The 144,179-nt window shown below is 39.7% G+C and overlaps 1 protein-coding gene across 2 annotated transcripts; it reads right to left on the reverse strand.

The window, feature by feature from the left end:
• Positions 1-1,878: 1,878 nt before the first annotated feature.
• LOC126100153 (protein bric-a-brac 1-like) lies at positions 1,879-119,225 on the reverse strand. 2 transcript variants are annotated; one of them, XM_049910694.1, is made up of 6 exons: positions 118,975-119,225; positions 105,563-105,746; positions 95,892-96,080; positions 90,263-90,977; positions 14,907-15,189; positions 1,879-2,558 (listed from the first exon to the last, which is right to left on the reverse strand). In XM_049910694.1, the coding sequence occupies exons 2-5, from the start codon at positions 105,743-105,745 to the stop codon at positions 14,918-14,920; spliced, it is 1,359 nt and encodes a 452-aa protein (XP_049766651.1). In that variant the 5' UTR covers position 105,746; positions 118,975-119,225; the 3' UTR covers positions 1,879-2,558; positions 14,907-14,917. The 2 variants fall into 2 exon arrangements, with proteins under 2 accessions (XP_049766651.1, XP_049766652.1); XM_049910695.1 differs by lacking the exons at positions 1,879-2,558; positions 14,907-15,189 and adding an exon at positions 49,970-51,253 and having other exon boundaries at positions 118,975-119,199.
• Positions 119,226-144,179: the final 24,954 nt, after the last annotated feature.

Here is a 144,179-nt window from a genome sequence, read left to right on the forward strand (position 1 = left end):
TTCCCAAGCCTGTGGATATAATGGAAAAGGCTGTTTCAGTCTTGAAAAATATTCACCGTGACTTTAGTAAGCTGATGTCCGATTCCCATTATTTTTCTGTTCATGATTCTTTACTGCATCATTCCAATCACTTCACATGACTTCAATAAAAGAGTACTATTACTCTGACATTCTATTTTACACACTTATTCACATCCTAATTACCATAGAATGATTTAGAATACTTTAAATCTATGTTTTGCCAACTGTCAGTGACTGTTACAACAGTGTCAATGGCCAGTTCTCATGAAAGTCTTGCATGCCAATAACTGATGCTACTGATGTAGCTTACAAAAACTGTTTTTTAAACAAATTTGAAGTGAAAATTTACTCAGAGTATTCAGTAAAACTCAAATGGAGCTCTAGATTATAAAACCTTACATTTTTAAGCAATGGGTTGAGAACCTTATAGAAAATATATAAATCTCCACACCATATCATCAAAGACTGGTGTCTCTACCTTACACAGTTATTTAGTAATTGTAATTATCATCATCATCATCATCATCATCTTATATGTCTTGCTAGGACGTGTGTCTGGGTGTCTGTGTGGTTGTGTGTGTATGCACCCCTGTTAGCAAAGAGTAAGACCTTAAAAGATATTATAAACAGCTTTCTTTGCAGTTTCTGTGTGCCGTACACCAGTCATCTATGGATAAGTGGTTGTCTTTCCTTTATTTTGCATATTGAACTATAAATTAAAATGAGATCATTAAAAATCTCTCATGTTTTTTCAGCTTTGAAAAAGAGGAAGAAATTATGATATAACCCTAGAAAGCAATGCAAACACAGTTGTCAATTCAGTAAGCACCATGCAACCCAATGCAGAATAGTTCTGAGAACCCGTGTTCACATGTTCCTGACCATAAGTAACCACGAATTCCTGCCTAACAATTTGCAACATCTGAGAGAAGTCATCCACAGGAATGGCTACATGATACACAAATTATAAAGGCAATGCGAAATAAAAAAGGAAGAGGGAGAGTGAGTGACCTTCCTGCTATATGTGGGAATACCAGCAGTCAGGATTACAAGGATCCTAAAGAAATATGCTGTTAAAAAAATCTTCTGATCACTGAAGAAGATTAAAGATCTAGTTGATTTGGATCTAGTGGGACTGTGCACACCCGGCTTCTACAGCATTCAATGAGAATGCGGGTTGCAGTATATTGGGCAGGTACAACACTGCATTCTGTATACCTGCTTCAAGCATATCAGGTGCATTCACTTGCGGCAGAAAGGCAAATCTTTGGTCACAGAGCACACCTAGGAAGAGTGCCTTATATTTGATTTTGAACAGATGAGAATGGTGTGCAGGGCCACTTGATTTTGCGATGGTGAAATAAAGTAGACCATCAAAATTATGTGTAATGATGGTCTCATAAACACAGATGGTGGCTACCAACTATGCTTGGACCCATTTCTGATTACAGTACAGTGTGAATGCACCAAGGCGAGATATGTCCAGACTGCACACGTGGTGGAGTCTGGCCGACTACTCCGAGACCCTGGTTCAAGCCCACCCTCCCGTACACACTGTGGGGAGGGGGCGAGCTGGCATGCCACGCTCCATCTCCTACATGAAGACTACCAATACCAAATTTTGACACTTCACCCAAAAATGCTGAGAGTGACACTCATTGAAACATCAAGCCTTTTTGATGAACACACTCAGCTGGAAATCATTGAAGAAACCTTGCCACAATGAGATCATAACACATTTAATTTTCTTTACCACTGTAACACTTTCATACTTGTAGCTGCTGCAGTGTTGCAGTTTTCTTCACACATATTACACACTGTTTCTGAAAAAGAGTTACTCTTGAACATACATATTAATTTGCACACTTTTTTCATGTTAATATCTTGGGGAGGAAGACAAGACATAGAATAACAACTAATGCCAAAACAATAAACAGTACATCAGTTCAATACTTTGTAAGTAAATTTTACAGCATAATGAAATTTGTCATTACTGCCAGGATCTGATTTTTATATACTGTATAACTGAATTTTCCATTGGTGCCTGGCAGAACATGACAACAGTATTCAATAGGAAATACTTTCCTAATGTTCAGCAAAATATTATTATATATCATTACTTTCTAAACTAAAATAACAATTTTAGAGGTGCATCATTCTTCCACCCAAATCATCATTTTCAACTATGGACTGGTGATCAATATTGGCAAAAATTTTAAAGACAGTTAAGTACGTTAACACACATTTAAATGTGAGTTATATTGTTGTCCAACCCCTGTCATGGGTTGCAACCTCAGTTTTTGAGCTAAGATTAGAAGTTTTTCGAAGACAAGTGATCATATGTGATTTGAGATTGTATGCCATTGAAATGACCTTGTGGCAGTTAGGGCAGTTGACAGGCCGGCGGGATTGCCAGATGTGCTTACGACGTTGATACATATTGCGATTTGCGATGCGAATTGCCAACTGACGAGGAGTTAAGGTGGTCGGTTGTGGTGTTGACCAACTTGGCTCTGTACTCCAGCTGCTCTGAGTTCCTGTTCGTAACATAGAGAAGAATGTGGATTCTTAATGTAATATTCATTTACAAAATATTGTGATATAATGTCAGTACACTTTTTTCAGCAATTTTTAAGTGATATCACAAAATAAAAATGCAGATTTGTTCAGTAAACACCAAATTTCTGGATAGAAAATGTGCTACTGAAGACCAAAAAATTAATATAAGAACATAAAATTAACAAAACGTAAGTGCATATCAGTGTCAATAACCTATACTCAGTCATTACAATCTGGATGTTACAATTTTCCACCTTTGTTTGTGTGTATATCTACTGCTGACTCACAAATTGCATTTTTTTTTTCATTTATCTTACTGTAGTTTCATTTTATTGGTACTTTTCTTTATGCATGTAATTACACTTACAGTTCGAACATATTTCTCTTGCAAATACCATTGTAAAATGAGAGGGATTTAAAAATGATGTGTATTATCCTTACTTTTTAGGCATTTCACTTAAGGAGACTGTTAGCTGAAGGGTAAGACAAGACTTGTTCAAAAGACTTTCTTAAGTAATCTAGCAATTGCACTGATCTATGGTAAGTTCAGTATCACAAGGTTTTTTGGTCTCACCCTCAAACTTCATGATTTTGATCTGCATACTACAGAAAAATAGAAGTTTGTTCCCTAGTATAACACACCAAGCCCAAAGTGCTATAAGAACTTACTTAGAATTAAAAGATTTAACTAGTTCACCATGCCAGATTTACTTATCATGCATAGGCTATAGCAGATTTATGGTCTGCCAGACGATTTCCCTCACTTCTTATAGTGTTTGGGGACCTTCTGTAATGATCCTATCATATTGTTGTTCATCAAACCATTCTACACATAAAGCCATCAACAGCCACTCACACTGTAAAATGACAAAGCCTTGCACTTACCTGAGAGCAAACCTGGCAATTACTTAGCTGATGGACACAATACCAAGAGAAGGTCTGGCGATTCACTACGGATTTGTTACTTCACAACTTAAAGGGATTGGTCATCACAGGTATCTGGTAGTTCATGACAAAAACTACAGGTAAACAAACCTCAAAATATGATCATCCCAGCGAAAAATATAAACAACCAGCAGAGTGGCCAAGATGAGAGAACAACTGACAAGCCATAATACTTTAGGCCAATGGTAACTCCACTTTCTCTCCAACTTCCGTACCAACCACAAACACCATTAGCATCATACACTAAACCCCTTCTCGACACTGAAGAAAAACATCTGACGAAGAGGAACAGTGGTCATCCCAGAGCCAGAAGTTCACTCAGCAAGAATAATTTGGCTACCTGATAAAAGCAGAGCCGTGACCCTCCTACTCTGAGAATAGAAACAGAAAGTCTAAGAAATGCTCAATGATGTGCCTTACAGAGACCAGAAGACCTAAAGAGCCAACTTAAAAGAAAGAAACCTCCAACTCCTTCTGGTTATTTCCCAAAAAGAAGAAAAAGGTGATTGTTTGGATAGGCAGAAATAAGTATAAAGGGTACATACTACTTGTCCACATTGTAAACAACTTTCAAATGCTGACACTTCAAATAGCTACAACCTGATAAAATGCCAGCCTGTTTATTATAACAGCACATACTAAATTCTGGATATTTTGTGTGATACAGTCAAGATCATCGTCTTTGTGAAAACGGAATAATGGTGAATATGATGAGGTACTTATGTACCACTGGATGAGCCCATGAAGCTTATCAGAGAGAAATTCACAACATTGTCAAGATTATTTGAATTCGTGCTCACTTTGGTTAACACTCTAATAGCAAATATAACAAACAGAAACACGATGATACAATGGAATGCCCTATATCAAATGTGATAATGCTATTATGGCTGTAGGGTTTGGAGGTGAAGGTCTTGGATAAGTCATTCAGAAACTAGCATAATTCTATAATTATATGGATGACATATTTATCAAGTGGCCATATAAGGGTGAAAGTTTAGAGTAGTTCTTAGCAAATCCAAATTCACTTCATCCCAACATATTGTTTACCACGTCAGTCTAATAGGCCAAATATTTGTTCATTGATAGCACAACTAGATCTAAGTTGAACTCAGTGTGTATAGAAAACTTGCACACACTGTTTCGTGCCTTCATGTCTCCATTTTCCACCTGACTGAGAGTTCAAAGATGTCATAGAATTTAAATCAGAAGGAAGACAGATTTTTGTCTCTGCAAGATGTGGGATTCAGTGTTTGAAGTACTGATGACATGATGTAAGGTGAGATAAGAGCCCAGCAGTGGTAGAGTGATGTACCGGATGATCAAAAAGTCAGTATAAATTTGAAAACTGAATAAATCACGGAATAATGAAGATAGAGAGGTGCAAATTGACACACATGCTTGGAATGACATGGGGTTTTATTAGAGGGGAAAAAAAAAAAAAATAAAAAAAAAAATACAAACGTTCATAAAATGTCCGACAGATGGCACTTCATCTGATCAGAATAGCAATAATTAGCATAACAACGTAAGACAAAGCAAAGATGATGTTCTTTACAGGAAATGCTCCATATGTCCACCATCATTCCTCAACAATAGATAACAATACACTTGCTGAGCACACGGTCATCACCAAACGATGTACGCAAGAGATCTTTCACGGGTCTAGCAATATGGGGTGGTGGTTTTGTTGTTTTTTTCTGTTCTAATAAAACCCCATATCATTCCAAGCATGTGTGTCAATTTTTACCCCTCTATCTACATTATTTCGTGGTTTACTAAGTTTTCAAATTTATACTGACTTTTTGATCACCCAGTATGTCCAATAAGCTCACTGGCTCTCCACAGCTCCCATATAACAGTAGTGGGGAGAGGAGGAGGGGGAGGAGGAGGGGGAGAAAAGAAAAATGTATTACAGCATCTGTCTCAACATCTCATAATCCATAATCTCATCTAATCAGGAGCCACCTGAAGATTTCAGCAAAGCTATTCCTGAATTATCGTGCAATCTGATAGGGAAGTTTTATAGAGATTACCTGATAAAATCTTCAGTGCACATCTAGAAGTATCTTAAATGAGTTTTACCACATTTGAATCAATATGGAACATGAGTGCTCAGTGACTGTGTTTACTTAAAGTTGAGAAAATGTAAAGCAATCAGTCACTAATGATCTGTTTATTGCATATCTAGATTTCAAGCATTGTGAGACTATCATAAGCATGATAGTCATAGAGTGGTTGAAATCTAGATCTGCAATAAACAGATTATTAGCGACTGACTGCTGTATATTTTCTCAACTTTAAATCAAGTTTGATGGCATAAATTTAGTAGAGAAGGAACATACAGAGTGTGTCTTCTTACCATGATGATTTATCACTGCCACCTTAGCTTGTTCTCCACAAGAAACTTCTTTTAAAATCAATGTGTTGGCATGGATTTGTTGAGTTGCAGACTTAGTCCCCTGTTTCCCTTCTGATGAGTTTATTATTTCTAAAAGAAACCTTTAAAAGAAAACTTAATTTACTGCTGATGTCTCAGAACTTTAAAAAGTCATATTTCATGACAGGTGCAAACAAGCAACTGTGTTAAGGTTGTCAGTCAAGCATACTGTAGAATAGGCTCTTCCAATGTTGCCTCATGTAGTATGGGTGCTAGGGAGTGCCCATTGGCTCTCTCATGGGCATAAGCAACTATAAATTACCCGCCCATGGCCTTTGGGTGCCTAGCTGCTGGAACAGCCTACTGCAGAGCATTTACAGCTCTAATGATAATATCCAATCAAAAATATTTTGAAAATATGAATCAGCAAACATTTGTACATCAAAATGAACAATGAACATTTTAAGTAATATGTACCTGTATGTAGACAATGAATATATGTGATGGAAGATCATGGACTGTTTGCAAATCAATGTTACACAGACAATGTTAAATCCCACTTTTGTTAATTCTGTGTGAAAACAGTGACAGAAGACTAAAACATCACACACAAGTGCAGAAATATCTGGATACAGACACTGGCAATTTTAAATATTTCACAGATTAAAAAAAAAATGCTAACTAACCACAGGAAAATTAATCTAAAAATGAAGCAGAGTATTAGAAACATTGGAAAGGAAACTAACTTTTAAAAGAATATATTACCTTTTATCTATCTATTGTTGGACCTGTAGTTTTCAAAAAATGAGAATCCAAATCTGGATCGCTCTCAATGAACAAACAAAGTTGGAACTTAGCAGTCCAATACAAAGGAGAAAAAATTGAAATTATTGAACCACTTCACAGTACTAAGGATAGTATATACCTGCAATTTTCCAAAATGTTTTATTACTGAACCACCTAACAGCTTTGTCAGCACAAATGTGAAACCTAAGTAAGTTGTGAGTAATGTTGTCCATAATTGTCAAATTCCGGGAAACCATTTAAAATGAATAGATATTAAGCCAGTTTACTCAGAACTGTTTGTACATTTCACTGGTAGTCCATGCCCACATGCCATATTTGGACGACAGTTGCTATGCCACTTAATGCTTTCAGAGCCTGGCCTCTTATAAGATACGATATGCTGGTGATAAAGATTGGATTAAGTTGTGTTATACATCCAGTTTTCCTCTACAGTGAGTTCTTTCTCTTGCCTGAAACATGTTAATGGTATGTCCCATAACAAAACTGAGCATGAATCCTTTTCTCAGTCATCTAGCTAAATTGGGTGAAGTGTCTTCTACAGCCCCCCCCCCCCCAATCCTCACTCACTCCAGTTTTCTCACCCATAAGAATTCTCGGGGCTTGATGTCATCCCCTCCAACATAAAAACCTGTCCCACACAACCTATTCTTCTTCTGTCACACGTATTCCTATCCCAACAGTCAGTGATGTTGCACATTAATTCACCTGCAATTACTGAAAGACTTTTCAGGTAGTCATATCTTACAGCACACATGTAAACTGTTGCCTCTGCTAAAAAGTCTTATAACTATATTATTAAAATGAAGAGCACATCCTAATATTGCACTTTATAGAGGCAGTGCAAATAGCATGGGAACTTCTGTGTTAATTTTGTGCTGATGTCAGTGGTGCAAATGGCTTTAAAAACCATATTCCCTGTGTTGTTGGTTATTGCAATCACTAGTTTCTGTTTTGTCTTCTTAATATACTTCCGTTTTCAATCTTTTCTCAAATCAAATTTTCATTATATCCTCTCATTTTCTTGAAGATATTTCCAACAGTTTGGTTTAATTCAGCCATGTTTCTATTACTTATTATTTGAAACACTCATAATCTTTTTAAAAGAAGCCTTATTCAATTTGATATTTTCTTTTCTTTTAGCTTCCTTGTATCAACAACAAATGTAGCTGTTTGCTTAACAACCTCTGTTATAGCATTGTCCCTTTTATTTATGTTTGTACATACTTTGTTTTCCCAGATGCTGAAATTCTTGCTAAGTTAATCTGGTATACCCCTCTATTCTAACACAAACTACCATAAACCATGCTTCTGACATTCTGCCTGATTCAGTTTCTTTCTTTCTATTGTCTCTGTCTATTTTTACTCTGTATCTTATGAGCCTGTCATCACTCAAAATTCCAAAGTGCTTTCACGATCATCATGTCCTGTATAATTTCTTTACTGCTTGATACAATATACCTTTTTTTTGTTAGTTTCAACTGAGCCTAACCACCCTAATTTTCTATTTGTTTTCTTTGGAAGAATGTGTTATGGATAAACACACCAGTTTTCTCAGCACATTCTCCTAATATATACGACCTCTCTCATTTCTGACAACATGCCCCATATTCTCACTGAAGAACTGTTCTTCAGTTTTGTCCTATTTTTGCACTAAAATCCCTCATCATCATCTTTCAGAGGGAACTGTAATCATTTGTTGTTACTAAAACATATCTTAGAGGTCTTCTACCTCCTCATTACAATATGGAAACACTGGTGCATAGAGTAGACTTTTTTCCACAAAAGATAGTTTGTTATTTCTAGTCAAGATTCCATCTACATGGTTTTTAATTTTCTTGTTTACAATAAAAACTACACCCAAGTTTCATCCCCGATATGTTCCTTTATAAAGAAACGTACATCTGAATTTTAATTCTTCTTGGCTCCCGCCCACCCCCAACCCCATCACACTTCTGAGAACTTTACTATACCCCACTCTATGTTAAACTCCTCTTACAACTGCAACAACCTATATTCAGCTCTAAAGTTCTGCAATTTACTGCTCTTCACAAAATGTGGTACTACCAATTGGGTTTCTAAGGGCCCACATTTTTGTTTCTTTAACATTACTTAGCAAGGTGCAGATGTAGTTGTCTGCGACTCTCTCTCTTCAGACCACTAATCCCAAAATTTTTCATCTGGCCCAGAATACCAGCATCCAAACAGCTCTTATGTTGCAGTAGGGTCGCCAACAATCCTACCCACAGTATGTTAGGTTGTCATGACCCAAAGAGTTTACCAAGACAAGTGATCAGTATTAACTATTGGCAAAGCAATGCTCACAGCAGTCTCAGCCCATAAATAAAAATATGGACTTTCAGTCTTTAATCACTATTTTTTTATTTTCAATGACCGGTTTCGGGCTAGCTGCCCATCTTCAGATCATATATTGCAGTTACAGAGTAACTTGTTAGTACAGACAAGTACTTCTTGTCAGTACAGACAAGTACTGACAAGTTACTCTGTAACTGCGATATACAATCTGAAGATGGGCAGCTAGCCCGAAACAGATCACTGAAAATAAAAAATAGCGATCACAGACTGAAATTCCATATTTTTATTTAATGAATGATCACGGAAGTCCCATTAAGAAAAATCATGTCTAGTTTTGATAATTTCAGCCCAGTTCGGGTTACTTCTAAGTCTCATACCTTGGAATCAACGTGACATGCTGATCATAAGCCATTAAGCTGTCAAGTTAATACTGTCATTTTGCAATCAGTCAACCTGGCAGACAATGACACATCATGCTGCCTGCAGGCTTGCTTGGTGAGCAGTTCATCCACATTTCTTCCTCACGAAGATGTCTACCTTATGGGTACTAACAATTGTAGGGAATGAATGTTTGGGTTAGATACTGGGACTTACTCCTGCTGTTTCCTTGATACTTCAAAAACATTTAAGTAAGGGCTTCCCTTATATTAGTCACCTCTGATATCGTCTGCACCTTCTTCTTCACCCTCTATTCACCATTTCTTTAGAGCATCCATCAGCAAACAATCTCTTCTCAACCAATGTTCACACCAACTGTGTTTCCTCTTCCTGATTACCTTTAAAATATCTCCCTCTTCCCCCACTCTTCTCAACACCACCTCATTTGTCACTTTGTCTACCGATTTTATCCCTTCCATCCTCCTCCAAATCCACATCTCAATGTTTTTATTCTTCTTCCTTCCTCTTTCCTCAGTGTCCACGCCTCAGTTCCATATAATGTCATGCTCAATATAAAGCACTTCACCAAGTTTCTTCCTCAGGTCTCTGTCCATGCACCCATATAGAAGACTCCTCTTCTTATTAAATGCCCCCTTGGCAATTGCTATATGCATTTTCGCCTCCTTATTGCATCTCAATTCTTCTGTAATTATGCTTCCCAGACATCTGAAAGCACTAACTTATTCTGTATCTTTCTGGCCTAACTTTATTGGTGCTTTTATTTTTATTGCACTTATCACCATACATTTTTGTCTTTTTCTTATTAATTCTCATTCTGAATGTCTCACAGGTCTTATTTAATTCTTTTAAAATTCCATTCACAGCTCTATCACTCCCTGCCAGTAACACTACATCATCCGCAAATTGAATGCATCCTATCCTCCTACCACCAACCTGTACTCCTCTTTTTCATTTCAAATATTTCTGAACAATATGTTCCAAATATACGTTAAACAGCTTTGGGGAAAGACAGCAGCCTTGCCTCACTCCCCTTGTGCTTTCCTGTGTCATCTAATTCCGAATTTGTATTCATATTATCTGTTGTAGGTGCAGATTCTTAATTAGCCTTCTATCCCTCCAGATGACTCAATTCTTCCTTAGAATGTCCATTAATTTATTCCACTGTATCTATCAAAGGATTTCACCACGTTAATGAGAACAGTATGAATTTCTCTTCCTCTTTCAATGTATCTTTCACCTATATTTCTCAATAGTCCAACTGCATCTCTTGTACATTTTCCTCTTCTAAATCCATAATGTTGCTCTGCAACACTTTTTTCCAGTCTTCCATGAAGTTTCTACTTATCACTCTTAACAGAACTTTTGCTACTTGAGAAATCAGACTTATTGTTCTAAAATCCTCACATTTATTGGCACTGTTTTTCTTCTCAATTGGTAGCATTGCTGCTGACAGAAAGTCATCTGGTCAGCACTGCTGCTGAAAGAAAGTCATCTGGTCATTCATCTTTTTCATATCTCTTATCACACGGATAAATTAACTCTTTCGACCCACATCAAGAAATATGTATGTTAGAGAAGAAATTAACAACTCTAGCAATAAAATCAAACCAATATGGAATGTTGTTAGAAGGGAGACAGGAAAGGTAACCACTGGGGGAGGTAGTATTACCGGACCATCTTAACCAACAATACACAGGTAGCCAATGTATTTAACAATCACTTCTTAAGTGTAGGAGAAAAAATTGGTGAGAACAGTTCAAAAGAAAAAGCCAGGCAGTACATGGAAGAGTCAGTTTTTAAAAATTTTAGTCAGATTAAGTTTCATCTAACAACCTCTTGTGAAATAAGGAAAATTATTAAATCTTTGAAAAATAAATGTTCTGTTGGAGTAGATGACATCTCTAACAAGTTATTAAAACAATGTGGAGCAATTACAGCTGATGTTTTGAGTCACATATGTAAAGCATCACTGACTCAGGGTGTTTTTCCAGACAGGTTAAAATATGCCTGTGTCAGGCCTCTCTACAAAAAGGGGGAAACCACAAATGTCAATAATTGCCGGCCAGTATCCTTGCTTACAGCATTTTCAAAAATCTTTGAGAGAGTAATGCACTCAAGAGTGGTTAGCCACCTCAGCAGGAATGGGATACTCAGTAAATCACGGTTCGGATTTCAGAAATGCTATTCCACTGAGACAACAATATACAATTTCACTGTCCACATAATAGAGTCTTTAAATAGTAAAATGTCACCAGTAGGAATATTCTGTGACTTGTCCAAAGCATCTGATTGCATGAACCATGACATTATGTTAGAGAAATTACAATTCTATGGTATAAATGGAACAGCACATGAGTGGTTTAAGTCATATCTAAAGAACAGGAAGCATATGACCTCCCTTCCTATGTGAAACAAGATGCTGAAATGACACTGTTTGCTGATGATACAAGCATAATTATTAATCCAATAAAAGAAAGTCCAATAGAAAATGATACAAATAAGGTCTTTGGAAAAGTTATTAATTGGTTTTCTGCAAATCGGCTTGCTCTGAACTTTGAAAAAACACAGTACATCCTATTTTCTGCTGCAAAAAGTACAATTCCTTCAACAAACATAACACATCAAAAGAAGTCAGAAGCCAGGGTAGAGCATACAAAGTTTTTGGGTGAACATATAGATGAGAATCTTAATTGGAAAATTCATATTTTGGATCTCCTAAAGCGACTAGGTTCAGCAACTATTGCAATAAGAATAATTGCCAATTTTGAAGATGAAAAATTAGTAAGATAACATACTTTGCATACTTCCACTCTCTGATGTCATACGGAATAATATTCTGGGGCAACTCAACATTTAGGCAAAAGGTATTGACTGCTCAAAAGAAAGTGGTTAGAATATTATGTGGGGTTCATAGTCGCACATCTTATAGGCATCTGTTTAAAAGGTTAGGAATTCTTACAACTGCTTCACAGTACATCTACTCAGTAATGAAATTTTTTCTCAACAACATGGACCAGTTTAAAATCAACAGCGACATTCACGATTACAATACCAGAAAAAAGAAAGACCTACACTATCCTTTACTTAACCTATCTTTGGCACAGAAAGGGGTAATGTATGCTGCATAACACTTTTTGATAAATTACCAGATGAAATAAAATGTCTGACAGACAGAAGTAATAGTTTCAAAAACAAATTGAAATCATCCCTCCTTGACAACTCTGTCTATACCATAGATGAATTCTTGAATATGAGTAAATAAATCTGGAGATTGACAATATATGCATTTTGGGCCATTTAAGGGAATGGGGTAGATAATAGAAATATTTAGGTATAACACTATAATGTAAACAAAAAAGAAAAAAAAACTTGTTTCCTGTGCGCATTTCTTGTGCATTTGACACATTCCACATCATAACGGTTTTTCCATGCTATTGATCGATGGAACACGTAACTAACTAACTAACAACTCTGCTGGTGATCCATCAGTTCTATTTGCTTTATGTTTCTTCGTCTCTCTTAAAACCCTTTCTATTTCTCCTTCCAAGATGCAGTATCCTTTGTCCTTTTCTATGCCTCTTGTCTCCTCACCTAATGCAGTATCATTTGGTTTTTGATCAGCCTCATACATGCACTCAACATATTCCTACCACCATCCCAACACTTCCTCCAGTTTATGAGTCACTGTGCCATCACTTCTTTCTATTTCCATAACTGTTCTGATTTTCTTTAGTTCAAAGACTAGGTCAGCATCTAATCTATACATCATTTCATATTTTCCTTCCTTTTCTAGTTTCTTTATTTCTTTACATCTCTCTCTCATACAGGTCTTCCTTGCCTGTCCTGTTTCTCTCCTTAATTCATTATTCAGCTTTCTGTACATTATTTTGCCTTTCTCAGTGCCTTTTGTGTTCCATATCCTTATTTCTTCCATCCTTATTTCTTCCTTCCATCTCTGTTACGCATTCTTTCCTTTCTCTTTCGAACTTCCTTACCTCTATAATTTCTTCTGCAGATTCGTAAGATTCTATCTCATCCTCTTCTATTTCACAGTTGCACTCTCTTCACTGGGCACACTGTCCCATTTTGACATAAATGTGTTTTCCAACTCAGCAACCTTACTTTCTTCCTTTAGTCTTTCTAGGTCAAATCTCTCTCTTGGTTTTCCTCCTCATTCTTTTCAATCTTATTTGTGTCTCATATCACACCAAAAACAATCAAATTTTTGACAAAATATATCTATCCAATTAAATTATTTGCAAGTCTGTCGCCACAAAGTTGTGGTCAGAATCTGTCTCTGCTCCAATGTGTGCTCTGGCATTTGTTAAGCAGTTTTTGTGCCTATTGTGAATTATGATGTAATCAATTCAACCTAGATATCCACGTACATCTTTGTCTTCTGTGATGTTCAAATAACATGTTTCCAATCACAAGAGAATTCTCTCTGCAGAAATGAACCTGCCAATCACCCCTTGTCATCCCTATTTCCCAATCCAGATGTCCCAACCACTCCCCCTTGTTTTCCCTCTCCTACCAGTGTATACAAAAACCTCTTTACAATGACGCAGACGTATCTTTTTTTTCTCTGTTCATAATTTCTTCAATATTTTCATAATCTTTCTCACAACAATCAATTTTCTTTGAAGTGGCATTTTATGTGCCCATTTGACAGAGTGAAGACTGGTTTAATGATATATACTAACAGGGACAGCAAAAGACAAAGAATAATTAGTACTGCTGCAGTGACTGAGTAATGATGCAACATGACACAGTTTCATGTACTGGCTCATCCTGCACTGTCTGCCACTGCCATGTAATAACACTAGTCACAATTCAAAATACTTGTTATTCTTCATGTTTTGCTATCCCTGTTATGTATCATCTACTAAACCAATTTGGGACTGCCCTATTGAATAGGCACATACAATTCCACTTTAAGAACATTTTTTTCATAATAGGAAATGGATAATTTCCATTTACACTGGGAGTTACATGAAACACAATGGTGAGCTATAGTTCCTTGGGCCAATTCCATCTATACAACAAAAAAAAATGAAATTGCAAATAACTGCCAAAGCACCAGACAAAATACACCTGATGACTCTTAGGACAGATACCCAATATATGTATATAAGGCAAGTGATATGCATTGTGAAGAGAATCATACAAATAAGCAATTGTTAAAATAATGGTCAAAGACCTTGACTCCTTTTAACACAAATGAGTTATTTACAGTTCAATCACGAATACTCTCTGAAGAATTAATATGGTTCAGCTGTTTAATTTTTCAACAAGAGCTATGAAAAAATCATACTGTGAGATGTCTCATTCAGCACCTACTAAAAAGCACAATGGACTTAGGTTCATCTCAGATGCAGGACAAAGGACTGGCAGCTTTTTTTTATGAAGTATTTACAAGTACCAAATGAGAACCCTAAGTACTCAGGAACTTGTGCAAGCTGAAGACAGAAATGATCCTTACTTGTCAGTGTGCTAGCACTTCTGCTTGTGCTTGGACCACATGTGCTCCTTGAAGACATCACGCAGGGCGAAGGACCGTGGGCAGAGATGGCAGCAGTGACGGTTGGTCATGTCAGTGTGCACCAGCCTCACATGATACTTGAGGGAGGACTGGTTCGAGTAGGACTGGCCACAGTGTGGGCATGTGCCTCCCTGTGGAACATGGGGTGCACCGGCAGCAACTGCAACTGCACCTGTTGCTGTGGCCATGCCACCTCCAACTCCTGACTTCCCACCACTGCCGCCTGCAAGCACAGCACCAATATACGCTTGTCTCTCAGCCTCCAATTCTTCTAACACTGTCCACATCCCAAATCCACTCCCATGCATCAGTCTATTTTGAACTAAAAGGTGTCAAATCATCCAAGGACTGGCAGTACCAGCAGTTACAAATTGTATAAGGCTGGCGCTTTCTCTTTCTCTCTCTCTCTCTCACACACACACACACACACACACACACACACACACACACACACCTGTGGCAACACTTACCCTAACAAGAAAAGTGAAACTAATTTAACATGTTATATACTTATTTCACAATTTTATCCATCTCTTATTAACACAATCACCAGTGTTCGTCGGATGGTTGAACCATTCTCTATAGCTTTCCACAATATCTTTCACCATAATATCCTTGTAACATTTCACACAAAACAGGAAAGCAAGATGGGAAAGGACGAGTTGGCAACCACTTCACAGTTTCGGGAATGCTTCCACTAATCTCTCACATTCTCAGGCAACCCTTACAAAAGCATCTGCTCAACTGGGCAAACATAAGAAATTAGCATATTCATCTTGTGAACATCAATTGGAATGTCCAGCAAATACCTTTAATAGAAACATGGATTGTCTGGCTGAGTTGAATATTCAGTATGCAAGTAGCAGATAAATACTTCTGGGCAAAACTAGCTTCTATATGGGACATATTGCCACATACTGATACAAAACAATTATTTATTTCTTACATTATAGGAGAATCCTTTCATTTATTGTGATTGTTCAGTATTTTTATTGGTTGTCTGCTGCTCTCCAATTCATCTTCCTCACAAAGTTGTTCATCGACATGGTTACCTTATGGTGTGAACATCTGGATTAGACACTGGGATGTACCCTTGTTGTTTGCCTGAACCTCACTTCCCACTAGTTCTTGCTATAAGCAAATCTTACTGTTTGTATGCCAGATGTTTCTTCTACGAGTATAATTTGGCAATTTAAATTAGATCCAATTTTTCAGTCTCTGATTTTTCTGTTGTGCATTATACTTTGTATGCAAATTGTACTTTCATTGGCACCAAATTTAGTTTTTACTGACAAATGCTACATAAAATCCCTACACTCCGATGCAGTGGAACTGTATTTTCGTTTCAGTACACATTGTGTATTTCTATTTTGTTCAGTCTCATTCCTCCTCCCAACACAAAGGAATGCATTTACCAATAACAGATTCATACAGTACGACATTGCAATAAATTAACCAAGTGACACATAATTATCAGTGATAAAATGTCTTATGATTTAAGCTATTCATGGGACTGGAAAGTTTGGATTCATTAGCCATATTAGGTATTGAAAGCACAGTTCTGCAAGTGATATTTACTCTACCACATACCACACAACATGTTGCTTTAGAATGTTCATATTATAAATTTATCCCTCCCCACTCAGAAACATTTGGAACTTACTGTGGTGGGGTAGCTTGCACATCTCATTTATATAGATCACCACATTGGAGGGGTAACTGTGGACAGTGCAGTCTAATATGCAGGGAAGCAGCCTTCGGCTCCACTGTATTGTTGAATGATAATGATATTTTATTGTGTAAAATATGCCTAGGGTAAAATGGTCCCTCATTTGGATTTCTAGGTGAGGACTACTCAGGAGGATGTTGTTAAGAGGTAAAAAAAGTCTAACATTCTAGGGATTAGAGTGTGGAGCATTAGATTCTTTAATCAGGTATACAGGTTAGAGAATTTGAGAAGAAAAAAGGTTGAAGTTAGATACAGTAAATATTAGTAAAGCCTTGTAACAAAAAGGTCAGATGTGTACAGAGTTGTCAATGCAACATCAAATAAAGGTACTGCAGGAGTAGATCTAATGATGAATTAGAAAATAGGAAATGCACGTGAGCTACAATGAACAGCACAGTGAACACATTATCATAGCTAAGACAGATTCACAATCACGAGCCAACACACAGCAGCACAAGTTTATATACTATTTGCTTCACAGACAAAGAGATTGAAAGAATGTAAAACAAGATAAAAAAATTATGCAGATCATTAAGGGATTCACAGATTTAATTAAGATTGTGATTGTTTTAGTAGGAGAGTAATTTGATAGTAGGAAAAGAAAGAGAGAGAAAAATAATAGAAGAACATAAACTGAGGGAAATGAATGAAAGGGGAAGCCGCTGCTAAAATTTTGAACAGAGCACAAGTTTCATCATTGCTAACTCCTGATTTAAGAAGCATAAAAGAAGACTGTATACATGGAAGAGACCTGGAGACACTGTCGAAACTAGATTTTAAACTGCAAAACATTTCAAGGAGCAGATAAGGACCTATATCATAATTTATTGGTTATGAACTGCATGTTAAAACCGAACAAACGGCAGATGGGCAGGAAATTATGGAGATGGGACAACCTAAAGATTGTCAATTTCAAAGGGAACAGTTGACTGAAACAGTGGACAGGAATACAATAGAAGATGAATTAGAAGATTTGAGAGATGGGACTGTGAAGGCACCAGACTATCAGACAGGCACATACACACAGTCCTGCAGAATTTGTTTGATAATAAATGATCTTTTGAATTTAACAGACAGAAGGAAACATTTAAAATTTCATAAAATAAAGCAGGCAAAAAGGAGCACAGATATCTAAATAATGAGACTGACACAAAAAATAAAGCAGCAATAGCTAGCTGTAAAGTATGCATAACTGCAGGAAAGAAAGCTGCCATTTATAAGAAATTAAAGGTATTTGGAGAAAAGAGAGAACTTGAATGAATATTATGAGCTGATATAGCAGCCAGTACTAAGTAAAGAAGGGAAGGCTTAATAGATGAAGGAATATATAGATGGGCTATGCAGAGGCAACAAACTTGAAAACAATGTTACGGAAAGGGAAGACAAAGCAAAGATGAGGTGGCGTATGTCATTTCGCAAGATGAATTGGACAGTTAAAATGAGGCACCTGGAGTAGATGATATTCCCTCAGGATTATTAAGATCCTTAGGAGAATGTACCCTTCAAAAATGTTCCATCTGATAGGTAAGATTTATAAGAATGGGGATATACTCCCAGACTTCATGAAGAATTTAATAATTTCCATTCCAGGGAAGGCAGGTGCTGACAGGTGAGACTATTACTGCAGTTTAATAAGTCATGGTTGGCAAATACTGATAATCATTTACAGTAATGGCAAGACTGTTGAAGCAGACCTAGGAGAATACTTGTTTGTGTGCCAGAGAAATGTAGGAATATGTAAGGTGATATTTATCCTACAACTTATCTTAGAAGATTGACCGAAGAAAGGCAAAGCAAAGTTTATAGCATTTGCATATTTAGAGAATGGATTTGACAATGATGGTCAGAAATACTCTCACTGAAATTCTGAAGGCAACACGGATAAAACACAGAGAGTTAAAGATTGTCTCCAACTTACACAGAAACCAGACCACAAATATAAGAGTTGAAGGACATGAAAGGATAGAAGTAGTTGAGAAGAGAGGAAGTGAGACAGGGTTGCATCCTATCCTCAATGTTATTCAATATGTACACTGTGAATGCTGCGAAGGAAACCGAGGAGAACTTTGTAAAGGGAATTTAAGTTTAGGGGAAGAGAATAAAAAATTTGAAGTTTGCTGATGACATTGAAATTTTGTCAGAGACAGTAAAGGACTTGGAAGATCATGTGAATGGAATGGATAGTGTCATGAAAAATCATTATTATATGCCACAAAAGCAGAACAGTGAAATATCAAATTAAGTCCAGTTAGGTAAAGGGAAGTAAGGTTAGGAAATGACACACTACAGGTAGTAGATGTGGGGAGCAAAATAACTGACAATGGCTGAAGTAATCTGCTAACACTGAATATAAATTTAAATGTTAGGAAGCCTTTTCTGAATGTATTTATCTGGAGTACAGCATTGTATGTACGTAGCATCTGGACAATAAATAGTTCAGACAAGAAGACCATCAAATCTTTGGAAGTGTGATGCAACAGAAGAATGCTGAAGATTAGATTGCTATATTAGATAACTTTTAGGAGGTACTGAATCAAACTATGGAAAAAAGAAATTTAACACTACTGGTAGTTGGCTAAAAGAAGGGATCTGTTGATAGGACACATCTTGAAAAATCTGTAGTGACAGTGCACATGGTGAAAATAATCATTATACAAAGTGTTTCAAGTCAGAGATGTGTAATGGATGTTATTCAGTGTTAGCGTGACCATTAATGTTGTATACACTCTGTTTTTCCTCGATTGCTACGTGTATCCAGAGATATCACCCACTCACGTTTCTCTGTATGCTATGTACATTAAATGTTGGAAATAAATGTTGTTACAAGACTCAAAATTTACTGGCGACCTCACCACGATCGTATGATAACCGCGCCACATACAATGTGGGCAGTAAGGAAAAACCGTACCGTGCAACGTGATCAAAATTCAATTGCACCACAAAGTGAACATATGGTACCCATGTCGTGTATTTCCTACACGATTTACATAACATACTAGTATTTACCAATGGCAGCACCAACTTCCACAGATGAGGTGGCAGTGAGCACGATAGTCAGCCGTACTACAGTGAAGCCACCTCCACTCTGGCAACAAAATCCAGTGCTTTTGTTCATGCAGTTGGAGAGCTAGGTTGTACTTGCACATATTACTCCTGTCATCACAGCATGAAACAAAGAGGTGACCACTGAAGTGCAGGACATTCTAACTGCACCACCAGCTGCACAGCAGTACACAATGTTTAAAAATGCAATGATTGAGTGTATGTCACAGTCTGAAGCTAAGAGATTAGAGAAGCTGCTGTTGATGGAAAAACTAGGTGATCACATACAGTCCCAGTTGCTACATCCATCTGCAAACATTGGCGAAAAGTCCAGTTGGCAATGACATTCAGAGAAACATTTGGTTGTCGCTCTACATCAGGCGCACAAAAATTACTCACAGTGTGCACAGGAGGAATGTATGTGCTGGCATACACACCTGCCAACACTGTTGAATTGTATGTATCTCCAAGTGTGGCACCTGTCCAGCTGCAACCAGATAATACCACCATGAAGACATCTGCATCCCTTCAAGCACAGCTGTTGGAACTTACTACACAAGTCACAGCTTTGCAGGTGAGTACCAGTCGACGGCGATGCTACCACTCGACAAGGAATCGCAGTCACTCGCCTTCAGCTACAAAATTATGCTGGTACCATAGACGGTTCAGTACAGAGACACGTAAGAGTGACCCACCGTGCAAAATGGGAAATGTGATGGGAAGTCAGTAATGATGGTGACTGATTCTCTGGATAACAGCCATCAGTATTTTGTCACCGAATGATACATGATACAACCATTCTTGGTGGACGCAGTAGCAGATGTGTTGGTTAACCCGGCCACCCACCGGCCTCGCCATAGCCATGATGATTACAATCTGTTAACTGCCAATGGCTCCACCATTTGGACCTATGGGTGGGTAATATTAGCCTTCAACCTGCATCTCTGGTGTAGATCTGAATGCCAGTTCATAGTCACCAATTTGGTGCACTTGATACTTCTTGCCATTTTTCAGGCTGCTTCCAGATCTTCGACACCACTTTCTTCTGGACACAACAACTAGCCAAGAAGCCAGGGTCAATTTCGTCACAATGACTGTGCTAGAGTACAAATGATAACAGGAGATTCACCACATATTACACTTCTTAGGTAGTTTCCAGAAATTTTGCAACAGTTACCCACACTCGCGCCAGTGCAAAATACTTTAGCACCCAACATACTGATAATGTCAGGCCAGCTGATACATGCATGACCATGACGTTTGAAACCCGAAAAGTTCAAAACAGTGAAACTAGAGCTTGCCTTAATGCTGGTGCAGGAAATCTGCCGACCATTTCATAGCTGCTGGGCTTTGCCATTCTATGTAATGGATGGGGGGGAAAAAAATTCAATTCAACAGTAAGATCATACCCGACCAATACACTATGCCAAACATTGAGGACTTCACAGATAATGCCCAAGATAAAAAAGAAAAAGTATCTTTCTCTAAAACTGATCTAGTACATGCATACTACCAAGCACTGATCTACCTGAAGACATCCCGAAAACAGTCGTGTGCACACCATTCCGGCTTTCTGAATTCACCAGGATGCCATTTTGCCTATGTAATGCTCCACAAACTTTTCAAAGATTTATGGAGAAAGTGACTTGTGATTTTGAATTCTGTTTCGCTTACATTGACAATGTGTAGCAACAATGCACAAAGTGAAAATAATCATGATAAAAAGTGTTCCAAGTCAGAGATGTGTAACGCATGTTGTTCACTGTCAGCATGACCACTAATGTTGTTTTGTTCTTTGTTTTTTCCTTGGCTGCTATGTGCATCCAGAGATATCACTCACTCACATTTTTCGGCGCACAATGACCATTAAATCTTGGGAATATATATCTTGTTATAATACACAACACACCAATAAATTGCCAGTTTGGTAATGGAGAGAAGTATGGAGCATAAAAATTGTAGAGGGAGATCAATGCTTGAATGTAATAAGCAGGTTCAAATGGATATAAGTTGCGATGTTTGCATCAAACCACTCTTCAAACTGGAGACGACAACAGCAACAATGGCTACCTACTTAAAATTTTAAAATCAGGGAACAGTGTTTGCAGATGGTGAACATATTAATTAATCTCACTTCTTATATGTTCTTGCTTCCCACTTGCTATTATAATCAAGCTACTGAATCATGTTACTACATTTTGCACTATAGATTAAGTGAGAAATTATTTTGTCTGCCACTATTTTTTAAACATTTTCACTATTAGGTAGCAGTTTCAAGCATTGCATCTACTACTTTCATAAAACTTAAAAACCTGAATACAACATCTGTTCAAAAAATTTTGAAACTTTGTCCACAAAATTTTTCTATGCTTATCTTTTATTTAGTGTGCATTGTCTTCTTCAAAATACTCTCCTCCACAACTGATACACTGCTCCCAACACCATTTCCACTTCCGTAAGCAGTCTTGGTATGCTCCTTGCTGGATCGCACTAAGTGACATAGGCAAATTTTCTTTTATCTCATCTTTCAATGGGGTTTTCAAACTTGGAAAAAAAAAAGGGTCAACAGAGGCCATGTCTGGAGAGTATGGAGGATACGGTAGCAGAGTGATTTCATTTTTTGTGCAATAGTCACGTACAAACAGGGCTGAATGTGCAAATGTGTTATCATGATGCATGAGCCATGAACTGTCCCGCCACGTTTCAGACCATTTCCTTCTCGCATTTCCTCGCAGCCATCGCAACACGTCCTGATAGTACCATCGGTTAACATTTTGTCCCTGTGGCATGAATTTGTGATGAACTAATCCTTCAAAGACAAAGAAAACTATCAGCATGGCTTTGACATTTGAGCTGACCTGCTCTTTCTCACTTGCACGACCCAAAAGTTCTTCGCAGATTGTGAGGCGAAGCTCTTTCTGGTCTTGACTCACGAGCTGTGAGACAAACTTGGTGGCAACACGATGCATTCCAAGAAGCTATGTCAGGATTTCATGACATGATCCAACTGAAATGTTACATTCTTCTGCAATCTCTCACACAATGAGTCCTTGATTGGCACGCAAAATTTCATCTTTATCTTCCAGCTGGCCGTTTTTAAATTGTACGAACCATTCGTAACACCAAATATGGCCTAAGCACTTAGCAACATAGACTTCTTGCATTATTAGGTTTGTCTCTGTAAATATTTTCTTGAGTTTCACGCAACATTTAATGCAAACGTGTTGCTCCTCTAACTCTACCATCTCAAAATTTTCAAACTTTGTTACACAACTCTTTACCCAATACAGCACTGAACGGTGACTAACAGACACACAACAATGAAACTTCGGGCAGTTACATATCAAACACAGGCGTGTGCATGAATGCCAACCACATTTCACTCCAGCACACCACTGGCGCAAAATTACAAATGTTCCAGAATTTTTTTGAACAGATCCTGTATTGAGGAGAAACAACCAAGGTGCAGCTATTTGGATAAGGTTCATTTCTGCCTGAAGCAACTTTCATAACATCAAATGCAAACCAGATGTATGAGGAAGTTCACTCTTCAGCAAGCTGAATATTCCATTTATACATATGGAATAATGTCAACTAATACCAACAGTTCACATGATATTACATTTAACAGTATTCTATCAGTATCAGATTTAGTGTACAGAAATATAAAGACATATGGATGGAAGCTAAAACAAAGAAAGAAAATCTTAAATGTGGATTTTATTTATTTATTTATTTTACACAATGCTGTATCAGATTTTCCAATAAATATTCTAACAGGGCTGGATTTTTAAAATTCTTTCATCCTTAGTTGGAACCCAAAATGGAGGAAATAACCCAAAGAGCACAGATGTATGCTTTTCCTGCACACTGCAGGTGAAGACAAAGATCAAATACCTACAGAAGATTTTTCAAAATTAAGGTTATTTTAATGTGAATGGAGTTGTGTAACTTGAATGTTGACTGCAACAGAGTACTTGGATTAGAATAACAAAGTCTTTGACAGCTGGTTGTTTACAAGATAGCTAACATAAAATAATCTTGTAAGAGAATGGGTTTGATCATGCTTCATGTTCTGTTCACTACTGTCATACCCATCTGCACTCATATCAGTCAATTGCAGAAGACAGTAGCAGCCAGTAAGGTAGTTGCTGTGGTTCACGTTTGTTGTATGCTTTGTTTCTCTGTGTTGTGTGTGCGTTTAATGTAGCATAATTCCTGAATAACAGCAAAAGTATGGAGAAAATGATAAAGCTATTATGATCCTGCAAACCAAATTTAATACTGCATATTAACAGGTAATAGGAGGGCATATTCACTGTGGAGTTACACAGCTTTTTCTGCCACAGTCATACTGGACGTGCAGGGAATAGTGACCCAACATGATCAACACTTTCCACACTCAACTGCCATTCAATCTGTTATTGTGTCCAGGTATAAAACAGCAACGTGACAGGAACTTTATTGCACTTACAACAATTTTTTTTCTGGAGTTATCACAATGCAAAGAAGGATTTTACTTTGCCCCACTATATTACCTCTACGAATATGTGAATAAAACCACAGCATCACAAAAATTACTTCTTTTTATTAGTATGCATTAAAAACTTAGAAAATACTGTGTCATTCTTACAGCCACTGTTGCAGACACAAGGGTACTGCCCTTCACAGTGGCATTCTTCTGCCAATGATGTAGCTGGTATTTAATAGTGCTAAGACACAGTTATGACCAAATTTAACGTGACTCCATTTACTAACATATCAATTATGAAATGGTACAACATGATAAAAAGTAGACATAGGTAGTCAGACAGAAGGACATACATGTCAACTAGTGGGCTCAGATTAACATTAAAGCAGGAGAGAATGAGGCCGCCAGCATTTTCAAGCAGAATTGTGAGCTGACACAGGTGACTGAGGGTTTGGGGGCTTTGTGCATGGATTTCATGAAAGATGATTATGATACTGATTGTGTGACTCGAGAAACATAGCTTCCCGAAACTGGTGACACCAGTATGTGCTTGGCTGTCTCAGCAGTGTTTTACAGCAAATCAATGCAGAGCTGGAGATAGTTCTGATGACTGCTGACAAGGTTCACATTCCACTGACGGTGATTAGGCAGGGTCTGCACCTTAACAGGCCAGGGAAATGAGACTGATGGAGTTAATTACTGAGAGTATAGCAGACAAGTGTGAGGGCACACATGTTCAAATACATGTTACCAAGAGCAGGAGGACTAAGCCTTTCTTAGGATAAATCAAGACAGGCTGCCCCCCCCCCCCCCCTAAAAGTATCTCAAACAGTTTAAAGATTTCCTCAATGTGCACATGAAAGGTAGAATGATAGAATGTACCACACTGGAGTGTATAAACACCGCAGCCTTTTGCTCAGAAGTATCTATTCATCATCAAAATGTTTAGTCTATTAAAAACAAAAGACTCCACAGTTTGAAGTTAAATTACAAAGATGAGGAGCCATGGTGGCACTTGAAAAAGGGAGTAAGGTGACTATGGTCATTTTTTTCCTTCTTATCAATTTGTTATAAATGGAGGTACAATCGTAATTCAGTTCTGGTAATTTGATATTGGTAATCGTACTTCACAAACAAAATTTACATCACATTTTTTTACGGTTAATGACATTCAACACTTCAATAGTGGAAAAAGATAAACAAAACATTTTTGAATTCCTGTTTCTTGGGAAGTCTTCACAAAAAAGTGAAGTAATCACACTAGATTTTCTTCCTCGAACTTTTTCTGAATGGTTTTCACTCTTTCTTCTACTTTCATAAATTGTGCACACTCAAGTGTACTCTAGACTAATTTTGCTGCCTCTAAATTGATTTTTTTTAATTTTTTATTTTTAATCTTCTCTTCAAGATACCTTTGTTTTCTTCCTCCTTCGCTTTTCTTTTAATTCAAGTTTCCTCTTCCTCTCAGATTCTTTCTTAAAAACAGTATAATTTGGATGTGCTTGCTGCTCGTACCTAATAAGCTGTGAGTCAACGAGCATAGAAAGGAAAATGCATTTATTGTCCGGAAGCATCACCCACAATTAAAACCCTGTTTAAAAATCTTTTGGCCATCACTGATTTACCTTCTCCTAATGTGTGTGTCGAAATGGAATACCTTCTCTTGATGTCAACATTTCCATGGGACAATGTAAGAGACGCCTTAACAAGTTCTGAAACATTTGAATATGTTAACTCTATGGATGATGAGTCTCTTTTTGAGATGCACTGCTGCTAGTAATTGCCAGTACCATTGTTATCTAAATGTGGATCATCCCTCTCAAACTGTAGAACCTTCCCCTCCTTTAATAAGTAATCTTTCTGGATACTGAACAGCATTTTCACAACCTTTAACATGTCACTGCAGCTTCTGCTCTTCGTTCTTTCTTTGGGGTCTAAAAAACCTGTAACTTTTCAGTGGTGCACTTGATAATCAAATCCTTCCCATCACTTGTTTGCAAACTGCAATGTAATGTTTTTGGGGACTCTTGAGAAACCACAAGTTATCATGTTCTTCCAGTTTACTAAGCTCTTCGGTTACTTGCCTGCCAGCAACTAGTTGTTTATGAGGAAGCAGATCGTCCAATGTAAAGAGCTTATTATGAAGAACATCTTAAATACTCTCAAAGCAGAAATCTTCAAAACACAACCAAAACAAAACAAATATTTGAAGCATGTTTTCCATTTCTGTATGCAACTTGTGAATCACATGTGTTTGGCTTTTAAAACACTGTATGAACTTACTGAATAGTTCTGCAGATAAAATTATGAAATGAAGTTACCTTTTCATTGAAGGTTTTTTTAAGCATTCACAATAGCACATTAAGATTTATATGAAAGTAGCAGAAGTCCTTTATAGAGGTACATACTTAAGAAATTAGTATTAAATACCATCCCCCTGTTCAAAAATCTTGTTGGCTGAAGGTCCTAAAGCAAGCCACCTTGTGGTTCTATGCCTCAAACACTTGTGATGTGGAATGTTAGACCGAATTCATTCTAATCCTTCCCAGGGAAGTGGCCAACTATCAAAACAATTATAAATATCTACCTGAAATTAAGACACTTCTTCACCTTAACACCCCCAAGCCTTTACACAGGCAAAATCCATTGCATGAATGTTGTAAATTCCAATGTTTATGAATCATCTGAATGAGGTCTCTTAGACATCACTATCTAAAAGCCTAAACACTTTTTTAATGCTGTTAGGTTCATCTGATACCAGCGTAAGACACTTATTTAGGGACAAGATGGCTTCAGAAAGTGCTTCACATTATTTCTGATGTGGTATTTCACAACATGTTTTGACAATAAAGAAAGCTCTTAGATAACACATTGTTATGCAACACTTATTCTCTGACCAACATGTAACTGTATAACAGTTGTTTCACTTTTTTTTTTTTTTTTCTTTAACACTGGTAGTCTTGGCGAAACAACATATAATGACAATGAACATGCTTCTTCTAACATATGTCCCCGGGAATACCGTGCCAGTCCATCAGTTATAAGGTATCTCATTTTCTTGGATGAAAGTGAAAAATGTGCAGGAACAATATCAGAGATCATCATCTTAAAAACGTTACAAGTATAATCTGAAGACTCCACAAAGTAATTGGAAATCACTGATTTTGTTACCAAAATCAATTCAGTGATGGAGGTACTTAACATCCGTATTGTTGGCAGAAATATCAATCTTTAAGGCTATGTCTGATTTGAAAGATCTGAATATAACTGGTATGATCCACATTTAATTTGAAATTTACACTTATGTTTTGCTAGAAGTGAGAGGTCAAAAATTGCCTGAAAAATCTTTCATCTCAAAATTAACAGAGAAAGAACACACATTGCAAAAAAGCTCACTTTCACTAACTCCCCCCCCCCACCCCCCCACCCCCCCCCATGCAGACACTTTACTTTTCAAACTACCTGTCTTTTCAGGCCAGTAACCACAGGATTTACATGTTCCCACCTTGAATAACAGTGTACCACAGCAACAGTTTTGTTAGTATGGCAAAATTACAATCTGAAGCAAAAATTGAAACAATTCTTATTGAGGAATAGTTTATCCTGATAACAGTTGCACAAAATATATTAAAAAAAACACAAAAACTCAAAATGGGACAATCCACCTCAAATTTCAAGTTAGAGCTTATCTACCTTAATCACTGGAGCATTGCAAAAAGTTAAATGAACAAACACGAACATAGAAACTTTGAAACAAAAGAAAATAATGTTTTTCTTTCCTAAAAAGCCAAAAACATTGAAAAGATAACAAAAATTTAAAAGGTGACAACATAAAAAAAAGGGCAACTAAAGGTGAGGTAGGTGACCGACTCCACAACCTGAATTATGGTCTGATAGTATGTGTATTAACACATACAGACAAACAATAATCTAAGACCAGACGAATTTAAGTACTGTAAGCAATGTCATTTGTTTAAGGACTGCATCGCTTCAGGATTCTACCAATAAACCGCAATCTAGAGTTCGCCTTACCCGTTACTTGTGTAATCTGATCGTTCCATTGGAGATCATTTTGAATAGTCACAGCCAGATACTTGATGGATGTTACCACTTCCAAAGACTGGGCATTAATTTTGTGCTCGTACATTAATGGGGATTTTCACTTTGTTATATGCAGTAGGTTACACTTACTAATATTGAGGGATAACTGCCAGTCATTACAACACACATTTATTTTCTGCAAATCCTCATTGATTTGTTCACAACTTTTGTGTGATACTACTTTCCTGTAGGCTACAGCATCATCAGCAAACGGTCTAATGCCACTGTCAATACCATCAGAGAGATTGTTATGTAAATCATACAAAGCAGCGGACCTATTAAGGTGCACTGGGGCACACCTGATGTTACGCTTGTTTCTGTTGAAGTCTCCCCATTCAGGATGACACACTGCTCTCTGTCTGTTAGAAAACTTTCTATCCAATCGCATATGTCATCGGACAGACCGTAAGCACGCACTTTTTGTAGCAAGTGATAGTGCGGAACTGAGTCGAGCGCCTTTCAAAAGTCGAGGAATATGGCATCAACGTGGGAGCCGGTATCTAGAGCCAGTTGTATATCGAGCACAAAGAGGGCCAGTTGTGTGTCGCATGACCGCTGTTTCCTCAAACTGTGCTGGTTTCTGCAGATGAGATTCTCAGCCTCGAAAGGTCATTATGTCTGAACACAAAATATGTTCCATGATTCTACAACAAATAGATGTCAATAAAATTGAACGGTAATTATGTGCATCTGATTTTCTACCCTTTTCATAGATTGCTATGACCTGGGCCTTCTTCCAGTCCCGTGGAACTTTCTGCTGTTCCAATGACCTCTCATAGATAATGGATAAGAATGGTGCTATATTTTTAGTATAGTCAACATAAAATCTTACGGGGATACCGTCTGGGCCAGATGCCTTCCTGGCATCTAAGGATCTTAACTCTTTTACAATCCCAGATACACTAAACACTATGTCGGCCATCCTTTCGTTTGTTCGATAATTGAAAGGGGGAATGGTGCAGCAGTCCTCTACCGTAAATGAGTTTTTGAAAGCTAGGTTCAGAATTTTGGCCTTCTGTTTATCATCATCCATTACATTACCCGTACTGTCAGCAAGAAAAGGTATTGAATTATTTGTAGTGATCATAGATTTTACGTACGACCAAAATTTTTTGGTCTTTGTTGATCCACTATGGATCGTGGGACGATGGCTGGCATGAACTTCTTGATGCAATAATTTACCAACAGCCATATGTACTGTAGAAATTTATGTTATTTTATGAACTTCTATGTGCTACCAGTTTCGGCATTACATTGATGCCATCTTCAGGCCCCACTCGTCATAGTCATAAAATTGCTGTACACTGAAGGAGCCATGTAACTGGATCCGTTAATCTAATCATCCTGCAACAGCTCTTGGTGGCCAAGTGACACAGACTGTGTCAGCCATTTATAGAGGGAAATGCAGTTTCATGCATACTTCAAACCATGATGTAGCTTGGAATGTAACAGTATTATAAAAAGGAAAGTTGCTACTCAGCATATTGTGGAGATGCTGAGTTGCAATAAGCATAACGAAAAGAGTCACAAATACGCTTTCGGTCAACAAGGCCTTTGACTAAAATAGACAACACGCACGCACGCACGCACGCACTCTCTCTCTCTCTCTCTCTCTCTCTCTCTCTCTCTCTCTCTCTCGCACATGCACTCACACACACTGCAAGCAGCAGCAGCAGTGCATAATGAGAGTGGCAACTGGATGGGGTAAGGAGGAGGCTGGGGAGGGGAGGGGAAAGGAAAGTACGGTAGGGGTGGGTGACAGTGAAGTGCTGCTGGGGGTCACACATGGTCACAGTGGAGAGAGGACAGGGCAGCTAGGTACAGTCGGGAGGTTAGCTGGAGGCAGGGGAACGGTGGGGGCTTAGCGGAAAAGGAGAGAATTAAGAAGACTGGGTTCATTGGTGGAATGAGGGATCTGTAGTGCTGGAAAGGGAAAAGGGAAGGGGCTGGATGGGTGAGGACGAAGGTTGAGATCACGAGGGTTATGGGAACATAGGATTATATTGCAGGGAGAGTTCCATTTGCTCAAATCTGAAAATCTGGTGTTGGTGGGAAGGATCCATATAGCACAGTCTGTGAAGCAGTCATTGAAATGAAGGATACTGTGTTGGGCAGCATGCTCTGCAACAGGATGGTCCTCTTGTTTCTTGATTACAGTTTGACAGTGGCCATACATGCTGACAGACAGCTTGTTGGTTGTCATTTCCAGACAGAATGCAGCAATGTGGTTACAGCTTAGCTTGTAGATCACATGACTGGTTTCACAGGTAGCTCTGCCTTTGATCGGATAGGTGATGTTTGTGACCGGACTGGAGTAGATGGTTGTGGGAGGACGTATGGGACAGGTCTCGCATCTAGGTCTATTACAGGGATATGAGCCATGAGGTAAGGGGTTGGGAGCAGGGCTTGTTTAAGGATGGATGAGTATATTGTGTACGTTTGGTGGACGGCGGAATACCACTATGGGAGGGGTGTGGGGGGTGATAAGGATAGTGGGCAGGACATTTCTCATTTCAGGGCATGACGAGTGGTAGTGGAAACCCTGGTGGAGAATGTAATTCAGTTGCTCCAATCCTGGGTGGCACTGAATTACGAGAATGCTCCTCTGTGGTCAGAGAGTGAGACTTTGGGAGGTGGTGGGAGAGTGGTATGATAAGGCATAAGAGATTTGTTTTTGTACAAGGTTGGGAGGATAATTACAGCCTGTCAAGTCTTCAGTGAGACCTATGATATGTTACGAGAGGGGCTGCTTGTCACTACAGATACGACAACCACAAGTGGCTAGGCCATGTGGAAGGCACTTCTCGGTATGGAATGGGTCGCAACTACCGAAGAGGAGGTATTGCTAGTAGTTAGTAGGTTACATATGGGCAGAGGTACTGATGTAGCCATCTTTGAGGTGGAAGTCAACATCTAGCAAAGAGGCTTGTTGGGTTGAGTAGGACCAGGTGAAACAAATGGGGGAGAAGCTGTTGAGGTTCTAGAGGAATGTGGATAGGGTGTCATCACCATCGATACAGATCACAAAGATGTCATCAATGAATCTGAATCAGGTGAGGGGTTTGGGATTATGGGCGTTTAGGAAGGATTCCTCTAGATGGTCCTTGAATAGGTTGTCATAGGATGGTACCATGTGGTTGCCCATATCCATACCCCAGATTTGTTTGCAGGCAATGCCTTCAAAGGAGAAGTAATTGTGGATGAGGATATAGTTGCTCATGGCAACTAGGAAGGAGGTTGATGGTTTGGAATCTGTCAAGCATTGGGAAAAGTAGTGTTCAACAGTGGTAAGGCTATGGGCATTAATGGTTTAGTGTAAAGGGAGGTGGCATCAATAGTGATGAGCAGGGCACTGTGTGGTAAAGGGAGACGAACTGTGGAGAGTAGGCAGAGGGAATGGTTGGTACCTTTTATATAGGAGGGCAGTTTCCGGGTAATAGGTTGAAGGTGTTTGTCTATGGCAGCAGAGATTATCTCAGCAGGGCACAGTAACCAGTCACAACAGGGCATCCTGGCTGGTTGGGTTTATGGACTTTAGAACACATGTAGAAGTTAGGGGTGTGAGGAGTGGTAGAGGTGAGCAGAGAGATGGACTCCTGGGAAAGGTTCTGGGGTGGGCATAAGGACTTGGGGAGTGACTGGAGATCCTGCTGGATTTCTGGAATGGGGTCATTGTGGCAAGGGTTGTAGGTAGATGTATCTGACAGTTGGCAGAGTCCTTCTGCCAAGTAATCTTTGATGTTCAAAACAACAGTGGTGGAGCCTTTGTCTACGGGTAGGATAATTAGGTTGGGATCTGCTTTACGGTGGTGGACTGCAGTTCTTTCTGCAGATCTAAGGTTAGTTTGCATGTTGAGGGATTTGGGGAAAGATAGTGAGGCAAGGTTTGAGGTTAAGAAATTCTGGAAAGTTAACAAGAGGTGATTTTGGGGGCAGTGGGGGTGGATCACAGTTGGCTGGAGGAGTGAACTGAGTTAGGCAGGGTTCGACATTGGTCTTTGATCGAGTCTGATTGGTAGTGTTGGTGGCAATAAAGTGTTTCCATTGTAGGGACCGGGAGAAGAAGGGAAGGTCTTTAATAAGTCCTGCATAATTAAATTTGGGAGTGGGACAAAATGTGAGGCCTTTCGAAAGGACTGACATTTCTGTGGGGCTAAGGCTTCTGAAGGTAAGGTTCATGACTGTGTTTCTGGTCTGTTTAGCTTCTGGATTGTGTGTGGTGGTGGGAGTCAGTTTGTCAGCTATGAGGGGACGTGGGGAAATTTGGAGGTTGTTGTAGATGCTGTGGACAGTGATACTCCAAAGTGGGAGTAGGAAGTGAGCACGGTGGAGAGTTTTTTGAGGTGGCGTCATGCATGTTGTTCTAGTTTCTGGAGTGCTAGAGTTTCAATATGTGTAATGGTTTCCAGGAATTTGGGATTGCATAGCAGGATAATTGTGCAGATGGAGAGAAGGTACGGCAAGGAGGTTTGGGCTTGGTTGATATAGCTTCAGATGGAGAGAAGGTACGGCAAGGAGGTTTGGGCTTGGTTGATATAGCTTTGATGAGAGTTAAGGACTGGCAGAATCTAAACAGATGGAGGTCATTGTGGACGGAGGTGTGGCAGCCGGAGATGGGTAATTTGATGGTGAGACCATTTGGGGGATTCCATGAGCCAAACGACAATGCAGGAACAGTGTGTAGGACTGGGTTCTGGCTAGAGATAAGAAAACTTTTCTATACTGACATAGATGGAAGGAACAAGGATCCATGGTGGCGGAAAAAAATGCAAAACATTGCGTAAATAATGTAGAATTACATACAAAATCCATTCACAAAAATACACCCAAATATGTGAGAAAAATGAGGAGAAGGATGAAAAGGGAGGAAGCAAGATGAAGTCTAAGGGAGCTGATGACTGCAAAAGGTGAAACTCACTAAAATGGCATGAAGTCACAATGAGATCAAAGAAAAGATGTAAATAACAAATATACACACACACACACACACACACACACACACACACACACACACACACACACACACACACACACACACACATATATATATATATATATATATTGGTCTTTAAATATGTCTGCTTGTGTCTGTATATGTGTGGATGGATATGTGTGTGTGTGCGAGTGTATACCCTTCCTTTTTTCCCCCTAAGGTAAGTCTTTCCGCTCCCGGGACTGGAATGACTCCTTACCCTCTCCCTTAAAACCCACATCCTTTCGTCTTTCCCTCTCCCTCCCTCTTTCCTGATGAGGCAACAGTTTGTTGCGAAAGCTTGAATTTTGTGTGTATGTTTGTGTTCGTTTGTGTGTCTGTCGACCTGCCAGCACTTTCATTTGGTAAGTCACATCATCTTTGTTTTTAGGTATATATATATATATATATATATATATATATATATATATATATATATATATATATATATATATATATATATATGCTTGTGTCTGGATATGTGTGGATGGATATGTGTGTGTGTGCGAGTGTATACCCATCGTTTTTTCCCCCTAAGGTAAGTCTTTCCGCTCCCGGGACTGGAATGACTCCTTACCCTCTCCCTTAAAACCCACATCCTTTCGTCTTTCCCTCTCCTTCCCTCTTTCCTGATGAGGCAACAGTTTGTTGCGAAAGCTTGAATTTTGTGTGTATGTTTGTGTTCGTTTGTGTGTCTGTCGACCTACCGGCACTTTCATTTGGTAAGTCACATCATCTTTGTTTTTAGGTATATTTTTCCTACGTGGAATGTTTCCTTCTATTATAATCATATATATATATATATATATATATATATATATATATATATATATAATAGAAGGAAACATTCCACGTGGGAAAAATATATTTAAAAAGAAAGATGATGAGACTTACCAAACAAAAGCGCTGGCAGGTCGATAGACACACAAACATACACACAAAATCTAGCTTTCGCAACCAACGGTTGCCTCGTCAGGAAAGAGGGAAGGAGAAGGAAAGACAAAAGGATATGGGTTTTAAGTGAGAGGGTAAGGAGTCATTCCAATCCCTGGAGCGGAAAGACTTACCTTAGGGGGAAAAAAGGACAGGTATACACTCGTACACACACACATATCCATCCACACATACAAGACACAAGCAGACATTTTCCTGCTTGTGTCTTGTATGTGTGGATGGATATGTGTGTGTGTGCGAGTGTATACCTGTCCTTTTTTCCCCCTAAGGTAAGTCTTTCCGCTCCAGGGATTGGAATGACTCCTTACCCTCTCCCTTAAAACCCATATCCTTTTGTCTTTCCTTCTCCTTCCCTCTTTCCTGACGAGGCAACCGTTGGTTGCGAAAGCTAGATTTTGTGTGTATGTTTGTGTGTCTATCGACCTGCCAGCGCTTTTGTTTGGTAAGTCTCATCATCTTTCTTTTTAAATATATATATATATATATATATATATATATATATATATATATATTTAAGATTAAATATATTTTCCCACGTGGAATGTTTCCCTCTATTATATATATATATATATATATATATATATATATATATATATTACTGTGGTTATTGGACATACAACATTTACCCCACAATTCAAAACTCCCTCCCACAACCACACACAATCCAGAACCTCAACAGACCAGAAACACAGCCATGAACCTTATCTCCAGAAGCCTTAGCCTCATAGAATTATCAGTCCTCTCCAAAGGCCACACATTTTGTCCCACTCCCAAATTTAATCATGCAGGACTTGTTAAAGACCTTCTCTCCTTCTCCCGGCCCCTACGGTGAAAACACTTTCTCAACACCAACCCTACCAATCAGACTCAACCAAAGACCAATACTGAACCCTGCCTAACCCAGTTCACTCCTCCATCCAACTGTGATCAATCTCACTGCTCCCAAATCACCCCCCTGTAAACTTCCCAGAATTTCTCAACCATAAAACTTGCCTCGCCATCATTCCCCAAATCTCTCAACATGCAAACTAACCTTACACCTCCAGAAACAACTGCAGTCCACCATCTTAAAACTGATCCCAACCTAGTTATACTACCTGTGGACAAAGGCTCCACCACTGTTGTTTTGAACAGGGAGAATTACCTGGCAGAAGGACTCTGCCTGCCAGCTGTCAAATACATCCACCTACAAACCTTGCCACAATGACCCCATTCCAGAAATCCAGCAGGATCTCCAGTCACTCCCCAAGTCCTTATGCCCACCCCAGAACCTTTCCCAGGAGTCCATCTCTCTGCTCACCTCTACCACTCCTCACACCCCTAACTTCTACATGCGTTCTAAAGTCCATAAACCCAACCACCCAGGATACCTTGTTGTGACTGGTTACTGTGCCCTGCTGAGAGAATCTCTGCTGCCATAGACAAACACCTTCAACCTATTACCCGGAAACTGCCCTCCTATACAAAAGGTACCAACCATTCCCTCCGCCTACTCTCCACAATTCCTCTCCCTTTACCACACAGTGCCCTGCTCATCACTATTGATGCCACCTCCCTTTACACTAAACCATTAATGCCCACAGCCTTACCACTGTTGAACACTACTTTTCCCAATGCTTGACAGATTCCAAACCATCAACCCCCTAGCTGCCATGAGCAACTATATCCTCACCCACAATTACTTCTCCTTTGAAGGCATCACCTACAAACAAATCTGGGGTACTGCTATGGGCAACCACATGGTACCATCCTAAGCCAACATATTCAAGGACCATCTAAAGGAGTCCTTCCTACACACTCAGAATCCTAAACCCCTCACCTGTTTCAGATTCACTGATGACATCTTTGTGATCTGTACCAATGATGCCTATCCGCATTCCTCCAGAACCTCAACAGCATCTCTCCCATTTGCTTCACATGGCCCTACTCAACCTAACAAGTAACCTTCCTAGACCCTTCCTAGATGTTGACCTCCACCTCAAAGATGGCTACATCAGTATCTCTGTCCATATAAAACGTACTAATCACTAGCAATGCCCCACTTCGTCAGCTGCCACCCATTCCATACCAAGAAGTCCCATTCACATGGCCTAGCTACCCATGGTTGTTGCATCTGCAGTGAAGAGGAGTCCCTCTCTAAAGATACCGAATGTCTCACTGAAGCCTTCACAGACTGTAATTATCCTTCCAACCTTGTACAAAAACAAATCTCCCATGCTTTACCTTTATAGCCTCCCACCACTTCCCAAAGTCTCACCATCCGGCCACAAAGGAGCATTCCCCTAATAATTCAGTACCAACCAGGACTGGAGCAACTGTATTACATTCTCCGCCAGGATTTCGACTACCTCTCGTTGTGCCATGAAACGAGTAATGTCCTGCCCACTATCATCCTTCCAAACCCCCCCCCCCCCCCAGTGGTATTCCACTGTCCACCGAACCTACACAACATGCTCATCCATCCTTACACAAGCCTTGCTCTCAACTCCTTACCTCATCCCATACATCCTCCCACCACCACCTACTCCAGTCTGGTCACAAACATCATCTATCCCATCAAAGGCAGTGCTACCTGTGAAATCAGTCGTGTCATCTATGAGCTAAGCTGTAACCATTGTGCTGCATTGTATATGGGCATGACAATCAACAAGCTGTCTACAGCACGAATGGCCACCGACAAACTGTGGCCAAAAAACAAGTGGACCACCCTGTTGCTGAGCATGATGCCCAACACGAGATCCTTCAATTCAATGACTGCTTCACAGTCTGTGCCATACAGATCCTTCCCACTAACACCAGCTTTTCTAAATTGCGTAAATGGGAACTCTCCCTGCAATATATCCTACGTTCCCGTAACCCTCCTGGCCTCAACCTTCGTTAAGTCATTGTCCTCACCCATCCAGCCCCTTCACTGTTCCCATTCCAGTGCTACACATCCCTCATTCTACCAATGCACCCAGTCATTTTACTTCTCTTCTTTTCCTACCCCCCCCCCCCCCTAACCTCCCAACTCCACCTAGCTGCCCTATCCTCTCTCCACCTTCTGTCTGTGCGCTGCCCCAGCAGCACTTCACTATCCTTTCACAATCCCCAAATCCTAACCCACTATCCCTCCTCCTCCCTGCCCCAGCCTCCTCCTTAACCCCACCCATTTGCCTCTCCATGACGCGCTGCTGCTGCTGCTGCTCGCAATACGGCTTCAGCTACCAGGCACTGTGGCCATGTGTGTGTGAATGCATTTGCATGAGTGTGTGTATGTGTGTTTATCTGTCGTCTATTTTAGACAAAGGCCTTGTTGGCCAAAAGCTTATTTGTGATGATTTTTTGTTGTTGTGCCCATCACAACTCAGCATCTCCGCAATATGGTGAGTAGCAACTTTCGTTTTCACAATACTGTTGCACGATGTAATGGGACATTTTTCACATTTTAAATCAGTGTCAAAGTTGAGACAAGTGATATGTGATAGAAAGTCCTAGAACTGATTGAGGATCAGACCTTGGACTTGATATGTACTTATTACCCACACAGTCAGGCAACAATCTATCTATAGACAAGAATCATCAGTATTCCTCTCTCAATCACAAAACTCTGGGTGTAACTAAGTTTATGCCTTAAGACAGTACTGAGTGAAAATATGCTAAATATGTTAACATGTTGATTAATTCATTTCCAAAACATGCAATTATACAAAGACGGAAAGCTGCTCAGCTTGGTTGTTGAACAGCTCAGTAATATGTTCCCTTCAGTTCAAGTTTCCACCAATATGTACAACAAACAATAAGAAACATTCTACTGTATTTACAGACTCTTGCTCACGTGGTACATAACTGTTGGTGTTGTTCTATTTGTTGAATAGAACTGAGCACACTATGTTTTATTTAAAATTAAGGGAGAGTCCAATTTCATACAATCACTCAATGGTTCTTTGAAAAATATTGTTAATAATTTCTTCTGTCGCTTTCTCTCTAACAAGATCATATCTTCAATGTCAGTAGTATTCTCGAAATGAGTGGAGCCAACACAGTGTTGACTTGCACTATTCTTACCATGTGGGAGTTACTTCCAGGATTGTGATACGTTATCATTGGGAGACGTTTGTGAAACTTGGCACAAAAGCAGCAATGCTGACTTCTCACTCCAATTATATTGAATGAAATGTTGCAAAAGAGTGGTTCAATAGATGTAAATTAACAATACAGCATCTAGTGTCTTGCTGGGTTAAAGAATGTATGTTAGAAACCACTGCTTCAGAAACTTGATTATCTACAAATACAGGGTTTACATAAAGTCTGGGAACATTTTCAATTGTTTATTACACAAGAACTAAACATTGTACAGATGTCATACATATGTCATTTTGAAGAGAAACTCTGAAAGTTTTTTTTTTTACAAACATTCGATATGCGAAACATGAGTGACCTGGCAGACGTCAATAGAGTAATCAAATCCTTGCCATACCCGTCCCAGCATGGCATTCTTGACTGTGACAGTCGCTTCCCGTGTTCTCTCCCAGATCGCTGCTAGATCACGTGGTAGAGGCGGTACATATGCCAAATCTTTAATGTGTCCCCACAGAAAAAAGTCACACGGAGTGAGATCTGGTAATCTGGGAGGCCATTTCATGAAACAGCTGTCCCCTTTTGTAGCACAGCCGATCCATCAATGCGGCAGCTCCTTGTTCAGGTACCCACGGACTTCACGATGAAAATGGGGTGGAGCCCCATCCTGCTGAAGGATGAACGGAGAGTCCGATTGCATTTGAGGCATTAGCCACTGCTGCAACATGTCCCAGTATGAATATCCATTGACAGTGCTCTCGGCGAAGAAGAATGTCCAGCACAGTTTTCAAGGTGACAAGGCACAAAAAACGTTTAACTTGGGGAATCATGCTCAAATTCAATGCATTTGTGTGGATGTTTTGTACCACAGATTTGACAATTATGCCTGTTCACTTTCCTATTAGTGTGAAAAGTGGCTTCGTCGCTAAAAATTAAGTGACCAACAATGCCATCCCCATCCTCATTCAATTGTTGCACCTGCAAAAAAAAACTCAAAACATTTGGTTTTGTCGTCATCACTGAGCTTCTGCACTATCTCCAATTTGAATGGTTTCAGAGATAGCTTCTGTTGCAAGGACTATCCACACTGTCATTGGAGTCATTTCAAGTTCACGCGATGCATGATGCACCGATTTCTTTGGACTCGTTATGAATGTCTCTCATACTCGCTTCACATTCACTCACTCACACTGGGACATCAACTTCTCTTTGCTGGGCACAAGCAACCTGTCTTAACGAATTTGTTGTGCCAGTGGCTTTCCTTGTTGGTGGCTTCTTACCGTACTTGGTTCTAAAAGTCCGTTGAAGAGCTACAGCACACTTATTTTTGTAGAACTCGCTCCGCACCTGAACTCTCCATGTTTGCTACTAGCGCTGACTATCAGCAAATTACCAAACTAAGCTGTGGCAGTATACATGGGGAGGGGGGGGGGGGGACTTTGAGGGTTCCTTTTCAAAATGACATATGTACAATATCTGTACACTGTTTGGTTCTTGTGCAATAAATAACTGAAGGTGTTCTCAGACTTTATGTACATCCTGTACTGTTTGTGATTACTATGGTTTTTGTTGTGAAGTGTGTCATACAATTGTGATGAATTGAGGTGGTAAAAACAAGAGACACTCCCACTTTTTCTGAAAGTTAGAGCTAGAGTGTATCCCAGCTACAGCAAAAAATGATTGCTCCTGGCTGAAGATGTGGATGATGAGTTAAGTTAAATTACATTTAAGAACATCACTTGAAGACATTCATCTTCTGTCATCATCAGTGTCCAAACGGTAAACAAAATCAATCTCTTATGCCATGATAGTAACGTGCTCAATATATACCGCTTGCAACAGCTCTTGCAAATTAGCAGATTTTTTTCTCCTTCCAGCACTGTCTGAATTATTCAGCGCGGTTTTTTGCATTATTTGTGTTATGTACAATTTGAACAATTTGTTCACAAAACTGTCAGTTCCATAAAATTTAGCTCTTCATAGATGGTATCAAAATCCATATAATCAAACACCTTGGACAAACAACAAAAATTACCAACTAGAGATATTTTGTTATTTAAGGATCGTAATATTTGGTTCAGGAAAATATGGATGGCATTCCCAGTTTAGCAACCTTTTCGGAGTGGAAACTATAACTGCTGAAGTTAAATTGTTTCTACTGAAGTGTGAAACTACTCTTGAGTATATTACTTTCTCAGATATTTTGAAACATCTTGAGTATATTACTTTCTCAGATATTTTGAAACACATGCTTGTATATCAATAAGGAAACTGCATAATAATTATTTGGATCTTTCCTGTCACTTTCCTTGTAAATAGGGTTAAAAATGACATACACTATCTGATCACAAGTATCCAAACATCCCTATGTAGGGTGGAATTGATGACTAGATGTCATGAGAGGCAGACCCACCAGTACAAAAGGAGGCAGGAAGTGTTGTTTTGTGTTGCCAGTACAGAAGCAGCAACAGTAGAATGGGTCAGTCAGGAGAGCTAATTGACCTCGAACATGGACTAGTCACTGGAAGTTACCACATTAACAAGTACATCAGGGACATTTCCTCGTCTAAAACTGACCGAGCTGACAGCTGGCAATGTGATTATGAAGTGGAAACTGGAAGCAACAACCAAGGCTAAGGGGACGCCAATTGTCCCGTTTTTCTGGACGCCGTAAATTGCCAATAACTATAACTTTTTCATTTTGTTCTCTCTGGGTTTTTATTTGTTTTATGCATCAGTTTTATTTCATATGTTTTCCATACTTTTTTACTGAGATCCAGGTGCAACTCTAATGTTCAAGGGAACACGAAACACGATTGCTACCTGTCACGTTTCAAGTATTAAGTTTTCTTGGCCCTTGGGCCGTAATGAGAGCAGAGAGCAAAAATACACATTGACAGCAGAGGTACAGTGAGAATACTTTCCACTACTTGCTCAGTGCTGGTAACTCTGGCATGAACTGCGTACTGATCATTTTTTTATGGTAAAAATAACACACAGAAGTAACAGGATTTTGTGAAAGCTTGTTATAGAGACATTAATTTTCAAATGTCATGCTTATCTGTAATAATGAATATGAATTAGCTACATGCCATTACATCTCATAGAATGGCAGTAGCTGCAAGCAGCTTTGTCTTCCAATTCTACCAGAAAGTATCAGTAAAAGGTAGAGAATAACTTTTAACAATTGGGACGTGATGTGCTTGCGCCACCGCATTCTACTGTTTGTTGTTCGCTTTGTTTGAGACACAGGCATGTTAATATGGGGAACAGAAAACATACTTTTTCCAAACTCATAAAGTTTCCTTCCTTGAAGTAAAATGCAACATCTACGAACACAAAATGTACTTTATATAACTCAGTTTTCTCCACTGAACATGGAGGACACTTTGATATAATACAACACATTAAGAAGAAGCAGCACATGTTGGCAGTTTCCAGGAGAACTTCCACTAGTGTAACTTTCTTTGTAAATATGAATCGACTACAAATTGAGCAAGATACATGCATTGCAGCTGAAGAAGAGTTATTTGCATTTCATACTGCAAAACACAACTATCCACTCTGTTCAATGGACTGTATAGCTATCATCATCAGAGAACTTTTTTAGAGGAAATTCATGCGTTCCATGCGCTGTAAGCAACGCATGAAGTGTAATCAGAACTTAAAGACACTAAGTATATGTCTAGGATGGTTGATGCATCAAATCACAAAAGCTATAATTATTCTCAGTTATAGTTACATATTTCCTTCCTGTCAAGGCATTCAGTGCAAAATAATCTCTTTTCAGAACATTGGTGACAAAACAGCAGAATTATTAGCTGGTTAAGTCCAGAGTATCTCAAGAAAGCATCATTTAACTGACAAGATCATCATGTTTTGTACAGATAACTGTAACACTAATTTTGGTGCCTACAAGAGGACCAGAACACACAATGTTTATTCCAAATTGAACAGTGTGCTCAAAATGAACATCCAAGGCATTGGTTCTGTAGCCCATTTGGTACACAGTGGTGTACAAAGAAGTGCACACATTCTGCCTAGTGATATAGAAACTGTAATAAACATAATATTTCAATATTTTCATATGTATACTGTAACACTGTAACGTGTGGAAGAATTGATATCATTTTGTGACTTTGTTGCTACTGAACATAAGCAGGTTCTAGGTAGTGTTAAAATTAGATGGTTGTCAATGCTGCTAGAATTACAAGACTTACTGATATGCATGAACCTCATAAGTCTCATTTCATGTCTCAGTGTAGGTGTCCTACATTGTGAAAACAGTTTTCTGAGCACCCACAGACACTTCTTTGGTTTCACTTCACACAAAGGCAGCTGAAAATGTTTTCAAATTCAATCCAAACATTGGAAAACACCAAAATTTATGCTACTGTATCAGCTGAGGAACTGTGTACAAACATTAGTTTTCATTTGCCTCATTAAAGCAGTGCTGACATATATGAAGTATATTTCTTTGTAAGTAGTATCCTGTTTTGTCCTGTCTCATTCCTATTTTTCAGAAATGTCCGTTTTCTTCCATAAAAATTCTGATCACTCTATGCCATGTGACATTCAAGATGGTTAGAGAGTGGTGCCTCAGAATAGCGGATGACTGGAAATGAGTGATTTGGAGTGATGAATCATGTTATACCCTGTGGCAATCTGATGGAAGGGTTTGAGTTTGGCAAATGCCTGGAGAATGCTACCTGCCATTGTGTAGTGACAACAAAGAAGTACAGAGGACTTGGTGTTACAGTATGGGGAGTTATTCGTAGTTCGTGCACGGTCGCCTTATGGCGCATAACAAAATGTAAAATGCGAAAGGATACGAATACATTTTACAGCAATGTGTACTGCGTACCATACAGGAACAGTTTGGAGAGAATGACTGTTTGTATCACCATGACAATGCACCCCATCATAAAGCAGCAACTGTGACACAATGGTTTGAGAAACGGACTGACCTGGCCATCGTCCTGACGTTTTAGAACATCGACTTCCCTTCAGACCCAGTGTCCACCACCACTACCTTCTCTGATTTTGACTCTTGAAGAAGAATGGGCTGCCATTCCTCCACAGACTTTCGAGACACCTCACTGGAAGTGTGCCCAGCATATTTCACGCCATGATAAAGGCAAACGGTGGGCACTCCACATTGATGTCCAGGTACTTTTGATCAGGTAATTGTATTTTAATCTCTCCGGGAAAATTCCTTATGCCAGTGATACACTACATACATCACCAAGAACGTGACTCAAATTAGAGCAATGACATGAGTTGCTGTAATTATTTTTTGATTCCATTAATTTCAGTGAGAGCTGAAACAGTCAGTTAAATTGTGATGTATATTGTGCATGGACTGGTTATTTCATCTCTCATTTCACAATATGTTATATGGCTCACTAAATGACCACCCTGGAACGCCGCACACTTGAAATTGCCAAAAGATGATGTGCTCACCACTGAAGGTTTCTCAAAGCAAATCTTTCACCCAGCAGGCGGCATATGGTGTTGCTCCGTCTTGCATCAAAATAGTGCTGTGGACACAGCTGCAGTCTTGCATAGCTGGAATCACGTGTTGCACAAGGCACTCCTCATAACATGCACATGTCACTGTAAATCCAACAGCCCCATGAGGTGTCGCCTCCTTGAAGAAAAACAGACTGAGAATGAAGGAGCTTGTGAAGCTACACTACAGTCACATAAGCTGTGTGCAGAGGATGTTCCTGCACAACATGTGGTGCAGTAGAGCCCCATGTGTGAGAGTTCTGTGCATTCACGACACCGTGCAGAGTAAAATGTGCTTCAACTATCCTAAGAATATTTGTCGGCAACAAGTAATTCATTTTCATGCATGCAAAAAAATGAAGGGCAAAGTCAGAACCTTGTAACCTATCTTGGGGCTTCATTTTGTGCACATTTTGAATCTTATAGAGATACAAGTACCAAACGCACCCCAAAATCTTTTGAACTGCTGACCTGGGGAGAGTCAAATCCTGTGTCACAGCTGGAGCACTGGCCTTAGAATTTGAGGCATGTGCTGCATGTCTGGCTACAGCTACAGCCAACTTCAACAACTGCCATAGGAATGGGCTGTCTTCCGCTCCCTGTTGCACCACCTAATTCACCTGTTTCTTCAAATTTCTTGGGCATATTCTTTGGCTCATTTATTGACATGTCTCCTTGCAGCTGTTTCCATTGCCGATACTCCTGCAATGCGGCACTGCTATGACGATAAAACAACTTTACTGGCAGTGCACTGTCTCTTGTCAATAGCCATTGTTCTTTTTATGGAAAACTTCAACCTTCCCAACTCTTTTTCAACAACAGTCACTTCACAACAGAAAACCACACGTGTCACCAAGCGACAAACAGCATACTGACGTTAAAACAGGCAATACTTCACATTATAATTGCTTACAGTGCAATATTTTCAACTGAGGGCAGAAAGTTGAACTATTACTTTTTTCAGCACATTCTGCGAGTGCACTGATAAAAACATTAAAAAAATGAGGTTCAGCCAAAGGCTGAAATTGGGTGGAATTTTTGAAACATTCCTTGCCCATTCTCAGACACAAAGGTACTTTTACTCTGAACACATCCACAAAGTTTAGATTAAGGTTTTTCCTGAACTGCAAACTGAACATCTTTGATATGTTGAGTGAATGGGCTGATGTTTGCTGCTTTCATGATGAATACTTTTGTCTACATATGTCTGTATGCTTGGTTTGAAATGATTTTTGCATACACACAGCCACTGAAACAATTTTTGGAGCTAACAAATTTCTGCAGACCTTGCGACAAAAGTGTTTGCTGGTGAGCTGCTCCATTTGGCATTCCTTGGGCATAACAAACACTTTTTTGACACAGAGGCCAATACAGTGAAGAAAAAAAAAAACTTCATCAACATCTCATTTTTTTTCTGTTTGTAACATAGTCTGACATAACAATTACTGATAAAATTCATATTAAAATTACAATCTTTCAATGGAACAGAGCACTCGATACTGATTATCATTCCATCTTCCATTTTGCGGCCTATTATGGACACTTCTGAGGGAGCATGATAAGTGGAAATCATATTAACTGTACCATTATCCTTCCATCTGCAGATATCAAGCCCATCACTGTTTATCCAATAGTTCTACTCCCTTCTCTCAAGTTTGTTTTCCTCTCCAAGTTTCTGGGATTTATGAAGGGTGTTCAAAAATATCATTGATCCCCCCCCCATAAATGCATAACATGTATCCACAGGACACGTGGCCTGAAATTGAAAAAGCATCATGATGATCTCTCCACTGGCAAAAGATTCTGGAATAGTCCCCCATTAGGATCTCCGGTAGGGGACTGTCGTGGGGGAGGTGACCATGGAAAAAGATTGAATAAACAGCAAAAGTATAACTTTCTACAAGTCTGGGCATCAAATGTCAGAAGCCTGAAGATGGTGGGGAAGATAGAAAATCTGAAAAGGGAAATGCAAAGGCTCAATCTAGATACGGTAGGGATCAGTGAAGTGAAATGGAAAGAAGACAAAGATCTCTGGTCAGATGGGCATAGAGTAATATCAACAGCAGCAGGAAACGGAATAATGGAAGTAGGATTAATTATGAATAGGAAGGTGGGCCAGAGAATGAGTTACTGTAAACAGTTGAGTGATATGGCTGTTGTTATCAGAATCGACAGCAAGCATACACCGACAATGATAGTTCAGGTATACATGCCGACATTGCAAGCTGGAGATGCAGAATAGAGAAAGTACATGAGGATGTTGAAAGGGTAATACAGTATGTAAAGGGAGATAAAAATCTAATAGTCATGAGGGACTGGAATGCAGTTGTAGGGGAAGAAGTAGAAGAAAAGGTTACAGGAGAATATGGGCTTGGGACAAGGAATGAAAGAGGAGAAAGACTACTTGAGTTCTGTAACAAGTTTCAGCTAGTAATAGCGAATACTCTGTTCAAGAATTACAAGAGGAGTAGGTATACTTGGAAAAGGCTGGGTGACATGGGAAGATTTCAGTTAGATTACATCATAGACAGAGATTAGAAAATCAGATACGGGATTGTAAGGTGTACCCAATAGCAAATATAGACTCGGAGCACAATTTAGTAGTGATGAAGAGTAGGCTGAAGTTTAAGACATTAGTGAGGAAGAATCAATATGCAAAGAAGTGAGATACAGACATACTAAGGAATGACAAGACATGCTTGAAGTTCTCTAAAGCTACAGATACAGCAATGAGGAATGGACATCTTTAAAACAGGCAATCACAGAAGTTTGGAAGAAAAACATAGGAACAAGGAAGGTAACTGTGAAGAAACCATCGGTAGCAAAAGAAATACTTCAGCTGATCGATGAAAGAAGGAAGTTCAAAAATATTCAGGGAAATTCAGGAATACTGAAATACAAGTCACTGAGGAATGAAATAAATAGCGAGTGCGCAGAAGCTAAGACAAAGTAGCTGCATGAAAAATGTGAAGAAATCAAAAAAGAAATGTTTGTCGAAAGGACTGACTCGGCCTATAGGAAAGTCAAAACATCCTTTGGTGAAATTAAAAGCAAGGGTAGTTACATTAAGAGCACAATGGGAATTCCACTGTTAAATGCAGAGGAGAGAGCAGAAAGGTGGAAAGAATTCACTGAAGGATTCTATGAGGAGAAAGATTTGTCTGATGTGATAGAAGCAGGAGTCGATTTAAGAGAATGGGATCCATTATTAGAATCAGAATTTAAGAGAACTTTGGAGGACTTAAGATCAAATAAGGCAGAAGGGACAGACAACATTCCATTTCTAAAATCATTTGGGGAAGTGACAGCATAATAACTATTCATGCCGGTGTGTAGAATGTATAAGTCTGGTGACGTACCATCTGACTTTCGGAAGAATATCATCCACACAATTCCGAAGACCAAGAGAGTTGACAAGTGCAAGAATTATTGCACAATCAGCTTAACAGCTCATGCATCCAAGTTGCTGAGCAGAATAATATACAGGAGAATGGAAAAGAAAATTGAGGATGTGTTAAATGATGATCAGTTTTGCCTTAGGAAAAGTAAAGGCACCAGACTGGCAGTTCTGACATTGCGGTTGATAATGGAAGCAAGACTAAACAAACAACGAGACACATTCATAGGATTTGTTGACCTGGAAAAATCGTTCAACAATGTAAAATGGTGCAAGATGTTCAAAATTCTGAATAAAATAATGGTAAGGTATAGGGAAAGACAGGCAATATACAACATGTGCAAGAGCCAAGAGGGAATAATAAGAGTGGACGACCACGAACCAAGTGCTCAGATTAGAAAGGTTGTAAGGGAGGGATGTAGTCTTTCACCACTACTGTTCAATCTGTACATCAGAGAAGCAAGATGGAAGTAAAAGTTCAGGAGTGGAATTAAAATTCATTGCGAAAGAATATCAATGATACGGTTCACTGGTGACATTGCTATTCTGAGTGAAAGTGAAGAAGAAGTACATGATCTGCTAAATGGAATATGGATTGAGAGTAAATTGAAGAAAGGCAAAAGTAATGAGAAGTAACAGAAATGAAAACAGCAAGAAACCTAACATCGGGACTGATGGTCACAAAGTAGATGAAGTTAAGGAATTCTGCTACCTAGGCAGCAAAATAATCAATGGCAGATGAGCAATGAGGACATCAAAAGCAGACTAGCACAGGTAAAAAGGGCATTCCTGGACAAGATAAGTCTACTAGTATGAAACATAGGCTTTAATTTGAGGAAGAAATTTCTGAGAATGTAAGTTTGGAGCACAGCATTGTATCATAGTGAAACATGGAATGTGGGAAAACTGGACTAGAAAAGAATCAAAGCACTTGAGACGTGGTGCTACAGAAGACTGATAAGGTAAGGAATGAGGGGATTCGGTATGGAAAATAGAAGATGGGACATGATGGTAGGACATCTGTTGAAGTCATCATAGAATAACTTCCATGGTACTAGCGGGAGCTGGCGAGGATAAAAGGTGTAGGGGAAGGTAGAGATTTGAAGATGTAGGTTGTAAGTGCTATTCTGAGATGAAGGAGTTGGCACAGAGGAGGAATTTAAGGCGGGCCGCGTCAAACCAGTCAAGGTGGGGACATTCAGAGCACTCATCATCTACAATGTCTACACAGCCTTCTCAAAATGTTTATACCAGTCATAAAATTTTGTTTTACTCATGGCAGACTCGCGAAAAGCTATATTTACCATTTATAAAACTGTTAAATCCTATATTGAAACTAGTATACGGTTGCTGAGTAACAGCCAGTTCACAACTGTAATTTATAAAACTTTGCTACACTCTAGTTTATGTTTACAGCAAAATGTAATATAAACGCTCTGATCAATGTTTATACAAAATAAGCACATGTAACCTTTTTGACAACTGACAAGACTAAATATACAACATGACTAACAACATACAGATACTTTTCTGATATGTTTACCAACATAATAACGAGAAATTCACATGAATTGGCTTAATACAAAATGTGAAACTACAAAATTATTGTTGCTTTTTGTACACACCTCATGTAGTTTCACAAGCATACAAACCACTGGACTTCAAGATCTTAAACAGATCGTATGTAGTAAAAAAACCATCCATAAAAAAATACAATTGTTTTTGTGAAGGTTAATGAATTAAATTTTGAATCACTTTTGATTCTAACCCTACAACTGGAGCATGTAAAACTTTTCCAGTACACATATCAAATTTCAATTTACACTACACTTTAGTCATATAACATCCATATTTTTTACCCTTTCTTTGGGTGTCTCTCATGTACTGCCTTTAAACTTAACCACTACTTTATCAATTGTGAGCTTCTGATGGGGATTCTTGGAATTTTTTATTTAAATGACCTGCCAATGGATGAAATCTGTAGTTTGTCATAATTCTGTTACATAACTGTAATTTGGCTCCAAATTACTCAATAACTTACTAAAGCTTTTTACTAGCATTAGCTTTGGGGGGAAAAAACCTTACAAATGTTCAGAATAATCATATGCACAAATTAATTTGCCATGAGAATGTAAAATGACTCATTCCACATGACACTAACTTTCATCAAGGTCTACACCTGTGCTCTAGTAACCTCTGTAGGTTAAGCGATTCACATTTACAAATTATCCAATGGTAGCTTTTATTTCATGTTTGTTGGTACGGAAAAGTGTCTGCCTGTCTATGTTGCATTTCTGCCTGCCTATGTTGCATACCACTTGGTATGAAATATTATGTCTTTTATTATGTGTCTCACCAAAAACTCAAAATAAGTAAATTGGCTTTAGTTTCACTATGTTCCTCATATCTGCAACCACATTATCTTGTCCAGTAGCTAATGGCACTTCATGACCATTTGTTCCATGCCTCCAGTTTACTGACTGTTGATGGAGCAATGAAGAACACCTCATTGTTTCTACTTGTCACATCATTGTCACTGTTACGTTCAGAATAACTATGCTTGGCACATGAGTGTAAACCAGGTACTATTGGTAGTAAATGCCAGTCATCATTACTACCAATAGTGTTATCACTAGAAGGAAGTTCGTCAATTAACATTCAGTTGAGGAACAGACCTCCAAACCCCCCCTGGCATTGTGGACGCAAGGAATTGGCAGTGATTAGCACCACAAATCGTGCAGAAAGGCACCTGAAGTATGAAAAATTCTGTCTGAATTAAAAAAAAAAAAAATTAAATAAAAATAAAAATTCCTATTAGATTTATGGAAGATACACATACGAATATAAATGATTATTACAAAAAAAGTTGCATACTGAAGAACTATAAAAAATATGTGATACTCCTAATAACAACAATGCTTAGTATAAAATATCAGCTCAACTTGTACATATGCAGCAAAAGTGCTACACAACAAATTTTCTGTCATCTAGTTGAATTATGTGTGGTTGGTTTAATGAGCTACCACTTATGAGGTGCGAACTGAGAAAAACATGTGGTTAGCCAATGCGACCGTGGTTAGTTAAGGTTACAATCGGCCCTCAAAGAGCTAAGCCACCTTCTAACCAATAAACAAGCACACAGAATTTTCTTTATTGCACACATACCCCAGCACAAAAGTTCCTTCTGTTAATTTATTTTGTGATCAATGGCACGATAATTATGCCTAAATCTTCATAGAATTACATGCATTCAGCTACAAAAATATTATTATATTTTTTCCAAGAAATGACACACATTTTGACCAAAAGGTTTATTGAAACTCTGAGTGTGTGAATTATACCATAGCAATCCATATTTGTATAAATGAGCACCATCTTTGACAATTTCAAAAAACAAAAACTGCGTGGATATTAAAACTTGTTTATATGGCCAATATGACTCCTCCAGCACAGTCTTATTGCTAAGAAATGAAATTTAACTTAGATTCGTATCTTCTGAGTTCACAATATCATATTTAGCCTCAAAAAATGCTGTTACGTAACATGTAATGGTTCACATGCCTCACAAGAGTCTCTAAGATATTAAACTAAATTTCAACGAACATCATGCTAATGGCACCATAAATCACCAATCAAATATGCCAGTTGGATTGTCAACTAACTACAGTTCACTTCAATGTGTATGAATCAGTCTTAGTGAACAACTAGCCACTGAGATACAGCACTTCATAAGAATGCACGCAACAGGTACTGAGTTGCACTTCCACTTATTTGCCACAGTACTTTCAATATTACACACACACAATACGGCCAGCATGAGTGTGGATGCGCCTCAATGGCGCTCCATGGTAAAGGACGAGGTGCTTACGAAGGTAGTGTTTGTTCTTAAGTAACTTCGGACAACAAGGACATGTGATGAATTGGGCTGGTAGGTGCACATTTTGAATGTGTTGCTTCAGGTTGCCTGAGTTACTGAACATCCTATGGCACAGGTGGCACGGGCGTGGCTGCCTGCTGCACTGCGATCTTCTCTTCTGACGTCTAATGACATCTGCAACAGTAACAGGTGGGGGAAGGGTTCTGCTCACTGCCCATCGAAAAGGTGTACATCACGAAGTTGCCTTCCTTTCACTATCCAAAGCAGTGTAAAGGAACACATAAAATGGGGAAAAATATGTATTTAATCAGTTCTGTACTCTTCATTAATGATTAATCCCCTACTTGTGGAACAACATTACAACATATGACTCCCTTACAGGTACCCGAATTTTGCACTACGGCTTCCATGGTCACTATCATTAACTATGCAGATGTTCACTCAAAAGCAACACAATTTTTTCTCTCTCAGTGAACCAACAAATATACTACAGTTCTATATTACATATACAATATCTGTGATACATCAGCAGCATTAATGCAAAAAATTCTGTTAGTGTGGTTCACGATTAGGATTTTTAGTTTTTTAGTTCAAGATAAAAAATTCATTCTCATAAAAAAAAGTCACAACAGAATAAAAGTATGTCACTGTTGAGATGACAGCAATAGTGTGATTTCATATCAAACTGAGCTTGAGATTTATTTTTAAATTATGTCACAGTTTTCTGAATCTACAGAAGTTCAATCTTACTGCACTGAAAAAATTATCAAAGTAACAAAATTACTTTAGGAAACATAGTTAAAGTTGGTACTTCTGCAGATGAGGAACGAGGTCAATAGGTTTGCTTTTTATGTTGGCAGGTATTTAAATTTGGGTTGCATCAACTGTTGTCATTTTAATTGTTAATGTTCAAGGGCAGAACCATATATTTCAGATAAATTTCAATTTTTAAAGAAAGTTAAGTATCAATCATGCAGCTAATTCACAAAAATAACTTTGCATTTAGTGACACACATACATGCACAGGCGCGCGCTCGCCCACACACACACACACACACACACATTTACTCTCTAACTCAGTAACTACAGCAACTCAGTTATTTTAGGTTAGGAATAAGGGGAAAAAAAGAACAATAAAAACACCCAGAGCCCCATAAGGCAGTGTTTAATTTGCAAATAACCATGTAGAAACATTAAAAGTAATTGCTAATTAATGAATAACTGCTCCAGTTGCTGCTGAGAACTTAACTGAGTCTGTGAGGACATCAATTGTGACACACATCGCTGGCGACCGAGGAGAGGAACATTTGTGGACCAGTCAATGATTTCAGTGATTTCTGTCCACCCCGTTAGCTGAGTGGTCAGCGTGATGGAATGCCACGCCAAGAGGACCGGTTTCGATTCCCAGCTGGGGCAGGAGATTTTCTCCAGTCAAGGACTGGGTTTTGTGTTGTCGTCGTCATCATTTCAGCCCCACCTCCGATGTGCAAGTCACCCAATGCAATAAGTACTTGCCCTTGGCGGCCGAACTTCCCCGAATCGGGGACTCCCGGCCCACAATGCCGTACGCTCATTTCCATTCCCCCCCCCCCCCCCCCCAATGGGTTCTGAGCGATGACATGTTGCAGAGAGGCTATTGTATTGCACTTCTTAAATAAAATATATGTGCAACTAACTGCTTTGACTCCATTATTGGGACATACGCGGTCAGTCAGTAGGGAATACTTCCACAGTGGTGACCCCTCGGCAAATGCGAAACACATCATGTTTGTTGTTGCGTCTTACTGAACATTAATGATGCAGCCATCTTTTGTTGTAAATACAGCTCTACCAGCTCCACAGAACAACGCATCTGGAATTAATGCACGTAAAGTGCAATCATTGTACAGATCCTGTGATAAAACATACGTATACTGGGGCTACGAGTGGTATGTTATTGACCAACACAACTCCTACGAAGCCACAACAATGGCAGGCAACAGAGACAACTCGCCCTTGGATTTCAAACAGGAATCTACCACTAACTCACAACAGTGCACACACAATCAGCATGTGGACTTTATTTCAAACTGTGATATGCCACACAAGTCGATCGCAATGCCTGCACTGCGTAATGTGACCGAACATCTCCCCTTTCGCACAACCTACACAGGCGGTTGGGTACTACAATGTACCGTGAGTAGTGTTTCTTACCATACAGTGATTTCAACAAGTTCCCTCATTGCCAATACAGGCATGATCGAATGTAACTGCACCGCTACATGTCCATTATCTACCTGGCAGATTCAGATCCCAGACTAAATCGCCACCACGTCAACCTGAAAAACCCACTTTATGTTCTGCAGCTGTGCAGAGTGTATTTGTGACATTAAGCATTTTAGACAATAATACTTTATTCGACACCCTGATTTGTCATCTGGCCGAACACACTGAACTAACCAGTAATGTCATTGTAGCTTCACCTACATACAACAAGTATGACATAGTCAAATCAGCACTGCTACAACAGCTATCTCTGACACCTAAGCAACAATTAAAACAGGCTATATATGACGAATATTTGGAATACAGAACACTGTTCTGGCTTTGGTGACAACTCCACACATGCAACTGCCATTCTCCCTGCAAGTTTCCGAATTCAAAATGCGGGCCACCATAAGCACATCGGCTCACCCAGACAGGTCAAGTTGTTGACAGTCACTACATGTGACTCAAACACATGTCCCTTGACTGCACACCTGGGAGAGATCTCTGACCTCAATTCCAGGTAGCATTTTTTGGTGGACACTGGATCCGACATTAGCGCTGGAGAACACATCAACTTTTGACAAAACATCAGCTCTAAACTTCGTGTGGCTAATAATTTGAAGATCACAGTGCACAGATGTAACACACACCTCTTATAACTGCCACATGCAACTTTTATGACACAGTACTGGTAGTGGGAATCAACATCCTGTATCACCTCCATCATTCACTGGACATATGACATGTTTCACTCCTGCACCACAATACAGGGCGCTGCATGCCACGGCTATTCACCTTGACAACCCCATTCCCATAGGACACAGCACAAGGCACATCCAGGCAGTAGGACAATGATTTTGCATACGTCAACAGACTCAGGGAGTGTGGCATGAGAGCAGGAAAACTATTGTTGGCACATCAGCATTACAATGGCTGTTGCAAAGCTTCAGACACACTCCACATTGAGAATGTCTCTCCTACAATGCATTGAGGACACATCCACTGCACTCACACTAGCACCTCAAGATCATCTCATGCATCTGCCACTCCAACAAATACAGGGAAGTGTGCATGGTCTTGCCCTCACAACCAGCACCTTTATGGCCAGCAAGCCTGAGCATGTGGCAAATGTGTAAGTGTGTGTGATAAGTAATGGCAGCGTTCGTCGAATACCAACAATTTTCAGGTTGCCAGTTTGTCACAAGGTGCACTGACTGACTTTGGCCAAGTTATGTGGCACTAAGATGGTGACTGAAGAACTGTTAGCAGGCAGGCATAGTTCACCGATCTGACAGCTCGTGGGCATCACCAATCAAATTACTACTGAAAAAGCACATTACTCTAAGACTCTGTGGCAACTACAGATTTCTTAACACCAGTACAGTGCATGACAGCTACCCAGTACCCAATAAACAAGATTTCACGCACTTGCTAGCAGGCACAACACTATTCATTGTGACTGACTGTAAAAAAGCTTACCTACAAATCCCCATTCACAAAGGCAACATTACAAAAATCGCAATTATAACATCGTTCAGTACCTCTGAATATGTTTCCATTGTCTGCTATGCCTATTTGGATGAATCCTTATTTTTTTAGCTACCTCTGAAGAACATGGCCAACACCTTGAACGAGTTTCACCACCCTAAATGACATAAGTGTGTTGATCAGACCAACACTGGACCAAGCTCTGTCAATTCTTATGAATTTTTAACTTGTACCAGCAGCACCTGTCACAAGCCATGTCTCTGCAAATATCCCTCACAGACACGCTAACAGGATCTAACAAGCAAAGGAAGAGAAGGTTGAGTGGACTGCAAAGATGAAGGATGCTTCTGACCTCGTTAAGGACTGTGTCGCACACAAAATCACCCCCCGCCACAAACATAGCTCACAGATACCATGGACACAAGTGACACCATGATTAGCACCATTCTGCAACAACTAGTGGCCAGGGAGGTTTAGACCCTCCAGTTCTTCTCACAGAAACTCACGTCCTCTCAAAGCAAATGATTGGTCTTTGACTGAGAATGAAGCAATGACACACGTTTGTGAAGGTATCAAAGGGCATCATGTTATAGTGTTTACAGTTGATGCCATACAGCATCCATTGAAGAATGTCAGTCTCTGATACTACCGACACCTGGGCCTCGTTGCTCAGTATACTACATATATACAACACCTGCATGGAATTGACAACTGCATCACTGCCTACTTATCATCACAGTCTGCTTCTCACAAGTCAATGTCATCTCCCTCCAACTCGATATGAGAAACTAGCCACCAACCAGTGCAACGACACAAGCACTGCAGAGTTGATGTGCAACCACAATACTGTCTACGAACTGAACAAAGCACTGTCCCAGGGACTGAAATGCTGATCGTCTACAATATGCCCTTCAACAGTATTCGGTCATTAGTGCCATAAACAATACCCAGCGCAATTTTCCACCAACTCAACAACCTGTGCCACCAAGGCATCAGAACCAGAATCCGTCTCATTACAGAGCACCACCATGTACACATCAATCTCACCAGCCCTCTACCAGAGTCAGAGGGATTCAAGTATTCACTGTCAATGACAGACAGAGCTTTCCAGTGGGTGAGAGCAGCCCCGTTCCCTCAAGGACATCATGGCAGAGTCCATCACCTGCACCACCGTATAAATATGGATGATATGGATGGTGCATTTCAGAATGCCGGGCATGATAACTACCAGTCAAGGCCATCAGTGCGAGTCTGAACTCTTTGGTACCCAGTGTAACATCTGTGGACTCAAACGTAACTGCACTACAGCCTATCATCCCCAGGGAGCAAGTTAGTCAAACAGTGGCACAGGACTCTCAAAGCCATCTTTATGTGCCACGGCGGATTGTGGACTGAAGCTTTGCAGTGAACACTACTCAGCATCTAAACCACCTTTAAGGAGGAACTACAAGCATATCTGGCCAAAATACTATACGAGGAATAATTGGCACTTTCTGCAATATCATTCTGCCTATGCAAGATTCCAAGCATACGGACCTCCTGGCATTAGTTCAATGAATGAAACACCACACCACATCAGATACATTCACGTCCATTCCCGCTCCGCATTAGGTGGCCCCGGTGTTTTTACATAAAGCTCTCTCCAACTGTGAACACATATTGTTATGGGATGACTTGGTCTGACCAGCACTACAGCCACTGTACAAGAGGGCCCATCAAGTTCTTAGAGAGACACATTTGCATTTGACATTCCAATTAATGGCAAACTAATGACCATTTTGATTAACTGCCTGAAACCAGCATGGGTTCTCCAGGACTACATCGCCTCGGATGCTACGAACAGTGATAACAACCACCATCCTCTAGCCAGTGTGAAGAAACCAACCCAAAACAGCTCTACCTGTCATCACTAGGCTGTCTCAGAGACTTCAACACTGACGACATCACCATCAAACTGATTAATAGTGATCTATGCCTCATAGCTTGCAACAAAGATGCTCAGGCAGGCGACTTTGCACGCATCCGATGCCTTGACCATGAGTACACCCCACCTAGTGACATCAACTGTGCCTCCATATCATTCCACCTTTCAACATATGGTGTCCTCACAGTATCTGCCTGCTACGATTCCCCATCTACGCCCTCTCTCAGGCTTCTCAGGCTGGGGTGGATCCTGCTGCAGAGGCAATCACAAAAAAATGGTTCAAATGGCTCTGAGCACTATGTGACTTAACTTGTGAGGTCATCAGTCGCCTAGAACTTAGAACTAATTAAACCTAACTAACCTAAGGACATCACACACATCCACGCCCGAGGCAGGATTCGAACCTGTGACCGTAGCGGTTGCTCGGTTTCAGACTGTAGCGGCTAGAACCGCACGGCCACTCCGGCCGGCAGGCGGTCACACCACTGCCACACCTCTCATGCCCCCCCCCCCCCCTTTGCCACAGATGCCCTGCTAGAGTCCCAGTTCAGGCACACCAGGTGCCTTCTGCGCCGCCTGCTCCCACACGAACACCAGTACCATACATGACACGACTTTGAGAATCGGTCCAACTGTGCCCTGCAGAGCAGCCAGCTACAAGACATGACACAGCACACACCAGTCCAGCCAAACAACAACACAGTTCGCATCTTCCCTTCAGTGTTCCACACTATGACAGGGGGGCTCTGTGGGGATATTGATGGTGACATGCATCATTGGCAAGTGAGGAGAGGAACGAACATCTGTGGACAAGTCAAATGCTTCAGTGCATTCTCAGCTACAATACAATGTGGAATGTTACTGCATCGTGGTTTGCGAATAACAGGTAACTAACCCCTTCAACTCCGTTACTGAGACATTCCCTGTCACCTGATACGGAATACTCTCGTAAGTCCAGTATAAGTTTCTGGCATTTTCAAGTGGTTATGAAAAATTATGCTGCACAGAAGCTACATCCACGTGATGAGTCACACGGATTCAAAAATATTATGTGCCCAATAACATTGTGTCAACAGCAGCTGTAACGGTTATTAATTAATAAACAACTAGTTGCAGAATTAACAGATGAAGACACTAGTAAAAGTAATTTTGTCCCACCCTGCATAATTTTTTGGGTTGTTACTAAAATCTAAATCATTCAACACTTTTTGTCATTATTTTGCTGGGTGGTATAAAAAATGCTTTAATAATTTACATTAACACAGAATTGTTACTTTTTCAGAGACTGGATAAAACAACATAAGCTGAGTGTATGAGAAGACTCCAAGAAACACTGAAGGAATATGTCAACAAGTACAACACCTATAAAGAAAAAGAAAGAGAATGGGATAGAAGAAGATGGGCAAATACAAAGATAAGCATCCAATTGTGAACAATCTTTAATTGAACGTTTCAAGAAGGAAACTCAAATAAAAAGAAAGGACAGGCTTAAACTAAAATCTGTTCCGAATAAGATAAGCTTGAGACCTGTGCCTCCCAGTTAGGATTGTATAAATGTCATCACAGTCCCTTGGAAAAGCTGCTTCTCAGGTAAGAAGATGCTTCCTTCTAGCTGCTAAAATATCAGCAGTCATAAAAAAAACTGGTCTATGAGAGCCTGACTAAAAAGATAGCAAAGCATATTTTCTTAATACACAAGAAAACTGCATCTCATAAGCTTATAGATGATAATACAAGATTTTTTTCACAATTGATGAAATCAGCAGGTAAACAACTGGTATAAAGGATGTCAAATCTATTGCAAGCCCAGCAACTGGGAGAAAGAGTTCGCTTGTAGAAATGTCACATGAACATGACAGTAAAGGAAGCTCTTTTTTCTTATCAAATAAGAAAATGCAAATATTGACATGAAGATTTCAAACTTTTACTACTTGTGGCCTCAAAATATCTTTCAAACCCCTGAAACACTATGTATGAGAGTGGATTTCTTCACTGAGATCACTCACAAAAGAATAGGCAGTTACCATGACCTTACGAGTCTTGTTTTCTGTGATCTAGAAAGAGAAACATCTGTGACAAGTGAATGTAAGAAGTCATCAGGAATTTGCACAAGTTAACTGATGGAAAATTTGATTAATGTGAAACAATTTCTTAGAAACAATGGATCAAACATGAATGTTACCCTAAACGGATTACTCCTAATGGAACTATCGATGAAGCTATCATTGAGCTTCAGTCTAAACTCAAGAAATTAAAAGAGTACTTTTTTGTCAAAGGGATGCAATCTGCTGGTTTCAGGAATGTGAAAGCATGAGTTGGTTGGTTGACTGATTTGGGGGAGGGGACCAAATAGAGAGGTCATCGATCCCATAGGATTAAGGAAGGATGGGGAAGGAAGTCGTCCGTGTCCTTTCAGAGGAACCATCCAGGCATTTGGCTGAAGTGATTTAGGGAAATCACGGAAAACCTAAATCAGGATGGCCGGATGCGGGTTTGAACTGTCGTCCTCCCGAATGCGAGTCCAGTGTGCTAACTACTATGCCACCTCACTTGATGCATAAATAACAAAATTACGTGGGGATAGATTAAAAAAAAAAAACTTTGTAGTAGTGCCACAAGATAACATACAAAGGCTCACTGGAGCCGTATACAGATTACAGTGGTCACTGTTTGTGCTTGGCTCCAAATAGAATGACGACATTTGCAGTTGTGAGTGATGAACTGTGTATCAACAATCAACAAGTATTCAGTTTACGCTCGTTGTTGTTGTTGTTGGTGGTGGTGGTGGTGGTGGTGGTGGTGGTGGTGGTGTGGTCTTCAATCTGAAGGCTGGTTTGTTGCAGCTCTCCATGCTATTCTACCTTGTGCAAGCCTTTTCATCTCCGAATAACTACTGCAACTAACACCCTTCTCCCCTCGACTCTTATAACTGTTATCTTCCCAGAGGTTGGATTTTATCAGTTTTTCTATTCTTCTGTAGACAATGTGTGTTAATATTTTGCAGCCATGACTTATTAAGCTGATAGTTCAGTAATCTTCAAACCTGTCAGCAACTGCTTTCTTTGGAACTGGAACTGTAACAGTCTCCTTGAAGTCAGAGGGTATTTCACATGTCTCATACATCTTGCAGATTACAGGGAAGTTTCGTCATAACTGGCTCTCCCAAGGCTGTCAGCAGTTCTGGCAAGAGTGTCATCTACTCCCGGGGGCCTTGCTTCAACTCAGGTTTTTCAGTGCTCAGTCAAGTTCTCGCAGAATCTATTTTACCATCTCATCTTCCTCTACATCATCTAGCATTCCTATAATATTGCCTTGAAATTCATCTACATTGTACAGACCCTCTAGATATTCCTTCCACATTTCAGCTTTCCGTTCTTTGCTTTGGACAAGTTTTTAATCTGAGCTCATGATATTCATACAGCTGCTTCTCTTTCTCCAAAAGCCCCTTTAATTTTCCTGTAGGTGGTACCTATCTTTCTCCTCATGAAATAGGCTTCTAAGGCCTTACGTTTGTCCTCTAGTCATTCCTGCTTACTCACTTTCCGCTTCCTGTCAATCTCATTTCTTAGATTTGTATTCCCTTTCACCTACTTCATTTGCTGCCCTGTTATATTTTCTTCTTTCATTGATTAAATGTGATATCTCCTGTGTTAACCATGGGTTTCTACAATGTTTTGTCTTTCTACCTACCATCCGTCTTCTACTGTATTTCTTTCCCCTGTTCTCGTCAACCACTGCTTACTGCTACCCCTGAAACTCTCAGTAACCTCTGGTTTGTGCAACTTATCCAGGTCCCATCTACTAAATTTCCTACCGTTTTGCAGTTTCTTCAGTTTTAATCTACAGATCATAACTAGTAAATTGTGGTCACGATCCATATCCATGCTTGTTAGAAAACAATTAAAAATAAACTCAAACAAGAGTTTCCATACTTGACTTCGGTTATAATTTTTTCTGAAGGTTGCACAGATGCAAGGGAGGGGGGAGAGGGAAATGGGTGGAAAAGGGGAAACAGGAGGGGGAGTGGGAAATGGGTGGATAAGGGGAAATAGGTGGGGGGAGGATGGGGAGGGGGAGGAGGGAGGGAGGGAGGGAGGGAGGGAGGGGGAGGGGGAGAGAGAGAGAGAGAGAGAGAGAGAGAGAGAGAAACGCACGTATGGAGTTGGGGTGAGGGAGGGGCAGGTGGTGGGAGGGAGCAGCACACAATTTGGATGGGAGAAGAGTGGTGTGAACAGAAGGGAGAAGGGAAAAGATAGGGAGAGACAATGGGAAACAGGTTTGTGAAGGTTTAGGCCAGCAGGAATGCGAGAGTGCAGGTTAGGCTGGAGAGACAATCCCCACCCGTGCAGAGAAACTTGTGCTGGAAGAAAGTAACTAAATGACTTCAACAGTTTGGCGGTGGCCACTGATGTGAAGATACAGTTACATTTAATTTTCATGGCCACAAAGAAAGCCGTACAGTAATGCAGCAAAGCTAATACATAACATGGCTGCTTTCACACCTGGCCCTGTCTTTAACTGAGCAGGAAATGCCTCGGACTAGACTGCAGTAGCAGGTGGTGGATGGGTGTATGGGATAGGTCTTGTACCTAGGCTGAATACACGGGAATGACCCATGAGCTGTAGGACTGGGAGCAGGATTGGAAGTAGGATGGAGAAGGATATTTTGTAGGTGGGTGGGTGGTGGAACATTATTTTGGGTGATGTGGGTAGGGTTTTGAGCAGGGTATCCCTTATGTCAGGGCCCGACAAAAAGTAGTCAAAGTCCTGGTGAAGGATGTGGTTGAGTTTTTTAACGATTTGAGACGTAGTGGCTTCATTTGAATCCGCCCAGCTTTTTATTTAGCCAACTGACAGAGTCCTCCTGCTCTCATTGCTGTATAGTGCTGCCATCTGCAGAAATTTTTGTAAACAGAACCACAGTGTTTTGTTGCCTTAAGAAAGTTTCTAATACTGGTGTCTACTTCAGTTATGATGGCTGCTGTTCAATTTAGCCTAGCAAACATTTCTCACGCATATATAAGGTATGTCCCTATATGTTTATGTTTGAAAATGTTGTTAATGAGTAATTGTTAATATATTAAACAAAATACACAGTTACCACAATATGTGCAACAATAGGGTGGCTTCATATGGGGCCATCATGTTTGACCATGTCTGTCCAAACTTAAACTATATTTTTTCCTCCCAGAACCCAATATCTAGGAAAATGCTCTCTGAGAAAGAAATATTGGAAATTTTGGACATGTTCCATCTGAGCCCAAATAAGGAAATGATGAAAGTGACCTTGATATCAATCTTGATCCTGTATGCTGAAGAAAGTGGCATTGAGAAGCCAACACTCAATATCCTGGGAGGTCTAATAATTTCTGAGAGTGAAAGTGGTGGTGATGAGGATGATGATAGTTTTAGCAGCAATGACAATGTGCCTTTATCTTCTCTTGCCCCTAATAAGTAGAGCAAAATTTATTGTGGTAGTACAAGTGTCCTGACTTCAAGGAGCATGTTGGTGTAAAGGGCAAATCAAAAGATGATGGTAACAACATGGCACCACCAGTTATTTTCTATGGTGATCTTACTGAACATTTAATATTCCAAACTAACTTATACGCCACTCAAAATACCAAACCATTAAAACCTTTACAGAAAGATGAAATGCTAGTTTTTCTAGCAATAAATATTCCCATGAGAATAAAATGACCTTACAGTTACCGTGACTGCTGGTCTTGCCATGAAGCGTTGACCGACAATTATGTTAAGTTCACTCATGCCCCTAAATAGATCTGGATGGCTACTTATCACACATTCATTTGAATGAAAACAACATGATGCCAAGAAGGGATACTCCAAACTACAGTAAGCTTTGTCAGATAAGATTGCTTGACATACTGAATAAAACATTCAAAGAGAATTTTGCCCTTAATAAAATGCAAGCAGTTGATGAATACATGGTGAAATTCAAAGATAGGATTACTTATAACAATACATGCCCAAGAAATCCATCAAAAGATATAAAGTACAGCTTTGAACTGATAACTTAGGATTTGTTTGTGATTTTCAAGTGTACAGTGGGAAAAAGATACAGCTGAAGTTAATTTAGGACAAAGAGTTGTACTTGATTTGTGCTAGTGTCTGAAAGGAAAAGGTTACCATTTTTTTTATAGCTACTTCACAAGTTTGCCATTAGCTGAAAAGATAAAATAAGTGTGATGCCTCGTTGTGGTACTGTCAGGTGTTATCACAAAGGTTTACCAGAACTAAAGCATGTTAAAGAACTCAGTAGAGTGGAATCTGACTGGTCAGTAAGGAATGACGGAATAGTCTGTATAAAATTAAATGTCAAATCCACTGTAATGTTTTAATCTATTATCAATTCTCCAGATGATGCTTTTGTTGTAAGCAGAAAGCAGGCTGATGGTAGCATAAAGCAAATTGTCTGTCCTAGCACTGCTTAGGCATATCATGGGAATACCGGATGCACTGGCAAAGCCGACAGTTACAATCATTCTATACAATTAACAGAAAAGCAATAAGGTCCTGGTTACGATTGTTTTGGTATTTTATACATGAATCAGTTGTAAATTCATTTATTTTGTACACTCTGTGCAACACTGGTAAGTGTTTATGACTCAAAGAATTTAGAAAGAATATTGTAACTGGTTTAGTAGGTATTAGACAGATGTAACAGAAAAGCAATAAGGTCCTGGTTAAGATTGTTTTGGTATTTTATACATGAATCAGTTGTAAATTCATTTATTTTGTACACTGTGCAACACTGGTAAGTGTTTATGACTCAAAGAATTTAGAAAGAATATTGTAACTGGTTTAGTAGGTATTAGACAGATAATAGGTCCACCATGTTCATCATGTAGTACACCACTCCCTAAGAGATTCAAACCAAACGTGTACATGGAAACAAGAAAGCTGGAAGCAAAAAATATGCCATAGTATGAGCCTCCAAAATGTTGTGCATAGTGTTGTACAAAAAACATCACTCAATGATACAGGTGGAGTTGCAAACATGTTATGTGGGCTGATGCTCATTATCTGACAGGAATTGTTTCATTCCCTTCCATAATTAGTTATTCTTAGTCTATTCAAGGTAAGCTGTGTGTTTTTATGTATTGTATGTGTTACTAAAATTTGCCACAGTAACTTCAAATGGAGTCATGCCCTAACTGGTATGCAAATGTATGAAAAAATTAATAAATTGTCATTTTCATTTCCTTATTGTGTATTTGATTTAATTTAGTCAGTTTCCACCTGAAACTCAGTGGTTTTTTGTTCTGTGTCTCAAAGTGTTAAGGACAGGGTAACAATGGGTGATCAGAGGAGTGTTGATAGATGGATGGTTAACAGGTTTACTGGAGTCAGATAAAGAGATGGCATGGGAGATTTCTTTATGGTTGAGCTGGATAGGATGTTGTCTGTCAATAAAGGCTCCGGTAAGGTTATCGGTTATCTTGATAACTGCTGCTTTCCACCCCAGATGTGGCATCCACGTGTGGTGAGACTACTGATATGGAACGGGTGACAGCTGTCATAGTGGAGGTACTGTTTGTGGTTAGTGTGCCTAATATGAACAGACATATTTATGGAGTCATCTGAGAAGCAGATCGACATCTAGGTAGGTGACTCATTGAGTTGAGAAGGACCAGGTGAAGTGGATTTGGGAGTAGTTGTTGAGGTTATGGAGAAAAGACCAAAATTTTGGAATACAAAAATTCATGATACTGCCATGGGTACTCACATGGCACCATCCTGTTCTACTTATTTGAGGACCATCTGGAGGAAAACCTACCTACCCAGTCAACACCCAAAATCCCTTGTGTGGTTTAGATTCACTGATAAAAATTTCATGATCTGGAATCAAGGTAAGTACAACCTTTGCTCTTTCCATTACTTGAAGGAGAAATATATCCACTGTAGAGGCACGCGACCATTGAGATTTGGCACAACTTTCAAATATAGAAAGGTTTCAATCGCACAATTCTTTATTGCGCATACATGTTTCAAAATTTCATCATCAGACTGAAGCTGTGGAATGAACTGTAGCAGAAAATTAATGATAGCAAATATGTACATAAGTACACATCTAAGTATTCCAATATACAGAAATATCAATTAGTACTGTACTTACACTAAAATCAAACTTTAGCGCAAAGCTCACGAAAGTGAGAAAATAGCCTGAATACAATACAAATCTCATCTTGTGTAGGCATATTTTACAGTGCCGATGTCCATTCGAATAGAATCAGTGCCAGACTGAGTGTGGTGACTAAGCTATCAAAGAAGTAAACAAATGTCAGTAGGTGGTACTAGTATTAACTGTAGAAAGCAAATGAAAGAACAGCTTTACAAATTTCTATGCACTGCAATTAAGTATGTGTCAGAACCTTGTGGACAACTTGACAAAAGTACATTTATGCTACTTTTATGGAGGAGAAACTAATATACTAACATCATGATCAACTTTACAGAGATAGTCTTAGTCAATAATCAGAACAGAAGACAGTTTCAACCATTAACTGGTGTCGTACAATATAATCGTAAAACCAATATAGGTAATAAATAAAATATGAGTTTTGAAGGAAGAAGTTTACAACCATCACTAAACAAAAGTGACATAAGTATCACGAAATGTAGTCGTACCATAACAGATCAACATGTAATAAATAACATAACAATCATTTGGGTATTTCCCAGATTGGTGGGAACAACTTAAAACAAAAAGAACTATTATACAATAAAAGCGGACTTTTTTTTATTAATTTTTAGCTTAATGTTAGATCATATAACTGTCCAGCTGTTATCATTTTACAGCCATCACAAAAAGAAACGTTACATGAGTTCCTGCTATAATTTAATCTAATCTAACCCTAATACTGTAATCATTACACTAGGCGAACAAACAATGGGTGACATACAATATAACCACTTAGGTGCGCCTAGATGAGTGGCAACAATTTAAAATAAAATATTACCTTTATTTTTCATCAAAAAATGTAAAAGTATAATATCAGAAATGTATAACAACTCAGTTTGAAGTCAAACATTACAATTTTTACCTTTATTTTATACTAAAAAATATAAAAGTATAAAATCAGAAATTTATAACAACTCAGTTGGAAGTAGGTATGGGAGGATGTCCAAAAACGCCTTAGCATATTGTGGTTGGGGATGTACAATTAGGATCATTGATTGACAAAAAACTGTTACCTAGGCAATCGTAATGCTAAAATAGCGGTCATACTATTTCGGAGTTAATGGATTCCATTTGAACTTATATGGAATGCACTGCGAACATGTCTAACAGCATGGAATTTTAGAGCTACATATGACAAAATAAGCTCATTGAACTGCTAGTGAAACCCAAATGTTGATCTTTTGTAAGGTTAACCACAATGTAGTACACATGTAATATAATTATATTCAATAAAAGCAGTTAAATTTATGGTGCCCATAATGTGGAATGCATGGCGAGGTAACATGCACAAGTTGTGACAAAATTGTAAAGTAAGTCAAATGAATAACATGAAGTACTAATATTGGCGAAATGAAAAGTACTGATGCACTATGCATCATCTGCAATTAAAGGAGCTACACAGCGAGGCAGGTACAACCTGGTGGTAGCCTACAAGAACAGTGGATACATCTCTTGGGGTTGAGTAATCTATAGAGGAAGCCTGGAACATCAGATCACACACGAAAATGGTGGCATTATCTACCAGTGCAGAAGATACTAACATATATTCTGTTATAATGGTTGCTTCACATATAGCTAATTAATTCTAGATGATTATGGCTAATCTAAGCAACCTTACAGCAATTGGGTCAAATCTGAGGTACATTTCTTATGGTGTCTTCAAATAAATCTAAGAACCAGTTCCTACTGCAAAACTCCTGCTCATTAAGTAACTGATGTGTCTGACAGATAAGATGTGTATGTTGTTGTTGTTGTTGTTGTTGTTGTTGTTGTTGTGGGTCCGTCCAGAGACTGGTTTAGTGCTGCTCTCCATGCTACTCTCTCCTGTGCAAGCTTCTTCATCTCCAAGTACCTACTGCAAACGACATACTTCTGGATCTGCTTAATGTATTCATCTCTTGGTCTCCCTCTACGATTTTTACCCTCCATGGTGCCCTCCAATACTAAATTGGTCATCCCTTGGTGCCTCAGAACATGTCCTACCAACCAATCCCTTCTTCTAGTCAAGTTGTGCCACAAATTTCTCTTCTCCCCCAATTCTATTCAGTACCTCCTCATTAGTTATGTGATCTACCCATCTAATCTTCGGCATTCTTCTGTAGCACCATATTTTGAAACGTTCTAGTCTCTTCTTGTCTATACTACTTATCATCCATGTTTCACTTCCATACATGGCTACACTCCATACAAATACTTTCAGAAAAGACTTCCTGACATTTAACAAACTTCTCTTCTTCAGAAACGTTTCCCTTGCCGTTGCCAGTCTACATTTTCTATCCTCTCTACCTTGACCATCATCAGTTATTTTGTTCCCCAAATAGCAAAACTCATCTACTACTTTAAGTGTCACATTTCCTAACCTAATTCCCTCAGCATCATCTGATTTAATTCGACTACATTCCATTCTCCTCGTTTCGCTTTTGTTGATGTTCATCTTATATCCTACTTTCAAGACACTGCCATTCCGTTCAACTGCTTTTCCTGGACCTTTGCTGTCTCTGACAGAATTACAATATCATCAGCAAACCTCAAAGTTTTTATTTCTTCTCCATCTATTTTAATTCCTACTCCAAATTTTTCTTTTGTTTCCTTTACAACTTGCTCAATATACAGATTGAATAACATCGGGGATAGGCTACAACCCTGTCTCACTCCCTTCCCAACCACTGCTTCCCTTTCATGCGCGTTCACTCATAACTGTCATCTGGTTTCAGCACAAATTGTAAATAGCCTTTCGCTCTCTGTATATATTTCAAATTCTTACAAAATGTGTAACAGACAACAATGAGGGGCGGCGTGCTATCAGCAAGAAGCCACGCTTCTTTGTTTTCAAATGCTGTCCCAAAGCACTAGAATATGAGTGCTCTCTGTATCGAGTACAAAAATCTCTCCCCATTTTACCAATACAGAAATTCTCACAATCTCCATGTCGTATCTTATATACACCTAGTTCACTAAAAATAATTCTAGGTTTCTGTACTAAGTCGTGCCTTAATCGCAGGTGTAAATTACCTCTTGGTTTAAATGAGATATTGGTATTAGCTTTTTTCAAAACTTTTGCAATTTTGTCAAAGTAGGGGGGAGGGGGGGGGGGGGTGTCATTGCAGGTTAGACTAACAAGACGACCTTTTATATCCTCTTTTTTGACTACCTTGGATTTCTTCTTCTGTATAGAATAAAACAATTTACAAATACTTTTAGGTTTATACCCATTTGCTACACCCACTAGAATAATCATCTGCAATTCCTCACACCTTGCCTCCTGATTTACACCCAACCTCAAAAATCTGTGTATCATGGTGAGAAAATACAACCATTTGTACATGCTTGGATGACACGAATTTTTATTAATTATAACATCAGTGCAAGTGGTTTTACAAAATATGCTGAAAACAAGATCATTGTCTTTCTTAGTACTAAACAGATCCAAATAATTTAGTGAATCATTCACTTCCACTTTGAAAGCGAGTTTAATATTAGCGCACATAGAACTGAAATGGGCACATAAATTAGAAATGTCATCATCGCAACCTTCATACAAAGTAATACGTAATCTACATAATGATACGATTTAATTTAAGACTCTATACAAAATGTATCTCGGATTTGACCCATTTGCTCTAAGGTTGTTTAGATAAGTCATAATCACCTAGAATTCGTGAGCTAGATACGACGCAACTATTGTAGCTGAATGTATGTTAGTACCTTCCACCCTATTAGATAGTGCCACCATTTTCATGGCTGATCTGATGTGGCTGTCTTGCCAGGCTTCCTCTACAGATTCATTCAAAAGATGGAGCCACTGTTCTGACGGGCTACCACCAGCTTGTACCTGTGTCGCTGTGTAGCTCCTTCAATTACAGATGAGGCATAGTGCATCAGTACTTTGCATTTCAATAATTTAGTACTTCATGTTATTCAGTTGACTTACTTGCAATTTTATCACAACATGTGCACGCTACCTCACCATGCGTTCCACATTATGGGCACAGTAAATTTAACTTCTTTTATCAAATATAATTACATTCCACGTATATTACATTGTGGTTAATCTTACGAAAGATGAATGCTTGGGTTTTGCTAGCAATTCAACGAGCTTATTTTGTTACATATAGCTCTACAATTCCATAGTGTTATACACGTTCACAATGCATTCCGCATAAGTTCAAATGGAATCCATTAATTCCGAAATATTATGGCCGCTGTTTTGGCATTACGATTGCCTGATCTTCAGTTTTTTGTCAACAAGTGATCCTAACTTTAAATCCTCAACCACAAAAGCTAAGACATTTTTGGACATCCTCGTGCATCTACTTCAAGCAGAGTTGTTATACATTTCTGATATTGTACCTTTATGTTTTTTAATATAAAATAAAGGCAAAAATTGTAGTATTTTATTTCAAATTGTTGCCACTCATCTGGAATTACATAAGGGGTTATATTGTATGTCATCCATTGTTTGTTCGACTAGTGTAATGATTACATATTAGGATTAGATTAGATTAGATTACAATACGAACTCGTGTAACATTTCTTTTTGTGAGGGCTGTACGCTCATAACAGCTAGACAGTTATAGATGGTACAACTACATTTGGTGATACTTCTGTCACATTTTATTTAGTGATGGTTGTAAACTTATTCTTTCACAACTTCTGTTTTGTTTATTACCAGTAGCACGGCCAGTAGGGAGGAGAGGGAGACCTGTGGCGTTTTAAATGTGATGTATGTAAACTTCTGACATTTATGTTTAAAGGAGAGGTAAAACAACTAAAAATAAACAATCTTTAACTTATTTCTATTTATATTTCTTGTTAGATTTGTCAATAATCTGTTCCATTATTTTAAATCTCCTTGCCCCTCATAAACAAAAAACTGAGATGCAATGACTGCAAAGGATGGATTGCCAGGGGTATAATTACCTCCTGTGCAACCAAGGAAGAAACTTAAGAAATATTAAAAAATCCTCAAGAAAGTCGTAACTAATGCAAAACAGATCTCTAACTGCCAGTTTATTATTAATTCAAGTAACCTGAGTAAAGCATTTTTGGAAGGTGTCAATGGTACCATAGCAAACCACAGCCAGACTGGTCTCATCTGAATATCTCCAGCTAAATGAAACAAAAATCTCTGATGCAAAACAGATTAGTGAACATATTAACATGTGTTTTCAATGATCACTGACAATTTAGTGTCATGAATCACTATGCCAGCAGTATCACACAAGACTATATTCCTAGTACCAGACAGATCAATCATCCTGAAGTAACCAAACAAGAGTATTAGAGATCAAAAGGACAACGAAACATTCATATGAAAGAATATACCTGTACAAATTGTCACATAGCTAAGTAATGTGACTAACAGCTCAAGAAGTAGAGGATGTTTCCCAGAAGAATATGAGACCTCATAGGTAATTCCAATCCTCAGAAAGGGTGACAGTTGGTATGCAAACAATTATTGTTCTATTTTCCATACTACCAGCTATATCTCAGATTCTGGCAAAGTCATGTACAATAGGATCACAGCATTTCTAAAAGAAGTAGAATCGCTGAATAAATGTGAACATGGACTCAGGAAAAGCAAGACTGTTAATAATGCACTCTTCGGTTTTATTGACCAAATTATTAAAGCCATCAATCAAAAGGAATTTACTTCTGGACTTTTCGCTGACCTTACTAAAGCTTTTGATCTCATTTTAACTGTTACTGTTGCTTCAGAAGCTAATATTGTGTCATTTGGCTTCAGAGGAACAGCAAATATATAGTTTAAAATATATCTCACGAACCAAAAACAAACAGCAGAAATCACAAGCTCTGAATCAAGAAAATCTATTCTGACAAAGCCCAGATAAGCTGTGGAGACACAAAAGGCTCAGTATTGGGCCTTCTCCTCTTTCTCCTCCTTATCTAGGACCTTCCTCTAAATCTCCACAATATTTTTCCTGCATTGTTTGTGGATTAGAGAGAAAGCAGCAGAGGAGTTAGTAAATGATATTTTATATAGAATTATTCAGCATTAAACAATTTCCTTTCTAGTAGGCCCGCAGCTTGTATAAGGTCGAAGAACGACATATTTTATTTTAAGTACAAGTTTTTTGCTGCACTATTTATTTATCTGCACATACTGATGCAACTTACATGACACACTCGTTTCAGTGATTTGCCATTGTCAGGTGTAGGTCTTACACGCGAACCTCCAGACGTCAGAGAGTCAGATCGATACCAAATGTTGTATATCGACAGAGTATCAACCAAAACTCCTATATTGTTTGTGCTACGTGCTGTCACCCAGGAGAATGTGCACAAACGGTGATTAATAAGTTACACCTGACCCATGGAGCTCAGGTAATGTGTGAAGTCCTGGGTTTGAGTCCTAGTCATGCTAAATGTTCAAATGTGTATGAAATCTTATGGGATTTAACTGCTGAGGTCATCAGTCCTTACTAGTCATGCTAGCTTTTGTTCTATAGTATGTGTGAAACTGTAATGGGGTAATATGTTTCTGACATGTAAAAGGACTGTTTGGAGTTCACAGCAATGTTCTGTTGGCAATCTGCTTTCGCTTTGTTTATTCGAAAGAAGCAAATCTACAGAGTACATTCCCCCCCCCCCCCCCCCCCAGAGAATAAACATAAACAATGGGAACAGAGGAATAAAGAAACAATTGCATCACTCGTGTGGAAATGTTAATAGTAATGATAATAATTATAACTGCTATTATTATTAATAATAGTTACTCTTATTATTGTTATAATTATTACTATTAATACTTTGGCATGTGTGATGCAATGTTTCTTTAATCTTCTGTTCCAAGAGTTTACATTTATTCTGTGAAACTGAAAATGTACTCTATAGCTCTGCTACTGTCAAATAAATGAAGCAAAAGTGGACTGCCAACAGAACATTGCTATGAACGTCAAACAGTCCTTTCACATGTCAGGAACATATTGTCCCCTATAACAGCTTCAAATGTATTGCAGTACAAGAACTAGCATAAACAGGGCTCGGACCCAGGACCCCTGGTGCATCAAACTAATGTTCTACAGACTTCCACAGGGGAGCTTTACAAAAGAGACACTCCCAAGTTATGCTTTTCCCATGCTCTGTGGGACATGTGTTGGGCATTACTTACTGTTTATGTACTTTGTTCTGGACAACAGCACATACCACAAACCATATCGGAGTTCTGGTTGGCACTCTGTCGAAATACGATGTCTGCTACCAATCTGACTGACTGTCATCTGGAGGTTTGGGTATTAGCTGGTATGACATGGTCTACATGGCATCTCTGAGTATAAATGTCAGTTGTCTTTGTTATGATACGATCACATTATTTATACATTTACTTTTATTTGCATTATCTTGTAAGGTTATTTTTTGACAGCTTTCGTTAAGTGGTTCTCTGAGACTTTTGTTAAGTGGTTCTCTGAGAATGGACTCACCCTACATTTTGAAAAAACACACTACAATCAGTTCTGTACAACAGGGTCACACCAACTATTGATGTAGCATATGAGCAGGAGTCAGTAAGCAAGGCAAAATGCCCCAAACTTTTGGGTGTATATTCTAATGAGAACTTGAATTGGAAGAAGCATATTACTGAGCTTCTCAAACCTTAAATTCAGCTGCTTTTTCTCTTCGTATAATTGCTGATCTTGAAAACAAACATATCAACCTCCTCACATATTTTGTGTATTTCCACTTGATAATGTGGTATGGAATAATTTTCTGGGATAACTCATCACTCACAAAGAAAGTATTGATTGTACAAGAGCAAGCAGTAATAATAATATGTGGTGTTCAGCCACAGATGTAACACGAGTACCTCTTCAAGGAGCAAGACACTTTAATTGCCACATCACAATATATATTTTTACCAATGAAATTCATCATAAATAGTTCATCACAATTTGACAAGAACAGTGATGTACATAACTACAATACTGGAGGGAAAAATGACCTTTATTACCCACTGTTAAAATTGTCAGTGACTCAGAGAGGAGTTAAATATGCAGCAATAAACATTTTTGATCATCTGACCAATAACATATAATGTCTGACAGATAGTGAACCAAGTTTTAAATCCAATTAAAATTATTTCTCCTGGATATTTCTTTCCATTGCTTTGACAACTGATACTTAAAAACTGGCAGTCAGTAAAAACAAACTTTTTTATGTGTAGTTGCATGAATAGCAATAAAATCACAATGTGTTAATTAATGTTAACACTAATCACGCATAAATATCCTGTAAACTGACTCGTTTCTCATCATTTTGATAAAAGAATCATTCAAATGATCTATGGAACAAGCAACTAACTAGCTAACTGACACAAGCTTGCACTTCCAGTCCGTCTCAGCATTGCAACTGAAGCTTAAAATTAATGACACAACTGAAAGACTCTATTCACGGATCTACTACAACAAATCACTGTTAAACACAAGCAAGACAGCTCATATGCTCTTCTACCCATTCCAAAACCCTTACAGATTCATGGCAAAGAAATTGAACTAGTAACGGACACAAAGTTTTTGAGAATCTGGAATGACAGTTTACTCCTGTGGGACCACCACAGGGCAAAACTGTTGAACAAGCTTGGTAGTCTCTGCTATGCTTTCAGAATTATTGGGCAATCATGTGACAAACACACTAAAAACTGTTGGTCATACGCTTATGCACTCAGTAGTAGCATATGGCATTTCTTTCTGGGCGTGGGGGGTTATGCACAAAAAGAATAATTAAAAAAATGAAAAGAATATCTATGTGATCTGCCACCAAATCCATTATCAAGGAGCTTAAAATATTGCCAGTGCCTTGCACTTATATTCTAGAGACAGTTTATTTGGCAGGAGAGAGAGAGAGAGAGAGAGAGAGAGAGAGAGACCTGATCCCTTTACAACAAATGATGGAAAAAGCCACAGTCATGACCTTCATCTGGGGATACAAAGATTGCGTAGAAGTCACAATGGGTCGAGACATATGGGCCATTCAACAAACTAGCAGTATCAATTACACACAAAAGCAATACTTTCAGCAAGACAGTTAAGGATTTGCTAATGAAACATAATTTGTGAGAGACTCTTTGGATCATGAGTTCCCAGATCGCTGGGTTGGGAGAGGTAGTCCATTAATCGCTTGGTCCTCTACTAGAAGCCCAGACATGATGCTGCTAGAGTGGGTTTTTTTTTTTTGGTTTATCAAGAATCAAGGGTTTGTGATATACCAAATCTGTGCCATTGCATTTATGCAGGTATCACAAATGTTACATCTGCAATGTTGCAAAACACTTGGAGAGAGGAAGAACAGAGATCAGATATCTGTTGCACCACTAATAGTGCACATACCAAGGTGTATTAAGTGTGTAAAAAAAAATAAATAAATAAAAAAATAGAGTTACCATACTTGTAGAAACATACCGTTACTAAATAACTTAACCACTTCTCAAGTTATTGCATTTTACATTATTATATGCTTCACCTGGACACCTTGTATTCTTCCAAATCACAAAACCAAAGACGGGTGCCCGAAATGAATACAAACCTGGACATTGTGTATAACAGAATAACAACAACATTAAATAACCTGTGCAAGTGGCAGACAGAAGAAGAGATATATGCACCGAAGATTTGAGTACTGAACTCCGCAATGCCGTAGAACACGAGTTGACCGTCATATTGCCCACAGTCCCTACAACTAGTGTAGACATGTCTTTATTTATACTACTGGATGCAGACTGTATAAAGGAAGTCACACAATTTCGCTATGTATAACCATTTATGTAAATTATATTTATAAGTTTTTATGCTGTATGAAATGTTAAACTTCCTTGTTAAGAAGATAATGAGCCACATCCAAAGGAAATTAATTCTTCTAATTAATATCCAAGATGTATATGGAAGCCAGAGAGATATCTGAAGTTGGAGAGGCCAGTGAGAAAGGTGTGACGTGCTTTAAAAAGGACACAGTTGTCGTATACTTTTTAAAAGAGTAAACTGTCATTTGACTGTGTTTTACTACACTTATCTTCTAAAGGAAAATCCAGGATGGAATAATGACAATATTATGAAAAGGCTAGATTGCTACCCACCATATAGTGGAGATGTTATGTCATAGATAGGCACAACAAAAAGACTATCAAACAAGTAACTTTCAGCCAAAAAAGCCTTCACTGGAATTCCACAAAAACACACACACTCTCTCTCTCTCTCTATGACCACAATTTCTGTCTGCCGAGAGAAGACTGTGAGCAGTAGAGCATGATGGGAGAAGCAATCTGAGTGGTGGGGGAAGTATGAGGCTGGGTCGGGGAGGGTGAGGGATAGCAGGATAGGGGTGAGGGACGGTAAAGTGTCGCTTGTTGGGGCATGCAGGGACAAAATGGAAAGAGGGTAGGGCACCTAGGTGCAGTCAGAAGGTTAGTGTGGTGAGAAGGGCAGTAAAAAAGGAGAGAAGTAAGAAGACTGTGGGCACGTTGGTGGAATGATGGCTGTGTAGTACTGGAGTGGGAACAGGAAATGGTATGGGTGGGTATAGGACAATGACTAACGAAGGATGAGGCCAGGAGGGTTACAGGAATGTAGGATATACTGCAGGGAGAGTTCCCACCTGCGCAGTTCAGAAGAACTGGTGTTGGTAGGAAGGATCCAGATGGCATAGGCGAAATGAAGAACTTTGTGATGGGCACTGTGCTCACCAATTGGGTGGTCTAGCTTTTCTTGGCCACAATTTGTCAGACGCCATTCATGCACGCAGACAGCTTGTTGGCTGTCATTTCCATTAGAACTCAGCACAGCAGTTGCAGCTTAGCTTGAAATCACACGAGTGCTTTTGCAGGTAGCCCTGCCTCTAATGGGATAGGTGATGCTTGTGACTGGACTGGAGCAGGTGGCGGTGGGGGGATGTAAGGGATAGTCTTGCATCTAGGTCTATTGCATCGATCTCAGCAATGAGGCAAGGGGTTGGGGGCAGGGGTTGTGTAGGCATGGAAGAGGATATTGTGTAGGTTCAGTGCACAGCGGAATACCACTGTGGGAGGGGTGGGGAGGATAGTGGGTAGTGGGTAGGACATTCCTAATTTTAGAACATGACGAGAAGCAGTCGAAACCGCAGAGGAGAAAGCGATTTGGTTGCTCCAGCCCTGGGTGGTACTGAGTCACGAGGGTAATGCTCCTCTGTGGCCCGGCGGTGGGACTTTGGGAAGTGGGGGATGACTGGAGAGATAAGACATGGGAAACCAGTTTCTGTACTAGGTTGGGAGGGTAATGACACTCTGTGAAGGTTTCAGTGAGACTCTTGGTACATTTCAAGAGGGACTGCTCATCACTACGGATGTGATGGCCATGGTTGGCTAGGCTGTATATAAGGACTGTGGTGGCATTTGTCGATGTGGCGATATTGCTCGTTGTTTGATATGGACGGAGGTTGTTAGGCCATTATTATGTCATATCTTTTAAGGCAGCTGCTTTGAATTGCCTTAACAGATATGACACAATAATTATCTAACAACTTTTAGAATTGTATTTGATAATCGCATAAAAGCTGAAATATAGGTAGTACAGAAGACAAATAGAATAATACACAGTGTCAACTGGCAGTTTACTCTTTTACAAAGTATTGCATGATTGTGGCTCAACACACTGAAAACATTTTAGTAGTCATATTGGAGCCTTTTTTTTAGTGGAGTATGTAACAGAACAGATGAAATTGAATGACATATCTGATTAATGCAAAAATGCAGAAGAGAAGTACAAAACAATGTGTTCTTCATATTGGAAATCAGAACTGAGTTAACAACAAGAGTGTTGTGTAACAAATGAAAGACAATTATGGTGAAGAGAGGTTATAAAATTTCAGTACCTATGTTCATACCAGAAACTTCAATATGTGAGTTTTTCTATATTCTACAGAGAAAATACACACATCAATATCGTCTCGGAAGAAACTATTTTGCTCTTAATGAAAAACCATTGGAGATCTATTTGATATATATGTATCATATACATGTAACTTATCATACATTCTTATTATTTCATAACTTTCTAACAATTTTCAACAATATTTTCAGAATAATGGAAGTGTGAAGTTCATAAAACCACTGTCTGTTGTCAGTACTCTTTCGGCATAAGTAAATGGTAGCACCTCCTCTTGAGTTACAGCTTGGAACCTCCTTGACATTAATAAAATGAGATGGGAGATCTCAATTTCAATGCCTAAGCTGAGTGTACAGCTGATCCATACATTGCACGTTGTCTATGTCATCCAAAACTCTTCTTTGACAGCTATCCCAATCCAATGTATATGAATAACAGTGAACAGAGTTGAATAAGTGCAACACTGAGCTGTCATTAACCAAAAGTTTGGAAGGTTTGCAATAAATATTAACATGAATTACAAGCAGAATTTTCTTTCTCTATTCAGTTCACCATAATAACAATTTTTACAGTTGCATTTTGTATGTGATTTACGTGTATGACAACATTCTGTAACAAGAGTGTTTATTAAACCATTTACCCTAATTTTGGGACACTGTTAAATTTGTTCATCTGTAATTAAATATGCAGGTTCAAATGTCTTTCAGCAAACTACTGAGATTAGTTAGATAGTTTCACATTCTATAGGTCATCTGTGCAGAGACTGAGCCGCATTTCTCTCTCATTGCAGTGTAGTGAAGTGTCGGTTGTGTTGTGTGCGCACATGTTAACTACAATTACAATGCAGCTGTCAAACGGCTTACCGCGCAAGCCATCAGATGCACTGACATCGAGGGGAATTATTCTCAGCCATCATGGAGTTTTTATACTGGGATATGTAATCTGCTGTGTATTCTTTCCTACCCACCATTAAAGAGTTTCAAGTTGAAGGATACATCTTATCCTTAGGTAGACTGCATGTCGCCAAGCTATTTATTCTAGTTTCTGGCAACAAATTCCAGTCTTTAAGGAACAGAACAAAATGACAGTGCACACCCGTGAATATTCAATTCTACGCACTTCAGGCTATACGAGAGATCAGCTGACGACGATTAACTCAGTACGACCACAGTGGTGAGCCCAATGTGATCTAGCCTGTGAAATGACAAGAGGTGTGACTGAATCAGATCTGATACAATGGTATCATCGGAGGCGACAATTCTGTCCATTTCTCAGCCTGCACTGTGTCTACCCCCGTTCTAGATGCACAACCCAATGCTTTGGTTTGCGCAAGTGGAAGCCAGTTTCCTCTATATGGGTATTATGGCCGACACCACTGAATCCACGTTGGTTGTTAGGCTGCTGGAGCACCATTACACCGCTGATGCGGAAGACATAATTACCGCATTGCCTGTGGCCAATGCGTATGAAAAACTAAAAGCAGACTTGATCCAATTGGTTTCTGCACCACAGGTCGATAGTCTCCGGCATGTCTTAACCCAGGAAGATATATGGGACCGGAAACCTTCCCAATATTTATGGCATTTGCGCAGTAAGGTGGACACTGGGACACCGCCGAATAACCTGGTGGCTGTGGAGTAGTCATCGGTCACCACAAGCAAAAGCCATAATGATGTTAGCAGACGTCGTCTTTGGACCAGAATGCAAACCTCGCCGACAGAATTGTGGACACTATAGCTCCTGCCCCAGTTAGGGGATCGGTCACTGTATGCAAGGGCATGTCAATGATGCTGAGTAATCCAGTTCCTTTGATGATGTACTCCATCTCGACTGGCACACCAGTTTCAACATGTCTTAGCCTAGCATCAGCAATGGTCACAAGGGCAGATTATGACAATCTAGTGGCTAAAGTCGAGATCCTTATGAAGAGGACTGACAAGATACTATTCTGGTGAGACAGCAGCGACGACAGAAGCAGGTACCGAAGGAGTGTTAGAAGTCCGTACTCTGCTACTTTGCTGACAGCTGGACAACAGCAGCTCACCATCTGCTGGTACCATAGAGCATTCCGGGACCATGCACACAAGTACACATCACGGTGTGCATGCCCAAATGCCAGTGGCAATCGGACATAGGTGCTGCCTCTGACTACCAAGTGAAATTCCAGCACCTTTTTGTCAGTGACCCAAGTCAAGCTGCAAATATCTGATGGATACCACATCAGACTTGTGCATCTTTCCCCAATGACTGCTATGTTGTACACCAGCAACTCTCTTCTGCTTGTCTGACACGAACAACTCTTCAATACATACCTACGGCACCCAATGGATGGAACTAGACCTAGGGCTGTGCCGCGTACCCATATGAGATTTCACAATTACAGATGTCACCCAACCCATCATTGCTACTGATCTGTTAGCATACTATCACCTACTACCAGAAGTAGTGAACGCACAACTGGTTGATGGCATAACTAGCCTGGCGACAACTGGCTTCCACCGCTCCACAGCAGTGTACTCACCCAACATTGTTCAGGCAGATGCTGGAGGGAGGGGGGGGGGGGGGGGAGGAAGGGGGCGGGGTTATGTGTGACTACAACAATGGTTCCCAACCTTGACACAACTTCCAGGAGCACCAAAAGAGCTATGTCATGATACTGTTTCTATAATCAAGACTATGAATTGCCAACCAGTTTCCAGCCAACCATGGGGTCTGAATCCAGGTCACTTAGCAGTCGGAAAAGCAGAATTTGCTGCCCTGCAGAGAGAGGGAATTATGCATCTATCCAGTAGTTCATGACCGTCCCCTTTACATTTCCTTGTGGCACTCATGTGGAGATTACCATGCCCTAAATACATGGACAGTGTCTGATTGGTATCCCATTCAACCACGACAAGATTACAACTATGTGTTACGTAACAAGACAATTTTTAGAGTGCTGGACTGAGCTAAGGCATACCCTAATATGAGGAAGACGTTAAAAAAAAAAAAAACATAATTGTTACTCCGTTTGGTTCATTTGAGAGTCCGAATATGACATCTGGATTATGAAATGCCGCACAAACTTGGCAGCGGTTTGTAGATGCAGTACTGAAAGGGCTACCCTTCTGTTCTGCATATTTAGATGATAGCTTGAACAACATGGGAAACACTTAATGCAAGTATTGGAATGGCTATTTAATACAGCATTATGCTAAATGCAGCCGAGAGTGTTTTTGGACAGCCACATATCAACTTTTTAGGATACCTAATATCATCTGAAGGCTTGCTTCCTCTGCCTAAAAAGGTAGGAGCATTTTTCAGATTGCATGCCCATACACACTCAGGAGTTACAGCATTTTCACGGAATGTTAAATTTCTACCACCAACATTTGCTACACTGAGCAGCACTACAAGAATCTTTTACCACAGCACTTGCTGACTCAAAAATCAAGGAAACTTCACCAGTCCACTGAACTGATACCATGATTTTGGCTTTTAAGGCAGCAAAGCGCAGTACAACAGATGCAGCATTCCTTGCGCATACTGAATTAGAAGCACCCCTAACACTGGCAGTTGACGTGAGTCTAATGGTGACTGTGGCTGTTCTGCAATAATTACATGAGGGTATGTGGCAACATTTCACTTTCTACTCCCATAAATTTTCAACATCTCAGCAGAAGTGGAGCACATATGACGAACTCCTCACATTATATGAGGTGATAAAATACTTCTGCCCGCAATTGGAAGCAAGGCAGTTCACATTTTCTACAGACCATAAGCCACTGATGGAAGCATTTCAGCAGAACAACAACTGCTCACCAAGCCAACACAACCAAAGCTTTCTCATAGCACAATTCCACATGGACATCACAAATTTATCAGGTACTGAGAACATGGTGGCCAAATGTCTCTCTCACGTCTATGGCATTTCAAACAGCTCCAGCACCACGAATTTCACCTGACTGAATGAGGCACATAAATCTCACCAAGAGCTCTGACACTAACTCAATGATCAATCAACAACATTGAAGTTGAGATTAATAGAACTGCCCAGTTCCAATGCCAAAAGATATGCGATGTCTTGACCAGTAAATGAAGGCCATTCTTACCTGTAGCATTTCACAAGCCCACCTTTGACATCCTGCACAACCTGGGTCATCCAGATGTCAGGTCAACAGTTTGCCTGCTCTCTCACCGATTTGTGTTGCTGACGGCTTGGTGGAAGAAAAAAAAAAGTTGGGAATGGACTCGCTTGTGGGTCAAATTCCACAGGAGTAAGATCAACTGTCACAAACACACTCCAAGTGGGACCTTTCCCAACACATGATTTGCACACTTTCACATCAAAGTCATGGGACCATTACCTTCTTCCAACAGGCAACAATACAACAATACCTCCTTACCATGGTTGATCATTTTACACACTGGCCCAAAGCAACACTGGTGGATAACATATCTCAGAAACTCTGGCACCCACCTTCACAGCACGATGGATTTCTCATTTTGGCTGGCCGCTTCACATATTGACAGATCACAGCCACCAATTCGAATCAGACCTCTTCTCCCTAATAACAAAGTTCTGTGGCACAGTGCATCCGAAGACCTCCAGTTACCATCCAGCCAGCAGCGGTACAATTGAGCACTGGCATCAATTGCTCAAGCCAGCAATCATGAGTCAATATTCAGTTTGGACGTCAGCACTGGCAATGATACTGCTGGGCCTCCTGATGACACATAAACCTGATTTACACTTCATCTGCAGAACTTGTTTATGGTGAAACACTGTACCTGCCTGGAGAGATTGTAGAAGCACAACCATCGCAAACACCTAGACCCGTTACCAGTGACTTCATGCTTCAACAGAGAGCACATCATCACACACCTTCGTCCACACCAATTTTCAAGGCACCAATAGGTACATGCTTTGAGGCCTACAGACATGCACCCACATCATGCTCCACAATGATGGAATTAGAACTTCACTGAAACCATCATACATTGGCCCTCACAGGGGCACACGCCTTCGAGATACTGGTGAATGACAAGCCTACTACAGTCTCCATAGACACAACAATCAACCACCCGACGTCCAATGATCAAACCCATTTGTAACAGCACCAGCACTGTCACAAACACTGTCACCACCCATCGCAGAACCACCATGACATGCACAATGAGACGTGAATGGGGAGTACATTTCCTGGCACACTGCCTCTGCTTCCCCCAAGGGGCTAATGTGGTGCCTGAGCTGCCCTTCTCTCTCGTTGCAGCACAGTGCCATGTTGCTTGTATCATGTGTGCACATGTGTTAATTACCGTTACAATGCAGCTGTCACATGGCTTTCCATGCCAGCCACCAGGAGTGATGACGTCAAAGGGAATCACTCCGAGCCATCACGGAGTTTTTATATTGAGATGTATGTTCTGTTATTTATTCTTTCCTAACTACCATAAAAGAGTTCAAGTTGAAGGATGTTTTTTATCTCTGAGTAAACTGTGTGCCACCAAGCTATTTATTATTATTTCTGGCAAGGAATTACAGTATTTAATGAACATAATGAAAAGACAGTTTACACTCATGAATATTCAGTTCCACATACCTCAGGCTAGATGACAGATTGGGGATGACGACTAACTCAGTACAACCACAATCTGTATAATTAATTGTAATAAGGTAGGTTTTTTTTTTTTTTTAATACATACGTAAGTTAGTAATTCCTACCCACCACTCATTCAAAAAATAGGACTCTTCTGTGAATGAGAAGAAGTTATCTAGGGGAAAATTCTTCAGATATTTTTTCTGTCAGTCAGACATTTTGTATCTTTAGGTAAGGTAGCAAATGTTTTGGTGACAGCATTGTGCACCTTTTTATGTGTTAAAGCAACCTCAATGTGAAGTAATGAATGTCATTTTTTCTTCTGATATTTTAACTAAGTACAACACTGAAGTATTTCATTAAGGTTCTTTTACTTAATATGTTGATTTGTTGATGAATAATTAATTATACAACTCAGTAAAAAACAAACTTAGAAATCTAAATAAATTTTACACAGACAATTAGAAACCTGCCACTGTGACAAACAGATATAACTTTTCTTTATTCTGCATTTAATATGTAATCAAGCTGTCCTAGTCTTGCAGTAATGGCATTGTATTGGAGATTCAGCTTTCTAGTGGCAATATGTGTGTGATCAGTACTGCGATTTATCCCTCTGGGATGTTGTAAGGTTCTGTCCTGGGAATACAATGCCAGTATTTGGTGTACATAGGCCAAACCGGAAATGAACAAAATAGTGTCAATCACTACACAATATAAGTTTTACAGTATACATATTTGTGTCATAATAGCATTGGTTTGCTACCAAGTTTTTACAAACTGCAGATTTATTGAACAGTTATATCAGTAAGCAGAATTATTGAACATGCCAATTCAAAATTAGTTTGACGACAAATAACAGCTTGTTGAATTCTCATGGAAAGGAGCATGTGTAGTACATAAGTTACTAAAGACATGGTTTCAACACTAAAGCACACTTAACTCTGACGGGAAGAAATTAGATTGTAAGTGGAGTCATTGTGTAGCTGGTATAACCTGGCAACAGAAGAAACGGGACAGAATAGTATTCTCAGCATTACGCAGTCACTTTTGAACCAGAATATTTAAATGGCTGCACAGAGTAAACAAAAAAGGTTTGCACTGACTGGTTATGAGTTAACACTACACATTTTAATAATTAGTTTGAATATTAATGAGCAAAGAGAAAAAGAGTATGCTGGACTGATAGCATGCACGCTTCCACCTTCCAGAAACATCAGATGCTACAGCTGATATGATGAGTACCAAAGTGTAGTGTTTTTAGACAAGTCGTCCTTTAAGCTGTTCTACAGATACTGTAGAGATTACAATCTCTAGCAAGCATTTGAACATGATACGAGGACAAATGCCAACTGTGGTGGTTTGTGGTGCCAATAGATATAACATGCAATCTCTAATCATACATAATAAGACCAACTAACAGCAACTGCTACATCAGTATGAATTCTAAAGTGCTGAGCCTCCTCCAGACAATTCCACATGATACATTTCAGCAGGACAGTAATCTGAACTCATGAGACAACAAATGACAATCCAACCTTGAAGGATGACAGGTACAAGTGTTACTATTTTAAATTTTTACAAGCACTAAATGGAGTTCTTCAGAGGTGACATTACTACTGTTTCAAAATTTTTCATTTTGGCAGTTCAGAAATTGGCTACCAGGTAACTTAACAGTCAATGTTTAGAGAAACAGTGCTATGAAACAATGGGTATTTCATGTGGAAGTTTTCGTTGGATAATTTTTTACAATTTTCTTAAAACCTAACTCAACAGAAATGCCTTGAATTGTTCTGGTCAATATATATATATATATATATAGTTATAATAGAAGGAAACATTCCACGAAGGAAAAATATATCTAAAAACAAAGATGATGTGACTTACCAAATGAAAGTGCTGGCAGGTCGACAGACACACAAACGAACACAAACATACACACAAAATTCAAGCTTTCGCAACAAACTGTTGCCTCATCAGGAAAGAGGGAAGGAGAGGGAAAGACGAAAGGATGTGGGTTTTAAGGGAGAGGGTAAGGAGTCATTCCAGTCCCGGGAGCGGAAAGACTTACCTTAGGGGGAAAAAAGGAAGGGTACACACTCGCACACACACACATATCCATCCACACATATACACTTCGTGGAATGTTTCCTTCTATTATAACCATATATATATATACATATATATATTTTAATAAATCACCTTCAGAACAGACAGTTTACAATTGATTTGAAGTGTTTCATCACGGTCATGAAGAATTTCATTGTGGTTGTGCCTCCATCACCAATAAATTTTACTAAGGTCTACCAAAATCAGTTGCTGATCCAAAAACACTGATGCCGTGTGCCGCACAATCAAAGAGGATCGACATATCAAAAGAGTGTAGTACATTAAATTTTGAACAAACACTTGGATGTGAAAAGATTTGTTTCACAAAGCAACTAAAATTGCTCTAGAGGAAAGGAAACTAGACTAAGTGATACCTATACACTTCTACATAGAGTATGTGAAAGAACTTGTTCCCTTCTGGGAGAAGTCCATCTTAAGTCATTGGAGGAACAAACCGTTCAAAGTGTTCTGAAAGATGCACATGTCATTCTCATCTTAAGAAAGATGCAATTCCAAGTATCTACATCATTTAATGATTCTGAGCAATCACCAGCCTCATTTACAACTTTTTATACAATAATCCAGTCTTGAAGACATATATGTCACCAGAAGTGCACTAAAAATCTGAATAAAATAATATATTACACTTGAGCCTACATTAAGTAGTTTGCCCACAAGCAGCTCTGTAAGAGTCAACACTGATTTTGCAAACAGTATGTGAAACTCAGTTCACTCTGTTTCCACTAGGAACCATATGGGTGTAGTTACTGGGACCAAAACTGTTATCATGTACCGTATTTACTCGAATCTAAGCCGCACTTTTTTCCGGTTTTTGTAATCCAAAAAACAGCCTGCGGCTTAGAATCGAGTGCAAAGCAAGCTGAAGTTCTGAAAAATGTTGATAGGAGCTGCCACAACTAACTTCTGCCGTCGAATATATGTAGCGCTACACAAGCATCCTTTGTAGGCACAAAGATAAATATTGGCGCCAAAACCTCTGCGTCAGTAAATAAAATAAAAAAAAAAATTGGAAGCCGAGCTTTTTTTCTCCGCCCGAGTTTCGACCACTGCATTTTCATACATTATCCAACGAAGTAAATAAAAATCCGTATTGTTCATCTTCGAATTTCAATGTACTACGAAAATCCGACTGGTAATACTGGGATTTTTGTCAATATGGCCAACTCTACGTTCTGAATTTTTTCCTACCTGTGAGAAGAGATGGTTGCTAACAGGAACCCGATAAAATGTGAATCACATGCAGTATTCTCTTCAACATAAGAATAATACGAATATAAACATTTTGCCATGTATTCTTTCGTGTTTGCTTCTATCTCATTTAAATCGTGTCTGCCTAATAAACTACAAAACTAGAGTGAGACAACAGCAAACGCGGAAGAATATACGTATCGTGTCATGTTTATATTCGTATTACTCTTATGCCTAATAGTGATACAGTCAGAAATGAAGCACAGCAACTGATTAGATTTTTAAATCTAAGATGACTAATTTCTGTGCAGAATTTGATGTACTAAAGAAGCGACCGCAAAAATTTTCAAACGGAGAAAAATGTTCGCCAAACTCTCGTTCAGAACGTGTTCTATCATACGCAGTCTATTATTTGGTTCTTGTTGATCATTATCAAAGAAAGCAGCAGTGTAAGTAACAACAAATAGCAGTCTCTTGCCATTGTTTCGCTAATGAGACGATTGCTCTCTTTTTTTAATTGTAGACGGCGGTAGCGCGCACAAAAGCAAGCCATGCCGCGAGCAGCGACAGGCCGTAAACACGCACTATCAGAATGCGACAAACAATGCATGACACAGTATAGTAATGCATTTTCAGCTTGGAGTGACTGACGTAAACACCTATAACATAGAAAACGGCACTTATCAGATCAAAGCAAAATAAACAATCGATTCAAACCAGAAAAGAAAGGGTATCCGTATAAATACAGACGGAGCGCCTGACGCATAGCAATGGCTACCTGGTAAAGCTTAACTGCTAAGCTTTCGACTCGAACCAAACTACTGTAGCTGTATCGTTATTCATTCGACCTAAATTGTGTCTCATATTACAATGGACCAACTTTGTTTCGATTTGGAGGTGCGGCCTAAAACTTTTCTCTCCCCTTGAATTTTGAGTCTCAAATTTCAGGTGCGGCTTATAGATTTGGGAATTTTTTTTTTCCTTTATTTCGAGTCTCATTTTTCAGGTGCGGCTTAGATTTGAGTGCGGCTTACATTCGAGTAAATACGGTACCTTGCCTTTGAAAGACTTTGATGGAGTTATGCCCTGTTACCTAATGAACAAAATACAAGTGCATGAAATGTCAGCCTAGCTTCTTGATTGGACAGGGGAGTTCATACCAGATAGAACACAGTATTTTGTTCTTATGAATAAAAATGGTGAGATGTAAAAGCAGCTTCAGGCATTCCTTAAGAGAGTGTTTTAGGACAATTACTGATCACAACACATATCAAATACCAAGTGAATAAAGTGGAACATAAGGCCGTTTGTGGATGATGCTGCTGAATACAGATAAGTCACAACACTAGAAAATTGTAGTAAAATGCAAGAAGACCTCTATAAGATTAATGTTGGGTGAATAATTGGCAGCTGACCTTGAACATTAAAAATGAGGCATGTTGCACATAAATAGGCAATAAGACTCATTATAGTTTGATTACATGTTTGCCAAATAATCACTGAAAATAGTCACATCTATTAAACCTCTGGGAGAATATGTATGCAGTGACTTCAAGTGAAACACCAATATAAAACTATAGCCAAGTCCGTGCACGTTGATCCCTGCCATTTTCAGTGGGTTTGGCATGGCAGCTTCACGTGCATACCTCAACCAGTCATATAACGTCATTTTGTAAATGTGTCTATGGCGACACCTCACAGTCTATTGCTTTTACTTGAACCCATTTTTGCTTTGCAGTTGAAAGCTGGCGTCAGTGCTGCTAGCTATCAGGGATCATCTTACACCGACTCAATCAAAGGAAAGGCAGATGCCAGACTGGAATTTATTGAAAGAATATTCAGGATACTTCATCCACATATGAAGGAGACAGCTTACAGATACCCTTGCTGTACTACTACTACATTATTACTCCCTTTACGTAGTATGACTGATATAGGAAATAGTAAAGTGTCAAAAAAGAGTAGCATCTTTCATCCTGGGTTTGTTTAGCAAATGTGAAAGCAACTAAAAGTTGCTCATCAACATCCAGGGGCATATGCTACCTGATCGTCATTGTACAAGATGGTGGTATTAGAATTCCAAGAGCATATGTTCTTGGAGAGCTGCATCAAACCAGTCTCTGGGCTGAAGACCACAATAACAACAACAACATGGAGGCTTATTCAAAGTAGTAGTTCTCATGCATCATTCGTAACAGAAACGCGATAATGGCAATAATACACAACGTACTCTCACCCAACCGCCATAATGTGGCTTTCTGCGTATAGATGAAGATGACATGTCAGCACACATAGGATCTCAATTACTATTTTATTCCACTGTCCTTCTATAACCTTCAGAGTTACAGTAGCTTGTAAGACATAACATTCTTTTCATCTTGGTAAGGCAACAGAGCACTGGGAAGAATGCAGAGTTTATGGAATTCATTTCATGCGAACTTCATTGATGATGGAAACTCCTGGGAACTTTTTTGAGACTATGACATTTTTAACAAATTTCTTCTGAAGGAAATTTTTTTGACTTACTGTCTGATTCGTTCCCTTCACCATTTATGGGGGTTTTTCCCTAATTACCCCATTCATGGCTCTTATTAGAGGCCATAGAAACTTTGAAATTTATTATGAGATGCAGAAGAAACTATTGATGCAACAACAACATTGTTGTTGTGGTCTTCAGTCCTGAGACTGGTTTGATACAGCTCTCCATGCTACTCTATCCTGTGCAAGCTTCTTCATCTCCCAGTATCTACTGCAACCTACATCCTTCTGAATCTGCTTAGTGTATTCATCTCTTGGTCTCCCTCTACGATTTTTACCCTCTACACTGCCCTCCAATGCTAAATTTGTGATCCCTTGATGCCTCAAAACATGTCCTACCAACCGATCCCTTCTTCTAGTCAAGTTGTGCCACAAACTTCTCTTCTCCCCAATCCTCTTCAATACCTCCTCATTAGTTACGTGATCTACCCACCTTATCTTCAGCATTCTTCTGTAGCACCACATTTCAAAAGCTTCTATTCTCTTCTTGTCCAAACTAGTTATCGTCCATGTTTCACTTCCATACATGGCTACACTCCATACAAATACTTTCAGAAACGACTTCCTGACACTTAAATCTATACTCGATGTTAACAAATTCCTCTTCTTGAGAAACGCTTTCCTTGCCATTGCCAGTCTACATTTTATATCCTCTCTACTTCGACCATCATCGGTTATTTTACTCCCTAAATAGCAAAACTCCTTTACTACTTTAAGTGTCTCATTTCCTAATCTAATTCCCTCAGCATCACCCGACTTAATTTGACTACATTCCATTATCCTCGTTTTGCTTTTGTTGATGTTCCTCTTATATCCTCCTTTCAAGACACTATCCATTCCGTTCAACTGCTCTTCCAAGTCCTCTGCTGTGTCTGACAGAATTACAATGTCATCGGCGAACCTCAAAGTTTTTACTTCTTCTCCATGAATTTTAATACCTACTCCGAATTTTTCTTTTGTTTCCTTTACTGCTTGCTCAATATAGATTGAATAACATCGGGGAGAGGCTACAACCCTGTCTTACTCCTTTCCCAACTACTGCTCCCCTTTCATGCCCCTCGACTCTTATAACTGCCATCTGGTTTCTGTACAAACTGTAAATAGCCTTTCGCTCCCTGTATTTTACCCCTGCCACCTTCAGAATTTGAAAGAGAGTATTCCAGTTAACATTGTCAAAAGCTTTCTCTAAGTCTACAAATGCTAGAAACGTAGGTCTGCCTTTTCTTAATCTTTCTTCTAAGATAAGCCGTAAGGTCAGTATTGCCTCACGTGTTCCAACATTTCTACGGAATCCAAACTGATCTTCCCCGAGGTCGGCTTCTACCAGTTTTTCCATTCGTCTGTAAAGAATTCGCGTTAGTATTTTGCAGCTGTGACTTATTAAACTGATAGTTCGGTAATTTTCACATCTGTCAACACCTGCTTTTTTGGATTGGAATTATTATATTCTTCTTGAAGTCTGAGGGTATTTCGCCTGTCTCATACATCGTGCTCACCAGATGGTAGAGTTTTGTCATGAGTGGCTCTCCCGAGGCCATCAGTAGTTCAAATGGAATGTTGTCTACTCCCGGGGCCTTGTTTCGACTCAGGTCTTTCAGTGCTCTGTCAAACTCTTCACGCAGTATCTTATCTCCCATTTCGTCTTCATCTACATCCTCTTCCATTTCCATAATATTGTCCTCAAGTACATCGCCCCAACAACATTACACTAAAATAATATATAACAATTTACTTTCTGTTGTTTGTTATTTGGCTCCTACTAATTAATTTTTCCTTGTGACAACATTCAAATGAAATAATATAATTAATTTCTAAATTTCTAACTTCCTGACAGAGACAAAATATTTATTATACATCATAAATAAAAATGATTGGCACTATAACATCAATGTTGAGGAGCTATTATGTTGAAGTTACTCGCAGGTACATGCTGCAGGCAGGCAAGAAGTGTTGTTGTAGCTGAGCTTCAAACTTTTACAATATTCTACAATATATTAGACAATTATAGCTCACCTTCAGGCACAGCAGTATGCTGTGGTGGTGCCCCAGACAATGACCGCATGAGCATGCTCTGTTGCTGAGAGGCTGGAGGAGATGAGCCTCTACTTTCTTCCTTCAGTGGCACTCCACGAGAATCCTCATCACCCAAATTGCTTCCAAAGCAGTCTGTATCTTCCGACGCACCAGATGCTGACGGGCTGCCATTCCCATCCATTCCCCTGACAGTCTGTTCCTCCTGTATATCCCCCTCATCCTGACATATTGGTTCCTTTTTTATTGTGACAGGCAGGTCATGCAGTGGGCTGTCTGGAACTGCAGGAGTCTGTGAAGCAGTCTGATGTGGAGGAGCAGAGAATTCCTCCTGAGAGGACAACTGTGGTGGTACGGGTGTAACTGCAAAACGGCGTGGGAATGCTTTGCGCCTTTTGGACAGTGGTACAGGAGTATCATCATGCTGAGGGCTTGACGGCTGAGAGAGAGTAGGTGAAACACTCACAGGAACTGGTAACTCTGGTGATACTGTAGCTGGCTGCTCAGATGTGACGAAGGCTGGTGATGCTGGTAAACTTGGGCGAGTATGTGTGTGGAGGTGTGGAGCAACAGGGGGTGGGACTAAGGGTAAAGAGACTGGTTTGCGTTGCTTTGAATGAGATGTGGTCACCTGAGGTAGCAGTGCTGTTGGTGGTGGCGGCGGCGGTGGTGGTGCTGGTGCAGGTGACTGCTGCTGCTGCAATTGTGCAAAGAAAGCAGAAACAAATCAATAAAAAAAGGATGGTACATAAATTTACACACACACACACACACACACACACACACACACACACACACACAGAGAGAGAGAGAGAGAGAGAGAGAGAGAGAGAGAGAGAGAGTGTGTTACATTATGCCAGCCAATGACAGTGCACTGGTGCTGCAGATCAGTTGGACTAACCTAATACTGACTGGCTGCAGTGCCAGAATAAAGAAAGTTCTGAATTAGAACATTTTCTGAAAGCTAAACAACATATCCAGTGTTGTTTATGTGTTTCAAATATACAATGAGTGGTTACCTTCACACTTTTCATTATTTAAAATAACTGTGGGATTTGTAACTAATCAGGGTGGCAGCTGGCTCCACCTCTGGATAAGGACTGACATTTAGATAACAAGAGTATAAATTGTGAATGAGTTTGTAGCATGTGGACATTTTGACACACGGAATACAGATGGCAGGTGACTATAGATGTGACAAGAACCTGTACAGATGATTTACAACAAGAAGTTGCCAACAGCTGTATAGTGGCAGATCACAAACCTCAGCGGAGAGAGTGGCCATGGGGCTGGTCCTATGCACACCTGTGGCCAACAAAATCCACTCATCTCTGTATGTCCACCTTCTCAGAGATGGTTGTGGGACTCAGCTGTTCAGTAGAGAATGTCAAATCAAACACCTTTCAGCTGTCTGATTTGAAACCTCATCTGAAGAGATCGCTGTATTGAGCACAAATTTGCAGGTATCAGTCTTTGAATGCTGGCCCCTATTTTGACCAGAACCGAATTTGGAGTCTTCCTACCCATCGGTCAGGCGGCCTGAAGATTGCATAACAAATCGCCATAACTAGTAGCCAAATCAAATAAAAGTTTGAAATCTGTTGTGTGAAAGTGTTTTATTTGACAAATACACTCATATTCTTGATGCTCTTAAAGTGTTGGGTCTTGCAGACCCATATACCTGGCGCCAAATAGCAGTGGTTATGTTGGATCAAGAGCAGCATAACCTTGAAAATGATGGTTGTCAAATAGATGGATGAATATGCTACATTTTCCATCACTCAACAAAAGATACAATAAATTAACCTCACATGTTATTTTTGTCCAAACTTGACAAAGAAATACTGGGTGGTTTTGACACAATGATGAAGAGTCTACTAATATCAACATTTCACACAGAGATTTAGCTATTAAGGCAACGGTAGAGAGAGGTATAGTAAATATAATTTTTCCTTGCTCATTGAAACAGGATCCTGAAATTTGTATTTTCTATACTTTAAGGGGAGACGAAAATTTAATAGTCATGGGTGACTGGAATTCAAGAGTAGGAAAAGGGAGAGAAGGAAACATAGTAGGTGAATATGGATTGGGGCTAAGAAATGAAAGAGGAAGCCACCTGGTAGAATTTTGCGCAGAGCATAACTTAATCATAGCTAACACTTGGTTTAAGAATCATGAAAGAAGGTTGTATACATGGAAGAACCGTGGAGATACTAAAAAGCATCAGATAGATTATATAATGGTAAGACTGAGATTTAGGAACCAGGTTTTAAATTGTAAGACATTTCCAAGGGCAGATGTGGACTCTGACCACAATCTATTGGTTATGAACTGTAGATTAAAACTGAAGAAACTGAAAAAAGTGGTAATTTAAGGAGATGGGACCTGGATAAACTGAAAGAACCAGAGGTTGTACAGAGTTTCAGGGAGAGCATGAGGGAACAATTGACAGGAATGGGGGAAAGAAATACAGTAGAAGAAGAATGGGTAGCTTTGAGGGATGAAATAGTAAAGGCAGCAGAGGATCAAATAGGTAAAAAGACGAGGCCTAGTAGAAACCCTTGGGTAACAGAAGAAATATTGAATTTAATTGATGAAAGGAGAAAATATAAAAATGCAGTAAATGAAGCAGGCAAAAAGGAATACAAACGTCTCAAAAATGATATCGACAGGAAGTGCAAAATGGCTAAGCAAGGATAACTAGAGCACAAATGTAAGGATGTAGAGGCTTATCTCACTAGGGGTAAGATAGATACTGCCTACAGGAAAATTAAAGAGACCTTTGGAGAAAAGAGGTCCACTTGCATGAATATCAAGAGCTCAGATGGAAACCCAGTTCTAAGCAAAGAAGGGAAAGCAGAAAAGTGGAAGGAGTATATAGAGGGTCTATACAAGGGCGATGTACTCGAGGACAATATTATGGAAATGGAAGAGGATGTAGAAGAAGATGAAATGGGAGATATAATACTGTGGGAAAAGTTTGACAGAGCACTGAAAGACCTGAGTCAAAACAAGGCCCCGGGAGTAGACAACATTCCATTTGAACTACTGACGGCCTTGGGAGAGCCAGTCCTGACAAAACTCTACCATCTGGTGAGCAAGATGTATGAGACAGGCGAAATACCCTCAGACATCAAGAAAAATATAATAATTCCAATCCCAAAGAAAGCAGGTGTTGACAGATGTGAAAATTACTGAACTATCAGTTTAATAAGTCACAGCTGCAAAATACTAATGCGAATTCTTTACAGACGAATGGAGAACTGATAGAAGCCAACCTCGGGGAAGATCAGTTTGGATTCTGTAGAAATGTTGTAACACGTAAGGCAATACTGACCCTACGACTTATTTTAGAAGAAAGATTAAGGAAAGGCAAACCTACGTTTCTAGCATTTGTAGACTTAGAGAAAGCTTTTGACAATATTGACTGGAATACTCTCTTTCAAATTCTTAAGGTGGCAGGGGTAAAATACAGGGAGCGAAAGGCTATTTACAATTTGTACAGAAAGCAGATGGCAGTTATAAGAGTCGAGGGGTATGAAAGGGAAGCAGTGGTTGGGAAGGGAGTGAGACAGGGTTGTGGCTTATCCCCGATGTTATTCAATCTGTATATTGAGCAAGCAATGAAGGAAACAAAAGAAAAGTTCGGAGTAGGTATTAAAATCCACGGAGAAGAAATTAAAACTTTGTGGTTCGCTGATGACATTGTAATTCTGTCAGAGACAGCAAAGGACTTGGAAGAGCAGTTGAACTGAATGGACAGTGTCTTGAAAGGAGGGTATAAGATGAACATCATCAAAAGCAAAACAAGGGTAATGGAATGTAGTCGAATTAAGTCGGGTGATGCTGAGGGAATTAGATTAGGAAATGAGACACTTAAAGTAGTAAAGGACTTTTGCTATTTGGGGAGCAAAATAACTGATGATGGTCGAAGTAGAGAGGATATAAAATGTAGACTGGCAATGGCAAGGAAAGCGTTTCTGAAGAAGAGAAATTTGTTAACATTGAGTGTAGATTTAAATGTCAGGAAGTCGTTTCTGAAAGTATTTGTATGGAGTGTAGCCATGTATGGAAGTGAAACGTGGACGATAAATAGTTTAGACAAGAAGAGAATAGAAGCTTTCGAAATGTGGTGTTACAGAAGAATGCTGAAGATTAGGTGGGTAGATCACATAACTAATGAGGAGGTATTGAATAGAATTGGGGAGAGGAGGAGCTTGTGGCACAACTTGACTAGAAGAAGGGATCGGTTGGTAGGACATGTTCTGAGACATCGAGGGATCACCAGTTTAGTATTGGAGGGCAGCGTGGAGGGTAAAAATCATAGAGGGAGACCAAGAGATGAATACACTAAGCAGATTCAGAAGGATGTAGGCTGCAGTAGGTACTGGGAGGTGAAGAAGCTCGCACATGATAGAATAGCATGGAGAGCTGCATCAAACCAGTCTCAGGACTGAAGACCACAACAACAACAACATACTTTAAGTAAAAACTAAAAAACTGTTAATATGAATTTCATTGCTTCATTCCAAACTACAAGACATCATAAAAATTTCATCATAGAAAATTTTTTATCAGCATTGTATCAATGAAAAGAATCTACATTTAAGTACATCCAACTCAAGGTTAATCAGATGCTGTAGAAACAATTTTTATTTCTTCACGATAGTCTACTATTTCTGGGGTCTATGATACAAGCTAAGACTTTCATCTAATGCACCCTTATGTATCTTCCTAATCAAATTATCCTCCCATTTCCATCCACACACCAACATACTATATTTGTCCAACTGTATGACAGTCCTGCTTCCAGGATGACCCTCTATTCTGAACAGAAGTCCCAAGAGGATTTTCTAAATCAAATTTTAACATAAGCCATAAATTGCCTTACTAATAAAAGATACCTTAATTTTATTTAAAGAAAAAAATGAACAATAGGAAGAAACAGGTACCTGATTGACTTTGATGATCACTGGGTAGATAAAATGACACCATGTGAAGTAGGAAGAAACCAAGGTAATCTTGGTCATCTCAGAGTATTGGAACTTCATCATTAAATCAGCAATTGAAGTGCTTACAGTGAAGAAACCAATAAACAGGGATATATAAACTATCAGGTTTGTAAAGTGTGGAAATCCTTCCCACAGGCAATGGTTGATACTTCACGGATCTGACAAGAAGACATTCCTGGGCCTTGAGGAGAGGGTGAGCAGAAACAGACACACGATACATTTATGGGTCCTGGGAAGGAGAAGCCTTTCTGTGTAGCCAAACAGCACAGGTTCCATAGTTTGTTTCTCACATTCAGCACTCCAGATGAAACTTCCACTGCAGTCATGTTACTGCCCCTCGCCACCTCTGAGTACTTGAGCATTTCAAACTAGCTACCACATAAATAGGGTTATTGCAGCAGTTCTCTCAAGATGAATCAGAACCTGGAGACAACAATTAGCTGCTTCATAAAAATATTGTGCAGTGTTTACAAGAACATGAGACATGAATCCCAGAAACCTTATTATTTATTATGAGAACAGCCTTACACATAAAAACATACAAAAAGAAGCAAATAAATGAAAACACTTGGTTTGATAATTTTTACTGCCCTACTTACTGTTTCTCTGAATGGATTAGCAGCACCTGCAAGACCTCGTACTTGCAGCAATTCTGCGGTATGAAGGAATGGTGCCAGCCTATCTTGTGAAATGTAAACTTCACCTTGATACATGAAGCTCAGAAGTGCCTGTACATCTTCATATTGGACATCTTTAAGTATTACCACTGGATGCTGGCACGGATTCTCCTGCAATAATGGCAATTCTACTTATATTAAAAAATTAATAACCCTTTAGTACACTTACGATGTTCGTAATAAAATACTACACGGTCCGGCAGTCAAACGTGCATTTTTTAAATGAGTGTAAAATACACATAGATGCAGATATCAAAATTTTATTCATACAATCTTATTCTATGTTAAAAAGCATTTAAGAAACATCAAAACATTTTTTTTCATTGTTCGAAAATAACATCAGCAAGATGGCATCCTTCTCGATCATGGCATTCTCGCAGGCAATTAACGAAGCAGTCCATCACATGGCGAAGCATACCCTGGGTGATTCTCTCGATTTCCAGCCCGATTCTTGTTTTGAGATCACCAACATCATGAGGTATTTCTTTGTACACTTTGCTCTTAAGGCAACCTCACAAGGAAAAAATCACAAGTTGTAAGGTCATATGATTGGGGGGTGAGAGGACGTAAGCAATTGCTCCATTCTTGAAAATCACCCAGTTAAGAAAAACTTCATTGAGAAAATGCTCACGCGGGCTGTGTGACTGGTTGCCCCATCTTGCTGAAATAATGTTTCATCATTCACTGCATATTGATGAAGATGAGGTATGAAGAATGTCCTTAGCATTGTTGAATAGCGCTTAGCATTCATGGTAACAGATTGCCTTTTTTCATTCTCAAAAAAATTAGGGTCTATTATTCCTGATGAGGACATTGCACACCAAACTGTTACCTTGGTTGAGTACATCGATTTTTCATGGAATTGGTGAGGGTTCTGATCACTTCAATATGTAAAGTTCTGTTTGTTCACATATCCATTGAGCTGAAAATCTGCCTCATCACTCATCCAGAGGTTGTGAACAAGCTCCTCATTTTCTTCAATCATTTGCAAAAGACTTTCACTTTATTCAAAGCATTAACCACTTGGATTTTGTATTGGTGGTGATGTAAGTCTAGCCTCAAAATCCTTCTGACAGTCCTGTCACAAATTCCAAGCGCAAAACACTGTCTGCGCACTGATCCCCAGAGGTTTCTTCCCACACGTTCCACACTCTTGGGAGTATGCACTGTCTTCACTCTGCCCTCTGCCACCTCTTTTCCTTGTTGTTTCACTGATGTTTTCAAAGTTTTCGACCCAAGTTTTTATTGAGTCAACCAAAGGCACTGACCTATTAAAATTAATTTGAAAATGTGCCCAGAAAAGATGCTGAGTGGCTACATAGCTACTGCTTTGGTAGAACGCTTTCACTGCACATGACCATTGTTGTTTAGTCCACTGCTCCATTGCTATTGAAATGCTTTGTGTCGGGGAACGCAGTGGTGGCCTCGGTTACTTGCCCCCCACTACTTCCAACACTTCTGCGCACTAATAATAAACGCAGGTTTGACTGCCACACCCTGTAAATACTCTGTGCTCACAAGACTGTGGCTCCTAGAATTGAAACATTTTTAGTCATTTTCATAAAAAAGAAACAGTAAGCCATGCTGCCAATATTGATACTGTATTAATGTTGTTGGTGAAATTTTCAATCCAATAAAATGAGAAAATATATCAACAAAAATAATCATTTTTTTGGAAATACAACATAATTTTAATGAAACGAGAAGGTTTATATGCAATTCAATTTTAATTACATAAGCAAAAAATTGGGAAGTTTAAGACCAACAGAAAGATGCTCCTATCAGCACAAAAAAGGTTAATATGCTCCTGGTTAAAAGACTCTGACTGGAAAGTGGGATACCAGTTGCCTCATTCTACCTTCTACAGCACCTTTTCCCTATTGCTCTCTCTTGCTGATGCTATTCATTCCCTCCTGCTGCTACTGTCTCTTCTCATTGCCACTATCTCAGTCTTCCTTGTTGTCATTGTCATATACTGTCTCTCATTATCACTGGCTCTCACTCACTTCCACTTTCTCCATCTCTTTGCTTCTGCCCTACTGGCACTGTCTCCTTCACTCTTTTCCTAGCACTGTTCTGTCACTGTCAACTATGATCCACTATCATTGTGCCCGTCTCTTTTACTCAACCACCACTGTCTCCTTTGTTCTTTCAATACCACACTCACTGTCCACTATCTTCCAGTATTTCAAACAATGGAAAATGCAGGATGGGATGTAACAATATTGTGAAAAGGAAAGTTGCTACTCACCATATAGCAAAGATGCAGAGTCACAAATAGGCACAACTAACAGTGACAGTCTTTTTGTTGTGCCTCTATGCGACTCAGCATCTCCGCTATATGGTGAGTAGCAACTTTCCTTTTCACAATATTGTTATCTTCCAGTATTTATTACTTTCTGTCTCCTTCCCACTGCCACTTCCTCTCTCAGGATAAAAAAGCACGAATAAGTTTGCATGATAAAATTTTTGGGAAAATTTTTTAAGGTGCAGAGGATGGTAGAATGAGACAGCTGGTAGCCCACTTTTCAGTCAGAGTCTTCTAAACAGGAGCATATTCAGCTTTTTTGTGTTCCGATAGGAGCATTTTTCTGCTCGTACCCTTCTTTTCTCTGCTCCAGCAGGGCACGTCAATCACATGAAATGAAGTTTATGGGCGAGTAAAATTTTGATAGTTTTACTATTTGAAATTGAAATAGCGCAAAACCAATTTTACATCTCAGACCAGATTTTACGCGCATAAACATTTTGTATGTGCCTCAGTGCCTCAACGTGGGATTCCTAGAACTCTCCTAATGATAACTGAGTGTTCATGCTATGTGACTCCATAACCTATGTTTTCACGCAGCAACGGATTTTATGTGTGTGGGTAGGATAGCTTAAAGCCTCTGTATCTTGGAAACATATAAAGATATCAAAAAAAGTTTCAAGGCTGTTGGAAATTGGGATCTTAGGAATGTATCATAAAAATTAAAACCATTTGCTCTGCATAGCCATCTTGGAATTCACGTCTCTGTTCTGGTACCCAAACACAATTGTTTTGGGGTGTTTCTCAATAACAGATAACAAATTTTTAAAATGGGAAGATGGCAATTCTAGATAAATGCCTAGAGAATGTACCGATAAAATTTGAGTAATTCGTTATTTCTTTTCTTTAAGCCTGTGACCGTGCTTTTGGTTTTCTTTTTATTAATTTTCATACCATATACTGCACAGGCTTCATTCAGTTCATTTAGCATTTGGGTCAGCATCTCTCGATTTTCTGTGAGGATGGCCACGTAATCTGCAAATCTTATACGTTCAATTTTCCACCCACCTATCCTGATGACTCTTGTCCCATCCAAACAGCTTTCCAGTACTTCCTCCAGATAGATGTTAAACAGGATCGGTGAGAGACAACAGCCCTGTCTAACACCTCTCCCAGTCGTGCTGTCTTCAGAGATCCCATTGCCTATTCGTACCCAAGCTTTCTGATTCAGGTACAGATTTGCAATCAATCTTCTCTCCTTCCACTTCACTCCCTTCTTTTTCACGATATCTAACAGCTTATCGCACTGCACTCTATCAAAGGCCTGTTCAAGGTCTCTGAAGACAGCATACACTTCTTTGCCCTTTTCTATGTATCTTTCGCTTTCCAATGGGATCTCGTGTTCCCTTTCCCCTTATGAAACCATATTGTTCACCAAGTGCTTCTTCCAGCATTCCATGTAACCCCCTATTCAGAATTCGAAGAACTAATTTTGATGCCTGTGATACTAGGTAGAATGTCCCGTGATCTTCACACTTAATGGGATTATTAGAAATCGTAGACATGTAAGAGCATTCAAGTATTTGGGAAGTTGGTTTAAAGAAGACACGGATTGCCAACAAGATATCAAAGTGAGAACGGTTCTGTCGAAAGAAGCATTTCAGACGCAGAGAAGACTCCTAACTAGTTGTTTAAACAACTTGTTAAGTGCTTAATAGGGAGAGTGGCCTTGTATGTAGCAGAAACGTGGGCTTTGAGAAAGCAGGAGGAGAACAGAATTGAAGCTTGTGAAATGAGGATATGGCGTGGAATGGAGAAGATCAGCTGGACTGATAGTCAGGAATGAAGTAGTAATGAGGAGAGTTGGAGAAGAACGGAGGATGCTGCTAACAGTGAATAACAGGAAACTAAACTGGATAGACCACAATTTAAGAAGAGATTGCCTTCTAAGAGTAGAGGCAATTGAAGGTTTCGTTCTGGGAAAGGGGGGGAAGGGCAGAGGAAGGTTCCAGATGCTGGATGATGTCAGCAGGCCACAAGGAGGGTACCAAAAAATGAACAGGGATGCAGAAGACAGAGAAGCACAGAGAGCTGTGCAGTCAAAACATGCCGCAAGGCAGCCGACCCGATGATGATAATGTTGTTATTGATTATTTAGATATCTGCTGTCAACAGCAAAAAGTTGTGACTGTTTTTCCCCCAGAAACTGCTCAAGGACTAAATGGTGCCTCCACAAGCCCCTTACGGTGCACTGTACACCACATCTAATGCAAATAGAACGATCCAATTTGCTCCATTTGCCTAAGCTGGAGGAAGTGTGCAATATTCCAAAATTGACCCTATACCATAGGATACCTACAGCAACACAATCCTCCTGTCGGATATACAAACGGTCCCTGTCCCGAGGGCTATTCAAAACATTTGATCCTACCTTTCAATCACCAACAGAATTCAAGGTATGAGCCGCAGAAAAATCCCATTTTTATGCACAGCATTTTTGGAACATATTGGTAGCACATGCTGTTGTATGCATACCGATTTCAAAATCCATCAATATTTGGAGGGTCAGAGATGAAGTAATTTTGAGGAGGAGGGGGAGGAGGATGGTACCAAATGTGAGTTATGTGCTATAAACACTTAATGGCAGCCTCAGAACAAAGCATTATGTAAAAAATGGGATACAGTCAATCAGAAATTTTGCCGACATAAAAACAAATTGTAACAAAATTAAAGAGTGTTTTACAATTAAATGAAAGCAAATGCACTCAGATATGGATATAAATTCTTTTGAAAGACTGTTTAATTTACTTACTTGCACTTCACTAAAAATGAACAATGAGAAAAATTGCTAGAAGTGTTGCTTTGCGAACAAACTCACAGTTGAGAAACTTGAGTTTCTCCTTATGCATAAAAGTTTCAAATAACTTCCAGGAATGCAGTGGGGTGACATCTTCAACAAATGCCAATATTTTGAAAAATGCACACCCTGTCATTTTCAAGGTTCAAAAGTAGCCAGAAAGCACCGTGCAAGGAAGGAAATTTATAGCCTCTGTCTGCAGTACATACCCAGGAAAAAAAGACCACACACACAGAGGCGTCAAAGCCACATGCTGTAAACACTAGCACCACCACACAACCTAAGATGACAGACATCAAAAGTTATTGATAGTGAATACTAATAGCTGACAGGTGAGGTAACATAATCTTTGTCCTTCTGTTTTTTGACAAGGGGGAGAGCAGGAGCCCACATGGGAGGGGAACAATTTAGGATCATACTTCCTTGCACTGTACTGAGGCTTAGAACAGTTAGAGACTGCTGGCGTTTGATCACCAGCAAGTGATGACGTGGTACGCCTCATCACACGTCATCCACTCTGATGCCACCCACTCCGACCAGGGGCCCTCCCCATGGGTGCCACCCAACCGCAGCAAAGGCCACCTGGCAGGCTGGCATTTGTCGGGAGTCACGATGCCCCAGGGTGATGGGCATCTATCCCTTAGCATATGTGGGGCGTTAACAGCACAGGCATCAGCATAGCAACCCCTGCGTAGTCAGGGGGCTACAGCCAACAGGGTACATGGCGGCCCACCACAACGACTGGCTATTGCGTTGGATATGAGGTGCAAAGAATTCCATGGTCATTGTCGGTGCAGAAAACGATACTGCATAGTGGGTGGAGGAATCCAGGAAGGTGTCCTCACCCAAGAGATGGAGGATGAGTGGGACTGCAATGCCACGACGAGAAAGTGGGCTAAAGATCTCAATGCATGATGGACACGATGCACCATGTAAGGCGCCCTTCTCCAATTGGCTCGCTCTTGGGGAAAATTTTTAAAAATGGAGGTCAAACTCTACAGGGGACCATCACATAAAGGCCGAAAGGTGTGAGACCCCTTTTAGTCACCTCTTACGACAGGCAGGAATACCTTGGGCCTATTCTGAGCCCCAGGCCTGCAGGGGAAAGTGCACAAGAGAATAATTTTGAGGTATTGCATGTTGTACAGGGTGTTAGGAGTAAAAACATACTACTTGTAATGGCTATAATTATTAGTCTGCAAATTAAGAGAATAGTGATGTAATGTTGTTCAGTACACTGCCCTCAGTCATCAATTGAAATATCTGCCCTTATACCCATAACATAATGTATGTTTGGTTAAACTGATCAATCTTGCATCACGTTCCAGGTACACTTTGTCTAATGTTCAAAGTGTATCAATTTACCACTCCTACAAATTGTCTATGTCCAGTGTTCAAAGTGTATCAATTTAATATTTCTACAGATTATCTGTTCAGTGAGATTTAAACACATAAATTTACGTTTAGCAGCTTGGAAAGTAGCAATTTTTGTTGGACAGTTGCATTAAAAAGTAAAGGAAGGCAGGTTAGTGTTTAAAAGTCCTATCATCAGATCGTTAGAAACAGAGCATGAGGTTGGATTTGGGAGGTATGTGGAAGGAAAGTGTCCATGTTCTTTTCAAAGGAATTACATTAGCACATGCCTTAGTCAAAGGAAAAGCACAGAAAACCTAAATCTCGACAGCCAGACAAGGATTAGAACTGCCATCCTCCTGAACGTGAATGTCGTGCCTTTACCACTACAGGAACTCACCCGGTGGCTGCACAACAGATGCCATTCTAACTCAAGAGTATCTTAATATTACCATTATCAAATGTACAGTAGTTATAACCAATGAACACTCACTGCATTCCTCTTATTTCTTGATTTCTTTTACAGTTCTGTGTCTCAACTGGGAAAAACAGAACTCTTATAGGATCGCTTTGTTGCCAGTCTTTCTGCTTGTCTGTCGGCTGTTAACAGCCCCTTTTCTCAGGAATGGGTAGCTGTATCAAGTTGAAATTTGTGTCATATATGAGGTATTTGGTCCCTTGGCAGTGTAAAAAATTGATGCTTCTACGTCAATGCAATAAAAAGGTATGGAAACTTATGTCACATTTTTTATGCAAATTCTTTAATCAAAACCTATAGGGTGCTTCCCATTCATCTACTATGATGAAATTTGGCAAAAAGTACGTTTACACAGTACAAATAAAGGAAAAAATTGTTAATTTGTAATTATATCACATGAAAAAAATATTTCTTTTTTCATTTATTATCAAACTTGAAATTAAAATGATTAGTGGTTCTGCATTCAGGCTGGCTGGATCATAATGGTAAAAGTCAAGCATCAGGCAAGGAATGACTTCACTGCTCATTTAACGTGTTTCAGAATTTATTCATCATTGGAAATCCAGGAGTGATTACTGCACTTAGATACGCCGATCCAAGTTGTTTGTATACAAACATTCAAAGACTAGTATGTGAATGTTTGTTTGTTTCACATACAACTTGGATTGCCATATCTACATGCAGTAACTGCTCCTGGATATCTGGTGATGGATAAATTCTGAAACACATTAAATGAGCAATAAAATCATTCCTTGCTTGATGTTTGACTTTTACAATTGTGATCCAGTCAGCCTGAATGGAGAATTACTGATTATTGTTATAATGGTCGCCTGCCTCCTGCACAACTTTATGTCGCATTTATATTACTGAAATTAAAACATTCTCGAAAATCTTGGAATCCCTGGGGCCGATATTCTGTTAGTGTTAATGTGGATAACAGCAAAAATTATAAAGATTCTTGATTCCCGGAATGGATGAATTGTCTATATAAATAATTACATTTGTACAGTGTAGTAGTGAATTGGCCCAGCTTCGCAGGGATAGAATTAAGTATCTACAGCCAGACAACTCGTGTGGAGTTGCATACTTTGTTACGGGGGCCACAGCAAGCACAGATTTACAAATAAATTTCAGAGAACAGCGTTAAGTAACTCAATATCACCAATTTCAAACAACTTACATGATGTAAGCAGGCCACAGCAGGGAAATTGTCTGAGTCATGAATGTTGGGTGTTCCATATTGAATTGGCTTTTGGAGTAACATCAACAGCAATGATGGAAGCACATCTTAATGTAAGTAATACGTTTGTAACCAGTATACATATTGTATGCCAATCATGTGTGTATGCATGTGTCTGTGATTGAATATACTGTACACTAGAGTAATATATAAAAAAATACGGAAAAACACACGATTCAGATTTATAGCTTGGTTAGACCACTCCTCTTATGAAGCTTAGTAAGCATTGTAATGCACTGTTGAGATTCACTGTCGCAATTATTTGTCGTCTATTCTTTATGGCAGATGTCTTCACCATGCCACCAAAGAATCATAACCACATCTGGGTTTGATTAAAGGAAAGAAGATAGATGAAAGCTGAATCATCTGCTATGTTGCTAAAAGAATGTACTGTATGTAAACGAAGCAAAGTTGCTGAAGTAGTTTTTGAAAAACATTTTACTTGTAGCATAAAGAATAAAACACAGCATATTTTGGATTCACAAGCTTTTCTGCTACGCTGTTGTTTTCAAATGATTGCAGGGAAACTATTGTTTTAAAATATTTGATTATTTCAAATTTTAAGTAGCACATCACAGCCTGTTGACGACAAAGAACCTATCTAGCAGAGGAAATGGATTTTATGTTGAAAGTCTTTTAAGATGGGGTTGCAATTTGGCAACATGAAGAGCTGTGAGATTTTTAGGAAGGATATTGGCTAGCTTCAGCCCAGCAAGAAGTGCTTTAATATAATACTGTTTTACTTGTAGCATAAAGAATAAAACACAGCATATTTTGGATTCACAAGCTTTTCTGCTACGCTGTTGTTTTCAAATGATTGCAGGGAAACTATTGGTTTAAAATATTTGATTATTTCAAATTTTAAGTAGCACATCACAGCCTGTTGACGAGGTGGTTATCTTTTCGTTATATGTCTTATTTATTACAATATTTCAAAACTAAGTAACTCACAGACCACTGGTCGAAGAAATTGCAGTGAATTAAGAATGCGAATTGTGGTTGCTATTGTAAGGGAAGCAGACTGTCAGTCTGAAATTAATGCTAGGTTAAAAGGCACAGTGAGAAAAGTGACTCGGCCAGGATTTGATCTCATGACCTTTCAGTTTCCAGCCATAGGCTCTACTCCCGGATCACCCTCGCTGTGCTCTTGAGGCACTGCTGCTCTCTAAGTTCATGCAGCTGTTTGCTAGGTGACAAAGGCATCATCTGCACGACAAAATTTAAGTTGTCATAATTCAGGCAGTCACATTAGAATGAATACCATCATCACCATCACCACCACCATCATTACACCAAGAAAAGTATGTTTCATGGAAATCCACGTGGAACAAAGAATTAAATATTTGTCACAGGTGCGGAATATATGCTCTTCCTCTTTATCATGCACACACAGAAAGTATTCACGTATCCCTGTTACCTTGAAAACATTCCTGAAGTAAGGACTACAGGCTGAGAGTATCACTTTGTGAGCCTTGACATTCTGTCCATCACATGTTAGTGTCACATCCACCAGATCTTCATCACTCTTCAAGCTTTCCAAAGCTGAAGTTATGTTAATTTGGAAGTTATTCCACCGGAGACAAAACTGATCAGCAGCCATACTGCAACAGACAAAGAGGTATTAAAAAATCATCAAATAATCGTGTAAACACTAAATTCACAGTTTTTCTCCAGTAAATAACATAATAATTTTTACTCGACATCAAGTAATCATTACAATCCACAGAATAATACAGTTTTACATGCCATGATGCAGTTTGTTCTGAGTAGATCAAGTATGAACGTTGAAGTTTACAATTTACACAGTTTTGAGTTTAATAATAAATTTTACATTTTAGTATGCTTTACATTTGTTGATATATAAGAAACAGTGTTACACTTTTCTACTATCATTAGACTCCATGTGAATTACCTAATACTATGATCCAGAAATATGTAGGAAGTAGTACAACAACCAAACAATGGAAAATACAGGATGGAAAGTAACAATATTACGAAAAGGAAAGTTGCCACTCACCATATAGCGGAGGTGCTGAGTCTCAGGTAGGCACAACAAAAAGACTTTCACAAATAAAGCTTTTGGCCATTAAGGCCTTTGTCATGCGACTTAGAAAGCAGTACACTTTTCATGACGACAAAGAACCTATCTATCAGAGGAAATGGATTTTATGTTGAAAGTCTTTTAAGATGGGGTTGCAATTTGGCAACACGAAGAGCTGTGAGATTTTTAGGAAGGATATTGGCTAGCTTCAGCCCAGCAAGAAGTGCTTTAATATAATACTGTTTTGTGGCTATTTTAATTTTATTGACTGGCGACTCCATGGAGTGCTGTGTGCACAACGACCATGTGTGTTAAATTAAAAGAAAGGTCAGCGTTGGTCGTAATATTAACGTTTTTATTAACAGCAGAATCAATTTTCAATCACATAGTGATCATGTTCGGTGCTGTACACATTAAACTCAGACACTGGTATCAAGTTCATACCAGTGTCCAGTGATACCAGTGTCTGAGTTTAATGTGTACAGCGCCGAGGATGATCACTATGTGATCGAAAATCGATTCTGCTATTAATAAATCATCAATATTACGACCAACGCTGACCTTCCTTTCAATATTTTAATTTTGTTTGGGGCTTTGCAAGCAATGTTACTTTTAAGGTGGCCAGAAACAGCCTGAAAAGCTTATAAGGGCATTGCAGGATAGGTTGCACAGAGAAATAATCGTTAAGAAAAAATTCGATACACTGGGCCATTTCTGAGTTAATTAGCATTGAAGTTATCCAATCACACCTTTGCATGAGCAAATTCAAGCAGTCCACCACAGACTGTGTCACCAAATGTGTTCTTCGTTCAGTTCCCTAAAACCAAACATGAGAGTGATACAAAAATTGGACACGGGACAGTAGTAACGATCAAACACGAGCCAAAGGCTGCGCAGTCTCGTGCGCTATCATCTATGCTATAAAAACTGACACTAAATCTATATAAAGGGTCACTTGAATTTTTGTGTGCACCAGCCTGATGGATAACTTCTAGGCTACTTAACACAGAAATGGTGTTACATATTGATTTTTTTCCTTAACAATTATTTCTCAGCACAACCTACAATGCAACAACCTAACAAGCATTTCAGACTGTTACTGTCCACTCTGTATATTTCAACAAAATTAATCAAAATTTGAAATACAACTGGACAGATACAAAATCTACTCACGAAGTTGCAGCCGGAGAAAATACCCTTTAAGGTTAAGGAAATGTGCAAGCTTCTGCAGCCAGTGGCTCCTCCTCCTGGTAGAAGGGTTGAAGGAAAGGAAGACAGATGAAGGAAAAGGCTGGTGAGGTTTCGGAAATCGGGAGAGTTATGGGAAAGTCGCTCAGAACTCCAGGTCAGGGAGGCTTACCAGATGGCACGGGAAGGAAAGACTGATTGTTGGAGACTGCACTGGGCGAGATTTGAAAACCTGAGAGTATAAAGGGTGATAAGCAAGAGCGATTACTGATAAAACATCGGGCAACAGTTAATAAGAGTGGAAAGCTCAGTGCATTATACGTGGTAGACATGTGTGATGGAGAGGGAAGTGGGGGCAGGGGAGGGGGGTGGGGGGGGGTGGGGGGGGGGAGGGTAGACAGGTCAGAAAATAAAAGGGCTTGTATAGGTGCTGGTAAGAGGATGCACAGGGCAAGTCTCACAGCGGAGGGTGGTCACAGGGGCAGGGAAATGGGTGCAAAAGGAGTGTAGGGTCTGATGCCAGACAGAATGAACATTACAGGGTTTGATTTCAAGAAGCCACAACTTTAACAAAATAGCTGATACACTCAAGACCAGATAGTATTAAGTGATAAGAGATGGACTCCTAAGTTGTTGTTTGGAGAGATCAGCAGTACCAGGATTGGATGAGATGACCCGAGAAATCTGCTTTTAAAAATGGGGTAATTACGTCCAGTAAAGGCTGAGGTGAGAATGACGATGTACTTGTAGCGATCCACATAGATCCACACCCGAGATCTGGGCACGCACTCGTACGGCGTGCCACAGCAGTTGGTAGGCGAAGCAAGAAGTTTGACAACAGTCAGACACCGCCACTCGTGAATGCCTGTGCAGCGTCTCTTCTGTGCACTCTACCACCTGGCTCATGGCTTTACAGACAGGCAAGGCCACCTCTAACTTAGTTACATTTTTACTCTGCATGTGTGTTATCAGGTAGTTATTGTGAGTCACTCCATGGCTAGTGTACCGATTACAGTAAGTTGTTTTCTAGGCGTAATAAAGACTGTTGTGTCAGTCATCATGAGGTGTTCTCCCATGGAATTAGAATACACTGGTGATAAGTAGGGTCATACCTATACATGTTTTTTGTAATGCAGTTGGTATTCACATTTTGTCGTCACATGGAGTCTCTGATACAAACACTGGCACAGCAACAGAAGGACCTTTTCAAGGGTCATGCAACAGGCTTTGCTGGTGTGGCTCTCCACAAATTAGCCTCCAGCTCCTTTTCCTCCTCAGTTCCCACTGTCTGACAAGTCATCAGAAGACTGGAAGGCGTACAAACACCACCCAATGACAGTATTTTCATGCCTTTTACATTACTGATTTGGAGGTATGTCAGGCACTGTTTTTGCCCTGGATTTCTCCCACCTCGCATCAGGCGTTGCAGAAGTTGACCCCATTGCGAGAACCTTCTTCATTGTCGTTTGATGCCATATGTCCACTGTTGTCTTCCTATTATCACTGCTGCACGTGTGTCACGGTCATTAGGGTCGAATTTTACCAATGCCAGAAAAAGTCCTATCAGTCTTATCACGCCTGGGTCACGACCCTCCACGGCCTTAGTCACAAGTGCCATGTTGTCAGAGACAAGACAAAAGAGTCATATGTGGATGTCACGGTTCACAATGTTATCAACAACTCTGCCCCTGATAAGGAACTTCAGCAACGGGCCCTCCAGTTAGAGAAGCCCTCCCTCGGTGAGATTTTGTCAATTTCGCAGTCATATGAGGTGTCACAAGTCGCTGGTCAGCAAGGAAGTCTGGTGCAATACTGTGGCAGAACGAGGTGCCCGGTTGCATCCCCTGCCGCTCCGGCAGTTACCGTACAGCACATATGCAGCATTCCTACCTCTGCTCCCTGTTGCCATCATGTGCGATGTGTTACACCAAATATGATAGACGAGTGTGTCCCCAGCATTGGACTGTCTGTCACAGGTGTCAGGTAAAAGGCCACATTGTGGTGATCTGCCAATCAACTGCACAGAATGCAGCATCACAGACCATGGATATGGATACTCAGATAAGTGTCATTGTCAGGGCTGGTTCTTGATCATGATTCCAATAAGCTTCTTATCAGTTTTGGTTCTCTCAAGACAGCTGTGCCTGCAGGTAGACACTGGCGCAACAGTTTCCCTGCTTAATATCCAAACATATTCAGACCTAGGCTCTCTGCAGTTGTCGCTGGTAAATCCGCACCTCAGGGATAATATGATAACCACCGAGTGCTTCCTTGGCCGATTCATAGTGGAACTCACCTTAAATCCTTACCTTTATTGTTGTCCATGACACTAGTTCAGCAAACTTTTTCGGGTTTGATGCCTTCCAAGCCTTCGGTTTTTCGGTCACAAACTCCATACAGTTAGTAGTTGCCAACTTCCCCTATCAGTCTTTGGAATCTCTTGTGCACAGAATTTCAGGATATCTTTGTGCAGGGCCTTGGGTGTGCCACAGACTTTCAAGTGCACTTTACCTGGATGTAGTCAGCTCATCCTACATTTTTTCGTGCCAAAAGGCATATCACCAATTACCCTGGATGATGAGCCCGAGTATATCATGGTCACTAACAAGCCATTTGGCCTTTATCAATACCACTGACATTTGAGGTAGCACGTGCCCCTGCTATTTTTCAATGCTATTTGGAACAGGTCACATCCATTAGTCTGCACTGCTTTAATTATCTTCATGACTTGATCATTACAGGACATACTATGAGTGACCACCTGCACAGCCTCTGGGTCCTCTTTCAAAAACCCCAGGCCATGGGTCCCCCACTGCAATCTGCAGAAGTCCAATTTTTTCCAACTGTCTCTTGAGTACATAGGCACCTTGAGGCAGGGGGTTTGACATGTGGAGAGTCTAGTCAGAACCAATAAGGACCTGCTGCATCCCTTGTCACTGCACGAACTGCAGGCTTTTTTTAGGTAAAATTGCCTATCATCATAGGTCCATACGCAGGACATTATCATCACGCACCCACTGCATCCCCTTCTACACAAATGTGCTCCTTTTGCTTGCCCCTCGCACGCAACCAGGCATTCACCACTCTGAACAAACACCTCTAGTCAGCACCATGTCTACCTAACTTTGATCCCAACAAACCACTTTTTTTGGCTATGGATGCTACACATCATGGCGAGGGGGCGCTTCTTGCCCATCGGAATGCAGACGACTCAGAGGGAGTTCTCCTTGTGCCGGCTACTTCTGCCCTTATCCCCAGGTCTCTAGCAACCAGGGGTTGCTCAGCCCTCTGGCCTCCATGGACATGGACACTATCTCCAGATTGCAGTCTTCCACAACTCGCCCTGGGGATCAGCAATGCTCTGCCTCCCCCCCCCCTCCCCCCCCACTCCCAAGGGAGGAGGGGTGTAGTGACCCACATAAAGTGATCCACATAAAGCCACACCTAAGATCTGGGGTGCAGACTTGAGGCAGGCTACAGAAGTCAGCAGATGCAGCCAGAAGTTCGACAACTGTCAGAGGCTGCCACTCGTGGATGAGCAGGCAGCTTCTTGTCCGTGTGGTCTGCCAGCCACCCAACAGCTTTAGAGACAGGTCCAACAGCTTTAGAGACAGGTCCAGCCAGCTCTACCTCAATTACATGTTTATCTCTGCAAATGTGTTATCAGATTGTTATTGTGAGCCACTCCATGGCTAGTGTACTCATTATAATAAACCGTTTTCTAGACTTCATAAAGTTTGTTGTATCAGTCATCATGTGGTGTTCTGTTGTGGGATTAGAACAGTACGAGTCTACATATGAAAAATATATTTGCCTTGAATGCCAAGAGTGCTCAAGAGGGAACATTTGACATGGAAAGGATGCTAACTGTGAAAATGTAAGTACTATTGCTTGTTAATTGTTTGTGTTGGTCATAGTTGGGGACAGATATTTATGTTTGTTGTGCAATGAATAATCGAGACTTGTATTTATTCTCAATTTGCTGGACAGTTATTTACTTCAAGAATCATCACTCAGAAACTAGGAATTTTAAAGTAATATCAATACTGTATGGGGCTCATTAGTCATTCTACACACTTTATTTTGTTTTAAACACACTTCGTGCAAGACTTTATTGTTAATACCAGTTCAGGTTCTCGATAGGCACCACTGAACAGTGTTTATGAAATTACAAACTTTCAGCTGTTTTTAAACAAGGAACTTGTCTCAGCTATAGTATGAAGGGTGTTAATAAGTAATGCAACACTTTTTTTCCTCAGCCAATTTCACTTGAAAAAAACTCAGAATTTGCTGTGAGACATCGTGGAATATTTCTGCTTCACTCACTATAGTTTCATGCAGTACCAATAGGTGGCGGTGCTATATGTAGCCTTCAAAATGGCATCTGTAACGGAGGTGCAGTCTAAGCTGTCATTGAGTTTCTTCCAATGGAAAACCAGAGCATCAGAGATATTCATAGGCACTTGCAGAATGTCTATGGAGACCCAGCAGTGAACAAAAGCACAGTGGGTCATTGGGCAAGTCATCTGTCATATTGCAACAAGGTTGTGCAAACCTGCCAGATCTCTCGCATTCCAGCTGACCACACACAGCTGTGAGTCATGCAATGTTGCGATAGTTGAAGGATCACAATCAAACACATTGCTGCACAACTGGATGTCTCTGCTGGAAATATTGTCACAGGCGATGAAACATAGGTTCATTACTTTGAACCGATAACAAAATGGCAATCCATGGAATGGCGCCACGCTACTTTTCCTCTGAAGAAAATGTTCAAAGCCACACTTTCAGGCAGTAAACTCATGACAACAGTCTTCTGGGACTCTGAAGGTGTTATTCTCCCTCATGGTGCAACGATCAACTCTGAAGTGTAGTCTGCTACCCTCCGGAAATTGAAGACAACCTACTTCAGTCTGTTCATTGCCACAAAAATGCAAATGAATTTGTCCTTCTCCATGACAATGCAAGACCTCATACATGTCTGTGCACCCAAGAGGAACTCTCAAAACTTCGTTGGATTGTTCCTCTTCATCCACCCTACTGCCAGGGTCTCTCACCTTCCAACTTCCATCTGTTTGGCCAAATGAAGGATTCACTCCACGGGAAGCAGTACATGAATGACGGGCAGGTTATTAATGCAGCAAGATGTTGGCTCCGACATCAATCAGTAGATTGGTATTGATCCTCCAAGCACAGTGACATAAAGCCATCACATGGAACGGAGATTATTTTGAAAAATAGGGCTTTGTAGCCCAAAGAGAGAGGAATAATATGGTGCATTGGGATCCTGAATAAAACCAACCTGCTTTCAGAAAAAAAAGTGTATAGCGGAGATGCTAAGTTGCAGTTAGGCAACAAAAAGTCTGTGTTGCATCCCCTATTGAGCATCCCTCGTAATTCACAGTAGCTTGCCATTTCACTATTTATTTACTTATCCAAGCATTTGCAGGAATTTCAGGTACAGTTTTCATTTATTAACTGAGCTGAATGCAACATATGCATCCAACACCCCAACAACAAAGAGCTGTAAACAGTAGCGTGGTTGCAGATGCAGCCATACTCAATGGGATGGTTTATTTGTGCTATTATTTCCAGCAGCAGTGTTGCAATATATCACACTTGGTATGCCATTTGAGTCAGCTTTCTGTGGCCAGCTTCTCTAAAGAGATTGCTCTCTCTGTGTAATCCCATGGTTGTAGATGTAATCATTTGTGTTCTGCCACTTTCATTTACCTCACAGTTTTCAATATTTTTTATTTTATTTATTTTTTGTTATGTTAGGAAACATAGCAATGTTTCTTTTGAAGGGGCTGTGTGGTCAAAGATCTTTAGTACAGTGACTCTGACAATGTTTTGCTTGCATCTGGCACACACTATCAGATACTTAGGGAAGCAAAACGGTGCAGCGAGAATATGTGGATTACATCATGTATGGGCAATTAAGAAGTTAGCCAGTCAGCACAAGGTGTTCTGAGACTTAAATGTTGCCTATCACTACGATTTCATATCTCTGATGATTCCAGAAGGGGAAACATTCACCAGCAATATGGGTAAGATCAACCACTTCCTGTAACTAAGCATCAAAATTATTTTCTTCCCTAACTGTTGCCAAGATGTACACCTAGCATGGCGCATGTTCTCATCAGAAACCTTGCAGTGGCATCAAGGTCACATCTCTCCTTTCAGACACTGTATCACTGGCTTCTGTATGCTATGCGAGCTGATGCATAACCTTGCACTATATGACATACTACACAAGATGTCTTCTACATCATGAATGGACCCAGGAACAGAGTAGTAGTGTTTTATTCACTGATGAGCCATGGTTTACCCTGAAGACTAATTCACACCACTCCCCATCCGGCACACCACTGGAACACGTTATCACTCTGTCAATATCACAAAATGGGGCCAGTACATTGGTAACAGTACTCACATCTGGGACAGCATCATGTTAGGAGCACATACACCAGTACCTCCTACGGATACTGTGCTGGCTGTACCTACATGGATGATGCTGGTGTACAGGTAGATGTCGAAAATGAGTGATTGTAAGATTATACAAGATGACTTTCTAGTTAAGTGATCAATGGCAGCTAGATCTAGATGCAGAAACATGTAAGTTGATTCAGATGAGTAGGAAAAACCGTTGTATTTGAATACAGCATTAGTCCCCCACCTGACAGTCATGTTGTTAAATATCTGGGCATAACATAGCAATGTGATATGAAATAAAAACAAGCACATGAGGATTATAGTAGGGAAGGCAAATGGTTGACTTCAGTTTATTGAGAGAATATTATGAAAGTGTGGTTCACTTGTAAAGGAGACTGCATACAGGACACTTGAGCAACCTATTCTTGAGTACTGCTCAAGTGTTTGGGATCTGCACCAGGTTGGCCAAAGGAATACATCGAAGAAGTTCAGAGGCGAAGAAGTTCAGAGGCAGACTGCTAGATTTGTTACCAATATGTTCGAACAACACAGAAGTGTTACAGAAATGCTTTGGGAACTCTAAAGGGAATGCCTGGTGGGAAAGTGACATTCTTTGCAAAGAACACTATTGAGAAAATTTAGAGAACCAGCATTTGAAGCTGACTGCAGAATGAACCAACTGCTATCAACATACTTTTTGCATAGGTCCACAAAGATAAGATAATGAAATTAGCACTCATAAGGAGGCATACAAACGGTCAGTTTTCCCTCGCTCTGTATGCGAGTGCTACAGGAAAGAAAATGACTAGCAGTGGTAGTAATTTGGAAAAATTAACCAGAATGATGCCTTAAATATAGTAATGGTTGGTTAAAGCAGAAACAGTACAAACCACAAAACTAATTTAATTGGACAGGTAAAAGACCCACTCACCAACTGGTGGCAGAACACACACATAAAAGAAGGTTATTATTATGCAAGCTTTTGGAGCCATTGGCTCCTCCTTCAGGCAGAAGGGTTGAAGGGGAGGGAAGAAAAGGGGAGGTGAAGAAAAAGGACTGGAGAGGTCTAGGAAAAGGGACAGATTTCGGGAGTCACCCAGAACCCTGGGTCACAGGAGACTTTCTGCATGGGATGAGAAGGAAAGACTGCACAGGAGACTTTCTGCATGGGATGAGAAGGAAAGACTGCACAGGAGACTTACTGCATGGGATGAGAAGGAAAGACTGATTGTTGGGGACTGCATTGGACAATATTTGAAAACCTGAGAGCTTGAAGGTGGAAAACAGGGTAATATGCAAGACAGATTATTGCTTAAACATCGTACATGAGTTAATAAGAGTGAAAAGCTAAGTGCATTGTACATAACAGAGGTTGCTTGAGAGATGGGGTGAGGGGGGGGGGGGTCAAAAATAGATGGGTAAGACAATGAAAGATGTGGAAAACAGTGCATGAAATGTGATCAATTCTGTCTGAAATTTTGCCCACCACACCTGAATAGCTTTTCATTGCCCTTCCAATCCCTGCAATATTCTCGTCAGACACTATGCTCCTTCTCCACCCATTTCCCTATGCTATGGCTCCTACCCCCGCTGTAAGACTTGCCCTATGCACCCTCCTACCACCACCTGTACCAGCCCTGTAACTGGAAAAACATATACTATTAGAGGGACAGCCACCTGTGAAATAACACCTCATACACCAGCTATTATGTAAACACTGTTGGGCCTTTTAGACCACCATGACTACCACCAAATCATAAATTAGGATGAATGGGCATAGGCAGAGGGCGTATCCTGGCAACACGCCATATCCTGTTTCTCTACAACATGACAATTGTGACCTCGGTGCCTGTTTCACCACATGCACCATCTGGATTCTTCCCCCAGTTTCTCAGAACTCCGTGGGTGGGAACCAGCACTACAACATGTCCTGGGTTCTCACCACCCTCCTGGCCTTAATTTACATGAAATTTCTTCGGTCTAAGCATTTCTTCACTGTAACTACTCTTTCCGTCATTCCGTTTTAGTTTTCTACATTTTTCATTGTCTTACCCACCTATTTTTCAATCCCCCCCCCCCCTCCTACCTCTGTTACGTACAATGCACTTAGCTTCTCACTCTTATTAACACATGTACAATGCTTAAGCAGTAATCTCTGTCTTGCATATACCTTGTCTTCCACCTTTAAGCTCTCAGGTTTTCAAATCTCGTCCGATGCAATCCTCAACCATCGACCTTTCCGTAGCGTCCTGTGCAGTAACTCTCTCCTGAACCACAGTTCTGGGTGACTTTTCCAAAATCTACCCCGTTCTCTAGACCTCTGCTGTCCTTGTCCTTCAACCCTCTTCCCTCCCCTTCAACCCTTCTGACTGAAGGAGGAGCCACTGGCTCCAAAAGCTTGCGTAATAGTAACCTCCTTTTATGAGCGTGTTCTGCCACTGCTTGGTGAGTAGATTTTTTATATATCCAATTACATTATTTTGTCAAAAATTGGTTGTTTTCATTGTTATATTAAACCACAAAAGTTTTACGATAGGACGATGAGTGATGTCTCAAACTGGAAAGGATGCGTAATAAACCTTTCAATGAGACTTAATCAAAATTGTCTTGTTCTAAACACATGTTGAAAACCAGTGGAGATGTAAAAATGACATATGTTTGGTGCATCAAAATCTTTACAGCTCATGGGATAGAATTTGCAGTGAAATTAAGTCCTGAACGAATCTTTCAACTTCTTGCAATTTCTTAAAAGTTAGCAGATTAAAACTGTGTGTCAGACAGAGACTGGACTCAGGACCTTTACCTTTCACGGCAAGTGCTCTACAAAACATACCAGATAAGGTACTGGCACAAGTAAAGCTGTGAGGACAAGTTGTTTGTTGTGCATGGACAGCTCAGTTGGTAGAGCACTTGACCACTGAAGGCAAAAGTCGGAGTTCACATCATGGTCCAGTTTCGAGTTCGAGTCAGGGTCCAGCACACAATTTTGAATTAAATCTCATTTATAGAGATATTCAGTTTACAGGACAGGCTGTTCAAATTGTAACTTGTGGAAGCCCTCCACTGACCTGCTGCAAGCTCCTGTGTTGTGTGCAGCTATTGGAAATTTTTTGATGTTGGCCAAAGCTCAGGTGATAATATATGGGATAGTCACCACACAAAAATAAGAATACCATTATAGACTGATGTGTAATGCAATCCGATAATGTACATCCATCACTGCAATAACCTACCTGTATGTCTTATTTCTGATTTTGAAAAATTTCTGACTGTAGTTAAATTCCGATCTTGTATGTAAAAAGCTATGTAACTTTATGTACAAATGTGAATCTCATTGTGTACCTAGATCTCAAACGCTTTGTTGAGTCAACTTCCAATGATTCATCATGCAAGCTGTTAAACATAGGCAGCACACATTGGAAAAGACATTGCCACCATCAGTCCACTTTTACTTTTACAGTGTCATGATGATGAATGCATAAGTACCTTCATGACCGAAGGCAACCTTGCAGACTTGTCAACAAATGCAATAAATATGATTTGAAGACTCTTTAAGCAGTTTTTTTTTTTTTTTTTTTTTTTAATGTTTGGTGTGTTCAAGCTGACTTAAAGTAATATAGGCTAAATTATTTGTGCTATGCTGTGTTCAAATTTGCATCATTTTTTACAGGAATTACCTTGACTCATCCATAAAATAAAGTAAATAAAAATATTGAAAGAAAAGCATTAAAACTCTATAAATCTGAGTCTGATCAGCTTATTTTAGATGCAAGTTACCATTCCTTTTAGACAATTTTGAGACACCACAGCTAACATTTTATGATGTACAACTATGGTGTTCTACCAGTTGTTACCATGTTACATTTTTGCATATGTATTACATATTTGTGATACGGAAACAAATATTTTCATTGTTGTATATACTTGGTATGTTACTGTTTTGAATTAACACACCAATTTCTAAATCACTTACTGATGTGTGTATCCATTGGTCAATAACGGAATTACACTGAGACTAGTTATCATTTTCATTCCATAGTTTGTGCTCCATCCAAGATTTTCCAGTATCATATTAATGTTGCAAAACTGGTTTGATACTATTCTGCACATGTGACAAATTTGATTCACTTTTAGAAATAGGCTTGCCTTGAATTTTATTTTATTTATTGGGAATGGTTGATGAAAGCCTGTGACAGCAAAACCAACAGTTTTGTTTGGCATCAAAAAACATTTGCTGCCGACATTATGAGTGGCACTAGCAAATGTTATTCTACAGCAAACAAAACCATATACTTAATTACATAAAATGGCAGGCTTCCCAAAATTGCGCAGAATGTAAACCTGTAGACCACAGCTTAACATACAAACGGAATCTTAAACAGAATGTGAACATTAAGCCACTGACAGCTGTTACTTTAAAAATTACTTGCAAGTAAGAAAGGACCACTGAAATCAATAAATCAATACTGTCAGCATCATATCCACAAGATTTCTATGTCCTACACCTCTGCAATATACACAAAATGATGAAATTGCTATGGTGTAACTACTTTATGTAACAAAATGTATTTTTTTTCCATCAGACACAAAATGTAACTTTAAAAATACTTTTTAGCAGCGAAGTAATTCTGAAACTCAAACAGAACACTTACCAAACAACATGTACTCAACACTAATGGGAAGTTGTGTGACAACTCCACTGACTGATTCTTGTGGCTATGAATTCGTGGAAGTAAATGCGAGATACTGTTCAGTAAATGCACAAATGGTAAAAGACGCTTTTAGCAACATTGCTAGTACAAGAATATTTCATGCGAAAAATGAATATTTTATACCTGTAATTCAATTACAATTTTTGGTAACGGACACATATTACAATTAGGTTAGTATACGTTTGTTGTCACATCATACCAAAAATCTCAGATGTAAAACCACATTGCAACTAGCCTACTGGGTACCCCTGCAAAATTGCGCGTTTTAGACGAATGAAAATGATACAGTTCTTAGGGCCGGGCAAATATGTTAATAAAGAAATTTTATTACATTAAAAAATTTTCGACAACTTCAGGGTCAGCAGTTATACAAAATAAAACCAATGCAAAAAATTTTGATGAAAATCAATTATTTTGTTGAAGTTTTAGAAATGCGATGTATTATTGCATTACCTATTTACATTTCTCTTTCCGCTTGTTCAGTCGAAAGACTTTCCCGCGGCACTGTAACAGCTTCCTAACTTCCAGCTATATTTTAATCTTAGACAAAAACAAGATGCTAAACGTTTTAATGGAATACACGCAAAACTTGCAAAAGTTCAACGCTCGCGAGATTCTGCGTTTGCAGCCGTCTTCTTCTGTTCAACACGCATGCGCGGAGACCTCATTTCGGAGAAATAAATGCACATATAGCATCACTGAAACAATTTCGCATCTGCATTCTGCATTTCGCGATAGAATGACAACGAAGATTTATAACTGTTAGTTGGGACTATATATTTACTGCTCCTGTTCTAGTGTTTAGCGTCTCACCTGTTGATTCATCGAGTGGTTTTGTCCGCTTCGAAAAATGCAATAGACACAGATAAAAATATACCTTAACTGGAATTGCATACAAACGTATATGAATGCAACAATGTGCAGGCTGAGTGTGCGAAGCTATTCACTGGCCAAAACACCTTGTGATGCTATTTTTTTTTTTTTTTTAGCGATCTTGTGTAAAATAAGTTAATACAGGTGTATACTTCAAATAAAGGCGTCATGGATGTAACACGAAGAAATGAATTGCGTCGTATCCGAATCTCAAAAAATCGTGTTATACAAAACTTGTAGATCGTCCTTTTCGGTTACTTGTATTTTAGAATTGGCAGATTCACGGTGGAAAGGACAAATGTAGAAGTAAAATGCACATTAACTGAAAGAATATGTTCCATCTGCATGAACTTTTCTGTTTCTTGAACTGCGGGTTTTCTTCTTATTTATAGTGCAACTGCACGGTACCGATAGCCAATGAATGAATTTATAAATAATAATTTTACTCATAAATTAACCACCGCAATGATTCAGTAATATAATACCTTATAGTCGATGAATTGGGCAAGTACGTCTTCTAGCAATTTTTAAGTGGAATTTTCTATTCGCTTCTGTAAGGTGTTACCTTGGCGAATGAAATTTGCCACCCCGGCAATGTGATATCCAGATTGGTTACCACAGAGTTGTTCTTATTATCATTTATTTCACTAGTGCCTCCACATTTGATAGAATTATACTGATAACAGCCCAAAATTGCCTTCCGCGAAATAATTTGTTTCCAACATTTCTAATTAGTAACTGACTAACGCTGGAATAATACATGAACATTAATGTGGATATTAACATTAATTTTGATTGTTAAAATGGCAGTGGTATATTATACCTCCTTAGCTCACAAAGGTAATACCTACACAAACATTAAAAGTAGAATACAATGTTATGGAATGAGTTACCCTTTTCTTATCTGTGGTACTGAATTATGGGGTTGTGCAGCTGATGTCCACTTAACAGAGAAGAACATTAAGATTTATACACAGGATAGGGCATAAAGAACCATGCCCTGAAGTGTTTATGCAGGACATATACATAGTAATATATTCTTTTTACATATTTAAAATACTCATATTTTTTAGAAGTCAACCATCTGACTTTATCAGTAGCAGTGATGTACATCTTCACAACACCAGGGAAAAGTAAAACTACTTTCAGAAAACAAAAAATTAAAAGTGACAGGTGCATCAGTGATTGATTTGCTTTAACCAACTACCAAGTTCTCAAAGAACGTGTAAGGGGAATGAATTTAATACAAAATCTTTTCTGAGAGAAAAATGTTTATGTTCATTAAGTGAATTTTAAGACACTGCTTGTGATGACAACCAGGAGCATATCAGCTGTAAAGCAATAAATGTATAAAAAAGATATAAGTTGCAACAACCATAATGGTAACATATTTTGTAAGTGTAATAAATGTAGTATTATTATTTTTTACATTTACAAAAGGCATCATTATTACATGTCTGTCTGCATCTATACTCTGAAAAAAAAAAAAAAAAAAAACATGAAGTGTGTGGCAGAGGGTACATCCCATTGTACCAGTTATCAGGGTTTCATCCCATTGCATTCACAAGTGGAGTGAAGAATGATTTTTTCAGCACCTCTGTGCCAGCTGTAATTACACTAATCTGGTCCTGATGATCCCTTTGTGAGTGATATATAGGAGATTTTAGGATACTCCCAATCATTTAAATCCAGTTTATGAAACTTTGTTATTAAAGTTTCTCGAGATAGTTTATGTCCATCTTCAGGAACATTCCAGTGCAATCTCTTTAGCATCTCTGTGGCAGTCTCTCACGAGTCAAACAAACCTGTGACCATACATGCTGCCTTTCGCTGTATATGTTCAATATCTCCTGGTAGTCCTATCTGGTATGAGTCCCACACACTTGAGCAGTATTCTAGAACTGACCACACAAGTGTTTTGTAAGTAATCTCCTTTGTAGATTGATTGCACTTCCCCAGTATTCTACCAATAAACCAAACTCTACCCCCCACTTCACCTGTATGACTGAACGTATGTGATCACTCCTTTTCCTTTCCCAACAACATGTTACAACCAGGTATTTGTATGAGTTGACTGATTCCAACAGTGACTCACTGACATTATAGTTGTAGGATACTATGTTTTTTTTTTTCATTTTGTGAAGTGCGCAAGTTTACCTTTCTGAACACGTAAAGGAAGTTGCCAATCTTTGCACCACTTTGAAATCTTATCAAGATGTGAGTGAATATATTCTTCTTTCAGACAATACTTCATTATAGATAACTGCAACATCTGCAAAAAAAAGTCTGACATTACTATTAATATTATCCACAGGGTCATTAAAATGCAACATGAACAGCAAGGGCCCCACCATACTTCCTTCAGCCTCATCTGAAGTTACTCCTACTTTGACAATGATTCTCCATTCGAGACAATTTGCTGCATCCTTCCTTACCAAAAAGTCCTCAGTCCAGTCACAAATTTCGCTTGGTACACCATATGACCATACTTTTGGCAATAAGTATAGGTGTGGTAATGAGTCAACTGCTTTACAGAAATCAAGAAATGCAGTATCTACCTGACTGCCTGGATCCAAAGCCTTCAGTGCATCATATGAGAAGTGTGAGTTGGATATCACATGATCAGTGCTTTTGGAATCCATGCTGGTTGACATGTAGGAGGTCATTCAGTTCGAGATACTTTATTATTTTTGAACTCAGAATATGTTCTAACATTCTACGACACATTGGTGCCAAGGATATTTTACGGCAATTTTGTAGATTACTTCTACTATTCTTGTTGAAGACAGGTGTGACCTACACTTTCCTCCAACTACTGGGTGTGGTTTTGTGTTTGAGGGATCTACAATAGATTGTAGTTAGAAGAGGGGATGACTCACCTGAAAGTTCATTATAGAATCTGATAGGGATGCCATTGGGCCCTGTGGCTTTGTTCAGTTTTAATGATTTCAGCTGTTTCTCAACACCACTGACACTAACACTTATTTCACTCATCTTTACAGTGGTACGAGGATTAAATTGGAGCAATTATCCTCAGTTTTCCATTGTAAAGGAACATTTGAAAATGGATCTTAGCGTTTCTGTTTTTGCTTTGCTACCCTCAATTTCAGCTCATGACTCATTCACTTGGGACTGGACAGTAACTTTGGTGCCGCTAACAACCTTTACATGTGACGAGAAGTTCTTAGGGTTTTGTGAAAGATCATTTGACATTATTCTGCTACAGAATGATTGAAGGCTTCACGCATTACTTTCTTTGCAGCCAAATGTGTTTTATTCAGCATCTCTCTATCCATAGTCCTAGGCTTTGTTTTACATCTATTATGCAGTGGTCTCTTGTTTCTTAGTACTTTCTTTACAGTGACTGTATACCATGGAGGGTCTCTCCCATTATGAACTGTTCTACTGGGTACATATCTATCCAATGCATGGTCAACTAATTTTTGGACTTGAGCCATAGTTCCTTACATGCTACTGCCCTGTGCTGAAAGTTTCCAAGTTTCTCATTAACATACAACACTACTGATTTTTCATGTAGTTTACTGAACATATGTATCTTTCTGCCTGTATTAGTTGTCCTTTGTACTTTGGTAATCATTGTTGCCACAACCATGTTGTGGTCACTGATATCAGTTTCGATGTGGACATCCTCAAAGACGTCAGGTATATTTGTTGCTGTTAGATACAATATATTTACATCACGAGTGGGCTTCTCAACTATCTATTCTGGGTAGTTTCCAGAGAAGGCGTTTAGTAATGTTTCATAGTATGTCTTATCATGGCCACCACTAACAAAACTGTAATTTTCCCAATTGATTCTTGGATGATTTAAGTCTCCACCAATGATTACAGTATGCCTGGGAAACTTTCCTACAAGTGAACTAAGGCTTTCTCTGAAGCTTTTGGTTACATCAGGAGATTAGTCTGGTAGACAATAGAACAATCCAATTGCCAATTTATTCCCACCCCTGATGTTGAGTCTAGCCCAAACATCTCACATACAGCTTAATTTCTATATTTGTGGATTTGAGTTTTTCGTCTACTGTGACAAATGCACCAACTCCATTTCCCATTAGCCTATCCTTTCTATATACACTTCAGTGTTACCAAAAAATCTCACTGCTATCAATTTCAGGTTTCAACTAGCACTCTGTATCGAGTATTATGTGAGCTTTGCTGCTTTCAGTAGCACTTCCAACTCAGGCCCTTTATTGTGAATGTTTTTGCAGGTTAACCACTAGGATGTTAATACTCTCACCTATGAGAGGCATTTGTTTCAATCTTACACTGATACTTCTGGGTTTCTGACAGCTATCGTTATCTGGATTCGATGGAGAGTTGGCTAATCTACAAACCCGCACACAGTCAGCTACCTGGGTAGCAGCCTCTGATGTATAGTACACTCCTGACCCATTTAAGGAGACCCTATAATTCTCAACGATATGCTACAAGTCCTGGAAGTCACAGCCTAACTCATCAAAAAAACCTCTGAAGTCTCTGGTGCGGTCCTTCCACTTGACATGGAACCAAGGTGCCACAATAAATTCTGGGACAATGCTGCAAAATGAGAGATCTGTTGAAACTCCGTACCCAAGGCTGGCCTTCTCAGCCTTCTTTGCCAGTCACTGGACTGATCCAAGTATAACCTCGGAGCCCAGATGACAGGCATCATCTGGTCCAATCTGCACCACAATCTCCAGTTGGTTTCACCCTGTTCCATCAATGGCTGTCAGTATAGCCTCTTTAATATGTTGAATGAGGCCCTCAGGCTTACACACTAAGTGCATCTGGTGATCTTCCCTGTCCCTTGTTGCCGTTTCCCTAAGGGATACCATCATTTGCCACACATCTGAACTTCCGGAGATTAATAGACCCCTACCCCTTTGGGTTTGCCTGCTCTTAACACCCGACAAAACAGGTTTCCCCAAAGCAGGCAATGTGAGTGCGAAGCCAAGGATGTGACATCAGACAGGAAACAATTCAAGAAGGCTTGTAGCTATATGCCTCTGCAGAACCAGTTTACAAATTACTGTCATCATCAGCACCAGCCATTTGCCACCCACTGCAATTGCAGGCCCCTTCCGGACTTCTCCATGAATTACCATCTTCAGCTTTCCACATCCAAGTTTTTCGTTTCACCACCTATGTCCTATTTGTCTCATTACATTCACATCCTATCACCATGTAAGTTTTGTAGCTGGCAGTGTCATGTCCCTAATTGCTCTATTTTTTCTTATCCATTTGTTTGTTTTACTCTACTTCTTGTTGATGATAACATGCAGCTTTCCATTACTTACAAGTCAACCCTCAATTACTGAACTATTTTTACATCTTAAGTCCATTTTTCACTTTCATAAGTTAGTACTGGCAGTATAAACTAGTTATGTTGTTGTTGTTGTGGTCTTCAGTCCTGAGACTGGTTTGATGCAGCTCTCCATGCTACTCTATCCTGTGCGAGCTTCTTCATCTCCCAGTACCTACTGCAACCAACATCCTTCAGAATCTGCTTAGTGTATTCATCTCTTGGTCTCCCCCTACGATTTTTACCCTCCACGCTGCCCTCCAATACTAAATTGGTGATCCCTTGATGCCTCAGAACATGTTCTACCAACCGATCCCTTCTTCTGGTCAAGTTGTGCCACAAACTTCTCTTCTCCCCAATCCTATTCAATACTTCCTCATTAGTTATGTGATCTACCCATCTAATCTTCAGCATTCTTCTGTAGCACCACATTTTGAAAGCTTCTATTCTCTTCTTGTCCAAACTATTTACCGTCCAGGTTTCACTTCCATACGTGGCTACACTCCATACAAATACTTTCAGAAATGACTTCCTGACACTTAAATCTATACTCGATGTTAACAAATTTCTCTTCTTCAGAAACCCTTTCCTTGCCATTGCCAGTCTACATTTTATATCCTCTCTACTTCGACCATCATCAGTTATTTTGCTCCCCAAATAGCAAAACTCCTTTACTACTTTAAGTGTCTCATTTCCTAATCTAATTCCCTCAGCATCACCCGACTTAATTCCACTACATTCCATTATCCTCGTTTTGCTTTTGTTGATGTTCATCTTATATACTCCCTTCAAGACACCATCCATTCCGTTCAACTGCTCTTCCAAGTCCTTTCTGTCTCTGACAGAATTACAATGTCATCGGCAAACCTCAAAGCTTTTATTTCTTCTCCATGGATTTTAATACCTACTCCGAAATTTTCTTTTGTTTCCTTTACTGCTTGCTCAATATACAGATTGAATAACATCGGGGAGAGGCTACAACCCTGTCTTACTCCCTTCCCCACCGCTGCTTCCCTTTCATGTCCCTCGACTCTTATAACTGCCATCTGGTTTCTGTACAAACTGTAAATAGCCTTTCACTCCCTGTATTTTACCCCTGCCATCTTTAGAATTTGAAAGAGAGTATTCCAGTCAACATTGTCAAAAGCTTTCTCTAAGTCTACAAATGCTAGAAACGTAGGTTTGCCTTTCCTTAATCTTTCTTCTAAGATAAGTCGTAAGGTCAGTATTGCCTCACGTGTTCCAGTATTTCTACGGAATCCAAACTGATCTTCCCCGAGGTTGGCTTGTACTAGTTTTTCCATTCGTCTGTAAAGAATTCGTGTTAGTATTTTGCAGCTGTGGCTTATTAAACTGATTGTTCGGTAATTTTCACATCTGTCAACACCTGCTTTCTTTGGGATTGGAATTATTATATTCTTCTTGAAGTCTGAGGGTATTTCGCCTGTTTCATACATCTTGCTCACCAGATGGTAGAGTTTTGTCAGGACTGGCTCTCCCAAGGCCGTCAGTAGTTCCAATGGAATGTTGTCTACTCCGGGGGCCTTGTTTCGACTCAGGTCTTTCAGTGCTCTGTCAAACTCTTCACGCAGTATCGTATCTCCCATTTCATCTTCGTCTACATCCTCTTCCATTTCCATAATATTGTCCTCAAGTACATCGCCCTTATATGGATTAGAGTGCTGCAACGCTCCATGTTTGACCGGTCACGGCTCGCCTGTTGACTGGGGGACCGAGCCGCTCGTGTCCGGCCCCACACCACTCGGCTCGCTCACGTACTCGCCCCATGTCTGATGTCCGGATTCCGGACACGTGGATAACCGAGCATGACCGGTCACCGCCGACATCTCACCTCGCCTCGCCCCGGCTCGCTGCGCTGTACTTTACTGTACAAATCCAACGCCTCTCTCTCTCTCTCTCTCTTTTAAGACAAAAGTAACGTTTCCAAGAGCGGGTACGTGACACAGCTAAATTCATAAAGCATTTGGAACGTAAAATTATATTTCAATACAATCGCGGATAGAAGACGAGTGTCATTTCCAAACAGAAGATCTATTTTTCCTTTCATTAACAGGAAACATTGAATAAGTGCTGTCCCTGTAATCTAAAAGACAACCATCTTCACAAAGAAAGCATACAAAGAACATTCAATATTTACAGACGTAACTTGTCATACTTTTCACTTGTCTGCAACAGAAACAAAATTATAGTTATTGTTGATCAGTAAATCACTAACGCGTACCGGATTTAACTGGCTGACATCTGCCACGTTAACTTCTCCATAATGCGCACCTAGATGTATTAATTCTTTGCCTAGTTCTCTGAAACCTTCACTGGAATCAGCATTAAAAGGTCTCACATCGTTAGCACAGATTGCAACACACTTTGCTGTAATACTACACTCCTGGAAATGGAAAAAAGAACACATTGACACCGGTGTGTCAGACCCACCATACTTGCTCCGGACACTGCGAGAGGGCTGTACAAGCAATGATCACACACACGGCACAGCGGACACACCAGGAACCGCGGTGTTGGCCGTCGAATGGCGCTAGCTGCGCAGCATTTGTGCACCGCCGCCGTCAGTGTCAGCCAGTTTGCCGTGGCATACGGAGCTCCATCGCAGTCTTTAACACTGGTAGCATGCCGCGACAGCGTGGACGTGAACCGTATGTGCAGTTGACGGACTTTGAGCGAGGGAGCATAGTGGGCATGCGGGAGGCCGGGTGGACGTACCGCCGAATTGCTCAACACGTGGGGCGTGAGGTCTCCAAAGTACATCGATGTTGTCGCCAGTGGTCGGCGGAAGGTGCACGTGCCCGTCGACCTGGGACCGGACCGCAGCGACACACGGATGCACGCCAAGACCGTAGGATCCTACGCAGTGCCGTAGGGGACCGCACTGCCACTTCCCAGCAAATTAGGGACACTGTTGCTCCTGGGGTATCGGCGAGGACCATTCGCAACCGTCTCCATGAAGCTGGGCTACGGTCCCGCACACCGTTAGGCCGTCTTCCGCTCACGCCCCAACATCGTGCAGCCCGCCTCCAGTGGTGTCGTGACAGGCGTGAATGGAGGGACGAATGGAGACGTGTCGTCTTCAGCGATGAGAGTCGCTTCTGCCTCGGTGCCAATGATGGTCGTATGCGTGTTTGGCGCCGTGCAGGTGAGCGCCACAATCAGGACTGCATACGACCGAGGCACACAGGACCAACACCCGGCATCATGGTGTGGGGAGCGATCTCCTACACTGGCCGTACACCACTGGTGATCGTCGAGGGGACACTGAATAGTGCACGGTACATCCAAACCGTCATCGAACCCATCGTTCTACCATTCCTAGACCGGCAAGGGAACTTGCTGTTCCAACAGGACAATGCACGTCCGCATGTATCCCGTGCCACCCAACGTGCTCTAGAAGGTGTAAGTCAACTACCCTGGCCAGCAAGATCTCCCGATCTGTCCCCCATTGAGCATGTTTGGGACTGGATGAAGCGTCGTCTCACGCGGTCTGCACGTCCAGCACGAACGCTGGTCCAACTGAGGCGCCAGGTGGAAATGGCATGGCAAGCCGTTCCACAGGACTACATCCAGCATCTCTACGATCGTCTCCATGGGAGAATAGCAGCCTGCATTGCTGCGAAACGTGGATATACACTGTACTAGTGCCGACACTGTGCATGCTCTGTTGCCTGTGTCTATGTGCCTGTAGTTCTGTCAGTGTGATCATGACCCCAGGAATGTGTCAATAAAGTTTCCCCTTCCTGGGACAATGAATTCACGGTGTTCTTATTTCAATTTCCAGGAGTGTATTTTTTATTACTGCCTGTATCCCTGAAGGAGCTGTACCTTTGTGAGGTTTTTGCAACTATGTTTCTTTAAATGAGTGGTTTCCGACTGGAAACACACTAATGCTGAGCAGTTTATGCATGATACGTACCCAGTAGACACACTGTTTTCGTCTACAACTAACAGAAATGTACTCCATACTTGGCTTTTTAGACCTTCCCTTTCTTCAATGTGTAAACATTGGTTTCAATCTTACGTCTTAACTGCACTGGCTTCCTCGCGCTGCATGATTGCATAGAGAGAGAGAGAGAGAGAGAGAGAGAGAGACCACAAATGAGAAGCCCGTACTGGCTGCAGTCTCACACGGATAATGAAACGTATCAAGTGTCTGAAGTTATGTGCTACGTATTCGGTCACGGCTTCTATGCTCGGTCACTAGAACTAGTGCGGGCAGCCTATCCAGTTAGGGTGTGCTCGCCCCATCTCGTATTTTGTGCTCGCTTACTCGGTCATGCAGGACTCTAGTATAGACCCTCTATATACTCCTTCCACCTTTCTGCTTTCCCTTCTTTGCTTAGAACTGGGTTTCCATCTGAGCTCTTGATGTTCATACAAGTGGTTCTCTTCTCTCCAAAGGTCTCTTTAATTTTCCTGTAGGCAGCATCCATCTTACCCCTAGTGAGATAAGCCTCTACATCCTTACGTTTGTCCTCTAGCCATCCCTGCTTAGCCATTTTGCACTTCCTGTCGATCTCATTTTTGAGACGTTTGTATTTCTTTTTGCCTGCTTCATTTACTGCTTTTTTATATTTTCTCCTTTCATCAATTAAATTCAATATTTCTTCTGTTACCCAAGGATTTGTACTAGCCCTCGTCTTTTTACCTACTTGATCCTCTGCTGCCTTCACTACTTCATCCCTCAAAGCTACCCATTCCTCTTCTACTGTATTTCTTTCCCCCATTCCTGTCAATTGTTCCCTTATGCTCTCCCTGAAACTCTGTACAACCTCTGGTTCTTTCAGTTTATCCAGGTCTCATCTTCTTAAATTCCCACCTTTTTGCAGTTTCTTCAGTTTTAATCTACAGGTCATAACCAATAGATTGTGGTCAGAGTCCACATCTGCCCCTGGAAATGTCTTACAATTTAAAACCTGGTTCCTAAATCTCTGTCTTACCATTATATAATCTATCTGATACCTTTTAGTATCTCCAGGGTTCTTTCATGTATACAACCTTCTATCATGATTCTTAAACCAAGTGTTAGCTATGATTAAGTTATGCTCTGTGCAAAATTCTACCAGGCGGCTTCCTCTTTCATTTCTTAGCCCCAATCCATATTCACCTACTACGTTTCCTTCTCTCCCTTTTCCTACACTCGAATTCCAGCCACCCATGACTATTAAATTTTCGTCTCCCTTCACAATCTGAATAATTTCTTTTATTTCATCATACATTTCTTCAATTTCTTCGTCATCTGCAGAGCTAGTTGGCATATAAACTTGTACTACTGTAGTAGGTGTGGGCTTCGTATCTATCTTGGCCACAATAATGCGTTCACTATGCTGTTTGTAGTAGCTTACCCGCATTCCTATTTTCCTATTCATTATTAAACCTACTCCTGCATTACCCCTATTTGACTTTGTGTTTATAACCCTGTAGTCACCTGACCAGAAGTGTTGTTCCTGCTGCCACCGAACTTCACTAATTCCCACTATATCTAACTTTAATCTATCCATTTCCCTTTTTAAATTTTCTAACCTACCTGCCCGATTAAGGGATCTGACATTCCACGCTCCGATCCGTAGAACGCCAGTTTTCTTTCTCCTAATAATGACATCCTCTTGAGTAGTCCCCGCCCGGAGATCCGAATGGGGGACTATTTTACCTCCGGAATATTTTACCCAAGAGGACGCCATCATCATTTAATCATACAGTAAAGCTGCATGCCCTCGGGAAAAATTACGGCCGTAGTTTCCCCTTGCTTTCAGCCGTTCGCAGTACCAGCACAGCAAGGCTGTTTTGGTTATTGTTACAAGGCCAGATTAGTCAATCATCCAGACTGTTGCCCTTGCAACTACTGAAAAGGCTGCTGCCCCTCTTCAGGAACCACACGTTTGTCTGGCCTCTCAACAGATACCCCTCCGTTGTGGTTTTACCTATGGTACGGCTATCTGTATAGCTGAGGCACGCAAGCCTCCCCACCAACGGCAAGGTCCATGGTTCATGGGGGGAAGAAACTAGTTATAGACTTCCTATTTCTAAATCCAGTGACTCATATTAATGTAATAGAATGTGGAACAATTGAAGAATTGGAGGAAACAAGACACAATCTCTTAAAAATCAGATTCAAGAATATTGAAAAACTGTGTCTGTTAATTAATTAATACTACCATTTTATAGCATGCATTCATGGCCACGGTTGCTAATGTAATATATACTGATGAGCCAAAACATGATGACCCCCTGCTTAATAGCTTGTTTGTCTGCCTATGGAATGAAATGCACCACTGATTCTGCATATCAGGGATCAGACAGTTTGTTAGTAGATTTGTGGAGGTATGTGGCATTAGATGTAAATAACGGATCACTGATTTTTGTATGTAGCAATGGTGCCTGATAATGACTCGGATCGGTTCTGTAGGGTTTACATTGGACAAATTTGGTTGCTGAGATATCAACATGAATTCATATAATGCTCCTCAAACCACTGTAGCATGTTTCTGGCTCTGAGAAACGGACAATTATCCTGCTGAAAAATGACACCGCCATCGGGGAAGACATCAAGCATGAAGGTTTGCACGGTGGCTCACAGCCGTCAGCGTGTCTTCAATTACTGCCACAGTTCCCAATCAAACGCAGGAGAATATCTTCCACAGCATAATACTGCTACCACCAGCCTGCATCTGTGGCGTGCTTCATGTTTTGAGGTGTCATTCACACCAATGACAGTGTTTGTGTTGACGACCATCGTCCTAATATAGCAAAAATGTGATCTACCTGAAGACCCAACACGTTTCCATTGATTAGTGGTTGAATCCTGGTGGTCCCATGCCCACTGCAATCATAACTGATGATGTTGGGTCAACATGTGAACATGTAGGGGTGGTCTGCTGTGGTGCTCCATGTTCAACAGTATACGATGAACACTGTGCTCTAAAACACTTGTGCATACACCAACATTGTGCTTTTTCGGCAGAGATGCCACAGATCACCATCTATCCTACTTTACAGAGCAGCTAGGCTTCTGAACCATAAGTTCTGTGAAGATTCATGAATGTTCAACCATTTAGTTCCTAGTGGTAGTTTCACTGTCCTTCTACCTCTTTTCACAGATGCTCATGACAGTAGCGCATGAACATTCGACCAGCTTTCTTGTTTTCAAGGTACTCGTTCACAGGTTCTGTATGATAGTAATAATAATCTGCCCTTTGTTGAAGTTGCTTATCTCAATGGATTTCCTCATTTGCAGCCTATGTCTCTGCTAGTATGATCCCCCATCCATGTCTGCTTTGATTACATATTTGTATTACCGCGTCACATGCCCGCAATGCCATCTGGCAGAGGATCTAGTGATGGGGTGGGTAGTGATCATATAGTCTTGGCTTATCAGTGTATATGCAATGGTGCTTGACTCAAAAGGAAGTCAATCCAAATCATAGCTGTGGATGAAATTGTCATGACTTGTATTTGGTCACATGGGGAGGAGAGATGGTAGCATGTATTTCCATATGACCATGGGATCTTTGTCTCCTGAATCCCCAGATTTTTGGGGCACTCAGGGTAAAAGAACCATTTCGAGCATTGCATCTGTGCGCAATGAACTTATTCATCTGGTGATCCCAAAACGATTGATGAGACGGACACAGCCATTGGACGTAGACAGCTTTTGATGTTGCACAAACTTCATTAGAAGATTTTTCAGTTATAGTTCTGCTGAATGATTATGCTGCCAATCTCCACTTGAGAAACAATATAATGAAGCTGCAATCACTAGTACATAATCAGTTCCCTTTGCCAAGGTTCTCCAATGTACCGACGTGAGGTTGGTAAAAATTAGGATATTTAGTGGATAGCCCACTGCAATTTCAGAATCCTGCTGAATTTTGTTTTATATTGTGTTGTCCACTGTGTGTACTATATGAAGAAAATTTTGTTTGTTTTATGTGCATGGTGTAACAAAACTTTTATGTTTTAAGCATTTCTTTTCAGATTATCATTATTATAATGGGTTTGTATCATAATACTGAGTTACTGATTATTTTCAGAAGAATGAAGTTTTTATAACAAAGTACAGTATACTGCATTCATCACATCATGGTTTCAGAGAAGGGAAGTCAACAAAACAGCATCAACAGATATAATTGAGCACATTCTTAATTTACTTGACAGGCAACAAAAGACTTGTGAGATTTTTATGGACCTATCGAAATTATATCAGTATGGAATTAGAGGAAAATGCTATGACATACTTAAATCATACATTACAAATAGGAAACAATGCACGGAAATCAGACATACCAATGGGGGAAATATAACAAACTACAGATCAGAATTGCAAACAGTTAAACACGGTGTGCCACAAGGGTCGGTGTTTGGGCCAATACTATTTATACTCTACCTAAATGATTTCCCTAGCTATATAAATCAGAAACTTATAATGTATGCTGATGACACAACAATCATTTGCACAGCTGACACAAAGGAAGAGCTTGAGAAGGAAGCACTCCTGAATATCGAAAATGCAAATAAATATTTAACACAAAACAACCTGTTTATGAATCAGTCTAAAACAATGAATGCAGTATTTCAGACCAAACATAGTGAAAATTATAACATAAATGTTAATATAAGTGGAAAAACTATTAAAGAAGTAACCAGCACAAACTTTCTAGGAACTATAATAGACAAACATTTGGCATGAGGGGAGCACATAGATGCACTGTGTAAAAAGATAAACAAACAGATCTTCATCATGCATAAAACAGCTAAGACTGTGGATGATAAAGTCCTCAGATCAACGTATTATGGACTTGTCTTCCCACATTTGTCTTATTCAGTTCATATATGGAGAAGTGCACAAGCTGGCTACTTAAAAAGAATATTCACAATTCAGAAAAGGTCAGTGAGATGCAGTGCAAAAATACCACCAAGACAGACATGTAGGCAAGCTTTTGTACACTATAATATTATGAAAGTATATTCACTGTACATATACCAAAGCATAATGGCGGTAAGGTCAAGCGATAAACACCTCCTAAATAAAGATGTACACAAACATGGTACAAGGGGAAATGAAAATTACTACATGATAAACAGGAATCTAAAACTGTCTATGACTGCCCATGAAGAAGCAGGCAAAAGATTTTTTAGTTAACTCCCCAAAATCATTAAAAAAGAAACAAACCTAAAATGTTTTAAAAATCATTTGAAACTATATCTCACAGAGAAATGTATATACAGTTTGAGTGAATACTAAGATGGGTTTTAAATATGTTATATCATTACTGAAATGCACCTTTAAAAGTTATCATTTCTGTATGTTGGCTGGATTTGTGTGTATGTATAATGTGAAACATGTAATACCTTTGTATGCTTATAGACTATTTCTGTTTAATTATTTGTTTTATTTATGTATAATGAAATCAAGTGTGACGTTAATAGCCTATTGTGTGACACACCCAATACTCTCAGCTGGAGTCCATGGGCAAAGAATAAATAAATAAATAATATTAAGAACAATAAGGGACCCAAGACTGAACCCTGTGGGACACCATTCCTCCCCAGTTAGAGGACTCTGCTGGTTTTTGCACACTATCTGTACTGTTAATTTCAGTCTTCTGCATTCTTCTAGTGAAGTATGAATTAAACCACTTGTGTACTGTCCCACTCATACCACAATACTTAAGTTTATCTAGAAGAATTTCATAATTCACACAGTCAAAAGCCTTTGAGAGATCACAAAATATCCCAATGGGTGACATTCGGTTATTCAATGCATTTAATATTTGATCAGTGAAAGCATATATGGCATTTTCTGTTGAAAATCCTTTCAGAAAACCAAATTGACATTTTGTTAGTACTTCATTTTTACATATATGTCATACTACATTACTTTTTTGGATAACGCTGTCAGAAGTGAGATTGGGTGGTAGTTGTTGGCATCAGATCTATCCCCTTTTTTATGCAATGGTTTAACAATAGTTTATTTCAGTCTATCTGGAAAAATGCCCTGGTTCAGTGAGCTACTACATATGTGGCTGAGAATCATACTTATTTGTTGGAAACAAGCTTTTGATATTCTGTTGGAAATACCATAAATTCCATGTGATCTTTTACTTTTGAGTGAATTTCTTATTTTCCTCATTTCAGTAGGAGGGGTGGTTGGAATTTCAGTTTTATCAAATTGCATGGGTACTGCCTCTTCCATATACTGCCTTGCATTTTCTAATGAATAGCTGGATCCTATTTTCTCTCCAACACTTAAAAAATGATTATTAAATTTTTTTTCTACTTCTGACTTCTTGTTAACAAACTCTTCATTATGTTTGATAGAAATGCAGTCTTCCTGTGCTCTTGGTTGCCTTGTTTCCCTTTTAACAATATCCAAATTGTTTTAATTTTATTTTCAGATGTGCTAATCTCAGACATAATGCACATACTTCTGGACTTTTAATAACTTTTTGAAATACAGTGCTGTAGTTTTTATAATGTTTCACTGTTTCAGGATCATTACTCCTCCTAGCTATAAGATACATTTCCCTTTTCTGTTTACAAGATATTTTTATCCTTTAGTAAGCCGTGGCTTTTTACATGGTTTCTTACAATTATATTTCACTGTTTTCTTAGGGAAACTGTTCTCAAATATACTCACAAAGGTATCATGAATAGGTTAAATTTTAAATTAGCATCATCTTCCCTGAACATCTCATCCCAGTGTAACTGTTGCAAGCTTTCCATGAAATTTTGAATTGTTAAATCATTAATTGAATGCACTATTTTGGAGGACTGTTTTGCATTACTGTATGGAGCTGTATCATATACTGTAACTAGCTGTGCATCATGATCAGACAGGCCATTATTAACAGGAAAAGTTTTTATTTGATTAAATTTATCTTGGTCTATAAAAACATTATCTATCAGTGTGCTGCTGTCCTGTACCACCTGAATAGGAAAATCAATAACCGACTCTTTCAGAAAATCTACATTGAAATCCCCACAAACAATAATTTGATTTCCTCTGTCTGACAGATAGCACAACAAAGGATCCAAGTTTTTCAAAAATAGTTGAAAATTACCCAATGGGGACTTTTACACAGCTACAATGATAAAAGTGCCATTATTTAGTTTCAGCTCACATGCACATGTTTCCATATGTTGCTCTATTCAAAATTTTTTTTTTTTGTTTCAAAATTTTTCACTCTGTGACAGATTTTAACATATATGGCAACTCCTCCTCTCTCCATAGTGCCTCTATTTACATGTGCTGAAAGCTTATATCCACCTACATTTACCATTTCCATACCTGTGACAGTATGATGTTCAGACAGGCATAGTACATCTATTCCACACTCAGTTTCTAAATCTTCTAAACAAACAAGGAGCTCATCTACTTTGTTTCTTAATCCCCTGATATTCTGATGCAATACATTGACATTATTTTTCACTGTACTGTTATAAGAACCTCGTGATATTTTCATACCTCTAGTACCTGCCTGTCTAAACATCTCATTAAGCTTAATTTCAATCAATGTAGGATAATTGGACACTGATCTTAGCCTAAAAATGTACTCCCATGTGTTTCAGTCTCCCCCCCCCCCTCCAAAGATTTTGCTATCATCCCAGATAGTTTACCCTTCCCTTTCGTATTGAGATGCAGGCCATCTCTTGTGAAGTCCCACCTACCACTACTAACAACAGGAACCAAACCTTTTCCACTGCAACTAAAAATGTGAGGTGGCACTGGATTCGGAAAGTTTGTAGTAGTATTGTACTTTCAATTAATGATATTTTTTCTTGTGTTTTTAGATTTCTTGATAAACGTCTCTGGGTACTCTTTCTATAAGTCAATATCCTTGGCATGTTTTAGCTTTCTTCAAATTGGTACTGAATTGGTATAACTGTGTCTGTAACAGGATAGGGTGTGTTTTAGGTTCCCAAAAATCACAATTGTTTTTTCAAGTGAGGTGTAGGGAAGGGGTGGGGTTGATGTAGGTACGTTGTCCTGCCCCTCATTGAGTGGACCATCGGCCTTCTTGGATATGTTTTTCAGCTAATGGACGCACCTATATTCAATTCCTTGGTTCTCAAGGGCTGCAACCACAGAGTCAAGCACTTCCTCATAGTCTAAAAACTCAATGCAAAGCGGTAATTTTTTACTTATCCAACAATAGACAATAAATATTGTATGTATGTCTTCCAAATGTGCATTTTTTTCTTTCCAAATTTATTACAAGGAAATGGAACATGAAAAAATCAGTCTTTTTTCGTAAGTAAGTACTTCATACTTCTTAAGCAGCAAATGCTTTTTGAAAGAATCTCTGTTCTATGTGTTATGCCCTTAGGTGCATCCAAATTCTATATCTCATTGTGTTGACCTAAAAACAAGAGTGTTCACTTCTTTTGCTTATTATCAATCCCCACTGGCTTATGATGTAACCTTCCGGGGCAGTGCTCCTAAATTAAATGAAGTGTTTATTCAGCAGAAGCGAGCAGTAAGAATTTTGCGTAAAGTAGATAATGGTACATCATACAGAATCTTTGAATTAATTCTGTACTCTGGAGGGAAGATATTAATCCTGCTCCCATCCAATATAAAGTAAGAATTTGAGAACCCGTACTAATTCAAAAGAAAATTAATAACACACCTCATTAGTCACTCTTTCTACAAATTATCTGAATAATTACATTCATTACATTCAGGTATTGAAAAGTTCTGTTAGCCACATGGCAAATAGCAATGTTCATTGCAAACCTGGATGGCGAGTCAGTATTTACAGTTGCAAGTTCATTTTTTCTTTGAAAAATATCATTGTAGTAAAGTAAATAGCTGCTAAGCAAATAAACAGCAGCTCTATGCTGCAATTGATACAGCAGCGGCTTTTTCCAAAGTATCTGTTTTTTTTTACTCGATTAAATTAATTTAGATGGTATAAGTGTGTACAGCATTAAGAGGTAGTGTGATAATTCATTGTTAATACTTGTACATTGTACAGAGTAAAGTTCTATGATTTTCTTGTCTTTTGTTAATGTGTATCTTGAGTCATTTCACATCCCTGAAGGTTCACACTACATAACATGATAACTGAACAAATACATGCATGAGTGCTGAATCAAAGGGCGTTTCTGAGTGCAAGCAAAACTGCATGTACCACATCACCTTGATCGATGGCCTTGCAGGTTGTCATGTGAGAAAAGTTCAAGTTGAATTTCACATTACTGATGCAGAGAAGATAAATATTCCCAAAGAACTACTACATTTATCCCATGTTTGAAAATAAATTATAGATTATGTAAAAAAGTGAATTAAGGGAAACATGTCTGGATGCAAGTGCATGAAAAATTACACTATGGGTGACCAAAAGTGGGCAACCACAAGCTGTGTGAACTAGACCATCCTCGGTGTGGGATGTGGAAGAGTGCTGGTTTGCACTTTTCTGCAGTCACAGCTGGTACTGGTGACTGCAAATCCCCTTGTTTGGAGATTATGTCTTGATCTTCTGTCCACAGAACGTAGGTGATTGAGAGCACACTTAATGTTGTTCACTACTCTTGATGGCCAGGAGGAAGCTTTTCAAATTTCTGCGGCCACTGTGAATCATTTACAACTTGGCTTTCCATATTTCTATTCTTGCTTTGGATGCTGGTTTTCATGAAGCTTTTCTTGGATTTCAGTCACTGGGTGATTAGCACATAACCAAACAATGGACAGTTAAGCTGGGGGATCAGTAACAAGTGGTGTAGACCTCACATATCTAGTAATAAAGCTGGATGCTTAATTTTTAGCTCTGGACAGAGTGTGTAGGGGAACTATGGCTCAAGTTTAATAGAATAGTTGACCATGCTCCGGATATATATGTTCCTAGAAAAATATTTCATGATTTGGGGGGGGGGGGACCCTATATGGTATACACTCACTATAAAGAAACTTCTGAAAAAAGAGAGTACTGCATAATAGCTGTACAATAAAAGATCGGGCTATAGATAGAGAGATGTTGAATGAAACACATTTGGTTGGCAAAAGAGCAATATATGGAGCCTTCCATGGCCACTATATCAGAATATTATTGAAAGATCTCTCACTAAATCTAAATAAATTCTTGTCACATGTAAGGGCTGTTATGGCATCAAAGTTAGTGTCCAGACATTCATGGATCAGACAGGAACTGAGATTGTAGACAGCAAAACAAAAACAGAAATGCTTAACTCTGTTTTGAAATGTTATTTTACAGAGGAAAACCAGTAGTACTGCCTCAATTTAATTCTCATACCACTGCAAATATAAGTGAAATGGATATTAGTATCGATGACATTGAGAACCAGCTGAAATTGTTAAAATTCTAGAGCCCAAAGGAATCTCTATCAAATACCGTGTTGAACTCATGACTGAGTTAGCGATCTGTTAAACATATCTCTTGAAGAAAACACTGGGTCCCATTCTTAGGAGAAAGCAGAGGCCACAACCAACTACAAGAAGGTCAGTAGAAGTGATCCACAAAACTAATATCCATATCCTTGACATCCAATTGTTATAGAATGTTGAACAAATTCTGAACTCAAACATAATTAGGTATCTTAATGCCGACCAGCACAGATTCTGAAAACATCAATCATGTGAAACCCAATTTGTGCTTTCCTCACTCTTTTTTCGAATTCCTTTCCTGTGCTAACCTCTTCATCTCATAGTAGCACTTGCAACCTACGTCCTCAATTATTTGCTTGACGTATTCCAATCTCTGTCTTCCTCTACAGTTTTTGCCCTCTACAGCTCCTTCTAGTACCATGGAAGTCATTCCCTCATGTCTTAGCAGATGTCCTATCATCCTGTCCTTTCTCCTTATCAGTGTTTTCCACATATTCCTTTCCTCTCCGATTCTGCGTAGAACCTCCTCATTCCATACCTTATCAGTCCATCTAATTTCCAAAATTCGTCTATAGCACCACATCTCAAATGCTTCGATTCTCTTCTGTTCCGGTTTTCCCACAGTCCATGTTTCACTACCATACAATGCTGTACTCCAGACGTACATCCTCAGAAATTTCTTCCTCAAATTAAGGCCGCTATTTGATATTAGTAGACTTCTCTTGGCCAGAAATGCCTTTTTTGCCATAGCGAGTCTGCTTTTGATGTCCTCCTTGCTCCGTCCATCATTGGTTATTTTACTGCCTAGGTAGCAGAATTCCTTAACTTCATTGACTTCATGACCATCAATCCTGATGTTAAGTTTCTCGCTGTTCTCATTTCTACTACTTCTCATTACCTTCGTCTTTCTCCAATTTACTCTCAAACCATACTGTGTACTCATTAGACTGTTCATTCCGTTCAGCAGATCATTTAATTCTTCTTCACTTTCACTCAGGATAGCAATGTCATCAGCGAATCGTATCGTTGATACCCTTTCACCTTGTATTTTAATTCCACTCCTGAACCTTTCTTTTATTTCCATCATTGCTTCCTCAATGTACAGATTGAAGAGTAGGGGCGAAAGGCTACAGCCTTGTCTTACACCCTTCTTAATACGAGCACTTCGTTCTTGATCGTCCACTCTTATTATTCCCTCTTGGTTGTTGTACATATTGTATATGACCCGTCTCTCCCTATAGCTTACCCCTACTTTTTTCAGAATCTCGAACAGCTTGCACCATTTTATATTGTTGAATGCTTTTTCCAGGTCGACAAATCCTATGAAAGTGTCTTGATTTTTCTTTAGCCTTGCTTCCATTATTAGCCGTAATGTCAGAATTGCCTCTCTCGTCCCTTTACTTTTCCTAAAGCCAAACTGATCGTCACCTAGCGCATTCTCAATTTTCTTTTCCATTCTTCTGTATATTATTCTTGTAAGCAGCTTCGATGCATGAGCTGTTAAGCTGATTGTGCGATAATTATTTGACCGTAAGTCCTCCAAAGCTCTTTTAAATTCCGATTCTAATACTGGATCCCCTATCTCTTCTAAATCGACTCCTGTTTCTTCTTCTATCACATCAGACAAATCTTCACCCTCATAGAGGCTTTCAATGTATTCTTTCCACCTATCTGCTCTCTCCTCTGCATTTAACAGTGGAATTCCCGTTGCACTCTTAATGTTACCACCGTTGCTTTTAATGTCACCAAAGGTTGTTTTGACTTCCTGTATGCTGAGTCTGTCCTTCCGACAATCATATCTTTTTCGATGTCTTCACATTTTTCCTGCAGCCATTTCGTCTTAGCTTCCCTGCACTTCCTATTTATTTCATTCCTCAGCGACTTGTATTTCTGTATTCCTGATTTTCCCGGAACATGTTTGTACTTCCTCCTTTCATCAATCAACTGAAGTATTTCTTCTGTTACCCATGGTTTCTTCGCAGCTACCTTCTTTGTACCTATGTTTTCCTTCCCAACTTCTGTGATGGCCCTTTTTAGAGATGTCCATTCCTCTTCAACTGTACTGCCTACTGCACTATTCCTTATTGCTGTATCTATAGCGTTAGAGAACTTCAAACGAATCTCGTCATTCCTTAGTACTTCCGCATCCCACTTCTTTGCGTATTGATTCTTCCTGACTAATGTGTTGAACTTTAGCCTACTCTTCATCACTACTGTATTGTGATCTGAGTCTGTATCTGCTCCTGGGTACGCCTTACAATCCAGTATCTGATTTCGGAATCTCTGTCTGACCATGATGTAATCTATTTGAAATCTTCCCATATCTCCAAGCCTTTTCCAAGTATACCTCTTCCTCTTGTGATTCTTGAACAGGGTATTCGCTATTACTAGCTGAAACTTGTTACAGAACTCAAGTAGTCTTTCCCCTCTTTCATTCCTTGTCCCAAGCCCATATTCTCCTGTAACCTTTTCTTCTACTCCTTCCCCTACAACTGCATTCCAGTCGCCCATGGCTATTAGATTTTCGTCCCCCTTTACATACTGCATTACCCTTTCAATATCCTCATACACTTTCTCTATCTGTTCATCTTCAGCTTGCGATGTCGGCATGTATAGCTGAACTATCGTTGTCGGTGTTGGTCTGCTGTCGATTCTGATTAGAACAACCCGGTCACTGAACTGTTCACAGTAACACACCCTCTGCCCTACCTTTCTATTCATAATGAATCCTACACCTGTTATACCATTTTCTGCTGCTGTTGATATTACCCGATACTCATCTGACCAGAAATCCTTGTCTTCCTTCCACTTCACTTCACTGACCCCCACTATATCTAGATTGAGCCTTTGCATTTCCCTTTTCAGATTTTCTAGTTTCCCTACCACGTTCAAGCTTCTGACATTCCATGCCCCGACTCGTAGAACGTTATTCTTTCGTAGATTATTCAATCTTTTTCTCATGGTAACCTCCCCCTTGGCAGTCCCCTCCCGGAGATCCAAATGGGGGAATTCCGGAATCTTTTGCCAATGGAGAGATCATCATGACACTTCTTCAATTACAGGCCACATGTCCTGTCGATACATGTTACGTGTCTTTAATGCAGTGGTTCCCATTGCCTTCTGCATCCCCATGTTGTTGATAATTGCTGATTCTTCCGCCTTTAGGGGCAATTTCCCTCCCCTAGGACAAGAGAGTGCCCTGAACCTCTATCCGCTCCTCCGCCCTCTTTGACAAGGCCGTTGGCAGAATGAGGCTGACTTCTTATGCCGGAAGTCTTCGGCCGCTAATGCTGATTATTTATCAAAATTTAGGCAGTGGCGGGGATCGAACCCGGGACTGAAGACGCTACCCCTAGACCACGGGTAAGTGCCAAAAGCCATGGATCAAGGCAGTCATGTATATGCAGTGTTTCTTGACTTCTGAGGGCATTTGATTCAGTAGCACACATATGCTTATTATCAAAAGTACAATTTTATGTGGTATCAAGCGAGATTTCCAATTGGACTGAGGATTTCATGAAGGGGAAGACACGGCATGTGATCTTGATTGTAGAGTCAATCACAGATGTAGAATCAACTTCAGGTGCTCCCCAGAGAAGTGTTTTATGACCCTTGCTGTTCATATTGTATTTAATGACCTCACGTACAGTATTAATACTAACCTCAGACTTTTCACAGATGACGCATTTATTTATAATGAAATTCTGCCTGAAAGAAGCTGCACAAATATTCATTGAGATCTTATAAGGTTTCAATGTGTGGAAAATATTAGCAATGTGCTTCAAATTTTCAGAAATGTAAGAGAGAGAGAGAGAGAGAGAGAGAGAGAGAGAGAGAGAGGAGGTAGTAACCTAAAAGTACTATTTCAGTATCCTACTACTACCATATCAGCTGGAGTTGGTCCATTCATACAGGCATGTAGATGTAACAATGTAAAAATCTGTAGAGAAATAAAACGTAAAATTGTGCTACAATATCAATGAGTCACTGCTGGAATTATTCATCTCGTACAAATACCTAGGTGTAACAATTTGTAGAGACCACATAGTCACATAGGCTCAGTTGTAGATAAACCAGATGGCAGACTGTGGTGGAATACTAGGAAAATGCACTCAGTCTGCAAAGTACATTGCATATGTAACTCTTTGTGATCCATCCTAGAACATTTGTCAAGTGTGTGGGACTAACAAGGGATACTGTAAAGAAGAGCAGCATGGACGGCCAAAGGTTAATGTGACCTATGAGAGAGCGGCACAGAGATGCTGAAGATGCAGATGACTGAAGACAGGTGTAAAACATCTCTTGAAAGTTGACTTGGATAGTTTTTAGAACCAACTATTAGTGATGAATCTAGGAATATACTACAGCCCCCTTCATATCACTCTCATAGGTATCACAAAGACAAAATTAAACCAATTACATTACAGCACACACGCAGGCATTCAAACAATCATTTTTCCCACACAGCACATGAATGGAATGAGAAAAAGCCTTCATAACTGGTACAATGGGAAGTACCCTCCGTTATACACTGCACAGTAGTCAGCAGACTGTAGATACAGATTTAGTGCCTTATTGACCTCTTTGGCATGGGTGCATCTGCACCTGTGAGGACATGCTTGGTCTGTCACAGAAAAGTAGACAGGTAATACTGTTGTTCTTAATGTTTCTGCCTGAGAGCCCCATGTACTTTCAGTTCTATTCCTGGGATGTTGTTTTTTCTGGCTTCCATTTTAGCCTCAAGTTATGGCAATGCTGCTTGTAAAGTCCAGGTGCAATCAAGAGTGGCACATAAGTATTTTGAATATGGCATAATATTCAACTGTATTCTGTACCATGATACATTGAGTTACCAACATATCTGTCTGTATTTAAGATGGAAAACGTGCATCTAAGTACGAGGTTGGGACTTAAATAGTGATGACTATCTATTCACAACTGATAAAAAAGAGTTACATGTTTGCACCTGTTACTGTCCTTCAAAGTAGTCACCAGCATTGTATAGAACCTGTTGCTAGCGATGTGGAAGGTGTAGTATGCCATTAGCAGAGAATGTTCTATTGATGGTGCGAATGGAGCAATCTACTGCCTGTCAAATCTCTGGAACAGTTCTGA

Source organism: Schistocerca cancellata, chromosome 9 (assembly GCF_023864275.1).
Source record: "Schistocerca cancellata isolate TAMUIC-IGC-003103 chromosome 9, iqSchCanc2.1, whole genome shotgun sequence".
Classification (NCBI taxonomy): Eukaryota; Metazoa; Arthropoda; class Insecta; order Orthoptera; family Acrididae; genus Schistocerca; species Schistocerca cancellata.

What these genes read in the sequence shown, in the direction of transcription:
- LOC126100153 (XM_049910694.1), bottom strand. Translation starts at nt 105,745, where the DNA reads ATGGCTGCTGATCAGTTTTGTCTCCGGTGGAATAACTTCCAAATTAAC. An exon ending in ACTTCAGGAATGTTTTCAAG is followed by an intron (nt 96,081 to 105,562) that starts GTAACAGGGATA and finishes CCATTATTGCAG; the next exon opens with GAGAATCCGTGCCAGCATCC. An exon ending in GCATACTGCTGTGCCTGAAG is followed by an intron (nt 15,190 to 90,262) that starts GTGAGCTATAAT and finishes CTGTGCTTGCAG; the next exon opens with GCGGCAGTGGTGGGAAGTCA.